Genomic DNA, 144,179 nt, shown 5'->3' with positions numbered 1-144,179 from the left:
TCACCATTATAAAAGGGGCAGCACTGTTAGCTCAGGTGGTCTGTCGAGTCCTTATGTTTTATGTAATTTCTCTTAAGATTGAAACTTTGATCATCGAGTCTCGTTGAGAGCTGATCTACTGTAATTCCGTCTTATGCATTAATATAAACTCGGTTGCTATTTCATCTCTGAGTCTGGAATAACTTCAAGCGGTGTACCCCTAGAGGCTAAGGGCCTGGCCCTGGAGGACACTTTCTCCTATACTATTACGTTTGGTTTATGCGTGGTTTGCTTATCATCGTTATTTGGTAATATGATATGTTTTGTTAGTTTACATCACATGGTCTGTTATGTTTGATTTTTTAAAGTTTCTGAAGACAAAACCATTGTATTAACTTTGCAACGTATTACTGTTCTTTTAAGCACTAATATAGTATCGTCGGTCTTTACAGAATATTGTTGTTGTTCAATTACAGAGCCTCTGTGTTGTGCACTTATTCATTGATATTACGGAATTCATCTTAGCGATTATGTTCTTTGCGATTGTTGGATCTATAGACATTGCTGTTCCATTCTGAAACACAGTCGTAATCTTTTATAACTGAGATTGATAACTAGTTTACCAAGATCAGGTTACTATTAAGGTGTGCCGTGTGCATATATGGTTTTCAAGCGTTGTTCTATAATTCATCATTAATCAGTGCTGTTCCATTTTGGTGTGTTGTTCAATTCATCCTTAAGAGTGAAGGATTGCCATTTGATTCCTGTAGGTCACGATTAGTGCATTTGATCTTGTAGATTAAGGTGTTCCTGCTTGTTAGACTTAATTGCTGTTACAATTTCCTGTTTGCTGTTCCATTTCAGGTTTGCTGTTCTATTCCTTATTTGCTGTCCCATTTCTTATCTGTCGTTCCATTTCCTGTCATTTGTTATTTTGGTGTGAAGAACGATCCAAGGCTATAGTGAGCACTGAAATTTACTGTCTGGCTAACAGATCCATGATCTGTTCTCTGATTTACTTTAGTTCCATTAGTTTACAAAGGGATGAGTTACTGCTACTGAACCCTTGACTGATAAATTGCTTAGTTTTCTGAATGTGTGGTTTAATCTTTTGAAGTAGTTTGCTGTAAACAAGCATCCGTTTACTCTTGTATTTTTGAGCACTGTACTACTAGCATTACTCTGGAAAATGATAGCCTCAGACTGAGACACTCTTTGAAATAAAAAAACGTTCCTGGATTGACAAACTAATGTGAGGTAGTTAGAGGTGAAAGAGACCCTTTTTATAGCTCGACATTTTGGTGCCGTTGTCGGGGAAAGAGTGTAGCCATCTATTTCTTTCCAGAGTAGTGTAAGAACCTGTTAGGGAAGAATTGGGTTTTAAAAATGGAAGGTAAGGACCTACGTGTGGAGCATGTAATAGCCCTGCTCCCCTGCCCGCTTTCCTACAGATTTGTTGTTGTTTTGTTTGGGTAGAATCTAGCAGTTGATTTGTGTGCATGACTAAGCAGAAAAAGTCAGAAAAGAATTCCAAACCTCTACCCAAGCTAGAAAAAGCTAAGGGGCTGGTGACCCTTGGCCGATCAACCTTCATAGAAGAAATCTTCAGAAAGCAGAATCTCAGCCTTCAGTAGGACCCAGAAAAGTTATTTCTAGACAACTTACTAGTTCCCTTCAGGCCATGGGATCACCATCTGTAGCCTTTGTTGAGGTTCATAGTCAAACTGAAGAGCAGGACTTTCAAGAAATTAAAAATTCTACTCCAGAACTATTGCAAGAAGGGAATTTCAGCAATCTTTTTGAAGGAGGAGGAGAGACAGGGGAAATTGAGGAATCAAGGTCTCCTCTTGGGACAACTCAGCCATTGAACAACCCAGACAAGGGAAGTGCTGCGAAAATCATTGTTGAAGAAACTCAATCTCCTTAGACATTAGGCACTCTCATTATATCCCTACATTCCACAGTCTTACATCATAAGATCCAGATGCATTTCTATTTGAGTTCGATGTACTGTGTAGGGGATATGATTACAACACCGACCCCCAGAAACTAAAATTATTTCCCTCTACATTAAAAGGGGCTGCCTTAAGATGGTTTATGGGATTAGGTGGCGGGGTTATAAATAACTGGGATCAAATGAAAGAATCTTTTCTAAAAAAATACCAGGACTATTGCAGGTCTAGAGAACTGAAGGACAAAATATTCTAGATGGTAGCTAGACCAAATGAAACATTAGAGGAGTATGTGGAACATTTCCAGTATAATCTTCATAGATCTCCTTATGCATCACTACCTTTACATGATAATGTGTTAAAAATGACATTAATTAGGGGCATGAAGGAACAATGGATTGAAACATTAAACATTATGGGAAAAGGAGATATTTATCAGAAAAATTTTGCTGACATTATTGACTTATGTACTAGGAGCTCGAGAGGCAGCACAAGATTAAAACCGGCAGAACATGATCGGTTTGTAAGAGATAATAAAATTTTGACAGAATGAGTGACGCGTGCAGAAATTGGAAATTTATTGGAAAATTTTAAAACTGATATACTAGGGACGCTAACTACACAACTTGATATGCAGGCCAAACATAAGCAAATGGAGGCAGAGCAGAATTTGGCAATCTTCTGTCCCCGATGCAGGAAGAAACATAGCCATAAGGAGTGTCCACTAGATGCAGTCCGAAAATGCGCCATATGCACAAAAGATCACCTTACGGAAAGCTATCCCTCACTTCCCAGATTAAAAGCTGTATATAAGGAAGCAGAAGAAGAGCCAGAATCGGTGTATCTGCTCAACCAGCACCGTCAGTGGTAGCCGCGACAGTCTGGTATGTTTTCGGACCCAACCTCTTCTTTTCAGTCTCCACAGTATAATGCTCAACAATATAATATGTGGCAAAATCAACCCCCATTTCCAAATTGGTCACCACAGTCGTTTCCTTCATCAACCCTGTGGCCGAATCAGGCAAGCCAATCTAGTTGGCCGAATTTTCCCTATGCCCCACCATATTGGCAAAATAACCCATACCCAGCACAATGGACTCCCCCTACTTCACAAAGTTCAGCCTGGCAGACAAACTGGCAAAGACCGATGCATCAAACAATAGGAAACATGCCGCTCCCTCAACCTACACTACCAGCCTTACAACAAAATCCCCAATCTAATCTGAGACCGCAACTCCTAGCCCAACCCAATCCCAATCCAAATAATAGACCGGTCCAATCTGTCCAAATAGTAGAAACATCAGAAATAGGAGTTGATCTGAGGGAGTGTAATGATCTTCAGCTAATATCTGGGCATATTATTGAAACTGAGGGAGATAAGACAACCCATGCTGAAAATCAGTTACCCAGAGAACACCTGGCACAAGTGTTATCACTCAGGTTGTCCTTAAGCTCCAGAAAGGATACGGCCGAGGTAACCACAAACCAACTTTGGACTGCAGGTTCTAGCCCACCTGCAATCAGAGAGGGCTCTCTCTTTCAGATTTAGCTTTGTTTAAAATGATTTTAGGCTAGTTATTGAGTTCAGGGGTTTTGTTTTGTTTTTGGTGGGAAGGATGATGTTTTCAGGTAGAGAGGCAAAACATAGTCTGGTAAGTTTCAAACCATTGGGCGTGGAGTCAAGGAGTCGGACTGCTGGTGCATTTTCTTGGTCACAAGAGAAATAAGGAGCAAGGTAGCTGCTCATGAAACAACACTTAAGCTTAAAAGGATGGAATGAGGGATAAGGAATGAGAGGCAACAAAGAATCTCTCACTCAGCTTAAAAGGGGGAAGGTGAATGAGCTTTGTCTAGGAGCAATTAAGAATTCCTAGACAACTATCAAAGATGAATGGATTAGGGGAAATATGAGCCAGAGGGAATTCATATTTATGAATGATCCAGAGGAAAACATAAAGAAACAACAGAAAATGAGCATAGGGGGCAGTTAAACCAATTCTAGACTTTCTTTCTTTCTGCTATTTTAGATGGTATATCAATGAAAAAAAAACAGAGGTAGGAAAACTTATTGAGTCATGTTGCAGCACAAGAATTCCAAATTCACTTCTTCAAACCTTTAGACACAGAGCAGACAATCTTTTCTCCAAGCCTTTCAGCAGTCTTTGATTACAGAAAACATATCAGGTATACAGTGCGAGTCTCAACTGAAGACTATCAACCAACTGACCCTTTAAACAATACAGAGGGTGGTATATATAGGGAAGATTTATCCAAAATATATCTATTACAGCTGACCTAACAGGTCTGACAGAAAAATGATTATTTTTAACCTAATCTTATCCAGAAATAAATGCCAGAAAATATCTTTGAGCTATGCTAGGGGTAGCTGTATCAAAATGAGTTAATGTCTGTCCTGGTGGCTCTGTGCTGTTCATCTCTTATAATTGTGCATTGGTCTTTGCACCCTTGCTGTTCGGCGGCATTGAATGCTTCTGACTGTGATTTGAGAGCTAGGACGGGCTTACTCTTCTTGATTTGACTTTCTGGGGGGCTCATCAATGTTCAGGTGCTTTGAGCCCCTAAAAAATCTTGACTGATACTCCTTGGCTCTTCTTTTTCCTCTGATACTCTTTGGCAATAAGTAGATGTTGTTCTGATGTGCTGTGGGTCTAAATCATCATTTAATGGCCGCTGTTCGGCCTCTGTTTCCTTCAAAACTGTTTTCTGCTCCTTCCGGCAAGCTTCGCGAAGAAAAATGGGTCATTCGGCGCCTTTCGGGCTTGCTGGGGGCCGCAGAATGAAAAGATTCCCTGAAGATTCCCCATTCAGGCCCAAAAAATCTAGCGATGAGGCGCAAATCGCTCATCAAAAACTGCCTCAGAAACTGATTCCGGGGCCCCGAAGTGCGATTTTTGCCTCTGCGCCAAAAAACTGATGATGACGTCAGCATGACGTGACGTTGTACGGCGGGTGATGTCAGTGATGATGTCAGCATGATGACGTGGCAGGATGACGTCAGCATGATGATGTCATCCCGTACTGATGGTGACGTGGCATGTACGATGGTAGGGACACAGTGGCAGGACACGTGGCAGATGACTCATTGGTACAATGGCGGGGCAAGGGGGTTGACGCGGTGGATGACGTGGGGCTTACGTCACAGGGGAGAGGGCAGTAAGTGGTTTCAGGGTGCACCGCCTTTGGGCACGAGCGGTTTTGTCAGGGGGGCCTCCGCCACAGCCTAGAAGGTGACACGTGGTGGGAGGTACGGCGATAATACCGCCCGTCTCCCGGACGCTAACCTTCGGGCAGGTCGGGATGGGGCAGCCCGCCCACCGTTGATTTGCGGGGCGGGCAATCCAACGGTTGGCGGCAGACGCGAGGTGGTGGGTAGATAGGGCGGGGAATATTCAGTTTTTAATGTATGCGCGGGTGGGTTTAGACTGTGGGAATGGCGGAGTTTGAGAGTTAAACGGGTTTAATGAGCGCGGGTTAGTGTTTTAGACTTAGGAAATGGGGCTTTATGGGTTTTTAAATGAGCGGGATTAATATTTTATGCACAAAACTTTGGTTTGGGGGTGAATTAGGGGGTTTTTGAGGGTTTTAGGGCTAGGGGAGAGGTTATTAGTCTGACCAGGTGTCAGATTAATCCCTGTTACGACTCGGATGGGCTAAAAACAGCCCCAGATGGACCATTTTTTCCCCAGACTTAGAAAAATATGGCTATATTGCTAGGGAGGGAATATTTACATAGGGGAGTTTCATATACATATTTTAATAGGGGGATGGGAAAACTGATAGGGAGTTATATAATACTGTTAATAGTTAATATGAAGGTGACCAGCAAGCGCTTAGGTCAGGGACCTTAGGCTAAATTTGGGAAGAATAACTTGAAAGGAACTGAGATCCCTGAGTGAAGGAGATCTTCACCAAGGTGACTGATATGGATGATGATGAAACTAAGAGGCTCAAGCAGATTTTGACCTCTTTGGGAGTTAGTAAGTGACTTGGGGAATTAGAAGAAGGGGAAGTTAGTGATGTCCACCTTTGAGCCCTTTTGCATGAAAACTTCCTGCACTGTGATCTGAAAAGATAAAACACTTTGTACCACAAAATTGATCACAAATTATCATTCTGCAACCACACAGCTACCTACCCAGCCTACTTTCCTAACATTTTTTCTTCTTTTCTGATTAGGGTGCACTTAGACTTGCAGACCCAGAATTACAATTTTTCTTTTGAATGTTTCCTATCTAAATCTGCACTTATTTCTACCAGGGCCTAGATTAAACAGCTGGGTCCCTTTGATACTCTACCTATCTACAAAATCTGCCAAGATTAAATTGTTTGGATAGATACATTCTCTACATTCTAAAACAGGAAATTGAAATCTAGGGAGGCCAAGAGTAAGCTGTTTGGCCTTTCCTTTAAAAAAGAACTCATAAAAAATGGAATACAGCAGTGGCCTTTGAACTAGCACACTTCATGGCATTGTTTTTTGGTCTCTTATGGAAATATGGAACACTGCAGCTTGCAAAGTATGACATATTTGGCATGTAAAAATGTCAATCATGAAAGATGAATACCTGCTGTGGCAGGAGGCTAACAACAACAAGAGGATGTGAACAAACAACAAACTTATAACCAAGCAACCACATCCTCTCCCCCGTTCCCAGAACGATTAATCATACCTCGACCTACACAATATCTTGATTTTGACATTATGGGAGAATTACAAAATTTGTACATAAAAATTCCATTCCTCCAAGCCATTCAAGACATCCTGATATATGCAAAGACTATCAAAGAATTGTGTGTAAAGAAACCAAGGAGGAATGCAGCAAATAATCCAAGAGTCCAAGTAGTTGGCACTCTATCTGACTTATTATCAGGAAAAGAAACACCCATTAAATATGAAGACCCAGGAAATCCAATAGTCACCATACAAATTTATGGTCAAATCTCCCCTAATGCCTTAGTTTATCTAGGAGCTGCAATCAACATCTTAACAACTACTACTTGCCAAAAGCTAGGCATTACATCTATAGAACCCACCTCTACCTTGCTAGAGCTGGTTGACTGATCTGTGGTTAGGCCAAAGGGCACACTACATGATGTCATGATATTTTTTGACTCTTGGGAATATCCGACCGATTTTCTAATAGTAAATCCCAAAAGCCGACTTGATGGACACCCATTGATTTTAGGTAGACCTTGGCTTGCAACTGCCGATGCCTATATTGGCTGTCGACAAGACAATATGACCATAACGAGGGGAGCGAATATCAAGAACTTAGCCTTATATCCTCCAGCATATCCAAGTGTCACAATGATCAAAACTAATACGCACCCTGTATCATACCTTACTGACAACATTAGATCTCCATTAACTATACAAGAGGCACTTGATTTTAAAGACCAGACAGAGGACGATGCCATTAATAAATTTATTAGTCAAACTGAATTCAGATCCCGCACACAGTGTCACATGATAGAGGCAGCATTCGATAACGAATTAGAAGAAGATCCTCTTAAATATCCACATGATCAAACAATACCTGTTACCTCTGTTGCAAATAGTAAAATTGTGGAAATCGAACCGGGAAAAACCTTAAACATTAATGCCAACCTCACCTCCGAACAAGAAACAAAGCTCATCCATTTGCTGAGGAAATATAAAGAAGAATTTGCATGGGACTACCCTGATATGAAAGGAATTGACCCCCAATTATGTACCCACCACATTTACATAGAAAAAGATGTGAGACCTGTTCGCCAGCCTCAGAGGAGACTTAATCCTCATCTAAAAGATGTGGTAAAAGCTGAACTTCAAAAACTTTTAGATGTCAATTTCATCTATCCTATCTTCGATAGTAAATGGGTCTCTCCGCTTGTGGTGGTACCAAAAAAGAATGGGAAATGGAGAATTTGTGTGGACTACAGAGAACTAAATAAAGCAACACAAAAAGACCACTTCCCTCTCCCATTCATCGACCAAGTATTAGACACTTTGGCAGGAAAGAAATTCTTTTCTTTCCTGGATGGCTTCAGTGGATACAATCAGATTCAGATTGCCCCTGAAGACCAAGACAAAACCACTTTTACTTGTCCTTGGGGAACATTTGCCTACAGAGTTCTACCTTTTGGCTTATGCAATGCTCCTGCCACATTCCAAAGGGCTATCCTCAACATTTTTGCAGACTTAATAAATGAAGGACTTGAAGTATACATGGATGACTTTACATCGTATGGAGACAATTTTGATCCAGCATTGGATACACTGGAAAAAGTCCTACAATGCTACATTGCTACCAGGCTTTGTTTATGCCATGAAAAATGCTATATGATGATGACTGAAGGACTTATTCTAGGACACTATATTTCAACAGCTGGCATTCAGGTAGACCCAACCAAAATCCAAATAATTTTTCTTATTCCCATTCCTACCACTCAAACGAAGGTATGCAGCTTCCTTGGATTTTCTGGTTATTATAGGAGGTTTATAGAACATTTTTCGCATATTGCTGCACCTCTGTATGCACTAATTGGTAACGTTGATTTTCTTTGGACAGAAAAATGTGAACATGCTTTCCAGGATCTGAAGAAGCTTGTGTCCACAGCCCCAGTCCTTCAAGGACCAAATTGGGATTTTCCATTTCAGATATCATCTAATGCCTCAGATACAGCCATTGGAGCAGTCCTTGGGCAGGAAGAGGATAAAAAACCATATGCAATTTATTATATTAGAAAAAATTTATCCCCTGCTGAATTAAATTACACTGTTACTGAGAAAGAATTTCTAGCTGTAATACATGCTGTCAATAAGTTTAGACATTACATTACTGGATATCCTGTTATCTTGTATACAGATCATTCTACCATCAAATATTTAGCAAACAAGCCTATCACAAATGACAGAATAACTAGATGGTTGATTTTATTGCAGGAATTTGATATTACAATCAAGGATCGACCTAGAAAAGAAAATCATGTAGCCGATTTTCTCTCAAGAATGCCAAAGCCAATCGATGCAGCAGCAGTTGAAGATCAATTTCCGGACGAGCATCTATTTGTTGTGGCTGTTCAAACACCCTGGTATGCTGATGTTGCCAATTACCTAGCAGTAGGTAAACTACCGAAACATCTAACCCCTAATGAGCGGAAACAGATTGTTCAAAGGAGTGCTCGATTCTCGTGGGTTGGAGGCTACCTGTTCCACACAGGGGCAGATATGCATATCAGAAGATGCATTCGAGAGGATGAAATCTTTGACATTTTAAAAGCCTGCCATGACGGACCATGTGGCGGACATTTCGCCGATTGCAGAACTGGACATAAGGTGCTGCAAACAGGGTATTATTGGCCTACAATTTTCAAAGATGCAAAGAAATTCATCCAAGCTTGTGACAATTGCCAGAGAGCAGGACGCCCTCGTTAGTCCGATGAGATGCCCTTGAACCCACAGTTAGTCATTGAACCATTCAAATGATGGGCCCTTGATTTTGTCAGACCAATTAACCCACCCTCAAACCAGAAAACATATATTCTGGTGGCAACAGAATATGTCACCAAATGGGTTGAAGCAGAGGCGTTGCTGAGAGCTACAGAATATTCTTTCATACAGTTCTTGTTCCATATATTTGTGCGTTATGGCCTTCCAAGAGATATAGCTACAGACGGTGGACCACAGTTTGCTGGGAACAAAATAGCTGCAACACTCAAAAACTATCATGTCCAGCATAAAATCACTACTCCATACCACCCATAGGCAAATGGTCAGGTAGAAAGTAGCAATAAAATAATAGAAGCAATCGTAACAAAAACAATTGCGTCACATAGACGTGATTGGGCTGCCAGACTACCAGGAGTACTATGGGTTTACAGAACAACATGGAGAAGTACCACTGGTTACTCACCTTATCAATTAGTGTTTGGAAAGCAACCCATTTTTCCCATAGAATTTGAAATCCAAACATTGCGAACAACACAAGAAGTTGGCTTAGATCTAACTGAGGCACAGATTAATCAATTACAACAGATCAATGAGCTCGATGAAATCGGGCTCTCTGCACTCCAAAACACTGCACTTATCCAATAGCATTGAGCTAAATGGCATTATGCTCTCATTAAAAATAAAGTCTTCCACGAAGGACACTGGGCACTTTTGTACGATTCCAGGTTTCAAGACTTTCCCGGGAAACTTCAGACTCGTTGGTTGGGACCATACGAAATCCAGAAGGTACATGACAATGGTACTCTTACTCAATCACTAATGATGGTTCTGGATATGCCTTCAAGGCAAATGGCCACCGAGTTTGTCTTTATCGCAAACCACTCACTTGGGAGTCCTTCTGCCAGTAGCTACGCCAAAACTCTGATATGGAAATTTTGGGGGAGGGAGAGAAGTCTTCCTCACCTGTGATTCATTAATTAATTTATCTCTTTTCACATTTTGTACATAATTTCTTTTGTTTTGTTTTTGTACATATTTTTGAATCAAATGCTTTGCCGTCACTTTTCGAAGCAGTAGCAATGTTATTATTTTTGTTGTTCCTTTTCTCAAAGGGAAAACATTTTCGTTCTGCTGTTCCTTTTTCAAAAGAAGAACACCTTTTGGATCAGCTGTCACTTTGCTTTAATTTTGTTTTTTTCTTTATTTTTTCTTTCTGCTGTTCCTTTTCCAAAGGAATAACACTTTTGCTTTTTTCTATTCCTTTTCCAAAGGAACAACGTTTTCGATTTTTGCTGTTCCTTTTCCAAAGGAATGACATTTGTGTGTTTTGCTGTTCCTTTTCCAAAGGAACAACGTTTTCAATTTTTGCTGTTCCTTTTCCCAAGGAACGACATTTGTGTGTTTTTCTGTTCTTTTTCCATAGGAACAACATTTTCGATTTTTGCTATTCCTTTTCCAAAGGAATGGCATTTGTGTGTTTTGTTGTTCCTTTTCCAAAGGAACAATGTTTTCTATTTTTGCTGTTCCTTTTCCAAAGGAACGACATTTGTGTGTTTTGTTGTTCCTTTTCCAAAGGAACAACGTTTTCGATTTTTGCTGTTCCTTTCCAAAGGAATGAATTTGTGTGTTTTGTTGTTCCTTTTCCAAAGGAACAACATTTTCTATTTTTGTTGTTCCTTTTCCAAAGGAACAACGTTTCCGATTTTTTCTGTTCCTTTTCCAAAGGAACAATGTTTCTGATTTTTGCTGTTCCTTTTCCAAACGAATGACATTTGTATTTTCTGTTGTTCCTCCTATTCCTTTTACTTATGCTTGCTCCCCTTGCTATTTTAAATTAAGGATGCTTACTGTTCCTGTTCTTTCAAGTCCTTTGGAATACAACTATGCACTTACGCAATGGATACAAAATCACAACATACTGAAATCTGGTGAATTATAAAATCGTTATTTTTATAAGAAATTGCTCTGAATTGGTAAAAGGACAGAGGGAAGGACACACTTACCCATTATCTTTTGCTGTCATTATTTCACTAACTCTACTTTGATTGGTTGTCTTTATCATGTTGGTTCCTTTTAAATCCTCTTTGATTATTATTTAGGAGTAGGAGCAAAGGGTTTATATCTTCCTATTGATATGTTAAGACTTCTTCCACCATTCCTACTCTTAAGGAGTGTTGAACCACCCTTTGTGTATAAATGGGAAAGTACTTTATGAAAAAGAAAGAAAAAAGAGCAAACTGACTTGTTTATATAAAGATGTCAAATGCAGGATAGGGGGTCTTATCAAGAGCCAGCCTACCATGATCATGAGGAAGAAAGTGAAGTGGCATTCCCACTATGGCCACCACACTAGGGATATGGTCCAAAAGGTATATCAAATAAAGAACCCTTGGAATAGGAGGTCTCATCACGAGCCGGCCTGCCCACCTTTCGCTCCTTCCTCGTGAATGGCATTATGGCTAACTGTTTACCAAGCCAGCATAATGGCCTACATTTTGACATCATACAACACTTCCTAAGCATACACAAAGGATCATGGTTCCGTGGGGGAACTAAACAACTCTGCCAAGGTTATGGACACCTGTCGGCAGCAGAGCACTGTTAATGGTATTGAAGTCACATTATTTACACCAATAGGAAGTTATCAGCACCCTTCTGTTTCTTATACCTTATTAATCAATCGCATAAGATGGATGTATATTATTTTCCAAACCATACAATGCATGTAAATCTATTATTACCAATCATAACAAAACAATTGACAATGACCGCATGAGACTCGGTATGTATGGTAGATGTCCTATCCTCCCAGCTTCGCATCATATCACAGTAGTCTCTAACATCTAACGTATTAAGAGATCCAACTTGACACCTCGATTTCGGTAACCTGCCACCTTTGTAAACATGACATATTGCCATACGTTGTTCCTTTATGACTCTGCTTCAGAACAGAACGACACACAGCTCCTTTATTTGACGGTCGAGACGACCTTTCACATTGCGGGGGGGGGGGGGGAGGAGTTAACCTCATCATTCCTTGGATGACGTGTCATACCGCTATTCGAGAAACTGCGTACTAGGGAATAGCACGGCTCAACGGTATACTATTTTTTATTTTTTGCATGGATTGCTATTCTTAAGCCATCTCCATAGTATGCTCCGCGGCATTAGTAAAAACCTTTAGATTTTGAGCAAGTCTTGCATCTATCAGCCTCTTTGTGTTTTAACAGCGTGAACAGCTACCGTTCCATTGTTAAAATTCTGAGATTTTATAGCAAAACCATAAACATGGGAGGAATATCGATTCGGAGAGAGCCACAGGTGCTGACAGTCTCTGATGCTGCACGGGAAATCCTAGCAAGATCTAGATGGCTAACTTATCTCAATCGCTTACAGGAATCCAACGAGACTTAGCAAATGAATTCTTGAATAACTTGCAAGAGGATCACTCCACAGTGAGGGGGAGACACATAGCAGTCACCGATGATATAATCGCAAAAGTCTCAGGACTGCCAGCCACTGGACCTGTATGGACGTTAAAGAAGGAGAGATTGCAGAAGATCATGGAAACCTTCCAGGAGGAAGGCCAAAACCTGACAATTAGAGGAAAGGGGGTTTTGCCAGCAGCATTAGGAGAGCTGTGGGCAGAATTGGCAAAGACCATTCAAAGCTACATCACCTATGAAGGCAGAAAAGACGTGGTAAGACCACGACACCTGAAACTATTAGCTGTATTAAAGAAAAAATGCTCTGTAAATTTACATGCATTTTTGAATTCATTAATTCATGACGTTGCACGGAGCATAAAAAAGGCACAACATGTAGAATTAGTTGTTAGTAATCATGGGTTGATACGGTTAATAGTAAGCCATAGCCTTACCCAGCAGCAGAGCAGCTGGGAAGAGCTAATTACCATGATAGATGGAGGAGTGACCACACCATCCCCAAAACGTAAACATGCCACCAGTACACCTGAGCATCTAGAGAAACGAAGGAAATTGGTCCGACTAACACGGCTACGAGGGAGGCTGGAGAGTCCCCAAGGAAATACCAGCCAACCGGTAGAGATAGAAGATACAGGGGACGAGAAACCCCCACGATTAGAAGGAGAAGACAATGAGAAAGTAATGCAGGAAAATGAGGAAGGAGAAATGGAGGAAGAAACCAAGAAACTTGAGCAGGAGGAGGAAATAGAACAGCAGGAAGGCATCCCATTGCAGGATCCATTGAGAGAAGATGAATTGGCCAAAGTTTTGACCAATATGGGTGAATATGGCCAATCTTGCAGCCCATCAGACCTCCATGCTGAAGAAGAACTAAAAGAACACTCTGCTTAGGAGGGAAATGCACCTGAAGAATCACATGCAGAGGAAGTAGAAGAGGAGAGTCAACCTGTTCATGATGAAAACATGACAGGAGATGTAGAACAGGAATAATCCATTCCTAGCCAGACGACACCAGAAGAAACTCCGGAAGAAGGGGGGCAGAAAAGGAAGTCGCCCAAGAAATAACAGAACCAGCTAGGGTTCTTGACCCGGAGCAACCAGAGCAAAGCAACAAAGATGCACCCCAGAGAGAAAATAAGGAAATTAATCCAGGTCATAGTCCAAGCCGCAATGAACAGTCTATTGTTCCTTCTAAGGAAATTGAGGAAATTAAGAAATTACAGAAAGAACAACAAAGACTATTGAATGTAATAGTTCAGCTTCGACAGCAGATCAGGATTTTGAAAGCAAGGAAAAGGGTAAAAAGGACTTCGGGAAGGAAACATGCAACCACTCCAGCAAAACCCCTCAAGACAAAGGATCGGAGGACCAGAGTCCACCCTGCTGTTCAAAACCCTGTCGAAAAGCGGGCTGCTATTCCAAATGTTATTGAGGAGCAGACTGCTGTTCAAATTCAAAAGGAACAACATTTGACTGTTACCCATGTTGAAATACAAACGGATGATATATTGACCTGCGATAAAGAAATTCAGACAGAGGCACCACCCTCGGGAGTGATACGGGCCATGAATGCAAGACAACACAATAGGAAAATTCAGGTAAAACTCTCGGTCTCCACCACCACATGGGAAAGAGATCCGAGAATAGTAACCCTATGAGAGGGTTTGACGCAAGCTCAGCAAGTAGTAGAAAAGCTCATAGAGCAAATGGTCCCTCGAGAAAGGTATGAAGAGCTACAACAACATCTTAGGAATGCCAATCTATCTGAAAGCCAGGCCTTTGAAGGGTGGCGAAGGGAAGAAGAAAAAAGTCGTGAAGGTAACTCGTAGGTTAGATATAGTTATCAAGCAGATGGATACCTTATGTTCTTTGTAGAATGACGTCCTAGCAAGTAGAGCCCCTGCTAAGAATTATGCCTTGTTTTTAATGGAACGATATCTGCAATTGAAAATAAAGGCCGTTAAAGTAGGTGCTCCCATACAAATTAATACCATCGATGACTTTATAAACTGCTATAAGCACTACAGGGTAAAAGTTCAAAGACTATTATGTGAGTTTTATTTACATAACCTTGTATTAGACCAGGAGACCGAGCTGAACCCTGGCCCTTTTGTTGGGGATATCCAATTACAGGCATTTATTTCATTTGGGGTTAATCAAATTAAATGGCTTAAAGCCTATAATGCTTTCCAAAGGCAATAAAATAGATTAGATTTGTGGGTAAGAGCTGAGCCTAGGGATACAATACAGTTGTGGAGAGAACATAGGAACCTCATGAAGACTCCAGGTGTAATTGAAGCATTAGGACCCATTCACAGAGTAATCAATCAACAGGGAATATAATACTTTTTCACTATTAAAGACCTTGCCATTGATGCGGCTAAATTTCAGCATCAGATCTCTAATCCAAATATCCAACTCAAGGAACCATTTAAGTCTGAAAATTTTAAATTAGCCGCCAACCGCTTGCACCTCTATGGCAAAGTCATTTTGAGGGCAGGGCCATCCTGGTTAGGATATAGGTTCCGGAGTCCAATTATTTGGCACCCTGCACTTGGATACCAAGCCCTGTATGAGATGCCTGAGTGTCAGACAGGCCATTTATTTGAACACCTAGTTATGCATCATGGTTGTAGACCTCCACATGAGATTCCATCTCTAGCCTACTCTCTCACTGCCTTACATGTCAACTACAATGTTTTCATGAGGGCATGAAAAAGGGTAAGCAGGGGGGTGTGTGGAGTACTAAAGAAGGTATGTTTTTGGTAATTATTTCAGCATCTTCTCATTAGAACTTACAAACCTTTTGCATCATGAACTAGGAAAATGATAAGGAATTATAATAAAACTCGCGAGATTAATGTGCAAAACAAAAACACTGAAAATTGTCATTTTCGTATGCAAGAAGAAGGAAAAACAAAAAACTGTCGTTCCAAAGGAAAGGACAAGGATGGGTTAACCGCTGACCCTTTGATGGGGAACCGTATGCAAATAAGGAAAAACAAATCAAAGTGAATCAGCCCTGGAAAGGAAGTGGAGATATTGGCTCGACGCAAGAAAGAAAAGAGATAGCTGAGAACTAACGGTCCGGCGAATCCCTCAGGATCCTTTGATATTGAGGGATCGCTGCTTTAACTATTTTTTCACCTAGAGACCTCCGCCTTTGCCATTATAAAAGGGGCAACATTGTTAGCTCGGGGGGTCTGTCGAGTCCTTATGTTTTATGTAATTTCTCTTAAGATTGAAACTTTGATCATCGAGTCTTGTTGAGAGCTAATCTACTGTAATTCCGTCTTATGAATTAATAAAAAATCGGTTGCTATTTCATCTCTGAGTTTGGAATAACTTCAAGCGGTGTACCCCTAGAGGCTAAGGGCATGACCCTGGAGGACACTTGCTCCTGTACTATTACGTTTGGTTTATGCGTGGTTTGCTTATCAGCGTTCTTTGGTAATCTGATATGTTTTGTTAGTTTACATCACATGCTCTGTTATGTTTGATTTGTTAAAGTTTCTGAAGACAGAACCATTGTATTAAATTTGCAATGTATTACTGTTCTTTTAAGCACTAATGTAGTATCGTCGGTCTTTACAGAATATTGTTGCTGTTCAATTACAGAGCCTTTGTGCTGTGCACTTATTCATTGATATTAGGGAATTCATCTTAGTGATTATGTTCTTTGCGATTGTTGGATCTATAGACATTGTTATTCCATTCTGAAACACAGTCGTAATCTTTTATAACTGAGATTGATAACTAGTTTACCAAGATTAGGTTACTATTAAGGTGTGTTGTGTGCATATATGGTTTTCAAGCGTTGTTCTATAATTCATCATTAATCAGTGCTGTTCCATTTTGGTGTGTTGTTAAATTCGTCCTTAAGAGTGAAGGATTTCCATTTGATTCCTGTAGGTCACAATTAGTGCATTTGATCTTGTAGATTAAGGTGTTCCTGCTTGTTAGACTTAATTGTTGTTACAGTTTCCTATTTGTTGTTCCATTTTAGGTTTGTTGTTCTATTCCTTATTTGCTGTCCCATTTCTTATATGTCGTTCCATTTCCTGTCATTTGTTATTTTGGTGTGAAGAACGATCCAAGGCTGTAGTGAGCATTGACATTTCTTGTTCAGCTCCCAGATCCATGATGTGTTCTTTGATTTGCTTTAGTTCCATCAGTTTACAAAGGGATGAGTTACTGCTACTGAACCCTTGACTGATAAATTGCTTAGTTTTCTGAATGCGTGGTTTAATCTTTTGAAGTAGTTTGCTGTAAACAAGCATCCGTTTGCTATTGTATTTTTGAGCACTGTACTACTAGCATTACTCTGGAAAATGATAGCCTCAGACTGAGACACTCTTTGAAATAACAAAACGTTCCTGGATCGAAAAACTAATGTGAGGTAATTAGAGGTGAGAGAGACCCTTTTTATAGCTCGACAACCCACAAGTTTGAGGATTCATGATCTAGATTGGATCATTGTATTTTTTTTCATCCATCCTGATGCTTTCAAAGTGGAAAAAGTGGTGGAATTAACTGACATGACCATTTTTACTAGCAGGACCTAATTTGGAAAAGGGGATTTGAAACCTTCTAGGAGCATTTTGATGCATCAAATGATTTTTTTTGGGGATAAAAATTTGTTGCTTTAGCATGGACCCTTTCTTCCTATTATATGCATAGAGACCTTTCGAACGGTACATGAATCACAGTAATGAGAGTCCATTTGCAAACATTGTGCCACTTAGAAGTTGACCTTATTGTTTCACTACCATAATTCAAGAGGATGCCATGTCAGCCCCCATAGTTCATGGACAATGAGATAGCCACATGATTATGATGAAGAAGATTCTATAGGAGTTTATATTGAATCTTTGGTTTAGAGTTGAGTTAGTCAAACCTAACCACTAGTAGACTATCTGAATATTTAAAATTGGACCACTAGGTGGAAAAGGGGTTCCATTCATTCGAGTGCATATGTTCCATAGCTGAGAAAAAGTAGCCATGAGGGATAGGAGATAGAGTACATCGAGAGGATTTGTGCACTGTGTTATAAATAAACATATATATAAAATAATACAAATAAAGTAAAACAATAATAATAATAAATAATGATTAATTAGTAATCAGTTAATGAAAATGTATGTCCCTAAGAACATAACCATTAATGAAGAGGTATCTGCCTATGTATCCAACATGAGGCACAAACTCGCAACATTGTGCTTCACCAACCCAAACACGGTCCAATCATCAAAATATACTTCCAGAAACTTATGAATAAATTCCTTGAACGCTGCAATCACTACCTAGGAAAAGATTGCAGGCGCTTTCTTCAATCCAAATGGGATAATTGTATATTGGAAGCAACCCCCCTCCATCGTGAAGGTTGTTTTGCTTCGATCCTTCGACATGATATTTATTTGATGATAACCTGAAAATCCATGAGTTAATGAATACACTTCCTGTCTGCCAACATTCTCTAATACTTCATAAGTAAATGATGTTGGAAACGTGCATCCATACATGCATCATTCAACTTCCGTAGATCTATGCATATGTGGATTTTTCCCTTCTGTTTCTTTTCTTGGACCACCATTGGGCTTACCCAATCAAATTCTTCTAAAGGCTCAATAATTCCAGCTTCCAACATCTTATCTAGTTCTAGGCGCACATTTTCCTTATACTTTGGATTCAATAGATAAGGTCATTGCTTAATAGGCTTCACATCCAGTTTCAATGTAATCTTCATAATGCCTAAATCTTCGAAAATCCCTTTCAAATCTAAAAACTTTGTGGGAAATAAGTCATGGTACTCACACAGCAGCTTGAATACCTTATCAACCATATCTTCGTCCCAATAATCTCCTATCTTCACGAACTTAGGTTATTCTTCAGATCCGATGTTTACCTGTCAAGTTTTCAAAGGTTCAAATATATCTGGGTTTGCCACCTTTGGTCCTTCGAATTTGCACTGTCCTTCCATTTTAGGAATGGTAATATTCCATGGATCATCCTCTTCTTTAGAAGTCACATTATAACATTCCAGTGTGTGGTGCAGCTGTGTACTCCAATCTGGATGAGTCCATTCGACCAGTTCCTTCAACATTCTAAATATAGATGCTTTAATTTCTTGTAGCGCTTCATCAATGCTCTAAAACCCATCCTTGAAGCTGAACGTTAATAGAAAACTCTCCCTTAAAATGTCCCATTCATTCGTTCCATGGTGAAGCTCTGACACTAGATACCAGTTCATTGGGATTGTATCTAACGTATGATAGAATATATGCACCCACTCTGGTTGTGGCTTTGTTCCCTAGGCCTTAGTCCATCATGCTAAATGATCGCGTGGATCATCCTTCCCACTGTATTTTTCTGTCATCCTGGTATTAGCATACCCAAATCTTAACTTCATCATCGTTCGATATTCTTTCCATCGAGCAAAGCTGTCCTTGTGCGTACCCCACCAACGGGAAGGTGTAGTGCCAATTCCAGTGCTTGGAATCAATGTTCTTCTGGTGCTTCCTTTTCAAATTCATCCAGAAATAGTTCCACGTCTGTCAAACCATCATACTGCAGAAGATTCCTTACCTTAGCAAAGACACACCTCACCAACTTGGTCACCATGTTGCAGCGGAGCGTAGATACTTCATGTAGCATATTTTGCCAATTCTCCAGCTCTTGATTGGAAGCTGAGGTGCGGGAGCTATCCCTGTCCCATGCAATCTGTCCATCATCTATAGGATTGATCCAGTCCTCATATCGTGCAATTATCTTGTATATCTCATCTAGGTCATCATCAGTTTCTACATGGTTGCGGACAAGTTTAGTATACCGTGCTCCCTCTGTAGGGTCTAGTGGCACTATAACCCTTAACGACTTCCTTTCAAAGGAAATCGTCCACTTCTTTAAGTTGATTACCCCATTCATATTAATAGCCTAGCCAATCCATAACAACACAGGGTAGGGATTACTGTCATCCATTATTTCGATGACCTCGAAGTTAGCCAATGCTCGCTCCCTCAATGCCCACCATTGCACCATATAAGCATCCCATCGAAATAATTTTCTATTGGTTTTTCATACGTAATTGAATAGGAGACCACTGCAGCACAGGTCGCCCCATCCTTTCCCATGTCTATTTGGGCAAGACATTCTCATCCTATCCTAGATCCAAGATTACCTAATCCATCTCATATTCACCTATCTGCACGGTTAGCCTCATCTCACGCCCCATTCGTGCTTTATTCTTAGCAATCTTTCTAACTGTGCGTTGTTCAAGCATAAGACTTTTCTTTATGTGCAGACTTGTTGATTAAATCTTGCAACCCTTCTACTTCTTTCTGATCACGTAATAGCTTCATGTAAGTCTCCATAAACATAGCTAGCACTAAAGGATCTACTTCTTTCATTGCGCTAGTCTTGGGTTCTTTTTCCTGACTACCTTGAGGTAGATGCGTCAGTGAAGTTCTTCTTAGCCTCCATGAAGGTCTCCTTAGCTCGATTGAGATCAAAAGATGTCTCATTCTCAACAGCCTTGCACACCCATCCATCTTCCTCAGGCTGCTTTCCTTTATCCTCACCAGTCGTTATGCCACTTCTCAACACGATATTCACGTTCTGATCCTCTTCGCGGGGTTCATCCCTCATCATCTGAATGTTTTTCTTATTCTACTATGGCTACGCCTTCTTCTCTTGCATTTTTACCAAAAGGACCAGACACTCCTCTATGACATGGTCTAACTATCGACAATACTGACATGAGGGATGTGTGGGATTTGGATAATCGCGGGTGAAGTGCCTTGATTCACCACAGCCATAGAAAATTACCTGCCCATGCCCTCATCCTCGTCCATCGCCTCTTCCTCATCCTCGGCCTTGGAATCCTCTGCTTGCTGCTCCTATGCCTTGATCTGGAGGTCGGGTTTCTTCCTGCATCCTATAGTTAGGGGTACTATCCATCATTAGCTCATAACTTCTACAATGGTGTTCATCGTGCCCTACTGACTTACAAAAATTGCAAAATAACTACTCAGGGCTCTGTACAAACTTTTGCAATAAATGGCAGTTATCAGTTGCATGTTGTCCTATAACTTGACAGATAGGGCACTGCAACACAGCTCCTGCGCTCGTCCCAATATTAGTCTCTGGTTTCATGGGTACAGGCCCTCCCCCTATAATATAATTCTTAAAGACCAGTTAATGATCCTTATCATGTCCATGGATTTTACATTTTAGACACCAAATCTCAGTGCGCACCTTCGACTTCCCTTCCCTTCCCTTTTTCAAGTTCTACAACTCCAAGTTCAGGCTTTCCAGTAGCGAATGAATTTATTGCACCCCAAGGTTCGTATCCTGAATAGGTGATGCGTGCAACCTTGTCGTGATCTCCAAGGCTTCCAATTGTGTTGTTATATTCTATTGTGATAGAGGTATTCTTAAATGTGGAAATATCGATGCAATAAACGAGTCGTGATGCTGGGTATCTAAGATTTTCATATTGACCTACCTGATCTAGCACTTCAAACTCTGATCAAAGTCCTAAGGAGTCTCATTGAATTTCATTCGGATCTCCTTAAATTCAATTACTCACTCTACCTATGACTTAGGCCTATTGAACTCCTTGTTCAAAGCTAGCTGGGTATCTGCCAACGAAATGTTGGGGTTATCAGTGCAATACTTGATATCCCATGTCAATGCGCAGTCCTATAAGGTCATAACTAACTACGCTTTCTTAATATTATCATTTGTGATCTGCTGCATAGTCCAAACAACATCTGCGACAAACCAAAACTGTTTTGGATCTTCAGTCCCCGTTCCTTTAAAAATCGGCATCTTCATCTTGTTCACCATATTGAATGGTGGAGGTGGAGGTGTAGGTGAAGGTGTATGAGGTGGAGGTGGAGGTGGAGGTTGAGTGGATGGATGAGGGATCCTCACAATACCCTGCGTTATGAACTGAATTGCACTCTGTGGCGTAGTCAACACTGCCCCTTTGTCATCGCTTGAAGGGTGTTTAATGAGCATACTATATTATGGGCTAGATCCTCTGTTGCTTCTAAATAACCTCCCACTTCGCGTAGCCCCAAACATCAAGGTAACTGCATAACCATGTTTTCACATAACAACATCTTAATCTAAGTCTTTAGTGAGTTCAAATACTTACCTCGCAGTCCTTTAAATATTCTTTGTTTGGCTTTGCTATAGCTGATGTTCTTGTCATTCGGGAAATAAGTCACAAAGCTTCCCAATGTGCAATCAATCCAGTGATGCACAACCTATGCGATATTACTACCTGATGCCTTCAGACATCACACCAATTTAGGAGTCCACACTATAATACCTTCGAGTCTCCACGTCCCTTGACTTTCAGCTAATTTAGACAACCATTGATGTAGTTCTTCAAGGAAGAAACAAAATAACGCGTCAGTCTCATCTGAATGCAAAAACCTTTGCAACGACTACTCCTTAGACAATTTAGGGCTCCTGTTCTCCTGAGCTACGAATGCATGCGATTTTCGATCAATCCACTTGTTAAGTTATTTCTTCGTTAGAAACCATTTACCACACATCTCTTAGACAAAGCCTGATCCTGACAACGAAACCATTTGTTGGCTTAAGGGGGACTTACCTAAGTTCAGAGTTATTTGCGCCAACCAAAAAAACCCTCAATTGTTGGCCCTTTCGGCAACAACCTATGTAGCACAAGTTGCAGTCTCACTTGAAGCCATATTGGGGGATGCTAGAACCAAGTTTTTGCATCCAGGGATATGAGATAAGCAGTTTCTAAGTCTGCACAACTTCAGATCTACCTTTGTGCAGATCGATATCTTCCTAGGTCCTGTCACTGTAACTAGGGAAAGATGGCTTCTAGAGCTTCGCGAAGGTCTATGATCAGTCTTTGCAGACCTTAAACAAACAAATTATCTACTTACGCACATCAATAATCAACCCTAGATCTAAGTTTGCATAGATATATCAATTCATCAGAAAACATAACAAAAATAGCTTTTAACTTTGTGAAAGTAGATAACTACTCATATCATGCATCATTAAGATAGGTTCAGTGATTTCGCCAACATTCATTCCTTATTTCATAAAACTCTATCATTAAGCGACATAATATAAGATAACAAATTCCAATAAATGCACAATAATTCTTCAAAATCAGTCTTTATTAATCTTCCATGTTCAGATTATAGACTCTTTTACCCTGCGCACTCAGCTTTAGGGGTCCGCACACTCAGCTGTGAAATATACCTAGGCCTCCTCCGCACTCAACTACAGGAGACTTCCCTTCTTCACCTAAGTATAGGAGGCAGAGCCTTCCTGCCTTCGCACTTGCCTAAGATAACAAAAACCATTCAGCGTACCCAATTCTTTATCAAAAGTTATCTCTAAGACTCAACTATTTATAGCTTTCCTTCGTACAATACCATGGTCTGTGGACGATAGGAGAATCTTAAAACCGACCCAAACAAGGATCTGAAACCCTTTTGAGTCCTATCTATCTACGCACTCCGCATCCACGTTTTGTGGAATCTTTACATATTGTACTAAAACGTTTACAAAATTGGGTTAAATTAACCCCAAAACTAACCCTAGGGATGCTAACCCAAAATTGATGCAGGGTCTTCAATGATCTTCAGTCTTGGAAGGTGGTTGCAAAATTGTGTCCCTTTGCTTGCTCTTGATAGGTCCACCCATACATTCAACTACAAGTTTGTCTTTAGGGATGATTCCCTCCTTCTACTCCTTCTTTATCATCTCACCATGACATGACAGTGTACCTATTCCTGCAATTCACACATGATGGGACGAAATTAATCCGAAAAATCCGTAGTCTAAGATGGTGCATTATTATCCATGAAATTAGCCTAGGACAAGTGACAGACTGGGAGAAAGGGCTCAATGAGTGCGCATTGCACAGTTTTAGGTGCCAGAGAGATAACTTGATCATAGAGATTGCACATAGCACAACTCAGGCTTGGCTGAGGAACTTTTTTGCACAGTCCTCACTGAGGAGAAAAATTGCGTAGTGCCCACTGAGGGACAAAATTGCATAGTTCAAGCAAGGATTGGTTTCTAAGGGATTAGGCCCTGAGAGGACTGTGGAGTTTCAAGAGGTGAGGGGGACTAAACAACAGAGAGGCTTAAAGGGAAAATATACGCAGTGTCTGAAGGTTATGAGCTTCGGTTGGGGGAAGGGCACTGGAGGAAGCATATGCATAGTTTTGGAGGCCAAGGGAGGTTGGTCTATTTGCTCATTGCATAGTTCCAACAAAAAAGGGAAAATATTGAGGGTTAAAGGTGTGAAGTGCACAGTTTAAGGCAGACCAAGAGTCACAACTGCGCAATTTTGGAGGTCAATGGAGGTTGTTGGGCTCTGGAATTGCGTAGAACATCAGTCCTGGAGGTCAGTGACTACACACTCCGTAGTTCCAAGAAACAAGGTCACATCCATGACGACTGAGACTGTGTACTGCACAGATCAGTTAGGGCTTGGTGAAGCCAAGTTGTTCGGTCAGGAAGGTTTCCCGAAAATGGCTAAGTGTGGGAAGGGAACTAGACTCGTGATGAACTTGACTTGTGCTCACACAGTTATCATAATTTTACAGCATGAAAACATAGATCATTGAAACAAATAAACAAATAATTCCCCTTTGTGTGACTGCCTGGTGACAAGATGCGATAAGTGCAACACTTAAGATAGACCTTGGGACGACCATGAGGACACTTGTGCGACAACATTATAGATCTTGTGTATGAATGCGATGGATGTTTACATGGTTAGGAAAAATCATATACACAAAGACTGACTTTCGAAACCACTATAAAAGGCTTGTAAACATTACATAATAGTCAAACATTCCAAAAGACGACAGCAAATCCAACAATTAAAACAGTCCAAAGAACTTCAAGAAAGCTCATGGAATGAGCTTGATTGTTTGCAACAATCAAGGAAAATACCAAGGAAGGCTCTGAAATTCAAGTGCAAACCAAAATTTTGGACGGTGTTGCAGCCACTACAACCCGAGGATAATTACAACAATATTAATTTGGCAAATCAACTATTAGTTCTAGAGCTAAATAGAAGTGAACAAAAAGGTCTTTTTGGAAAAGAAGAATATGAAATTAATGATTTACAAGTGACAATTGATCATTATGAATAAATATCTTTATACTGTGTCGTAACCATGCTTGACAAAGAGGCTGACATAATTTTCAGTCGACCTTGGTTCAAGGAATTAGGTACGTTCATTTTAAACACATAGAAAAAATTCATAATGTTCCCTTACAAAAAGAAGATAGTCATGTTCCAAGACATGACAAAAGAATTCAGAATTGATAATGCCTTCATGAAAATATCTTAAGGATATTTCAAAACTAATGTCTCAATAGAATCCAAAAACAGTATCAAAGAAACAAAAAGAACTTGAAGAAGTCATATCCAAAAAAAACAAGGAAAATTCATGTTTGAAGGAGCATAATCAGAAACTACTTACACAAGTGAGAAAATATAAATCCAAGAAACACGAGTTAGAATGATAAAAGAAAATTTCTGAAAAGAAACTCAATGAAAGTCTATCAGGAAAAGAAGAGGAAAGTTTATGCTTAAAGAACCTTAACCAAAGGTTATTAGAACAGATCAACTGTTTAAAATATGAGAAGATTGAATACCAAAATAAAGTTGACTCAGAAAATGAGGAACTTTTACGTGTGAGACACCATAATCAAAGTATACTCACTCAAATTAAGAAACTTAAGGATGATAAGAAATCATCAAAAAATATATTAGAAGAACTTATAACGAAAGAAGTGCCGAAGTCTTTAGTCCAAGTTGAAGAAAGAGGAACAAATACCGATCCAATCAATATCACAACTTAAGAAGATGAGAAACCAATAGAAATTAAAACATATTCAAATGTTGCAGTTTAAACAATGGAAATTCCAAGTGATGATTCCATATCCAACTCAACAAAAACAATATTTGAAGTAAAACAAGAATCTGCCACAAACATGATAAGGGAAAGTCCAACGAGAAGAACTTCTTATCGAAATATGAATCATAAGAGAAGACAACTAAGTCAATCTACATATTTGAACCATTCACAATGGAAACAACAGATTTATGTTCCAAGGAATGCTGAAGTTACAGAATCCAATCCTATGATAACCATTCATTACAAATTTCCAGTAATCAGAAGATTCCATAAAAGATTAATCTAGGATTTTGATGCAGGGCTATGCCTGCAATACCCAGGATCTTCCAGCTGCATATAAAGAATGCATCTCAACTATTTTCCAAATAAACTCAATCTAGCAATCTCAATCCGCAAAGAATCCAAACTCACACATTCGTGGTTAAGATGGAGTGCGCCTGACCTTGTAATCTCTGTAATTCAACCAGAACTTTATAATTCTTCTGCTACATCCGCTTTAAGCACTTTCATCTCCTCTAGATCGATTTTCATCAGTTCTGTTCTTTGTCAAACACGTATTACAGCTCCAGATAGCATTTCAGCAAACTGATGTCCCTTAACATTTCTTCATCGAACTTCATTAATGATTATTGAAACAACATGTTCAATGTTCAGCTCGACATTTGCATGATTGGGTTTATAAAAAACAACCTACAAGAAATCTTACCATAAATTTGCGTTGATAACAATGTAATTCAAAACCAGTAAAACTTCACTTACCCAGAAATTCTTTTATGCATTCAATCACTGATCAACATATCTCCAGAACCATTCATGTGGTTTATTAATCTCCCAGATGGATTGCTTGAATCGATTTCAATTCATCGAAACATTTATTTAAGCCAAAGCATGTCCTCCTAGATCCCAAATTTTATTTTGTAATCTTTCCTTGCTTGTCAATTGCTTTATTGCTATTGTTATCTGTTGTTGTCCTCCAGGTTTCCATATTTTGTGCTGCAATACTCCACTTGCTGTGCTCTCCAAGTCTACTACAGTCTTTCTTTTGTTGCTTCTCTTTTGTCTTGCTAATGCTGGTCTCTTCCGTGATTCTTTCGTCACCAGTCTTCTGATACTTTCAATCTCTTGGTCTAATAAATCTCCGGCTGTTGATTTCTTGCTGCCTGCTGAGCTAAGTCGGCTTGCTTAGTTTTTACTTTCTCTATTTATACTGTCACTTGCTGACTTCTTTCTTCTTTTCTTGTTTCTGTTCTGACTGCCACCTGATCATCCATGCCCTCTTGTCTTCTAGAACAGAAAACTTCTTCTTCCTTCATTTGACTGCTCAACTGAGTCAAATGTTCTGCAACAATACCTCCATTCACAAAAAATGGTTAGAATACAAATTAGAAGGCATCAGTGCCTTGTCCTCCTTTGCCAGCACTTCAGTATGATGTTCTGAATTCTCCTCCACTATCAGCACATGAGTATGGTGATTCTCTTTGCCCAAAGAATGCTCTGAAGAATTCTCAAGACTATCAACCAGTCTTTCTCTTACATCATCCGCTTCCATGATATATTTCTGCACTCGTTCACTGTACTGAACTCTTTCTTCTGCCATCTCCCTGTCATACTCCGATTTTTTCAACAAATATTCTAGCAATGCAATTTCTCTATGACATTGTTGAAGCATAACATCACCATCACTTACAGTCCCTTCATTCATACACAACTTGTCAGTTTGAAAACTTCAAGTCTCAACAACTTTAATCGTCGGTTCATATACCAGCTCTTCCAGTTGATCATCTTCTTCATTCACATGAACTTCCTCTTGTACTGTAACAGCAAAAGCATCACTGCTTTCTTCTTTAAAGTACTTATCTCCCGAGAGATTCTTTTCCATGCTTATGACAGTTTCACAAGATTGCGCATCCTCTTCAACAAAACCTGTAATCACATCACAATTGTCAGCTATAAAAACACAAGAGTTCACATTATCCAGCTGATCTGGATCTGCCCAGTAATTCAAGAAATCATCAATGATCTCCTCCTCTATTTGATCAATGGAAACCTCCTCTTCCAACTCAGCTGCTCTGAGCTGCGTACACTTCAGCTTTACATCCATCATCTGCTCGAGCTTCTTCAGCTCTTCCATTAACTGCATGTTTATCTGTCGATCTCTTTTCTGTTGTAGCTTCTACCACTTCACTTTCTTTCCCTTCAGTGGAAAGATCCATCCTCTATTCTGGTTTTCCTGCTCTTGCAGCCATTCTTCTAGTATCTGCAATTGTACCTTTATTACTGCAATCTCTCTTTCTACAGTCATCTCATCTCTGTGGCATTCCTCTGAACCTCTTCTCTGATCCTCCATGATCATCTTCTCCATGAGTTTCTCACTGACCATGAGTTGTACTAGCCTTTACGACAGCAATCTCTTCTGCTGTCACTTACCTCACCAAGCTCTCCTCACTCAGTATTTTGGTAAGTACTTGGTTCACTGCCTCTGGAACCTTTTGAGCACTTTCCTCTGCTCTCTCTCTGGGCTATCTCTTCAACTCACCTTCTTCTTTAGGACACTGCAATTGTCCTCTTTATCCAGCCTTTATATGAATGCCAGGTTCACTACCATCATCTTCTCTGCAACTATAAACTCTCATCAGAAATTTCAAATCAGAAAAATCATCTCACCTCTTAAGATCTTGCATGATCTTTTCCTCCCTGCAATCTTGTTCACTTGTGTAGTTTGCATATCAAATTTAAAACTCTGATCTTCCTTTCATCATTCATCATATAGTCAAAAATACATTTAAGTTCTCATTCAAAAAATAAACATTTTTCAATTCAACAGAGCCAGGCTTTGATACCAAAATGATGTAGTGGTATGCCTGCAATACTCAGGATCTTCAAGCTGCATATAAAGAATGCATCTCAACTACTTTCCCAATAAACTCAATCTGGCAACCTCAATCCCCAAAGAATCCAAACTCACACATTCCTGGTTAAGATGGAGTGCGCCTGATCTTGTAATCTCTGTAATTCAACCAGAACTTCATAATTCTTCTGCTACATCCGCTTTAAGCACTTTCATCTCCTCTAGATCGATTTTCATCAGTTCTGTTCTCTTTCAAACACGTATTACAAATCCAGATAACATTTCAGAAAATCGATGTCCCTTAACATTTCTTCATTGAACTTCATTAATGAGTATTGAAACAGCATGTTCAACGTTCAACTCGACATTTTCATGATTGGGTTTATAAAAAACAACCTACAACAAATCTTGCCATAAATTTGCGTTGATAGCAATGTAATTCAAAACCAGTAAAACTTCACTTACCCAGAAATTCTTTTATGCATTCAATCACTGATCAACATATCTCCAGAACCATTCATGTGGTTTATTAATCTCCCAGATCAATTGCTTGAATCGATTTGAATTCATCAAAACATTTATTTAAGCCAAAGCATGTCCTCCAGAACCCTTCGCTCAGACATTAATTCCTCCACATCTTGCTATAACCAAAATCGACTTCTGAGATTAGTGTTTCATTAACTCAGAATAGACACAGTCTAAAATTTCTTCAGCGCTAATCGATCTCTCCACAATTCAACTCGATTCCCATCGATTCTTCAGATGCTTCTACGTTCTAATTTGAACGCTTTCCCTTCAACATTTTACCGATCAGTCTCCTACTGATGTTCTTTCGCTGTAAACTCTGGTTTCACTGCAAACACTGCCACTGTTTCATTTCGAACCACACATTCTGATCTCATTTAAGACATTTCTCATTCCATTATTAAATCGACTCACCATTCCAGTTTTAATTCTGGTTCCTCGCCTCTACAGTTCGATCTTGATATTGCGCTATGGTACTTATGCCATCGATTTCCCAATGCGCAATCTGCTATGGTGTTAACACGCTCCACTGCAACATACAAGCCACTCCATTTTGCAATTAAGTTATGTTTTATTTCAAATTAAAATAACCAGCATTTCATTAACGCTCCATGCGTTCATTTCAAAATTGTGAAGAGCATTCCTTTCAATGACAGCGTACTGCATTTTCAGAGACGGTAAAACAAAAACATTCCAGACAGAACTTTTGACAATAGCACCCTCTTTCAAACAGTGACTGACAATTTACTCATACAGAATTCTTCAGCTTGAAATCGATCCATTGTAATCGATTTGTTAACTCCATGATTTCAATTAAGGCGCAGTTTCACATAATAAATCGATAATACTAATGGACCTCTGCAGAAATTTAATTCCTTTCATAAGGACTACACACCATTTCTTTGCACATAATAACCCAGAATTCAAAGAGGAACGAATTTCCTTACACAAACTCAATCTTACGCAAGCTTAATAATTGACATTCAGTCAAAAAAATCAATTTCTGTATTAACACACAAACCTCTTACAATACGATTTCCTTCCTTGGCCTGTTTTTCCTGTCAATTGGCCCTTTATAATTGCCTGAAGGCTTATAGCCTTAGCTCACTCTCTCCAACTATTTCAATGTCTTTTTCTCTCAAAAACCCCTTCTATTTATACAATATTAAAAATAATCTAATTTAATGCTCAATCCCCTTAATATCTCAATACCACTAAAATATCTCAACAAATCCTATCATCTAGAATCTTATCCCTTTATATCCTTAACTACCCAAATTCTCTCATATCCTTTTATTAATTAAAAGGATATTTACAAAATCCTCATTTTCCCCTATTTTATTTAAAATAACAAATTAATTAAATAAAATATTAAAATCGTGACACCCCCTTTTCTAACATATTTACAAGTTAAAAAATGTCCTTGATGCTCCTGCATCAGACTCCCCATGTAAGAAAATTCATGACCACCTGGTCATAAGTCTGGATAATTATTTCCTCCTGGATCCCAAATTTTATTTTGTAATATTTCCTTGCTTGTCAATTGCTTTACTGCTATTGTTATCTGTTGTTGTCCTCCAGGTTTCCATATTTTGTGCTGCAATACTCCACTTGCTGTGCTCTCCAAGTCTGCTACAGTCTTTCTTTTGTTGCTTCTCTTTTGTCTTGCTACTGCTGGTCTCTTCCGGGATTCTTTCGTCATCAGTCTTCTGATACTTTCAATCTCTTGGTCTAATAAATCTCCCGACTGTTGATTTCTTGCTGCCTGCTGAGCTAAGATGGCTTGCTTAGTTTTTACTTTCTCTATTTGTACTGTCACTTGCTGACTTCTTGCTTCTTTGCTTGTTTCTATTCTGACTGCCACCCGATCATCCATGCCCTCTTGTCTTCTGGAACAGAAGACTTCCTCTTCCTTCATTTGACTGCTCAACTGAGTCAAATGTTCTGCAACAATACCTGCATTCACAAAACACTTGCTAGAATGAAAATCAGAAGGCATCAGTGCCTTGTCCTCCTTTGCCAACACTTCAGTATGATGTTCTGAATTCTCCTCCACTATCAACACATCAGTATGCTGATTCTCTTTGCCCAAAGAATCCTCTGAACAATTCTCAAGACTGTCAACCAGTCTTTCTCTTACATCATCTGCTTCCATGATATCTTTCTGCACTAGTTCACTGTACTGAACTCTTGCTTCTGCCATCTCCCTGTCATACTCTGAATTTTTCAACAAATATTCTAGCAATGCAATTTCTCTATGACATTGTTGAAGCATAACCATAACTTACAGTCCCTGCATTCATACACAACTTGTCAGTTTGAAAACTACAAGTCTCAACAACTTTAATCGTTGGTTCATATACCATCTCTTCCAGCTGATCATCTTCTTCATTCACATGAACTTCCTCTTGTACTGTAACAGCAAAAGCATCACTACTTTCTTCTTTAAAGTACTTATCTCCTGAGAGATTATTTTCCATGCTTATGACAGTTTCACAAGATTGCGCATCCTCTTCAACAAAACATGTAATCACATCACAACTGTCAGCCATAAAAACACAAGAGTTCACATTATCCAGCTAATCTGGATCTGCCCAGTAATTCAAGAAATCATCAATGATCTCCTCCTTTATTTGATCAATGGAAACCTCCTCTTCCAACTCAGCTGCTCTGAGTTGCGTACACTTCAGCTGTACATCCATCATCTGCTCGATCTTCTTCAGCTCTTCCATTAACTGCATGTTTATCTGTCGATCTCTTTTCTGTTGTAGCTTCTGCCACTTCACTTTCTTTCCCTTCAGTGGAAAGATCCATCCTCTATTCTGGTTTTCCTGCTCTTACAACCATTCTTCTAGTATCTGCAATTGTACCTTTATTACTGCAATCTCTCTTTCTGCAGTCATCTCATCTCTGTGGCATTCCTCTGAACCTCTTCTTTGATCCTCCATGATCATCTTCTCCATGAGTTTCTCACTCACCATGAGTTGTACTAGCCTTTACGACAACAATCTCTTCTGCTGTCACTTACCTCACCAAGCTCTCCTCACTCAGTCTTTTGGTAAGTACTTGGTTCACTGCCTCTGGAACCTTTTGAGCACTTTCCTCTACTCTCTCTCTGGGTTATCTCTTCAACTCACCTTCTTCTTCAGGACACTGTAATTGTCCTCTTTATCCAGCCTTTGGCCAAATGCCAGGTTCACTGCCATCATCTTCTCTGCAACTATAAACTCTCATAAGAAATTTCAAATCAGAAAAATCATCTCACCTCTTAAGATCTTGCATGATCTTTTCCTCCCTGCAATCATGTTCACTTGTGTAGTTTTCATATCAAATTTAAAACTCTGATCTTCCTTTCATCATTCATCATACAGTCAAAAATACATTTCAGTTCTCATTTAGTTTGCATACCTAGGATCTTCCAGCTGCATATAAAGAATGCATCTCAACTATTTTCCCAATAAACTCACTCTGGCAATCTCAATCCCCAAAGAATCCAAACTCACACATTCGTGGTTAAGATGGAGTGCGACTGATCTTGTAATCTTTGTAATTCAACTAGAACTTTATAATTCTTCTGCTACATCCGCTTTAAGCACTTTCATCTCCTCTAGATCGATTTTCATCAGTTCTCTTCTCTGTCAAACACGTATTAGAGCTCCAGATAGCATTTCAGCAAATCGATGTCCCTTAACATTTCTTCATTGAACTTCATTAATGTGTATTTAAACAACATGTTCAACGTTCAGCTCGACATTTGCATGATTGGGTTTATAAAAAACAACCTACAACAAGTCTTACCATAAATTTGCGTTGATAGCAATGTAATTCAAAACCAGTAAAACTTCAATTACCCAAAAATTCTTTTATGCATTCAATCATTGATCAACATATCTCCAGAACCTTCATGTGGTTTATTAATCTCCCAGATCGATTGCTTGAATCGATTTCAATTCATTGAAACATTTATTTAAGACAAACCGTGTCCTCCAGAACCCTTCGCTCAGACATTAATTCCTCCACGTCTTGCTATAACAAAAATCGATTTCTGAGATTATTGTTTCTTTAACTCAGAATAGACATAGTCTAAAATTTCTTCAACGCTAATCGATCTCTCCACAGTTCAACTCGATTCCCATCGATTCTTCAGTTGTTTCTACGTTCTAATTTGAACGCTTTCGCTTCAACATTTTACCGATCAGCCTCCTACTGATGTTCTTTCATTGTAAACTCTGGTTTCACTGCAAACACTACCACTATTTCATTTCGAACCACACGTTCTGATCTCATTTAAGACATTTCTCATTCCATTATTAAATCGACTCACCATTCCAGTTTTTAATCCTGGTTCGTCGCCTCTACAGTTCGATCTTGATATTGCGCTATGGTACTTATGCCATCGATTTCCCAATGCGCAATGTGCTATGGTGTTAACACGCTCCACTGCAACATACAAGCCACTCCATTTTGCAATTAAGTTATGTTTTATTTTAAATTAAAATAAGAATCATTTCATTAACGCTCCATGCGTTCATTTCAAAATTGTGAAGAGCATTCCTTTCAATGGCAACGTACTGCATTTTCAGAGACGATAAAACAAAAACATTCCAGACAGAACTTTTGACAATAACACCCTCTTTCAAACAGTGACTGACAATTTACTCATACAGAATTATTCAGCTTGAAATCGATCCATTGTAATCAATTTGTTAACTCCATGATCTCAATTAAGGCGCAATCTAATTTTCTAACTCCACGATTTCAATTAAGGCGCAGTTTCACATAATAAATCGATAATACTAATGGACCTCTGCAAAAATTTAATTCCTTTCATAAGGACTACACACCATTTCTTTGCACATAATAACCCAAAATTCAAAGAGACACGAATTTCCTTACACAAACTCAATCTTACGCAAGCTTATTAATTGACATTCTGTCAAAAAAATCAATTTCTGTATTAACACACAAACCTCTTACAATACGATTTCCTTCGTTGGCCTGTTTTTCCTGTCAATTGGCCCTTTATAATTGCCTGAAGGCTTATAGCCTTGGCTCACTCTCTCCAACTATCCCAATGTCTTTTTCTCTCAAAAACCCCTTCGATTTATACAATATTAAAAATAATCTAATTTAATGCTCAATCCCCTTAATATCTCAATACCACTAAAATATCTCAACAAATCCTATCATCTAGAATCTTATCCCTTTATATCCTTAACTACCCAAATTCTCTCATATCCTTTTATTAATTAAAAGGATATTTACAAAATCCTCATTTTCTCCTATTTTATTTAAAATAACAAATTAATTAAATAAAATATTAAAATTGTCACACCCCCTTTCCTAACATATTTACAAGTTAAAAAATGTCCTTGATTCTCTTGCATCAGACTCCCCATGTAAGAAAATTCATGAGCACCTGGTCATAATTCTGGATAATTATTTCCTCCTGGATCCCAAATTTTATTTTGTAATCTTTCCTTGCTTGTCAATTGCTTTATTGCTATTGTTATCTGTTGTTGTCCTCTAGGTTTCCATATTTTGTGCTGCAATACTCCACTTGCTGTGCTATCCAAGTCTGCTACAATATTTCTTTTGTTGCTTCTCTTTTGGTCTAATAAATCTCCCGGCTGTTGATTTCTTGCTGCCTGCTGAGCTAAGATGGCTTGCTTAGTTTTTACTTTCTCTATTTATACTGTCACTTGCTGACTTCTTGCTTCTTTGCTTGTTTCTGTTCTGACTGCCACCCGATCATCCATGCCCTCTTGTCTTCTGTAACAAAAAACTTCTTCTTCCTTCATTTGACTGCTCAATTGAGTCAAATGTTCTGCAACAATACCTGCATTCACAAAACACTTGTTAGAATAAAAATCAGAAGGCATCAGTGCCTTGTCCTCCTTTTCCATCACTTCAGAATGCTGTTCTGAATTCTCCTCCACTATCAGCACATCAGTATGTTGATTCTCTTTGCCCAAAGAATCCTCTGAAGAATTCTCAAGACTGTCAACCAGTCTTTCTCTTACATCATCTGCTTCCATGATATCTTTCTGCACTCTTTCACTGTACTGAGCTCTTTCTTCTGCCATCTCCCTGTCATAGTCCGATTTTTTCAACAAATATTCTAGCAATGTAATTTCTCTATGACATTGCTGAAGCATAACATCACCATCACTTACAGTCCCTGCATTCATACACACTTGTCAGTTTGAAAACTACAAGTCTCAACAACTTTAATCGTCTGTTCATATACCAGCTCTTCCAGCTGATCATCTTCTTCATTCACATGAACTTCCTCTTGTACTGTAACAGCAAAAGCATCACTGCTTTCTTCTTTAAAGTACTTATCTCCCGAGAGATTCTTTTCCATGCTTAAGACAGTTTCACAAGATTGCGCATCCTCTTCAACAAAACATGTAATCACATCACAATTGTCAGCTATAAAAACACAAGAGTTCACATTATCCAGTTGATCTAGATCTGCCCAGTAATTCAAGAAATCATCAATGATCTCCTCGTCTATTTGATCAATGGAAACCTCCACTTCCAACTCAGCTACTCTGAGTTGCGTACACTTCAGCTTTACATCCATCATCTGCTCGAGCTTCTTCAGCTCTTCCATTAACTGCATGTTTATCTGTCGATCTCTTTTCTGTTGTAGCTTCTGCCACTTCACTTTCTTTCCCTTCAGTGGAAAGATCCATCCTCTATTCTGGTTTTCCTGCTCTTGCAGCCATTCTTCTAGTATCTGCAATTGTACCTTTATTACTGCAATCTCTCTTTCTACAGTCATCTCATCTCTGTGGCATTCCTCTGAACCTCTTCTCTGATCCTCCATGATCATCTTCTCCATGAGTTTCTCACTCACCATGAGTTGTACTAGCCTTTACGACAACAATCTCTTCTGCTGTCACTTACCTCACCAAGATCTCCTCACTCAGTCTTTTGGTAAGTACTTGGTTCACTGCCTCTGGAACCTTTTGAGCACTTTCCTCTGCTCTCTCTCTGGGCTATCTCTTAAACTCACCTTCTTCTTCAGGACACTGCAATTGTCCTCTTTATCTAGCCTTTAACCGAATGCCAGGTTCACTGCCATCATCTTCTCTGCAACTATAAACTCTCATCAGAAATTTCAAATCGGAAAAATCATCTCACCTCTTAAGATCTTGCATGATCTTTTCCTCCCTGCAATCCTGTTCACTTGTGTAGTTTGCATATCAAATTTAAAACTCTGATCTTCCTTTCATCATTCATCATACAGTCAAAAACACATTTCAGCTCTCATTCAGAAAATAAACATTTTTCAATTCAACAGAGCCAGGCTCTGATACCAAAATGATGCAGGGCTATGCCTGCAATACCCAGGATCTTCCAGCCATGCATATAAAGAATGCATCTCAACTATTTTCCCAATAAACTCAATCTGGCAATCTCAATCCCCAAAGAATCCAAACTCACACATTCGTGGTTAAGATGGAGTGCGCCTGATCTTGTAATCTCTGTAATTCAACCAGAACTTCATAATTCTTCTGCTACATCCGCTTTAAGCACTTTCATCTCCTCTAGATCTATTTTCATCAGTTCTGTTCTCTGTCAAACACGTATTAGAGCTCCAGATAGCATTTCAGAAAATCGGTGTCCCTTAACATTTCTTCATCGAACTTCATTAATGAGTATTGAAACAGCATGTTCAACGTTCAGCTCGACATTTGCATGATTGGGTTTATAAAAAACAACCTACAACAAATCTTATCATAAATTTGCGTTGATATTAATGTAATTCAAAACCAGTAAAACTTCACTTACCCAGAAATTCTTTTATGCATTCAATCACTGATCAACATATATCCAGAACCATTCATGTGGTTTATTAATCTCCCAGATCGATTGCTTGAATTGATTTGAATTCATCGAAACATTTATTTAAGCCAAAGCATGTCCTCCAGAACCCTTCGCTCAGACATTAATTCCTCCATGTCTTGCTATAACAAAAATCGACTTCTGAGATTACTGTTTCATTAACTCATAATAGACACAGTCTAAAATTTCTTGAGCGCTAATTGATCTCTCCACAATTCAACTCGATTCCCATCAATTCTTCAGATGCTTCTACGTTCTAATTTGAACGCTTTCCCTTCAACATTTTACCGATCAGTCTCCTTCTGATGTTCTTTCGCTGTAAACTCTGGTTTCACTGCAAACACTGCAACTGTTTCATTTCGAACCACACATTCTGATCTCATTTAAGCCATTTCTCATTCCATTATTAAATTGACTCATCATTCCAGTTTTAATTCTTGTTCCTTGCCTCTACAGTTTGATCTTGATATTGCGCTATGGTACTTATGCCATCGATTTCCCAATGTGCAATCTGCTATGGTGTTAACACGCTCCACTGCAACATACAAGCCACTCCATTTTGCAATTAAGTTATGTTTTATTTCAAATTAAAATAACCAGCATTTCATTAATGCTCCATGCGTTCATTTCAAAATTGTGAAGAGCATTCCTTTCAATGACAGCGTACTGCATTTTCAGAGACGGTAAAACAAAAACATTCCAGACAGAACTTTTGACAATAGCACCCTCTTTCAAACAGTGACTGACAATTTACTCATACAGAATTCTTCAGCTTGAAATCGATCCATTGTAATCGATTTGTTAACTCCATGATTTCAATTAAGGCGCAGTCTAATTTGCTAACTCCACGATTTCAATTAAGGCGCAGTTTCACATAATAAATCGATAATACTAATGGACCTCTGCAGAAATTTAATTCCTTTCATAAGGACTACACACCATTTCTTTGCACATAATAACCCAGAATTCAAAGAGGAACGAATTTCCTTACACAAACTCAATCTTACGCAAGCTTAATAATTGACATTCAGTCAAAAAAATCAATTTCTGTATTAACACACAAACCTCTTACAATACGATTTCCTTCCTTGGCCTGTTTTTCCTGTCAATTGGCCCTTTATAATTGCCTGAAGGCTTATAGCCTTGGCTCACTCTCTCCAACTATCCCAATGTGTTTTTCTCTCAAAAACCCCTTCTATTTATACAATATTAAAAATAATCTAATTTAATGCTCAATCCCCTTAATATCTCAATACCACTAAAATATCTCAACAAATCCTATCATCTAGAATCTTATCCCTTTATATCCTTAACTACCCAAATTCTCTCATATCCTTTTATTAATTAAAAGGATATTTACAAAATCCTCATTTTCTCCTATTTTATTTAAAATAACAAATTAATTAAATAAAATATTAAAATTGTCACACCCCCTTTTCTAACATATTTACAAGTTAAAAAATGTCCTTGATGCTCCTGCATCAGACTCCCCATGTAAGAAAATTCATGACCACCTGGTCATAAGTCTGGATAATTATTTCCTCCTGGATCCCAAATTTTATTTTGTAATCTTTATTTGCTTGTCAATTGCTTTACTGCTATTGTTATCTGTTGTTGTCCTCCAGGAGTCCATATTTTGTACTGCAATACTCCACTTGCTGTTCTCTCCAAGTCTGCTACAGTCTTTCTTTTGTTGCTTCTCTTTGTTCTTGCTACTGCTAGTCTCTTCCGGGATTCTTTGATCATCAGTCTTCTGATACTTTCAATCTCTTGGTCTAATAAATCTCCCGGTTGTTGATTTCTTTCTGCGTTCTGAGCTAAGACGGCTTGCTAAGTTTTTACTTTCTCTTTTTGTAATGTCACTTGCTGATTTCCCTCTTCTTTGCTTGTTTTTGTTCTGACTACCACCCGATCATCCATGCCCTCTTGTCTTCTGGAACAGAAAACTTCTTCTTCCTTCATTTGACTGCTCAACTGAGTCAAATGTTCTGCAACAATACCTGCATTCACAAAACACTTGTTAGAATAAAAATCAGAAGGCATCAGTGCCTTGTCCTCCTTTGCCAGCACTTCAGTATGCTGTTCTGAATTCTCCTCCACTATCAGCACATCAGTATGCTGATTCTCTTTGCCCAAAGAATCCTCTGAAGAATTCTCAAGACTGTCAACCAGTCTTTCTCTTACATCATCTTCTTCCATGATATCTTTCTGCACTCGTTCACTGTACTGAACTCTTTCTTCTGCCATCTCCCTGTCATACTCTGAATTTTTCAACAAATATTCTAGCAATGCAATTTCTATGTACGTTGCTGAAGCATAACATCACCATCACTTACAGTCCCTGCGTTCATGCACAACTTGTTAGTTTGAAAACTACAAGTCTCAACAACTTTAATCGTCGGTTCATATACCATCTCTTCCAGCTAATCATCTTCTTCATTCACATGAACTTCCTCTTGTACTGTAATAGCAAAAGCATCACTGCTTTCTTCTTTAAAGTACTTATCTCCCGAGAGATTCTTTTCCATGCTTATGACAGTTTCACAAGATTGCACATCCTCTTCAACAAAACATGTAATCACATCACAATTGTCAGCCATAAAAACACAAGAGTTCACATTATCCAGCTGATCTGGATCTGCCCAGTAATTCAAGAAATCATCAATGATCTCCTCCTCTATTTGATCAATGGAAACCTCCTCTTCCAACTTAGCTGCTCTGAGTTGCGTACACTTCAGTTGTACATCCATCATCTGCTCGAGCTTCTTCAGCTCTTCCATTAACTGCATGTTTATCTGTCGATCTCTTTTCTATTGTAGCTTATGCCACTTCACTTTCTTTCCCTTCAGTGGAAAGATCCATCCTCTATTCTGGTTTTCCTGCTCTTGCAGCCATTCTTCTAGTATCTGCAATTTTACCTTTATTACTCCATTCTCTCTTTCTGCAGTCATCTCATCTCTGTGGCATTCCTCTGAACCTCTTCTCTGATCCTCCATGATCATCTTCTCCATGAGTTTCTCACTCACCATGAGTTGTACTAGCCTTTACGACAACAATCTCTTCTGCTGTCACTTACCTCACCAAGCTCTCCTCACTCAGTCTTTTGGTAAGTACTTGGTTCACTGCCTCTGGAACCTTTTGAGCACTTTCCTCTGCTCTCTCTCTGGGCTATCTCTTCAACTCACCTTCTTCTTCAGGACACTGCAATTGTCCTCTTTATCCAGCCTTTAGCTGAATGCCAGGTTCACTGCCATCATCTTCTCTGCAACTATAAACTCTCATCACAAATTTCAAATCAGAAAAATCATCTCACCTCTTAAGATCTTGCATGATCTTTTCCTCCCTGCAATCCTGTTCACTTGTGTAGTTTGCATATCAAATTTAAAACTCTGATCTTCCTTTCATCATTCATCATACAGTCAAAAATACATTTCAGTTCTCATTTAGTTTGCATACCCAGGATCTTCCAGCTGCATATAAAGAATGCATCTCAACTATTTTCCCAATAAACTCACTCTGGCAATCTCAATCCCCAAAGAATCCAAACTCACACATTCGTGGTTAAGATGGAGTGCGCCTGATCTTGTAATCTTTGTAATTCAACCAGAACTTTATAATTCTTCTGCTACATCCGCTTTAAGCACTTTCATCTCCTCTAGATCGATTTTCATCAGTTCTGTTCTCTGTCAAACACGTATTACAGCTCCAGATAGCATTTCAGCAAATCGATGTCCCTTAACATTTCTTCATCGAACTTCATTAATGAGTATTGAAACAACATGTTCAACGTTCAGCTCGACATTTTCATGATTGGGTTTATAAAAAACAACCTACAACAAATCTTGCCATAAATTTGCGTTGATAGCAATGTAATTCAAAACCAGTAAAACTTCACTTACCCAGAAATTCTTTTATGCATTCAATCACTGATCAACATATCTCCAGAACCATTCATGTGGTTTATTAATCTCCCAGATCGATTGCTTGAATCGATTTCAATTCATCGAAACATTTAATTTAAGCCAAAGCGTGTCCTCCAGAACCCTTCGCTCAGACATTAATTCCTCCACGTCTTGCTATAACAAAAATCGACTTCTGAGATTACTGTTTCATTAACTCAGAATAGACACAGTCTAAAATTTCTTCAGCGCTAATCGATCTCTCCACAATTCAACTCGATTCCCATCGATTCTTCAGATGCTTCTACGTTCTAATTTGAACGCTTTCCCTTCAACATTTTACCGATCAGTCTCCTACTGATGTTCTTTCGCTGTAAACTCTGGTTTCACTGCAAACACTGCCACTGTTTCATTTCGAACCACACGTTCTGATCTCATTTAAGACATTTCTCATTCCATTATTAAATCGACTCACCATTCCAGTTTTAATTCTGGTTCCTCACCTCTACAGTTCGATCTTGATATTGCGCTATGGTACTTATGCCATCGATTTCCCAATGCGCAATCTGCTATGGTGTTAACACGCTCCACTGCAACATACAAGCCACTCCATTTTGCAATTAAGTTATGTTTTATTTTAAATTAAAATAAGCAGCATTTCATTAACGCTCCATGCGTTCATTTCAAAATTGTGAAGAGCATTCCTTTCAATGACAGCATACTGCATTTTCAGAGACGGTAAAACAAGAACATTCCAGACAAAACTTTTGACAATAACACCCTCTTTCAAACAATGACTGACAATTTACTCATATAGAATTATTCAGCATGAAATCAATCCATTGTAATCGATTTGTTAACTCCATGATTTCAACTAAGGCAGTCTAATTTGCTAACTCCACGATTTCAATTAAGGCGCAGTTTCACATAATAAATCGATAATACTAATGGACCTCTGCAGAAATTTAATTCCTTTCATAAGGACTACACACCATTTCTTTGCACATAATAACCCAGAATTCAAAGAGGAACGAATTTCTTTACACAAACTCAATCTTACGCAAGCTTAATAATTGACATTCAGTCAAAAAAATCAATTTCTATATTAACACACAAACCTCTTACAATACGATTTCCTTCCTTGGCCTGTTTTTCCTATCAATTGGCCCTTTATAATTGCCTGAAGGCTTATAGCCTTGGCTCACTCTCTCCAACTATCCCAATGTGTTTTTCTCTCAAAAACCCCTTCTATTTATACAATATTAAAAATAATCTAATTTAATGCTCAATCCCCTTAATATCTCAATACCACTAAAATATCTCAACAAATCCTATCATCTAGAATCTTATCCCTTTATATCCTTAACTACCCAAATTCTCTCATATCCTTTTATTAATTAAAAGGATATTTACAAAATCCTCATTTTCTCCTATTTTATTTAAAATAACAAATTAATTAAATAAAATATTAAAATTGTCACACCCCCTTTTCTAACATATTTACAAGTTAAAAAATGTCCTTGATGCTCCTGCATCAGATTTTCACATCCATTCTCAGTCCGACAATTTTGTCTATCACTCAAAGCATCGTATCATCTAGTATCAACGGAGATGAAAGTTCAGAGGCGAGAAGATACTCAAAACGAGAAAAGAGATCAAACCCTTTCGTTAGTAAGCTTTTAGGAAAAATCGTTTTGAAGAGGAAGTCAATATTATGAATAATTATATATAACAAATAATGCAAATAATTTTAAAACAATAATAATAATAAATGATGATTAATTAGTAACTAGTTAATGAAAAAGTAAGCCCCTAAGGACATACCCATTAGTGAATAGGTACCTTCCTAGGGTATATAAACATGCCCTCACCCTTAATGTAATCATTCTCATTCATACATTTTAATAGATATTCTTGTATCCTCAAGTGATCTCAACATATTCCAAGTCTTTTGGAGTGTTTAACCCTCTATGTAACCATTAGTGAAAAGGTACCTGCCTAGGGTATATAAGCATACCCTTGTCCTCATTGTAATCATTCTCATTCATACATTTTAATATATATTCTTGTATCCTCAATGGAAATCTACATATTCCAAGTCTTTTGGAGTGTTTAACCCACTATGACAAACATTGTTTGTTACACACTGTAGTTTACACAGGCACACTTTGTACTTCTTTGTACTTGTAGTCATATTTACCATTCAAAGAAAGAGAGCAAAGAAACCTCACCTTGCAACTGTGTTTTTCTCCTAAAAGGGTTTCAGAGGTCATATCGCGTGTCAAACGCGTGTGTGAGATTTTATATCATTGTTTTCTATTTTCTAAATAATTTTTATTTGCACGCACACACTATTAACAATAATCTTAAGGTATATAAACCTAAATAGATATAAAATTGTAATAGTGTAGATTTTAGATTTTTAGGCATAGTTTTATCAGATTTGTTATGATGAACTATCCAATGGAATATCCACAACAATTTACAAATCAATTCAACACATTTTTTTTTTGTCATTAAAAAGCTAAAGTATTAAATCCATTCTCATCGGTTCTCATCTCTTCTTTGATACAATATACGTTTTTCACAACAATACACTCATCATCACATTGGTCATGCCATCATAATCCTTAAACCATATTGACATATCCACCATTTTAAGTATTAATGAAATCTTCTTGGAGAATCTTGGAAACCTTGTATTCTTGAATCACCATTTGAATCCATGTGTTATGAGCGATTTTGATCCTTGACATCACATTCATCATTCATATTTAGTTTGTTAAGATCTCACCCTTGCCATAAATCATTAGATTGCTCATCATTATCTCTACTTTTGTGATTTCAAAACACCAAAACAACTAGTGTTGAGTTATGAATGTAAATTGTAATGGCATTGGAAATTCATTAGTGATATTGATTGTTCATATGTGGTTCAATACTAATTTTTAAATGTAAGAGTAGACATATAGAGAACCCAAGGAAATTAGATCATCTCTCTTTTTCATGTGCATATATTCCATCTTTCTAAAGACCTCTAACATGTTAGTTCATAGTATACCTCTAACATTTTAGTTCATAGTATATTTGTTGTATTGGAAACATGTATGTTTGTTATTGGTCATGACATGGTTATAGTGATGGTATCTAATATTTAGCTACTATTTGAGCCATGGAAAATTTTAGGGGCTAATATTAGCCCAATGGGCTAATTTTCCATAATTTTTCCACAAAAAAGATTCACCAATTTTCAATTTTTATAAAAGACGAGTCGCCCAAATTTTAGAATATAAAATTATTTTACCTTAAAAATCTCCAACATTATATAGAGACTATACATAAAATCATTATAAATTTGAATAATTTTACAAATATATCAATAAACATTTTATAGTTTGCATATTAGGGATTAGTGAAATTCCCCAATGTTTTTAAACTTCAAGAAAAATTTCCATCCTTAAAATTTTCCTTGATTTGCGCTAATCCTACATTGGCCTATTAACCATGTAGTTTGTAATTCATGACATCTCTATTGTTGTAATAGATATTTGATATTAAAAAAAATATTACTTAAAATTACAATCCATGAATTTTTTACATGTTTGGTCAAACTTGGTGTAAAATAATGAGTACATTTAACATAAAACATTTTTTTGTAAATCAATGAAATTTTCTAACTTGCATATTCGTGATCAATATTAAATAATAAACTTTGTTAGTCTAAAAAAACTTAAATTAACATTACAATATTGAGAAATGTGATTCTATTCATTTAAAAATTTATGGATCATTAACCCTAATTTCTTTGTTCATTTCACTTTTTTCATCACTCCTTTAATTTCTTTTTCTTGTTTCTAATAGCATTGATATCCCTAAAGTAATACATCATATGCCCAATATTTTTAGAATACCACTTATCTCTCTCTCCTATTTCCTCCGTATGAGATATATCATTTGCAAAATTAATGGTTGCAGCAACATTCATTGATCCTTGGTTGGGGTTCTTAAGCAAGTGTGCAGAATGTAACATAATTGTTGTTATCATATAATATATAAGAACAATTGTGTTACATTCTCTATGACTTGCATAAGAATCCCTTGCCGGACTGCAAATTCTTGTAATAAGCGTTATCGAATTGACGAGGAGTTGTGGGATCCATGTTGATGGCAATGGTAGGATCCACGTTCCAAAAGCACATCTGTTGGAGTTGGGTCCGAGGCTCTACGAGGACTGAAATTATAGATTCTGTTTGCAAATTGGTTGCCGTGGGAAAATCCCAAGGTGCGGGCTCCTCGAAAAACAAAAGAATTGCATGTTACTAATATTATTTTATCACTAACTTGTCTAGCTTAATTGGAGATCGCATTAATTTAATGTAAACTGTAAATTCCCATGTTCAAATCGCTCGATTAACCTATGCATGCGGGAGGAAAAAAGAAATAGTAATTTAGCATTACTATCCGTAAGTCATGAAGACAATATTTTTGTTTATCTTTCTTATAAAACGTTAAAACTAGCATACATCTATGTTGATTTGGGTTTTACCCAGCATGGGCCAAGACATATCGTACAAGTAATGAGTTCTTTGAGACCCATGTTGAAATTCAAGTTGTAAATCTCAATGTGCACTTTTTTTCACGAAAAAAAATCTCAATGTGCACTCTATCCTTAACAGATCCAAAGATCCAGATTATGTACAACAACGATCCAGATTATGTACAACAATGTAATGACGATAATGTTAAACACATAAGCATTCAAGAACTGTCAAAAATCTCCACTTAGGCTCCACCTCTTGCAGATTAACTGCCATTTACTGTACACTACTAATTTTCATTATGTTCAGAATTGTCAAAGTGGTTGTCGAGTTTAAAACTAGGCCTTTCAAAAAGATTGCAGATTTTGAAATAAATGTACTCTTTTAATGAGGGAAACCATTTTCAACTTGGAACCTATAGCAAAAGAACAACTAGAAATAGACACAAGGAATGCATTTTGTCTCGAATTCAATCCCTCTCTGTATAGAGAGCAACACAAAAAAAAAAACATAACATATCTATATGTAAATTAGTAACCGTAATTTAATTATTCATATTTATTATGTAGATAAAAGGGATTTGTTTTCTATGGAATATTTTAGAATATTTTTAATAATTTTTACAAATTAAAAGTTAAGATTTATTTTAAAATAGTTATGCAATTAAATAAAGAAAATGTTTCAATTAAAACTACGCTGAATAGAATTGTTGAACAAGTAGCACAATATCTTGAAAAACACGAGCCTGTGTTGCAATCTGTGCTAGGGTTTGAGTTAGGGCTTGGCGCTGGTAACCATGGCGGGTCGTGGAGGAGGGAGTTCTGCTCACTCCTATAGTCAAATAACCGCGAATAGAAACAAGGAAATTGATCTGCATCGTTTCAAGAAACCAACAGAGGTGATAACTGAGGATACTAACACAGGAAATACCGAACCTCACGAACAGAGAGCGAATCATGAGGAAGATAGCATGGAGAAGAGAAAAGAGGGCAACAGTCAAAAAGCTGCACCTCTGAGGGTGACAGGCGTCTATAATCCCAAGTCGACCCTCACTCCTTGGGTCGTTTTAAGTGACCCAACACTATAGGTGCATAGAGATCACATGACTGAACATGCGATCATATGCATATTTATGGGGATTTGGCCAATAGAGAAGGCCTTACATGCATGGATAAAGAACCACTGGAAACCTAAAGGGGAAATAAACCTTCACCTCGGATTCAAGAGTTTCTTTACAATGGTGTTCACAAGCTTAGAAGATAAAGACAGAGTGTTTGAGGGAGGACCCTATTTCTACGTTGTTGCAGGCCTTTACATGCGACCATGGGTGATGAACTTTATCCCAGAACGAGAAACGTTCACCTCAGTATCGGTATGGATACGAATTTACTCCCTTCCTTTAGATTATTGGTTGCCAGAGTCTTTAAAGGCTATCGGCAATAAACTAGGGCATTTTATAAAGATATCAGATGTGACATTAAGAGGCAAATACACTTCCTTCGCCCGGATCTGTGTGGAAATGGACCTATCTGGGGCACTCCCAAACGAGATCATTTTTGAAGTCTATGATGAAGAATGGGTGCAGGCAGTGGATTATGAGCATGTCCCATTTAAATGCCGTAAGTGCCATGAAAACGGGCACCTTTACAGAGATTGCACATTCAATAAACTGGAAGGCAACAAAAAAACCATCACAAGTAAAGATATTGAGGGTTTCACTAAGGTGGGGGGTAAGGGGAAAGGAGGAAATCAGAACCTAAAGAAAATCAACTAGGATGGACAATTGAGCCACAATAGTTTCAAAATCTTAGAAGAAGATATAGGAAACAACGGGGAAAACCAGAAATCAGAAACTAAAACCAATGAGAAGGATAGGGATACTAGCATGGAGGACATACTAGAGAACAACCAACAACAGGATGATCCACCGAGCATTGTGGAGCTCAGCAGGGACCATGAGATGACCCCAAGTGAGGCAGGAATGGAGGATTATGAACTACATGAGATTCTTGAGAAGGAAAACTTGGATCTGGAAAAGTTTCTGAAGCAGGGTATTACCAAAGGAGTTGACTCCCTGCCAAAAGAGGAGTTTGACAGGGTTCAATAGCTCTTCCTATGGCGATCACAGTCGAAGAGTTCTGGAGTCAAAAGAAACCATGACAGCCAGGAAAATAGAGGGATGAAGACAATGGAGGAAACACAGGGGCACTCTTCCAAGAACCCGGGTAGGAAAAGAGGAAGGAAAAGACAAAATGAGCTGCTGACAGAATGTGGAAAACTCATGATCAACTCAGGTAAGATGAAAGATCTCACCAGTTACTCTTTTACAAACCTATCTTAATGAAGTTTATAACATGGAATATTAGGGGCCCAGGAAGTAGAAGGAAATAAAGAAATCTCAGTAGTAGAATAAAAGAAGAAAAACCAGACATAATTTTCATTCAGGAAACAAAGTGCTCAATGGATAAAATTAGAGAAATCCACAGCAAATGGTTAAGCAAGTATGAGTATCTAGAGGTTAAGGCAGAAAACTCAGTAGGAGGGATTCTGATGCTTTGGGATCCCCAAAAACTTGGAATATTGGATGCAGAAGTGTCTAGGAACTATCTTTCACTGGTAATACAACCCGTGGGTGATAAGGAATTTTACATGATCACAAATGTCTATGGACCTCAAAAACTAGAAGACAAACTCAAGCTTCTCACTTCCCTTGAGGAGCTAAGAGAGAGACATACTGATATACCCTGGATTCTGGTAGGATATTTCAATATGACCAAATCTCTTACAGAGGAAAAGGGTGCCACCAAAACACTAGGTAGAGATTCCACTTCCTTCTAGAACTTTATAAATAAAATGAGATTAGTGGATGCTAAAACATTAAATGGCACTTTCACTTGGAACAGTAAGAGAGGAGGGGCTTCTCAAGTTGCCTCTAAACTGGATAGATTCTATTCTAAATAACTTTTTTTTTCTTTTTTTTTTGTAAATATTATGTTAAAAATAATATCTATTTGGAAAATAAAAATAAAACACCTGAATATAATAATAAACCAAAAATTAATATAAAATCATTTTAATACATAATCTTTTAAACCATGGAAATATTTGATATTCAATTCTTTTAATTCCTCTTAATGTTTGATAAATCGAACAAAAGCAATGAATAAAAAAAACAAAAAATAGTGAATTAATGATAGGAATAGATGACGAGTCTAATAAGAAATTGGGAATGTATGATCCATAATTAATTACAAGAGAGATCTATCATATTTCCTTGATGCAAGCCCTTCTTAGAAACTAGAGGAGTAAGTTAATGGGTCGATGAAACACCCTTCGGGTTTCGCGCCCCCTCACCGCTGGTGAGGTCGTTCCAGCAAATTGGTCCCATCCCTAGCCAACATTGACAACAAGTAGGTCCTTCCCAAATGTTAACATTAACATCTTTGTTTCCTTGCTTGTCATTTGGATACTCTATTTGTAGAGCTCCCATTTGCAGGTGTCTCATTGGACAACACGATGGGTAACCTAACTCACGCAGCTACACACCTTGAACTCACACCTTCATCTGTCTAAATTCCTTTCGATCTGAGATCATTTTGAAATCCCCTGCATGCTCAGATAGTGAAAATTGAAACCTGCTTGCAAATATCGGTCCAATGTTCAATGCGAGTAGCAATAAGAAATGTCATGAGTTGCAGATTCTAGGTTTGGTTAATAAGCATGCACCCTCAAATGGATAAAATTTAAACTACCTGTGTTGATCAGATTGCAAATATCGTTCCAATGTTCAACATGAATGGAGCTTAAATTCCGTAAATAACATGAAAACAACATGATAGACATTTATACCTGGACGTCGCTCATATTGTAAATTCAAAATAGGAAATGTGAAAGCCCATGTAGATTCCAAGTCTGGTTAATAAGCATAATGTTTGTTTTTCTATTGTTTTTGATGGTGCTAGTCAAAACCCAATTACTAAAACCCAATTTGTAAAACCTGGAATCCTCCACATTACTAAAACCCAATTTATTAATACTATTATATAAAGTAAATGTTGCTTTGGGTTGCACACAACTGGTTGTTGCTTGTCCGTCAAGGTTAGGAGAGCACCAAAGTTTATTCAGATTGTGATATAAAGGAAATGTTGTTCAGGGTTGCACACAATTGTTTTTGACCCAAAATTTCTTGTTCAAATGTTGTGGAAACTCATTGGTCAACCATTACGACAACTTGCTTGTTAACGTTAGTTAACCATTGTAGCAACTCACTGGTTAACTTTTGTGGAAACTCGTTGTTTCATCGTTACGACAACTCACTGGTTGATCATTGAGGTAGATCGTTGGTTTACCACCGTGGAAAAATGCTAGTTTATAGTTGGGAGTCCTTACCATTGTGGAAACTCGGTGGGTCACCATCGTGGCAACTCACTGGGTCACTATTGCAACACATTCTGGGTTACAGTTCCAACAACTCATTGAGTTAGAAAATGGTAAAGAAAGTCAAATGGGAAACAAAATCAATATTTTAATAACCAAACTTTATAACCATAACCCTCCTAGTGCAAGACCCTAAATAAAATATTATCCTTTTTAGAATGGATTTAGATTGGTTTGAAATACATGGAAAACACATGGAGATTGATCAGATTGCAAAAATCCCTTCAACTATAATTGGAGACTTTATTAGAGGAAAGGAAATGAACCTAGATGCTCCATTTTCTTTCACCTAGGTATAAAATAAATGCCTAGGCTCAAGGCCTATTGGTTCCTTACTATATCAAGTGTAAGTTTTTTAGAGATGTATTGTTTAAATGTTGGTATTAATAGTGCTCGATCATTTTTCATGGATTCATATTACTTTTCAACTTTTTTAGGTAGCTATGTGTAGGAGCAAACAATCTCACAGCATAAACTAAATCAACATACACAGAACAAACCAACATAAAAAACACAAATATTTTAACGTGGTTCACCCAACCAATCTGGGCTACATCCACAAAACAGAGGCATCAGCAATCTTATTATTCAACAGGAGATTACAACAACATAATTCCTCACACCCTCTCAGCTCCAATATCCTCTACGGGCTTACATTTTATAGCTGGGAGTAGAAAACTGAATCATAAATTCTCTCACAACAAATATAGGATGCAATAACTCCTCCTCAGGAATAACTGGAGCTAACTTAGCAACAAATCCTATTGTTGTCACATTCATGAGATTTTTTCCAAAATTAATTAACAGAAAATCTCAACAATCTCCACCTTGACAACAATTAGCCTGATACCCTATTCCTTTATTATTTTATCTTTTCTGCAAGCCAAGAGAAGCCAAACACCAACGTAACTTCTCTAACAAAACTGATTTCGTGAACATGTCTGCACAGTTTTCCTTTGTATGCACTTTTTCAAGAGAGACTCCCCTTTCAGTGATAACTTGTTTTACAAAATGGTACTTGATAGGTATATGCTTTGATTTACTATGATAGGCCGGAATCTTAGCCAAATGAATTGCACTTTGACTATCACAAAATAACTTGATGTTGTCCTGTAACCTACCAAACTCCAAACAAACCTTTCAACCAAATCGCTTATTTGCAAGCATGTGAAGCAGCTATGTATTCTGCTTCAGTAGTGGATAAAGCAACAATGTTCTGTAGCTTTGACATCCAGCTAATAGCTCCACCTGCAAGAGTAAATACATACCCTAATGTTGACCTTCTCTTATCCAAATCACCTGCAAAATCGGAATGAACATATCCACAAACAAATTCACTACTCCTGTTATAAGTGATACAATAATCACTTGTGCCTCTCAAATACCGAAGCACCCATTTCACTGTTGACCATTGTTCTTTTCCTGGATTTGCCATATACCTGCTGACAACCCCAACTGCATGTGAAATATCCGTTTGAGTACAAACCATCGCATACATCAAACAACCTACTACATTGGCATATGGAATTCAAGACATATTCTTTTTCTTCATTTGTATTAGGACATAAACTAGAAGAAAGCTTAAAATGGGAAGCTAAAGGGACTGACACAGGCTTCACATTGTTCATACCAAACCTCAAGAGTATTTTCTCAATATACTTCTATTGTGATAGCCACAGCTTACCATTGCTCCTGTCTCTGAAAATCTCCATGCCCAAAATCTGTCTTGCTACTCCTAGATCTTTCATATCAAATGTCCTAGCCATCTGAGCCTTTAACCTGTTGATCTCTATTATGCTTTTTCTTGCTAAAAGCATATCGTCAACATACAACACTAAGATAATGAACATGCCATTACTTAATTTCTTAAAGTAAACACAATGATCATATTCACTTCTTATATAATTTTGACTCATCATGAAAGAAATAAATTTCTTGTACCATTATCGAGGCGACTGCTTCAGACCATACAATGATTTCTTGAGCCTGCAGACAAATTTCTTGTTGCGATTTTGAACAAACCCTTCCGGTTGTTCCATGTAAATTTCCTCATCTAAATCTCCATGTAAAAATGCAGTTTTAACATCTAGTTGCTGTAATTCTAAATCAAGTAAAGCAACTAATGCTAATACAATTTGAATTGAAACAATTTTTACAACTGGTGAAAATATCTCATGAAAATCAATGCCTGCTTTCTAAGAAAAACCCTTTGCAACCAACCTTGCTTTGTACCTATCCTCTGTATCATCAACACCCCTTTTCAATTTGTAAACCCATTTACATCCCACAGTTTTTCTGCCTTTAGGAAGTTCTACCAGATCCCATGTGCCATTCTTGACTAATGCCATCATCTCGTCCTTCATAGCTTCTTTCCACTTTTCACTTTTAGAACCTTCTATAGCTTCTTGATAGCATAAAGGTTCATCATGATTAGCGGTTAAAGAAATTGAAGTAACATAATCATCATACCTTTTAGGAGGACGTTTGATTCTTGTGGACCTCCTTAAAGATGTTTCTGGTACTTCCACAATTTGCTGATTATTATCTGTTGGAACTGCTTCATGATCTGCATCTGAAACATGTTCATGATCTGCATCTGAAACTTGTTCATGATCTTCATCTGAAACTTGTTCATCTTGACTATCATCAGTATTTGAACTGGTTTCAAACTGAATGTGTTGAAGCTTAGATACATTATCCTGTTTCAATTTATCATCTACATCTGGATTTTCAAGTGAAGATTCATTAAATTTAACATCTCTGTTAATGATGATCTTGTGAGTAGTAGGATCCCACAACCTGTATCCCTTAGTCCCATCACCATATCCAACAAAGATATATCTTTTTGATTTAGGATCTAATTTAGAATGCTGATGTTTCAGAACTAGAGCATATGCATCACAACCAAAAACTTTAAGTTTAGAATAATCACAAGGATGACCTTTCCATACCTCTTGAGGAATTTTTCATCCTATTGTAGTTGATGGTGATCAATTTATCAAATAGCAAGCTGTAGAAACTGCTTCTGTCCACAATTCCTTCTGCAAATTGGCGTTACTAAGCATACTTCTTGCTCTCTCTAAAAGAGTCTTGTTCATGTGTTTAGCAACTCCATTTTGCTGAGGAGTATATACAGTGGTTTTATGTCTTTCGATCCTAGCATCCTTACAATAATTATCAAATTCTTTTGAAGTAAACTCACCACTATTGTCAGTTCTTAAACATTTAATGGTTTTCCCAGTGATGTTTTCAACTAATGCTTTAAATTGTTTGAAAACTGTGAATACATCAGACTTCTTCTTTAACATGTATACCCACACTTTTCTAGAGAAATCATCAATAAAAGATACAAAATATGACGATCCTCCATATGAGGTTGTAGGAGATGGACCCCAAACATCAAAATGGATATAATCAAGGATTCCCTTACTAGTATGTTTTCCAGTTTTAAACTTGCTTTGTTTCCCAAATAGACAATGTTTGCAGAAATCTAACTTAACGGACTTTAAATTAGGAAGTAACTTACGAAGATAAAATATTTAAACCTCTTTCGCTCATATGGCCCAACCTTTGATGCCATAAATGAATAGAATTACTGTCGTTTTCAGATACTGTAGAAACATGATCTGACTCTGTTCTTCCTTCTAACTGAAAAAAGATTTCCAACCTTCTTTGCTTTCATTACTAGTAAAATTCCTTTATAAACTTTCATTACTCCACCTTGAATAAAAGTTTTATATCCATTAGTGTCTAGTACTCCTAGTGAAATGAGGTTTTTTCTTAGTTCAGGTACATGTCTTACATCAGTTAGAATTTTATTTGTCCCATCAAACATTTTAAGCTGGATGCTTCCAATTCCCATAATGTTACATGTGACATCATTTCCCATGTAAACTACTCCATCATTGATTGTTTTATAACTTTTAAACCATTCTCTATGAATGCACATGTGATTTGATGCACCAGAATCTAACAGCCAATGTTGATCATGATTAGAAAAATTAACTGATAACACTTCATCACTCATACCTGAAATGGATGTTGAACCTGTATCTGTCGTGTTTGCTTCTTTCTTCTCTGTCGAAGAGTCTTCTTTGGATGTTTGCTGTCTCTTCCAATAGTCCTTCTTCAAATGTCCCGATTTGCCACAAAACCAGCACTTTACTTTACTCTTCTTCCCTTTCGATTTTGACCGCGATTTGTCGTGCTTACTGAAGCATCTTTCTTTAGAATGTCCTCTGACCATCATTGCTTCTGATGTAGAGGTTTCTGAATTTGACCTCTTCCTTGTTTCTTCGGACAACAAAGCTCCAACAACATCATCAAATTCAAGGGTTTCTGATGAACTAAGACTTATAGAAGTAACAAAATGATCCCATGACTCGGGCAATGAGCATAATAAAGTTATAGCTTTATCTTCTGATTCAAATTTTACTTCTATACTTTCTAACTGCACCAGGAGAGTATTAAAGGTATTCAAATGATCAGTAATAGATGTACCTTCCTTCATGCGCAAACTGTACAACTGTCGCTTCAGAAGAATCCTATTGGTTAAGGATTTCGTCATGTACAAATTTTCAAGCTTTTTCCACAAACCAGCAGCAGTTTTCTCTGACACGATGTTAAACAAAACATCATCCGCCAAACACAATCAAATGCCGCTCAGTGCTCTTTCATCCAAGTCACTCCATTCATTATCTGTCATGGTGTAAGGTTGTTTAGCTTTTCCCAACAAGGCCTTCGCCACGCCTTGTTGCACGAGTAGATCATACATCTTCACTTTCCAGATCTCGAAGTTGTTTTTGCCATTGAACTTCTCGATCTCAAATCGAGCACTTTGAGTTTTTGCCATGTTGTGTCACACAAAATCTCCAATTGAAACTTTTAATAAATGAAGTTTTTATTTAAAAAAAACTGCCCTTCATCAATAAAATGCCTTTGCCTTATAATGTCATGGCATATTACCATTTAAAAAACAAAATCTGATATAGATATAATATCATATCTAATACAAAACCTTTGTTTTTGTTTAAAAAAAATAATCATGATAGCTTTATAACAACCTTCAAATCGACTTGTTGTTTTAATGTACAGAGGCGACCCATTACAAAACGTTTTTGTCCTGAAATATTGCAATTGTGAATAACTCAACCACAAGGAATGCAAAACCACTTTACCCTGCCATGCCACTTTATCACAAGGAATGCAAAACTTATCAAGCCTACGACAATCTGCTCGGATAGTTGTAATTTAAGCAATATTGATTCCTTTCAAACGATAACTGTGGGATTTTTGTGAAGAAACGTGGCATCACAAACTAAAACAACAACATTTAAAATGAAACGTTCCAAAACATTTCAGCATTTTAATACTTGGTGTCAACAGAACGACATTTAATCGATTTTTTTGTTTCAACAGTTCAAACCTCCAGCAGTTGACGTGCCACGCAGTTCCAACCTCCAGTCCACTGCTCTGAGCGCAGTTCCAACCTCCAGTCCACCGCACTGATCAATGCTCAGTTCAACGCACTGATCAACGCTCAGTTCAACGCACTGGTCCAACGCACTGGTATTTGCGCAGCAGACTTGGCCTCTCAGCCTCTCGGGCACAGGCAACAGATGCCACGGTACTGTGTATATGCGCAACAGACTTGGCCTCTCAGGCTCTGATACCAATTGTAGGAGCAAACAATCTCACAGCAGAAACTAAATCAACATACACAGCACAAACCAACATAAAAAACACAAAGATTTTAACGTGGTTCACCCAACCAATCTGGGCTACATCCACCAAACAGAGGCATCAACAATCTTATTATTCAACAGGAGATTACAACAACATAATTCCTCACACCCTCTCAGCTCCAATATCCTCTACGGGCTTACATTTTATAGCTGGGAGTAGAAAACTGAATCATAAATTCTCTCACAACAAATATAGGATGCAATAACTCCTCCTCAGGAATAACTGGAGCTAACTTAGCAACAAATCCTATTGTTGTCACATTCATGAGATTTTTTCCAAAATTAATTAACAGAAAATCTCAACACTATGCTTGTTCATATGGCCTCAAGGACATAATAGGACAAGATGAAATGAAGTGAAGATACTCATTTGTGAAAAAGAGGGGTTGCCAATGCCATTTCATTGTAAAAATTATGGTTCAAATCCCTGAGATAAAGATAAAAGCATATAACATGTATGAGAATTTAGATAGCCAAGGATGGCCTTGTCATTGTCAACATGACACTTCGGGTCATGCTAGGTCACTGCATCAAGAAACATTATCAAGGGACATGGTTTCCTATGTAGAGAGGTGTTTCTTCATGAGAATGCCAGTTGACTCAGTTTGCAAAATTCATGTCAAAAAATATGTTGACATGGATGTTGGAACTCAAGATAGGGATTTCATTTTTGTGTAGGAAAGATTTTGCTAACATCTCTAATCGTCTAATGAAAGGAAATATCAATTGCATAAGAAGGATGAAATGAGTGTGAACCTTTGGCATAGAAAAAACCCAGATGGTTTTTTCTTTTATCAAAAACCCAATGGTGGAGAGTTCCCTTTTATAGTTGGAATTTAGACAAAGTGGATGTTGGAGACCATGGTGAAGCTATCGATTAATAGCCCAATAACCATAGTTTCAACATTTAGCATGAATAAATATGGGGTGAGTGTATTAAGAATGATTAATCTAATAAAATAATTTGATTAGTAATGATTGATAATGATTAATGAGTTGAAGTTGACTTGAAATGTTTTTTGAATGTGTTAGTATCAGTTGTACACACACATGGTGTTTGATGAGCAAAACAGTGGGGTGCCAGTTGCATGCGTGGTGGCATCATGTGATACATCACGAGACATTTCACTATGGTTGGAGCACCTCATGCACAGGTGTCACCAAGTTGATCATAGTTGGAAATTTATTGCCTTCATGGTTGATGATCCATTGGTTGAAAGTAGTGCTTTAAGGTAGCATCAATCTTCTTATTTTATAGTACAACTTGTATTTGTTACAAAAATAACATGCTTGAAATTAATTGAATGCGGCAGGAGAATCACAAGGTGCAATGTTATCTTATGTGTTTGGCATATACGTCAAGCATGGTTAAAAAATGTGAATCGATTGGCCAATAGTCTATAAATAGTAAAATAGATGTTTAGTGATTCAGGTTTAATTATGAATTATTTTTCTAGTGTTGAAGTGAGCAATGAAATTAATTTTTTCTTCAACAAATTTTCTAATGAGGAGAAGTTCCTAGACTATTTCCACAAGAATTGGGTTGTTGTTGACAAGATTTGTAAGTTGAAAAAATCTTTCTTACATTTCTCTTTTTGGTTTTCATACAAATGAAATAGCTTCGTTAATCAAACTCTTATGTAATTAGGGATATGGGTAAAATGTTGTCAGGATTTTCCCCATGCAAATCAGGAGACAAACAATGTTGTGGAGTCATATCACTGTTAGCTAAAGACAAACTATCTATATGATAGAAGAAAGAAATGTTCTCATAGGATGGATTGGTTGATATATGTTATTCTAACAAGTGTTGAACCTTGTTATATATTTAAGGAAATTCTAAAAGAGGAAGGATTCTTGAATAATTATAGGAAAGAGAAACAATTTGAATCATCAATGGAAAAATAAAAAACAATTCAAGATAGTGATTGAAGCCCTCATGAGCAAATGTATCATGATTTCTAGGTGAGGAGTCAATGTAAACCTAATAAGGAATATCTTGTCACTTGTCATCACACAAATTTATTAACTTGTGATTTCCCATGGTCTATTAGGTGGCAATATTTTCAAGCATGCCATAAAGGTGGGTTGGTTGTCTTGCCATTCAATGGCTTCAAACCAATTACTAAATCATCAAAGAACAATTGATTCATACAATGACCCTCTTGAGATAAATATAGAGTCAATATCAGATCTTGGTGAAGATGCAAACACATTTTCCATGGAGTGTCACAATGTTTATGTAAATGTTGAAGGACTTGAGTTGGCCAAAGAGGAGTTATTTGGCTACATAGACCTAATTTGAAAAAGTCTTCCTACTACTTTGACCAAGATTGAACAGCTGATTTCTTTGTTTAAAAAAACATTGGATGGTGCTAACAATCTTCATATTATGGATTATGAATTCACGTATGGGTTGGGTGCTTTTGAGTCATATTTAAAGAGGAAGAAGAGTTTCCTAAGCCCCAAAAGGAGAATAAAAACAGGCAAACAAATTGCAAGAATGGAAAATGACTTGAATATCACAATGGGTTAAGATGGACCATTTGATTTTGAAAAACTCAACAAGCGAGGTCACCCTCGCTCCAACAATGCATGGCTTTCCAAGTTTGTTGTGATGCATTTGTTTTCAATTTGATTTTAATATTTATTAGTATATTACATGTATTTTATGTATTATTGTTTTGTTGAATGTGTTCATGTATATTTGATAGGTGGTCACGATATGTTTTCTGATTTGCCTAATTTGTCTGAATTGTCATTTAAGTCCAGTACATAACTCCATTCGTTTACACTTATTCTTTCAATACATCGATTATTGTGTATGTTATGGAAGATAAATTTCATGAGGTTTTCCATACTTGCATTATGCTTGCATACATTGGTATCTAAACATGAATCTAATATATAGTTTGGAATGAAAACAATGGAAATTTAACAAAAATTGTAGAGGAAATGTAATAAAACTGTAACTAAACATGCAAAACACAATTTTATGAGTTTTTTTATAAGTTCTCAATGCTAATGGTGATATATTATTGGATAATAATATATATTACAACATCAAAGATTATATATATTACAACATCAACAACAATGGGGGAGTAGATATTAGCAAGAACATAGGGGTTAATCTGAATCCGAGAATAAAGGGGCGTTTTCATGAATATTGTTGATACAATAATCATTGTGTCTATCTTCACCAAGATGAAGATACCCTCTTGTTTCCATAATTTCATTCCAACTTTATTTATTTATTTAATTATTTAATTTATTTTATATTTAGCTTTTATTTATTTTTTAATTTAATTTAATTTATTTATTTCAGGGTATATAACTTTTTATATATCCTTGTTAGCAGTCAGATCATTGGATAATGAAATCTAAGACCAATCTAGTTATTCCCACACTATTCCATGGAAATAATATAATGAGCAACCATTGTTAAGACTATCTTGAAGTTTGGGTACTTAAATGGGTCTTTATTTTAGGTTTGTTTTCCCAAGGCATCCCAAATTGATTTATATCCTTCTTGTGTGGAAGTCTCCAATATTTGAATCTAGGTTGCATAATATGCAATGGTCTACTGCCTATTTCCGGCGATATACTCTACTACCTCTGACAAATGGGCCAAATCTTGTTATTTTATCACCTCTACTCCTATTTGATATTCTCCTCTAACCCATAAAATGATCTCACAATTACGTATAAAAGTTTTAATAGCTTCCACCCAACTGGCTTGATTTCTCAAATAAAATATAAAGGCTCTCAATTGGACATCCCCTAAATTAGGGTTTGGATTCCATTTTTTGTTAAGTGATACCAAAAAATTATGTTGGTACAGTTCACAAAGCAAGTCTCTTTCTAGATTCGTGTAGGACCTATAAAATTTTATGAAACCATGTTTGTATTCAACATGGAAAGAATTATTGTTGATGATAGCATTCTTTTTAAACATCAAAATATTTCTGTCAAGTACACGTTGTAATTGGTTGAAGGAGCCCTGGAACTAAGAACACTGCCCATTATCTGTCTAAGTTGTTTCTTATCACTCTCCATGATGGGGCCAACCCACGTGGTCCCGCCTTATCTCAGCTTACGTGGACCTACGCTATTAAACTGGCTCGGATATATGCTAATTGCAAATTGATTTTGGTTTAATTAACAATCAACTCACTGTACCTGGTGTTGATCCTCCGTTGGACACCTGCCCTCCTCGAATTTGGAAAACCCTACCTCACTTTTTGTTGCCCGGTTCGCGCCTTTACCATCATTCTTACCTTCGTCGCTTGGTCTCTGCGGTCTCTGTATGGTTTTGGCTCCGCCTCTAGGTTGTTCCTGTCTGTGGTGAAACCCTGTTGGATTTCCGCCGGTTCTGTGGTGAAATAATGTTGCTCAGCTATGTCTGGTCATTACTATGTGAGTCTGTCTATTCGGCTCCTGGTTTTGTGTTGGTAAGTTGCTATGACTCCACCGTGCGTTCAGTTCGTTTTCATGACTGTAAGAACATTTCTTGGTTTGCTTTTGTGGATACTGTCGGGTCGGGCCTTCTTAGCAAAACTGTGGTGAATGACTGTGGTGTATAATGTCTGGCCCGCTCAGTTGACAGATGCACAGGTCGATGGACTTTCAGTTTGGTTCTTCTCCGGCGCTCGGCTCTGTGGACAAGGTATGTCACCGGTTCATGCTATCATTACTTTTCCTCTGTTTGCGCTGGAACTAACGTTCCGCAGCCCCTCTGTGGACAAGGTCTCTGTTTCGGGTTCTGTTGGCCTTCTGCTCCGGCACACTGTCAGGTATGGTTATTCCACCTTCTCCATACTCAGGGTTTTGTATTTACAGCGTTATAGTTTCAATTTCTTGTGCAAGGGTTTTTTTGCTAGGAAGAAACCCTGACCCTCCACCTTCTGTTTCCTTTGCAGGTGTGGCCGTCTCCCGTATCTTCGCAAGGGCTTCTGTCGATTTCTCCCGGGTAGTTCTGTTCTCGTTTTACTTTCTTGAAATGGTTCTTGGTCTTGGTCACGTTTGCAGTCGCTTGTTATGTGAACTGTTGGTTTATCTGTTGAGTCTGGACTTTCTGGGTTTACCAAACCCTTAGCCGTAACGTAGGAGGGTTTTGTGGGTCGTTTGCAACTCTGTTCGGTGAACTCTCGATGCACAGTCTATGTAATTTTTATGTAGAAAATACAATGTAATATAAAGTGATATATCAACTCGTTGACAGATAGTTCTGGTGGCTTACCCAGTTGCTGTGGTGGTCTAGTTTGTCCCTCTGTGGGTGCTGGTTCTTTCCGCCTTGTGTTCACTTTGGTCGCGGCCAGTTAGTAGATTCTTGGATACTGTAAAACACTGTTGTTATATTTAAATGAAATGGAATGATTATATAGCACTGTACATGTAGATTTTTGTTACTGAGGACATATATATTTGAATAGTTTATTTGCTTGTGCACTGAACAAGATGAAGGAAAAAAAATGTATATTTATTATTCTCATGCAAATGCTCTGCTGCTCCCCCTTTCTGGGTTATCTTGCTTGTCTTTTTATACAAAGTTTCCAGGCAGTTTGATAACTGCTGGTAGTTATTCAATTACAGTTTATTTTGCAGTTACTATAGGCATGATTTTCTTGACTATCAATTAGTTTACTTTGTCTGCCTTTCTACCATAGGGGTTCGTTGTTTTAATCACCTATCGACACTAATCTACTCTTAACGTGTCTAACTAGGACCTATTACAACATTTTAAATATAATGAACAGAAATTTAAAATAACAGAAGTTAATACTGTAGTTGACCATGAAAGAAATAAAACAAAAAAAACATAGGAACTTGACAGACTTGCTGTCCGTTCAGTGAACTGTTTTTCATTCCCAATCTTCTTCAGAAACTGTGTTCTCCCTCTCTCGGTCTTCACCCTGTTGGCCAGATTCTCCTGCATCAGGCTGCCGGGGTAAAAAAAATAACTCATGGCTCCGTTCCATGAGCTCCTCCACCGAGTAGCCAGCCTTCCGAATCTGTGCCTCGTCGAGCCAGGAGCTGTCCTCCATTGGACAGTCCTTCCACTTGATGAGGTAACGCAGATACTCCTTCCTGCGCGTCTTCTTGGCTACCTGTGTGCTGAGGATTCCTTCGATTTCATGGGTCCTGACCGAAGGCAACTGTTTCTTCCAAAGACTGCTCTCGAACTGGGTGTCCCGTTGTGGCTGTACCATTCTATCATCTTCCGCCTGGGCATGATATGGGAACAGGTCTGCCACGTTGAATATAGGTGATATACCTATATCAGGTGGCAACTGAATTTCATACGCGTTCGCTGAAAATTTCCGCAGAATTTTGCATGGACCGATTTTTTTGAATTTCAGCTTGCTATACGTACCCTTAGGAAACCGTTCCCGGCGCAGATGCGCAAGGACTTCGTCTCCAATCTCAAAATGTACCTCTCGCCGCTTTATGTCTGCATGCTGTTTGTATTTCTGCGTGCTGTCCTGTAATCTCAATTTGACCTTTTCATGCAGTTCGTTCATTGCTTCGGCAAAATCTTCTCCGTCTGCACTTCTCCTTTCTAGCTGTCCCAAATCTCGTAGTTCATGTACCCCTCGCGGATGCATACCATACAAGATCTGAAATGGGCTAAATCCGGTGCTCCGATTGGGCGAATCGTTATAAGCGAATTCTGCCTGGGCAAGAGCTCCATCCCATAATCGCGAGTTTTCTCCTGTCAAACTTCGTAACAAGTTGCCGAAACTCATGTTCACCACCTCTGTCTGTCCATCAGTCTGGGGGTGATACGTAGAACTGAAATTTAACTGTGTGCCCAACTTTTTCCACAGGGTGTGCCAAAAATGTCCTGTGAACTTCACATCCCTGTCTGAAACTATAGTTCTAGGTAAGCCATGTAATCGAACTACTTCTGTAAAGAAGAAGTGTGCCACGTTTGTGGCGTCGCTAGTCTTCCGGCAAGGAATGAAATGAGCCATTTTCGAGAACCTATCCACCACCACCATCACTGAATCATATCCCCGCTGCGTTCTAGGCAATCCTAGGACAAAGTCAATGCTGACCGAATCCCACGGCCTGCTCGGAACAGGTAGGGGTGTGTACAGCCCAGTGTTCTGTCTGTGTCCTTTTGCCAGTTGGCAGATTTTACACCTGGTTACATATCTCTGTACGTCCCGGCTCATTTTTGGCCAATAATAAAAATGCCCGAGCTGCTCCAATGTTTTATCGATGCCAAAATGTCCCACTAGTCCACCACTGTGTTTCTCTCTTACTAAGTTTTCCCTCATCGAACAGTCCGGAACACATAGCTGTCCTCCTCGAAACAATAATCCTTCCTGTAAATTGAAATCTAGACATGGGCTTGTATTCCTCAATACGGGATTTTGGCATGCTTCAAAAGCTTCTTTGAAATCCGCATCCATCTGGTACAAATCCTTCAAGTACTCAAATCCCATCACCTGTATGCCACTTTCTTGTAAGAGCAAGGCTCTTCTGCTTAAAGCATCTGTCACTTTGTTGGCTTGCCCACTTATGTGCTTCAACACAAATGTAAAACTCTGCAAGTATTCCACCCACTTGGCATGTTTATGGTTCAGTTTGTGCTGCTGTGTTATATATTGTAATGCTGAATTATCAGAGAACAAGACGAACTCATTGCCTAGTAAGTAGTGCCTCCAATGCTTCAAAGCTTGAACCACTGCATAGAACTCCTTGTCATATGACGAATACTTCTGCCGACTCTCATTTAGTTTTTCACTAAAAAACGCCACTGGTCTGTGCTCTTGACTGAGCACAGCGCCAATAGCTGTCCCGCTTATATCACAACGAACCTGAAAAGGTTTGCTAAAATCGGGCAGTCTCAAGATTGGCCTCTCCATTATTTTCCGCTTCAGAAGTTGGAAACTGTTTTCTGCCGCCTTGGTCCAACAAAAAGGTTGGTTGGCCTTTTTGATGGTCTCTAGCATTGGTGCGCAGATTTCACTAAAATTCTTAATGAACTTTCGATAAAAACTTGCTAAACCGTGAAAGCTACGTACCTCAAATAAATTCTTAGGTGACGACCAACTTATGATCGCTGCAATCTTTTCTGGGTCCATCTTTAACTCGTTCTCTGCAACTACAAATCCCAGATATATTAACTCCTTCTGCAAGAAAGTGCATTTCTTCAAATTTATCAGCAGTTTGTTCTGCTGCAGCTTCTCGAATACCCTTCGAATATGCTGAAGGTGCTCTCTTTTCGTCCTGCTGAAAATTAAAATATTGTCCAGATAGACTATCACGAATTTTCAAATAAATTACTTTAACATTTCGTTCATTAGTCTCATAAAAGTACTCGGAGCGTTACTCAACCCAAATGGCATGACCAGCCATTCGTACAGTCCTTCGTTGGTCTTGAAGGCTGTCTTCCATTCATCTCCCTCTCTAATTCTGATCTGATGGTACCCACTCTTCAGATCTATTTTTGTAAAATAAGCTGCCCCACTAAGACAGTCCATCATGTCATCCATTCTAGGCAAGGGAAACCTGTATCGAATCGTAATTTTGTTTATAGCTCGCGAATCTGTGCACATTCGCCATTCTCCACCTTTCTTGGGTGCAAGAACTGTAGGTACTGCACAGGGGCTCAGAATTTCTCTGATCAGTCCCTTATCCAACAACTCCTGCACTTGTTTGCGTACTTCTTCATTGTCCTTTGGACTCATCTTGTATGCTGCCTTGTTCGGCAAGCTTGCTCCTGGTATAAAATCAATGTGATGGCTGATGCTCCTTTTGGGAGGCAATTTATCAGGTAGCTCATCAGCCGCAATGTCTTGAAATTCTTCTAACAGCTCTTGTACTTCCTTGGGCAACTCTGATTTTTCTAAGTTCAGCAATACTGGCTTCATCCTCCTCACAACTGCAAAATTAACTTCATTTTCCTCAACCTGTTTTATAAACTGTTTTCCTCCAATTAATAGCGCCTTTGTTCCGCTTGATTCTGCTGAATCTTCCTCTTTGATGGGTACAAGTGTGTGTTTTACCCCATCCTTCGTAAATTTATAACAATTAGTCTTTCCATCGTGTGTCACCTTCCTATCATACTGCCATGGTCTTCCGAGCAGTATATGGCACACGTCCATTGGCATAATATCGCAGACCACTGTATCGTGGTACTTGCCAATGTGAAACTCTACCTTGCATTGTTCATCAACCAACAGCTGGTGGCCTTTCTGTAGCCATGACACCTTGTAAGGTGTGGGGTGCTTCAGCCGCTTCAACCCCAGTTTTTCCACCATCTCAGTGGCAACCAGGTTATTCGTACTCCCGCTGTCTATTATCACTTTGCAGCACTTTCCATGCGATTTACAGACTGTCCAGAACAGTGCTTTCCGCTGCGTTGGTTCAGCCACCTCCTTGGTTGGCTTTAACAGCACTTTATTCAAAATCAAAGCTTCTCCTGTTTCCGCCATGTCTTCCACCTCCCGGGGTTGTGCTTCAGCTTCTTCAGGCTGTGCCATAAGCGTTCCCCTCTGACCGACCTGTTCAACTTCTGGACACTCAAAGGATCTGTGCCCCCATTTATGGCACCTGTAGCACTGGACACCAGTCCCTCTTCCGCGGCCATTCCCTCGTCCTCTCTGATATGACCGACCTCCTCTGGTGCTATCTCCTTTTTCTGCTGCCCCTGAAATTTTTGAACTGCTGCCTTCTTCACTGTTCGCAACATTCCTTCCTCTGCCATAGGACTGTCCCCATCCTCTGCCATTTCCTCTCCCTCTCCTGTTGTTCTGTTTTCTGTTAATTTTTTCCTCAGCCTTTACAGCGCTCTGAAAGGCTTCTTCCGTACTGATTTCATCTAATATCTCCATCCTCAATCCATTTACGTACCTTGCTGTTTTTTCTGGGTTATCATCAGTATAACCAGCACGTAAATTCACTTGGTAAAACTCTTCCGTGCACTCTTTGACAGTCATTCCCTTCTGCCCTAAATTTTGTACCCGCCGATATAATTCCACCTGGTAATCTTTTGGCAGAAATCTGCCCTTCAATTTTTCTACCATCCTTGACCACTGTCGTATCGGGGACTTATTCATTCGTTTTCTGTCCGCTTGGACACTATCCCACCACAAGAGTGCGTGTCCCTTTAACTTAGTGGCAGCGAACCTAACTCTTTTATCCTCACTGACTTCTTCATTCTCAAAATATTTATCTAGTTCGCTTATCCAGTCCAATAGGACATCTGCGGACAGACTGCCATCGTAATTAGAAATTTTTGTTTTGGGTTTGTTGCTGGCCAATAAAACTGAACGCAGCAGTCTCAATTCCGGAGCTTCTTCATCAGACCCGTCTGTAGTAGTTACCACTTCCTCCTCACTGGTATCTCCAAGTTCCAGGTCTCTTCGTCTACCCGCCTCCACTGCTTCCAAATGAGCTGTAAGAACTCTGATCTGTTCCCTCAATCCTTCATCTGCTCCCCTACGTGCACCTCTTCCACGTCCTCGTCTTGGTGCTTCCATCCTCTTCTATTTCAAAAAACCTGGCTCTGATACCACTTAATGGGGCCAGCCCATGTGGTCCCGCCTTATCTCAGCTTACGTGGACCTACACTATTAAACTGGCTCAGATATATGCTAATTGCAAATTGATTTTGGTTTAATTAACAATCAACTCATTGTACCTGGTGTTGATCCTCCGTTGGACACCTGCCCTCCTCGAATTTGGCAAACCCTACCTCACTTTTTGTTTCCCGGTTCGCGCCTTTACCATCATTATTACCTTCGTCGCTTGGTCTCTGCGGTCTCTGTATGGTTTTGGCTCCGCCTCTGGGTTGTTTCTGTCTGTGGTGAAACCCTGTTGGATTTCCGCCGGTTCTGTGGTGAAATAATGTTGCTCAGCTATGTCTGGTCATTACTATGTGAGTCTGTCTATTCGACTCCTAGTTTTGTGTTGGTAAGTTGCTATGACTCCACCGTGCGTTCAATTCGTTTTCTTGACTATCAATTAGTTTACTTTGTCTGCCTTTCTACCATAGGGGTTCGTTGTTTTAATCACCTATCGACACTAATCTACTCTTAACGTGTCTAACTAGGACCTATTACAACATTTTAAATATAATGAACAGAAATTTAAAATAACAGAACTTAATACTGTAGTTGACCATGAAAGAAATAAAACAAAAAAAACATAGGAACTTGACAGACTTGCTGTCCGTTCAGTGAACTATTTTTCATTCCCAATCTTCTTCAGAAACTGTGTTCTCCCTCTCTCGGTCTTCACCCTGTTGGCCAGATGCTCCTGCATCAGGCTGCCGGGGTAAAAAAAAGAACTCATGGCTCCGTTCCATGAGCTCCTCCACCGAGTAGCCAGCCTTCCGAATCTGTGCCTCATCGAGCCAGGAGCTGTCCTCCATTGGACGGTCCTTCCACTTGAAGAGGTAACGCAGATACTCCTTCCTGCGCGTCTTCTTGGCTACCTGTGTGCTGAGGATTCCTTCGATTTCATGGGTCCTGACCGAAGGCAACTGTTTCTTCCAAAGACTGCTCTCGAACTGGGTGTCCCGTTGTGGCTGTACCATTCTATCATCTTCCGCCTGGGTATGATATGGGAACAGGTCTGCCACGTTGAATATAGGTGATATACCTATATCAGGTGGCAACTGAATTTCATACGCGTTCGCTGAAAATTTCAGCAGAATTTTGCATGGACCGATTTTTTTGAATTTCAGCTTGTTATACGTACCCTTAGGAAACCGTTCCCGGCGTAGATGCGCAAGGACTTCGTCTCCAATCTCAAAATGTACCTCTCGCCGCTTTATGTCTGCATGCTGTTTGTATTTCTACGTGCTGTCCTGTAATCTCAATTTGACCTTTTCATGCAGTTCGCTCATTGCTTCGGCAAAATCTTCTCCGTCTGCACTTCTCCTTTCTAGCTGTCCCAAATCTCGTAGTTGATGTACCCCTCGCGGATATATACCATACAAGATCTGAAATGGGCTAAATCCGGTGCTCCGATTGGGCGAATCGTTATAAGCGAATTCTGCCTGGGCAAGAGCTCCATCCCATAATCGCGAGTTTTCTCCTGTCAAACTTCGTAACAAGTTGCCCAAACTCATGTTCACCACCTCTGTCTGTCCATCAGTCTGGGGGTGATACGCAGAACTGAAATTTAACTGTGTGCCCAAATTTTTCCACAGGGTGTGCCAAAAATGTCCTGTGAACTTCACATCCCTGTCTGAAACTATAGTTCTAGGTAAGCCATGTAATCGAACTACTTCTGTAAAGAAGAAGTGTGCCACGTTTGTGGCGTCGCTAGTCTTCCGGCAAGGAATGAAATGAGCCATTTTCGAGAACCTATCCACCACCACCATCATTGAATCATATCCCCGCTGCGTTCTAGGCAATCCTAGGACAAAGTCAATGCTGACCGAATCCCATGGCCTGCTCGGAACAGGTAGGGGTGTGTACAGCCCAGTGTTCTGGCTGTGTCCTTTCGCCAGTTGGCAGATTTTACACCTGGTTACATATCTCTGTACGTCCCAGCTCATTTTTGGCCAATAATAAAAATGCCCGAGCTGCTCCAATGCTTTATCGATGCCAAAATGTCCCGCTAGTCTGCCACTGTGTTTCTCTCTTACTAAGTTTTCCCTCATCGAACAGTCTGGAACACATAGCTGTCCTGCTCGAAACAATAATCCTTCCTGTAAATTGAAATCTAGCCATGGGCTTGTATTCCTCAATACGGGATTTTGGCATGCTTCAAAAGCTTCTTTGAAATCCGCGTCCATCTGGTACAAATCCTTCAAGTACTCAAATCCCATCACCTGTATGCCACTTTCTTGTAAGAGCAAGGCTCTTCTGCTTAAAGCATCTGCCACTTTGTTGGCTTGCCCACTTATGTGCTTCAACACAAATGTAAAACTCTGCAAGTATTCCACCCACTTGGCATGTTTATGGTTCAGTTTGTGCTGCTGTGTTATATATTGTAATGCTGAATTATCAGAGAACAAGACGAACTCATTGCCTAGTAAGTAGTGCCTCCAATGCTTCAAAGCTTGAACCACTGCATAGAACTCTTTGTCATATGACGAATACTTCTACCGACTCTCATTTAGTTTTTCACTAAAAAACGCCACTGGTCTGTCCTCTTGACTGAGCACAACGCCAATAGCTGTCCCGCTTGCATCACAGCGAACCTGAAAAGGTTTGCTAAAATCGGGCAGTCTCAAGATTGGCCTCTCCGTTATTTTCCGCTTCAGAAGTTGGAAACTGTTTTCTGCCGCCTTGGTCCAACAAAAAGGTTGGTTGGCTTTTTTGATGGTCTCTAGCATTGGTGCGCAGATTTCACTAAAATTCTTAATGAACTTTCGATAAAAACTTGCTAAACCGTGAAAGCTATGTACCTCAAATAAATTCTTAGGTGACGACCAACTTATGATCGCTGCAATCTTTTCTGGGTCCATCTTTAACTCGTTCTCTGCAACTACAAATCCCAGATAGATTAACTCCTTCTGCAAGAAAGTGCATTTCTTCAAATTTATCAGCAGTTTGTTCTGCTGCAGCTTCTCGAATACCCTTTGAATATGCTGAAGGTGCTCTCTTTTCGTCCTGCTGAAAATTAAAATATCGTCCAGATAGACTATCACGAATTTTCCAATAAATTCCTTTAACATTTCGTTCATTAGTCTCATAAAAGTACTCGGAGCATTACTCAACCCAAATGGCATGACCATCCATTCGTACAGTCCTTCGTTGGTCTTGAAGGCTGTCTTCCATTCGTCTCCCTCTCTAATTCTGATCTGATGGTACCCACTCTTCAGATCTATTTTTGTAAAATAAGCTGCCCCACTAAGACAGTCCATCATGTCATCCATTCTAGGCAAGGGAAACCTGTATCGAATCATAATTTTGTTTATAGCCCGCGAATCTGTGCACATTCGCCATTCTCCACCTTTCTTGGGTGCAAGAACTGTAGGTACTGCACAGGGGCTCAGACTTTCTCTGATCAGTCCCTTATCCAACAACTCCTGCACTTGTTTGCGTACTTCTTCATTGTCCTTTGGACTCATCCTGTATGCTGCCTTGTTCGGCAAGCTTGCTCCTGGTATAAAATCAATGTGATGGCTGATGCTCCTTTTGGGAGGCAATTTATCAGGTAGCTCATCAGCCGCAATGTCTTGAAATTCTTCTAACAGCTCTTGTACTTCCTTGGGCAACTCTGATTTTTCTAAGTTCAGCAATACTGGCTTCATCCTCCTCAGAACTGCAAAATTAACTTCATTTTCCTCAACCTGTTTTATAAACTGTTTTCCTCCAATTAATAGCGCCTTTGTTCCGCTTGATTCTGCTGAATCTTCCTCTTTGATGGGTACAAGTGTGTGTTTGACCCCATCCTTCGTAAATTTATAACAATTAGTCTTTCCATCGCGAGTCACCTTCCTATCATACTGCCATGGTCTTCCGAGCAGTATATGGCACACGTCCATTGGCATAATATCGCAGACCACTGTATCATGGTACTTGCCAATGTGAAACTCTACCTTGCATTGTTCATCAACCAACAGTTGGTGGCCTTTCTGTAGCCATGACACCTTGTAAGGTGTGGGGTGCTTCAGCCGCTTCAACCCCAGTTTTTCCACCATCTCAGTGGCAACCAGGTTATCCGTACTCCCGCTGTCTATTATCACTTTGCAGCACTTTCCATGCGATTTACAGACTGTCCAGAACAGTGCTTTCCGCTGCGTTGGTTCAGCCACCTCCTTGGTTGGCTTTAACAGCACTTTATTCAAAATCAAAGCTTCTCCTGTTTCCGCCATGTCTTCCACCTCCCGGGGTTGTGCTTCAGCTTCTTCAGGCTGTGCCATAAGCGTTCCCCTCTGACCGGCCTGTTCAACTTCTGGACACTCAAAGGATCTGTGCCCCCATTTATGGCACCTGTAGCACTGGACACCAGTCCCTCTTCCGCGGCCATTCCCTCGTCCTCTCTGATATGACCGACCTCCTCTGGTGCTATCTCCTTTTTCTGCTGCCCCTGAAATTTTTGAACTGCTGCCTTCTTCGCTGTTCGCAGCATTCCTTCCTCTGCCATAGGACTGTCCCCGTCCTCTGCCATTTCCTCTCCCTCTCCTGCTGTTCTGTTTTCTGTTAATTTTTTCCTCAGCCTTTACAGCGCTCTGAAAGGCTTCTTCCCTACTGATTTCATCTAATATCTCCATCCTCAATCCATTTACGTACCTTGCTGTTTTTTCTGGGTTATCATCAGTATAACCAGCACGTAAATTCACTCGGTAAAACTCTTCCGTGCACTCTTTGACAGTCATTCCCTTCTGCCTTAAATTCTGTACCCGCCGATATAATTCCACCTGGTAATATTTTGGCAGAAATCTGCCCTTCAATTTCGCTACCATCCTTGACCACTGTCGTATCGGGGACTTATTCATTCGTTTTCTGTCCGCTTGGACACTATCCCACCACAAGAGTGCGTGTCCCTTTAACTTAGTGGTAGCGAACCTAACTCTTTTATCCTCACTGACTTCTTCATTCTCAAAATATTTATCTAGTTCGCTTATCCAGTCCAATAGGACATCTGCGGACAGACTGCCATCGTAATTAGAAATTTCTGTTTTGGGTTTGTTGCTGGCCAATAAAACTGAACGCAGCAGTCTCAATTCCAGAGCTTCTTCATCAGACCCGTCTGTAGTAGTTACCACTTCCTCCTCACTGGTATCTCCAAGTTCCGGGTCTCTTCGTCTACCCGCCTCCACTGCTTCCAAACAAGCTGTAAGAACTCGGATCTGTTCCCTCAATCCTTCATCTGCTCCCCTACGTGCACCTCTTCCACGTCCTCGTCTTGGTGCTTCCATCCTCTTCTATTTCAAAAAACCTGGCTCTGATACCACTTGATGGGGCCAGCCCACGTGGTCCCACCTTATCTCAGCTTACGTGGACCTACACTATTAAACTGGCACGGATATATGCTAATTGCAAATTGATTTTGGTTTAATTAACAATCAACTCATTGTACCTGGTGTTGATCCTCCGTTGGACACCTGCCCTCCTCGAATTTGGCAAACCCTACCTCACTTTTTGTTTCTCGGTTCGCGCCTTTACCATCATTCTTACCTTCGTCGCTTGGTCTCTGCGGTCTTTGTATGGTTTTGGCTCCGCCTCTGGGTTGTTTCTGTCTGTGGTGAAACCCTGTTGGATTTCCGCCGGTTCTGTGGTGAAATAATGTTGCTAAGCTATGTCTGGTCATTACTATGTGAGTCTGTCTATTCGGCTCCTGGTTTTGTGTTGGTAAGTTGCTATGACGCCACCGTGCGTTCAGTTCGTTTTCATGACTATAAGAACATTTCTTGGTTTGCTTTTGTGGATACTGTTGGGTCGGGCCTTCTTAGCAAAACTGTGGTGAATGACTGTGGTGTATAATGTCTGGCCCGCTCAATTGACAGATGCACAGGTCGATGGACTTTCAGTTTGGTTCTTCTCCGGCGCTCGGCTCTGTGGACAAGGTATGTCACCGGTTCATGCTATCATTCCTTTTCCTCTGTTTGCGCTGGAACTAACGTTCCACAGCCCCTCTGTGGACAGGGTCTCTGTTTCGGGTTCTGTTGGCCTTCTGTTCCGGCACACTGTCAGGTATGGTTATTCCACCTTCTCCATACTCATGGTTTTGTATTTACAGCATTATAGTTTCAATTTCTTGTGCAAGGGTTTTTTTTCTGGGAAGAAACCCTGACCCTCCACCTTCTGTTTCGTTTGCAGGTGTGGCCGGCTCCCGTATCTTCGCAAGGGCTTCTGTCGATTCCTCCTGGGTAGTTCTGTTCTCGTTTTACTTTCTTGAAATGGTTCTTGGTCTTGGTCACGTTTGCAGTCGCTTGTTATGTGAACTGTTGGTTTATCTGTTGAGTCTGGACTTTCTGGGTTTACCAAACCCTTAGCCGTAACGTAGGAGGGTTTTGTGGGTCGTTTGCAACTCTGTTCGGTGAACTCTCGATGCACAGTCTATGTAATTTTTATGTAGAAAATACAATGTAATATAAAGTGATATATCAACTCGTTGACAGATAGTTCTGGTGGCTTACCCGGTTGCTGTGGTGGTCTAGTTTGTCCCTCTGTGGGTGCTGGTTCTTTCCGCCTTGTGTTCACTTTTGTCTCGGCCAGTTAGTAGATTCTTGGATACTGTAAAACACTGTTGTTATATTTAAATGAAATGGAATGATTATACAGCACTGTACATGTAGATTTTTGTTACTGAGGACATATATATTTGAACAGTTTATTTGCTTGTGCACTGAACAAGATGAAGGAAAAAAAATGTATATTTATTATTCTCATGCAAATGCTCCGCTGCTCCCCCTTTCTGGGTTATCTTGCTTGTCTTTTTATACAATGTTTCCAGGCAGTTTGATAACTGCTGGTAGTTATTCAATTACAGTTTATTTTGCAGTTACTATAGGCATGATTTTCTTGACTATCAATTAGTTTACTTTGTCTGCCTTTCTACCATAGGGGTTCATCGTTTTAATCACCTATCGACACTAATCTACTCTTAACGTGTCTAACTAGGACCTATTACAACATTTTAAATATAATGAACATAAATTTAAAATAACAGAAGTTAATACTGTAGTTGACCATGAAAGAAATAAAACAAAAAAAAACATAGGAACTTGACAGACTTGCTGTCCGTTCAGTGAACTGTTTTTCATTCCCAATCTTCTTCAGAAACTGTGTTCTCCCTCTCTCGGTCTTCACCCTGTTGGCCAGATGCTCCTGCATCACTCCATCTTGTTCACCTTCTTTTGCAAATCAATCACTTTGTTTTAATTTTCTCCTTGAACTTTGTTTATATATTCTTCCCATGTCTTGCAAAGGTCACGAGTTAATTTTTCATGCAAATGGAAGTGTATTAGTTTTCCCTTATAGGAGGGTATACACAAGACTAAACTATCCTTTGCTTACGCATCCTCTATTTGCACAACAACTTGTTTGGTCATTTTGATCTATGTTTCCTGATCCTCTATTAGTTTCATCCCTAGTTCATGTTCCTCTTTTTGTACAACCATTTCTTTTGTTATTTTCATCTGTGATTCATGTTCCTCTATTTTCATAGTTGTGATTTTGGTCAATTTCATCTCTGGCTTCTGATCCTCTATTTAAACATCAATGCCAACAATTTTATTTTTTCCAAGGGGTATATTTTCTTGGATCCATGGAGAAGGTATATATATGACACCAATGGGTAGGTCATCTGCAACTTTGGCCAAGAAATTTAATCTATCAAAAGTTTCTTTTTGTCTCAGCTCATCTGGTAGGGTTTTAACTTTGATTTTTAGTTGTCTTTTTTTCATCTAGAAAATCCTATTCTTCTTTAACAATGAAATATACAAAGGAAGATTTGTAGGGGTACTTACTTTGCCAACGTGCTTCTTTGTCAATTCTGGGGGTCTAGTTGGTTGGTCCTCCTCATCATCCCCATATAATTCTTGTGGTGTAGTTGTTTAGTCCTCCTCATGATCCCCATACAATTCTTGTTGTACAGTTGGTTGGTCCTCCTCATTTTCCCCATACAATTTGACGTAGGAGGCTAATGAAATCAAGGTGGTAGTCTTAAAAATAGACTATTGGTTACATTATAACCAATCAGATGCGTTATAGCAGATTCTGTATGTGGATTACCTTACACTGAGGGTCCCACGTTGACTTTTCCTTTGTAAATAGGCGCTTCACTCTACGCCATTGATCTCCTCTCTCCAGATCTAACAATCATCACTCACCTCGATCAAAAAAAAAAATCCGTTGATCCTCCATTGTTGATCAAAGTGCACCAGATCCAATGGTTCACAATGATATTGGCTGGGGAACTTGCGTGATGCTTACCCGCCCTTACGGAGCCGAAAAGGATTATAAATCCTTGATCTATAAAAGTTCGGGTCCGTCTTTGGAATTAAAATCCGAACACTTGGTGACCTGATATCCATTGGATAACAGAGGCCATCAAATCCTATGGTTGGCGGGTCTTCAACTAGCACATGGGTTAACAATAGGCCTAACCCCCGCCATTGATTGTGACCTAAAAGCTTGAAATTGAGATCAACGACCAAGAATGAGTGCGGGTCTCCAAACACGATCCAGGATTTCCGCGCTCTCCTACCCTGCAGTTAATACTAAATGACCACAATTAACACATAAACACTGAGATTTACAATTAAAATGGGAAAATAGAGAAATACCTGATTAAGTTTCAGAACACAGATTCATAGAGGTAAACAAGAGTCTTCACCAGAATTAACACACATTCGCACATTGAATCAATTTCTTCAATATAATAATAGTTACAGAGTCTTGGCCCTCTCGGCTCAATTACAATAATTTATCAGACCTCTGTCTCAATCTCCAAATTCTATCTATCACTCAACTCTTGCCTCTCACTCAATTCTCAATCATCTCAGCTAATCCCTTTCCATTACAATTTCTTCTCTTTTATGAGTCAAATCCTATTCTCAATGTACTAACAACTCGATCTCTATTTTAATCAATTTAACAATCAAATCTCTATTTTTAAGCTCTATTACACACCTATTATAACAACTTATTTCTTAGCCTAAAATAAGATAATTTCCTAACTATTACAATAACGAAGTACAGGTCATTTTCGAGAGATCCAACCCTCTCTACCAATCTGACTTTTGACCACTCAAGTCAGTGAAATTCAACTCATTTAGCCACAACATGTGAACAAACCATCACATTGCTGGCTAAGTCCATATGCTCCTGCATCAGACTCCTCGGGAAGAAATGAATCATCCCTCAGACTTTCAGGGTTTACTCCATACTTCTGCAACTCTGCTGTCGTCAGCCAACTAGCATCCTCCACTGGATGTCCTTTCCATTTGACTAGATATTGAAAATAAACCTATCATCTAGTTCTTTTGGATACTCTTTTCTCCAATACAGCTTCCACCTCTTTCTTAATTTTCTTTGGCATTTGTTCTTCCCAATTCAAAGTTTGAACTTCATATTATGTAGTTTCCTCCTGTAGCTCTGTCTTTGTCTCTTTGTATGGATACAAATCTGCAACATTAAAGATAGGTGATATTGCAATCCCTTCTGGTAATTCAATTTCATAAGCATTAGTTGAAAACTTCCTTACAATTCTACATGGTCCTATATTTTTCATTTTTAGTTTATTGTAAGTCTTAGCAGGAAATATTTATTTTCTAAAATACACCATCACTAAATCTCCCACTTGGAATTCTTGCTCTCCTTTTTTCATATCTACTCTCTGTTTGTATTTTCCACTGCTTTCCTGCAATCTACCTTTGACATCTTCTTGTAGTCTCTGCATCTGCTCTGCAAACTCTTTAGCTTTTGCACTTCTTGTCTCCTGTTTACCCAAATTTCAGAGTTCATACACACCCCTTGGATTCATCCCAAAAACAATCTGAAATGGACTCATTCCAGTACTTCATTTTGGAGTGTTATTATAAGCAAACTCATCCTGAGCTAGTGCTAAATCCCACTGCTTAGGATCTTAATACACTAAACTTCTCAATATGTTCCCCAAGATTCTGTTTACCACTTCGGTTTGTCCATATATTTGAGGATCATATGCTGAACTGACACTAAGGTTAGCACCTAGTTTCTTCCAAAGAGTTCTCCAGAAATTCCCTAAAAACTTTGTATCTCTATCATACACAATACTTACAGGCAATCCACATAATCTTACAATTTCTGAAAAAATAGATTAGCAATATTTGTTGCATCACTAGTCTTCTTACATGTAATGAAATGTGCCATTTTGGAAAATATATCTACCACAACATAAATCGAATTATTCCCCCTTTGAGTTTTAGGTAACCCCAAAACAAAATCCATGCTAACTGCATCCCATGATTAGTATGGTATTGGCAACGGCTAGTACAATCCTATATTCTGGCTTCTTCCTTTAGCATGCTAACATATCCTGCACTTCTCAACAAATATCTTAACATCAGTCTGCATCTTTGGCCAATAGTAAAAAGTATTTACCTGAGCAAAGGTTTTGTCTTGTCCAAAGTGACCAGATAATCCTCCACTATGTTTCTCCTTTCTTATGTTCTCCCTCATAGAACATTTGGGAATGCACAACTTGTTTCCTTTAAACAATAAACCTCCTTGGATAAGATAACCTAACCACTAATTTCTGTTATGAACAATTGGATTTTGTACTGTTGTATAAATATCTTTGAAATATGCATCATCTTTATACATTTCAACCATTTCCTCAAATCCTACAACACCAAATTTTAATTCTTGCACATTGAAATTTACCCTGCTTAAAGCATAAGAAATATTTTTCAACTTACCACTAGTGTGTTTTATCACAAAAGTAAATCTCTGTAAAAACTATACCCACTTGACATGTTTATGGTTCAATTTTGGTTGATTTCTTATGAATTGTAATGCACGATTGTCAGAATAAAATATAAACTCTTTTGGTAGCAAATAATGTCTCCATTTTTTAAGGCTTGTACAATGGCATAAAATTATTTATCATAAGAAGAATATTTCTTCTTAGCTTCATTTAGTTTCTCACTGAAGTATGCTATTAGTCTCTGTTCCTTACTCAAAAATGCTCCAATTGCAACTCCACTAGCATTTCTTTCAACTTGAACTACTTTTTAAAATCAGGTAAAGCTAAAACTGGTTTCTCTGTGATTTTCCTCTTTAGCAACTTAAAATTCTTGTCTTCTGTTTCTGTCAACTTGAATGGTTGATTAGTCTCCTTGATTGTTTCAAGAATTGGTGCACAAATCTGACTAAAACCTCAGATAAATTTCCTATAAAAACTTGCAAGACCATGAAAACTTCTTACCTCAAATATATTTCTTCGAATAGGCCAGTTCCAAATTGCTTGGACTTTCTCTGGATCCATTTTCAACCTTTATTTAGAAACTACAAATCCCAAGTAAAGTAATTCTTCTTTCATGAAACTACATTTCTTCAGATTTATCAGTAGTTTCTTTTTCTGCAGAGTTCTTAAAACCAATTTAATATGCTCTAGATGTTCTTCTTTACTTCTACTAAAAACTAGAATATCATCAAGATAAACAATAACAAACTTGCCTGCATATTCCTCAAAACTTCATTCATCAATCTCATAAACGTGCTAGGTGCATTAGTGAGTCCAAAAGGCATCACTAACCACTCATACAACCCACTGTTTGTTTTAAATGTAGTCTTCAATTCATCTCCTTCTCTAATTATTATTTGATGATATCCACTCTTCAGATCTATTTTAGTAAAATACTTTGAGCCACTCAAAAAATCTATCAAATCATCCATGCATGGTAAAGGAAATCTATACCTGATAATGATCTTGTTTACGGCTCTAGAATCTGTACACATACGTCATTCACCTCCTTTCTTTGGACTGAGTATTATTGGTAAAGCACATGGTCTAAGACTCTCTCTGATTAGTCCCTTATCCATTAGTTCTTGCACTTGTTTTCCAACTTCTGCATTCCCTTAAGGAGTTAATTAGTATGCTGCTTTGTTTGGAAAACTTGCTCCTGGTATTAGATCAATTTGATGACTAATACTCCTGATTGGTGGAAATGCATTTGGCAACTCATCCACAATAATATCAGCAAAATAATTCAACAGAGTTTTGATTTCTTCAGGTAAATCATCTAAGTTTGTGGAAGTCAAAATTACCTTAGATCTCCCTATGACAGCAAAATGCATTTCTTCACCTTTTCCAACCTCTTGCAACAGCTGCTTTCCTCTCATCAACATAAAATTGTTTCCAATTGCTCCTTTGTCAGCTTCAGCCTTCAATGGCAACAATGTATGTTTATTTCCATCCTTCTCCAAAGTATAAGTATTTTTCCTCCCATCATAAATAGATTTCCAATCAAACTTCCAAGGTCTTCCTAGCAATCCATGGCATACATCCATTGGCATTACATCACACAATATCACATCTTTATAAGTACCAATCTATATCTCTACCTTATATTATTTTGTCATAGTTATTAGATGTCCTTTCTGCAACCATGACACTTTGTAAGGAGTAGGGTGTATTGTTTTCACTAATCCTAGCTTGTCCACCTTCTCTATAGAAACAAGGTTATTATTGCTTCCACTATCAATTATCACTTTACGACATTTACCTTTGGATTTGCATGTAGTTTTGAATAAACTCTTCCTCTGAGCTGGTTCTTTAGTCTCTTTCTCTGCCTTAAGCAATGCCCTTTTCAACAACAGGGATTCTCCTACTTCAGGGGATTCTTCCTTGTCTATAATTTGAGGTTTTTCTTCCTTTGCCTCAGCCACATTCACATTCCTCTGACTTGTTGTTTTATTATGAGGACAGTCCCATGATTCATGTCCCTATTCTCCACATGTGTAACACCGAATATATCTTCCTCGATCTCTTCCTCTGGGTGAAAATCTTCCTCTATTAAAATCTCCCCTCTATGGTGGTCTACTACTTGAACTTCCTGCTTCATTCTGATGTTGCTGAAACCTTAGTCTGGTAGTTCCTCTAACTCTTACTGAACTTTTCGCTCTATTCCTCTGATTTTGTTTTCTCAGCATCTTCTCTTCTTCCTTCAAACCTGCTTGATAGGAATCTTCAATGGTCTTCAGACTCAGCAAGTTGATCTCATCCTGTATGTCATATCTTAAGCCATTGATATATCTAGCTACCTTCTCCATGTCATTCTCTACATGTCCTTCTCTAATACTCAATTTATAAAACTCTTCTGTATATTCTTTAACAAACATTTCTTTTTGCCTTCAATTATATAACTATTTGAAAAGATTTAATTGATAATCTTTTGGCATAAATTTAGCTTTCATTTTAATCACAATTTTGTCCCATTTCTTGATCTTGGACTTTCCTTTTCTTGTTCTGGATGTTTGTAGTTCATCCCTCCAAATAGCTGCATGACCTTTCAATTTGGTAACTGCAAATTTCACATTCTTTTTGTCATCAACCTCTTCATAGTCAAAATAATTGTCCAGTGAACTGATCCAATCCATTAGCTCTTCCGCATTGAGACTCCCTTCATACGCAGGAATTTCCACCTTTGGTTTTCCACCTATTTTAGCCAACATCTTGATAACTTTGGTAGTTTCGTTTTCCTCCTTTTCTTCTTCCTCAAAAAAATCTTCTGCAACACTGGCAACTCCTACATCAGGTGTTCTCCTTTGAGCAATCTCCATTGTGTCCATCCTTGTACATAGACTCTAGATCTCCTCCAGCAGAACTACATTTGCTTCAGGTCTTCCTCAACCTATGCCAGCTCCTCTCCTTGGCGACATGTTTACTGCAACCAACTCAATGTCTATGCTCTGATACCAAAAATGATGCAAGAGGCTGATGAAATCAAGGTGGTAGTCCTAAAAATAGGCTATTGGTTACATTATAACCAATCAGATGCATTATATTGGATTTTGTACGTGGATTACCTTACACTGAGGGTCCCACGTTGACTTTTCCTTTGCAAACAGGCGCTTCACTCTACGCCATTGATCACCTCTCTCTAGATCTAACGGTCATCACTTACCTCGATCAAAAAATCAATCCATTGATCTTCCATAGTTGATCAAAGCGTGCTGGATCCAATGGTTCACAACGATATCAGGCGGGAAACTTGCGCGACGCTTACCCGCCCTTACAAAGCTGATAAGGGTTATAGATTCTTGATCTATAAAAATTTGGGTCCGTCTTTGGAATTAAAATCCAAACACTTGGTGACCCAATATCTGTTGGATAACATAGGCCATCAAATCCTACAGCTGGCGTGTCTTCAACTAGCACACGGGTTAACAACAGGCCTAACCCTTGCCATTGATTGTGACCTAAAAGTTTGAAGTTGATATCAACGACCAGGAATGAATGCAGGTCTCCAACCATGATCAAGAATTTTTGCGCTCTCCTACCCTGCAGTTGATACTAAATGACCACAATTAACACATAGACACTGAGATTTACAATTAAAATGGGAAAATAGAGAAATACCTAATTAAGTTTCAGAACGCAGATTCACAGAGGTAAACGAGAGTCTTTACCATAATTAAAACACATTCGCACACTAAATCAATTTCTTCAATATAGTAATAGTTACATAGACTTGGCCCTCTCGGCTTAATTATAGTAATTTATCAAACCTCTATCTCAATCTCCAAATCCTATCTATCACTCAACTCTCGCCTCTCACTCAATTCTTAATCATCTCAGTGAATCCCTTACCATTACAATTTCTTCTCTTTTATGAGTCAAATCCTAATCTCACTGTACTAACAACTTGATCTCTATTTTAATCAATCTAATAATTAAATATCTATTTTTAATCTCTATTACACATCTATTGTAACAACTTATCCCTTAGTCTAAAATAAGACAATTTCCTAACTATTACAATAATGAAGTACAAATCATTTTCGAGAGATCCAACCCTCTCTACCAAAACTAACTTTTGACCACTCAGGTCAGTGAAATTCAACTCATTTTGCCATAACATGTGAAAAAACCATCACATTGCTGGCTAAGTCCAGATGCTCCTACATCACAATTATGGAGGTGTAGTTGGTTGGTCCTCCTCATCATTCCCATGCAATTTTGGTGGTGCAGTTGGTTGGTCCTCCTCATTTTTGGAGGACAATTCTGGTGATGTATTTGGTTTGTCCTCCATATCATCCCTGTAAAAAATTGAAATTGAGGCAAGGCCCTCTATTCCGTACTATTCCACTACTCCTCATATGTACTCATAGTCAGAATCAGGAGAGGGAACCATATCAACTTGTTCTTTTGTGTTAGCAAGGTGGCCTAATCCTTGTTCCATGAATCCTTTCTGCATGCATCTTTGCTCCATGACTGCTTCTTCCATCAATACATCCTATGGATGTTCTTGCTCTTTCTCTTCTATTCTTTTTTCTGTAATAACGGGGAGGGTTTTAGGAACTAGGGCAAAACAACCTCACTTTCACCTATTTTGCTTGTTGGCACTACTGCGGGGCATTTTTTGTATCCTCTTAATATTATAGTGGCAGGTTTACAACCCAATATTTCTATTTCATCATCATCATGTTGTTCATCTCCTTTCTGTGGGATTGGGTAGAAAAATCCTTAGAAACCCTAGTTTAAACATTGGGCGGCTCGGTTTCTATATGGAAAGGCTCTATGGAAATTTCTGTAGCTTGGCAACGATGGGAAAAGTTGCAGATGGCGGGTCATGGGGTAGAGTTACAACTCCCAAGGAATCCTCTAGAGGGGTAGCAACTTCAACATGCAATGGCCTTCCAACTAGTTCATCCCAAGTTATCCCTTCTCTTTGCAGCTCAACATCCACCAAAAGTTTAATGAGGAAATGGTGGGACAACATTTCAAATGGCCACTTTGATTTCTGCATAGATCGGCCCATACTTTCTAGGTTTTTTGTAAGAAAGAAAGGCATGTTATCAAACCTGCTATGAAGCAAGTAGTCTAACAACCAGATGTGTTGGTAATAAACAACAACATACCTTCCTTCACATGTGAAAAATCTCTAGACAAGGAATGTAGGATCTTTCCAGGTTTTTGGTAACACCCTCTTGTCAAATCTTGTTCTTGTCTTTTGCAGTTGTTCACTTGCCTCAAGGAATTTCCCGACACATAATATTGGGGTTTTCACGGTGAAAACCATTTTTATCCCATCTGGGGTAAACCTATCACTTCCGTAATTGCTTCTTCTATCACATGCAACACTATCCCTACAACCCTAGATCTACCCTCCCTGTAATCCACTGAACATTCTAGAGCTATGCCATCATCATACCCCTAAAACCTGTGAATATACTCTATTGGGGTGGTCTGTTAAAAAAATGCTTTAACACATGGAAATTCATCTAGTAATTATTCACTAACTTCTCTGTTGGAAATACTGAGAGGGGACGGAGAATCAGTATTTTCTTTCAATTTTTATTATTACTAGTTTAATTCTTCACAATTTAAATAGAGAAATGTACAAGTATAATTATATTGAGTAAAATAATAAATACAATATAAATGTGTTCCAAGCTCCAACTTGGTTTTGACGAGGCTCCTACCTCTAGGGCTTCGACCCTATCTTGTCAAGGCACCAACCTTGGATTTAGGAGCACCAACTCCAAGGACACCAATCCTTCCGATTTTGAGGCACCAAACCCAAGGGCTCCGACCCTATCTTTCAAGATGAATCAGGTCAAAATATTGTCCTCATGCTTTGTCTTCAGCTTCCTTCTTCACTTGGCCTTCGACTTCTACTGCACCTTCTACGTCTACCAGACCTTTGGCTTCTACTGCACCTTTTGCATCTGCCAGACCTTCGGCTTCCTCCGTTTCTTCCATTTCACGAGTTGTGAACTTTCCTTGTTCTCTGTGATAGATGCCTGATATGCCTCACAGAAGTGAAGCATTTCAACTTATACACACACACACACACACACACACATATATGTGTGTGTGTGTGTGTATATATATATATATATATATATATATATATATATATATATATATATGTATGTATGTATGAGTTTCTTCAATGAATCCATATATATATATATATATATATCTATATATATATATATATATATATATATATATATATATATATATATATATATATATATGAGTTTTTCCAATGAATCCAAACAAATTGTTCAAAGGTGAAGGGGCCAACCACGTCATCACCTTACCCCCACAATCACTACCTTCATGAAAATTGGAGTTATTCCTTTAATCCCACAATCGCAACTTTCGGAGGTTTGCACATAACTTAGCCGATTCCCCTACTGTCGATGGAGTGGATGCGATATGATATGAAATAGTTGTTAATAAATCCATCGTGTCCACAGCCTTATCACAATTGACAGTTTGACATCCCTTAGAAACAAGGAAAATTTTAAGGATGGAAAATTTTCTTGAAGTTTCAAACATTGGCGAATCTCACTAATCCCTAATATGCAAATTATAAATGTTTATTGATATATTTGTAAAATTAATCAAATTTATAATTATTTTATATATAGTCTCTCTATAATGTTGGCGATTTTTAAGGTAAAATAATTTTATATTCTATAATTTGGGCGAATCGTCTTTTATAAAATTGGAAATTGGCGAATCTTTTTTTTGGAAAAATCATGGAAAATTAGCCCACTGGGCGAACATTAGCCCCTAAAATTTTCCATGCTTAGAAATTAGCGATACTGTGGATGCGATATTGTATAGAGTCATGTTATAATGGTGCAACGGGTCCACAATATTATATCACAATTGGAGGTTTTACCGTGACAACCCTATAAGACTTGCGATATGGCGGATGTGATGTTATATTAGGGATGTTACTATAACCTGTTCGGGTTCACATGTATTATCACAATCACAATTTTTGTGTGACATTGACTTTTGACGAGGCGGACACGATATTACATTAGGGCATGTTCTATTGGAGCATTGGGTCTGCGTATTATATCACAATCTATGGTTTGTGGGACTTCGACTGGCACACGGATTAACATGGCCTTAACCCCCACAGTTAACTATGATCTAAGAGTTGAATACGAGATCGATGGCTAGGATTGAGTGCGAGACTTCAACCACGATCGAGGAAATCCATACTTTCCTACCACCGCAGTTGCTAATCACCATCGATCTGATGATCCAAATTTATTCCTCCGCCATTATTTTTCCGCAAGCACTTGGGTTTGATCTCCTGTGACTTCTTTTCACTCTTCTGCTCTTCTGATAGTTGTTGCTCCGGTGGTTTATCTTCCTGTGACTTCCGCTAACTCTCTTTATGCTCCTCCACTATTTTCTTCCTATCAGTTCATCTTGGGCATATATTACATGTGATACTTCCAATATGGCTCCTCCGATGTTTTCTTCTTTACTCCTCCGATATTGCTATTAATTCCTCTGTTACATTAGCTCCTCCGATATTTCATTGGATGTCTCTAATATGGCTCTTACTCTTGACTTGGCTTTCCTATGGCTTCTTTGTGATTTCCAATGGCTACTCTATGATGGCTCTTGTTCTTGTCTTACAATGGCTTCCCTGATGGCTTTCCTCCTTGGGTCTATTGCTTCTATTATGTCTATATATATATATATATATATATATATATATATATATATTCATTCCATATGTTATATTCAGTCCTTGGGTCCTTCATGGGAAACATTATCAACACAAGAATTTCCCATCATTGACAAACTTGATTAACAATCTCCTCCTTTGTCATTGATGGAAATATTCTTCTTCTCTCCCCCTTTGAAATCAATGGAAAAAAGGTGCACAAGAACTCCCCCTGTCGAACTGCTCCCCCTGTCATGCAACATCTTTATGAATCAACTTAATGTGATGCTAGAGAAATAACCCCCATATTTTGGCGAAGATGTTCAAATGCTTCTCGAGGAAGAGGCTTCATGAAAATATCAGCTATCTTCTCCTTAGTATTGATATATTCCAAGTTGATGTTTTGTTCAGCTACTTGTTCACGAAGGAAATGATACTTGATTGGTATATGTTTGGTCTTTGAGTACATCACTGGATTTTTGCTGAGACTAATAACACTTGTGTTATCACAATAGATGGTGATTAGTTGATTGGTACCTATTTTGACATCTTTCAGAGCTTCCTTCATCCATACTATTTGAGTACAACAATCTACAACAACTATATACTCGGCTTCAGCTGTAGATAGTGATATAGATGTTTGTTTTTTTCAGAGCCAAGATACTAGACAATCTCCCAGGAAGAATGCATTTCCGCTAGTAATTTTTTTATCATCAACACTTCTGGCCTAATCAGCATTGGTGTATGTAGTCACAGTAAGAGTTGAGCTCTTAGGGTACCAAAGACCAAAATTAGGAGTTCCTTTTAAGCATCTAAGAATTCCTTTTACAACCAACAAATGGGATTGTTTAGGAGCTGAGTGAAATCTTCCCACCATTCCTACTGCTTGCATAATGTCAGGTCTCGTAGCAGTTAAGTATAGGAGGGCTTCAATTATTGACCTGTAATGAGTTTCATCTATCGGAGGAGAGTCATCATCTTTGCTTCATTTCCAATCTGTGGTCATAGGTGTGCTCATGGGTGCACAATCTTCCATTCCATATCTTTTAAGCATGTCTTTAAGATATTTTTCTTGAGATATGAACATGCCTGTCGTGGTTTGAGATACTTGTAGTCCAAGGAAGTAATATAACTCTCCTATCATTGAAATTTCAAACTCTTTTGACATATGTTGAGCAAACTCATGGCTCATCTCATCATTATTACTAGCAAAAATTAGATCATCAACATAGACAAGAGTGACTAGTAACTTATCCTCATCCATCTTTATGTAGAGATTACTTCCTGCCACCCCCTTCAAGAAGCCTTGTTGTTGTAGATAGTGATCCAATCTTGCATACCAAGCTCTAAGAGATTATTTCAACCCATATAATTCCTTTTTCATCTTACAAACAAAGTCTTTTCCTTCTGTTAGATTAAACCATTTTGGTTGCTCCATGTAGACTTCTTCCTTGAGTTCCCCATTCAGAAATGCTAATTTTATGTCCATTTGATAGATTTTGAATCCTTTTGACCAAGAAAATGCTAAGAACATTCTTATAGCTTCCACATGAGCTACTGGTGCAAAGGTTTTTTCAAAGTTGATTCCTTGAATTTGTGAATAACCTTTACAAAAAGGCCTTGCCTTATTTCTGATGATTTGTCCATCTTCATTCATTTTGTTTTTGAACACCCACTTGGTTTCAATTATATTTTTACCCTTTAGACAAGGTACCAGCTCCCATGTCTCAATCTTCTCGATTTGAGACATTTCTTCTTCCATGGCTTTTACCCAATGAGGATCCTTACTTGCTTGAGTAAATGTTTCTGGTTCTATTATAGATAGGAGAGCAACATCTTTTTTATTTGGTGTACTTGTCATCCTTCTTCGGGTTTTCATCCCTTCATATTTATTGCCAATAATCTGCTCTTATGGGTGATGTTTTTGGAGAAACTTCACCTTTGAAGGGGTTTGAGATGGTTCTTTTTCCTTGTGTTTTTCTTGACCTTTTCCCTCTTTTTCAGGTTCTTCTTTGTTTTCTTCAATGAGAGAGTCAACTTCATGATCTTTAATTTCTTTTTCTGGAAGGTCTTCATCAATCTTCACAGCAATGCTTTCCACTATTTTCTGTAGTCAATTATTGTAGCACTTGTAGGCTTTTCTCCTTGCAGAATACCCAAGGAATATTCCTTTGTCAACCTGAGAATCAAATTTTCCTGGTGAGTCATCATTGATTTTTATGAAGCACTTGTTGCCAAAAATATTGAAGTATTTTATTGAAGCAGTTCATCCTTTCCATAATTCATAAGGAGTCTTCTCATTATTTGGTCTTAGTTGAGTTTGATTCAAGGTATAAACAACTATCCCGACTGCCTCTCTCCAGAATTTTGGCTGCAGGTCAGCTGCTATTAACATTGTTCTTTCCATTTCTTGAATTGTTCGGTTTCTTCTTTCAACTACCCCATTTTTCTTGGGTGTTCTGGTAGCAGAGAGTTCTCTTTTGATTCCATGTACTTTACAGAATTCATCAAATTCTTTTGATGTGAATTCTCCCCCTCTATCCATTCTAAGACTTTTAATCTTAGAATCCTTTTCATTTTCTACAAGAGCGTTAAGATTCTTAAAACACTCAAATGCTTTCGATTTATATTTTATGAAATATACCCACATCATTCTAGTATAGTCATCAACAAATAAAGCAAAGCAACTTTCTCCTTGGAGTTCCAGAGCTCTAGTTGGTCCACATAAATCAGTATGGATGATCTCCAAAGGTTTTGACGTAGAAAACTCCTCGGTCTTGTGGTTGGTTCTAGTTTTCTTTCCATGTTGACATGGACCACATACTCCTTGATTTGGCTTGAATAACTTTGGGATGTCTCGTACTGCATTAATTTTTCTAATATTGATCAAGTTATCGAAACTTGTATTTCCAAGTCACTTGTGACACAACCAACTTTCATCTGTTTGACTTAAGTAACATTTATCTTCTTGAATTTTGTTCAGAATGTAGATGTTATCTGATATTCTAACTCGTTTTTCCACGTGTTCCCCTGAGGAAGAGTTCCTTATTTCACAATCTTTAGTGCTAAAGACAACATTATGTCCTTGATTACAGATTTGGCTAGCACTCAAGAGGTTGTGTTTGAGCCCGTCTACTAGCAAAGCATTTTGAGCCTTTCCTTTTCCATTAATAAGGGTAACAGTTCCTTTTCCAGTAATTTTGGCAGATCCACTTCCAAAGGATACATTTCCTTCCTTTTTGTTTCCTCCTTTTCTACGCTGAGAGAAATGATTTTATTCATAATTTCTCATTTTCTTCAATGGCACTCATTATCAATTCATCTACATTTCCTTCTAGACCTGAATCATCATCATTTTTTAATGCCATGAATAATACTTCTTGGCTTCCATCATAGTCATTTTCTTCATCTGATTCATCATTACCTCCTTTTCGATGAGGGAAATGATTAGTTGATTTCTTTTTGATGAGTAGAAATTCATCTTCATCAGACTCATCTTGCTTAGAGAATAAATTCTTCTTATTGAACCCTTTTTTGTATACCATCCTTTTAGAATTTTCCTCACCATCACTATCATGGTTAAGAGGACATTTTGCAGCATAATGACTTATTATTCCACATTTGAAACAAATAAGATGGTACTTATCTTTTAACTTAGATCCTTTCTTTAGTCTTCATACAAATTGTGCCAATTTGGATTCATCATCGGAGTCATCACTACTGGTATCCCATTCTTTCCCCTTTTTTGATTTTGAGGCCTTGAATGTTGCATCTTTGGAACTTGGGCTTCCTTTTATCATCTCATAGGAAATGAGGATTCCATGAAGTTCATCCATATTGAGAGTATCTAGGTCCTTCATTTATTCTATAGCACTTACTTTGGAGTCAAATCTGTCTCGGAGAGATCTTAAGACCTTTTGAACAATAGTGATTTCTTCAAAGTTTTCTCCCAATCCTTTAAGAGAGTTGACCACTTCAGCTACTCGAAGAAAGTATGATGCAATATCTTCTTCATCATCCATTTTAAGACTTTTAAATTGTCTTCTATAAGTTTTAAGCTTTGCCTTCTTAACTTTGGAGTCCCCATCGTATAAGCTAACTAGCTTATCCCATGCTTCTTTGGCTGAGTCACAATTCATGACTTTTGTAAATTCAGAATTAGTGATTCCACTAGTGATGGAATTTAAGGCTTTTGCATTTGCAATGTAAGATTTCCTTTCATCTTGATCTATTGGAAGAGTGGAAGGAGTTTTTTACCCATTTAAAACCGAATACTGAACTTCAGGTCGAAAGGACATTAAGTAGTAGGACATTCTTTTTTTTCAAAAACCAAAATTTGTGCCATCGAACAGAGGATGTCTTCATGGCACTTCTTGATTTGTCATTGTGACTAAGAATCCTTCTTCTGGCTGTTATGCTGATATGAAGAAGCTGGCTCTCATACCAATTTTTGGAAATACTGAGGGGGGTGAATCAGTATTTTCTTTCAATTTTTATTATTACCAGGTTAATTGTTCACAATTTAAATAGAGAAATGTATAAGTATACTTTTATTGAGTAAAATAATAAATACAATATAAATGTGTTCCAAGCTCCAACTTGGTCTTGATGAGGCTCCAACCTCTAGGGCTTCGACCCTATCTTGTCAAGGCACCAACCTTGGATTTATGAGCACCAACTCCAAGGACACCAATCCTTCCAATTCTGAGGCACCGACCCCAAGTGCTCTAACCATATCTTTCAAGATGAATTGGGTCAAAAGATTTTCCGCCCACTCTGTCTTCAGCTTCCTTCTTTGCTCGACCTTCGGCTTCTACTGCACCTTCTGCGTCTGCCAGACCTTCGGCTTCCTCTGTTTCTTCCAGTTTACGAGTTGTGAACTTTCCTTGTTCTGTGTGATAGATGCTTGATATGCCTCGCAGAAGTGAAGTGTTTCAACTTATATATATATATATATATATATATATATATATATATATATATATATATATATATATATATATATATATATATATGTATGTATGAGTTTTTCCAATGAATCGAAATGAATCATTCAAAGGTGAAGGGGCCAACCATGACATCACCTTACCCCAGCAATCGCTAGCTTCATGAAAATCAGACTTATTCCTTTAATCCCGCAATAACAACTGTCGGAGGTTTGCACATAACATAGCCAATTCCCCTACTGCCGATGGAGTGGATGCAATATGATATTAAATAATTGTTAATAAATCTGTCAGGTCCACAACCTTATCGCAATCGATAGTTTGACATCCCTTAGAAACTAGTGATACTATGGATGTGATATTGTATAAAGTCATGTTATAATGGTGCAGTGGGTCTGCAATATTATATCGCAATCGCAAGTTTTACAGTGACAACCCTATAAGACTTGCGATATGGTGGATGCGATGTTATATTAGGGTTGTTACTATAACCTGTTCGGGTGCGCATGTATTATCAAAATCACAGTTTTAGTGTGACATTGACTTTGGACGAGGCAGACACAATATTACATTAGGGCATGTTCTATTGGAGCATCAAGTCCATGAATTATATCGCAATCTATGGTTTATGGGACTTCGACTGGCACATGGATTAAAATGGCCTTAACCCCCGTAATTGAATATGATATAAGAGTTGAGTATGAGATCAATGGCTAGGATTGAGTGTGGGACTTCAACCACGATCAAGGAAACCCATACTTTCCTACCCCCGCAGTTGGTAATCACCATCGATCTAACGGATTTTTCGATTTGATGATCCAGATCTATTCCTCCGTTATTCTTCTTCTGCAAGCACTTGGGTCTGATCTCCTGTGACTTCTCTTCACTCTTCTGTTCTTCCGATAGCCGTTTCTCTCGTGGCTTATCTTATTGTGACCTCTGATAACTCTGTTTATGCTCCTCTGTTGTTTTCTTCCTTTCTGTTCTTCTTGGGAATATATTACATGCGATACTTCTGATATGGCTCGTCCAATGTTTTCTTCTTTACTCCTCTGATATCACTGTTAACTGCTCTATTATGTTAGCTCCTCCAATATTTCATGTGATATCTCTGATATGGCTCTTACTCTTGACTTGGCTTTCTTGTGGCTTCTCTATGATTTCCGATGGCTACTCTTTGATGGCTCTTGTTCTTGTCTTCCAATGGCTTCCCTGATGGCTTTCCTCCTTGGGTCTATTGCTTCTATTATGTCTATATATATATATATATATATATATATATATATATATATCCTTGGGTCCTTCATGGGCAACATTATGATCACAAGAATTTTCCATCACAAACACTACCATATTGACATTAATGACAACCTTGATTAACATTCTCTATGAAATCTTGAGCCGCCCATCTTTATTCATAGTTTATAGTGGTTATGGTTATGTTTGTTCTCTGCAACAGTTTGAATGTGGGAGAACAATGCAATGGAAGAGTTGAGGTAATGAGTCTAGTAAGGAGAAAATGTGGCATCGTCTATTGCAGTGGCAGTACTTAGTCAAGTGCTTCCACAATAATTGCAACCCATTTTCCAATGACCATTCATTGTTGTCATTGTCAGGGGCTCTATTTCCATTGTACACAGTTAGGTGTTGCTGCAATGGTTGCCTGCCATTTGACAACAACCATTTGTTACTGCCGTGGTCAAGGGATATTTTCCATCATAATAATATAAAGTATGATTACATGCAACTTTGTTGTCCGTGCAACATTACACTCCTTAAATTACTTGTCTTAAAAAGTATTGGTTACAATTTATTATTTATCCTTGAATGCATATTATAATTTTTGCATGATTATCAAATTAGCTTCATTGATTTGCAAGTTGTTCATATTATTTTCACTCTTTGCAGGCTTATCTGTTGTTGTTGTGATGTATGTCAAAACATGCTTCAACTGAAATCACTTGATCTTGTGAAAGTAGATGTTGATAGTGGAGAAAATAAAAACATTTGAATTTTTTGTTTGGATATTTATACAATTCCATCTCTTGAGTTTGGATCTATGGATTGGAAAAATGCAAGTTATCACAATTGCATTTTGCATTTAACCATGTATAAAGGAAAAATCATGATTGATATATAAGCTATCTTGATTGGCTTGTAACAAAGGGTATCTCACGTAATTTGTTATTGAAGAGACTTCTTTGATAATTTGATCTCATTAGACTTTTATTAGAGACTTTTATAAATATTGCATGTGCTACTCATGGATAATGAATGAATGAATGTTACTAGAAGTTGGAAATGTGAAGAGGTAATGAAGGCATTCTAAGGTCTCGTTTTGTAACATCTTTTGGATTCCTCTATTTGATAATAAAAATATTTATTTTGTTGTCCATTTTTGGGTTCTGTTTAAAGTGTTCTCAACTGATAATAAAAATAACATTTGTGAAAGGAAATAATGATTCTCCCCCTAGCCTTCTCATTATTTCCAACAGATAGATAAAATTGAACTTTAATGAAAATGACACAATTGAACTAAAACGAATTGTTAGACACAACTAAACTGTAATGAAAATGAGACATCTGAATTTTAATCACAATGTAGTTCCATTAATAGCATTGTCTGAAAAATACATTTTTTACATACACGTGTTGAGATATAAAAAACATACCAAAAAATAAAGTGAGCCCACCTATAAAAAATAGAGCTCATATAAATACATAAAAAATGATGGACATAATGATTGTTTATGATGCTACAATCTATCACAAGAAAGAAGAACACCATAATAGGACTCCCACCATAATAACCCCAATAGAAATAACAAGAACAATCCATTCATTAACAGGCCACGTATATCGATGCCTATCAATGAAAATTGGTGGAGCACATGCTGGCTCCTCCACATATCTTGCACATCCATGTCCATGGGATGTTTCTTCACTGAGTATACCATCAAAAACCCTTTGGACATTTGATTGGTAAGTTATGTTAAAACTTTGAAATTGTGCAACAATGCTTTTGGCTTGTTTGTGTAGGGATTTCAAATTTTGTTTTATGACTTGGAAAATTCAAATCAAATTTTGTTTTATGACTTGGAAAATTCAAATCAAATTTTGTTTTATGACTTGGAAAATTCAAATCATTTGATTGGTTATCAACTCTGAATTGGTGTAAGTGACAATGTTACTAGCATGATAATTCCTTGTTGCTCTTACACCATAATTCCTTGCTGCTCTTAGCCCATCAACAAGGGCAATATAATAGGCTTCATTTTTTGTGGTTGTCCGAGGAATTTCTCCACTATTTTGATAGACTTGGCTTAGTGCTTCATTATGAAGCACAAATCTAGTTTGTGCTTGGGTTGGGTTTGGATGGTACCAAACCTAGATGATCAATGTCCACCTTTCTACCATCTATAAAAGAAGAAAACAATTAAATGATTTTTTTTTTAATGAAATATTGCTAGATTGTTAAAACAAGGCTGCAGTAACTCATTGTTGCAGTTGCAATAACTCACTATTAAAGTGGCAGAAAATCACTATTACAATGGATGCAACTAGTTATTATAGTGGATGAAAGTCACTGTTACAGTGGTGACAACTCACTGTTATAGTGGTGACAACCCCATCTTACAGTCGTGGAAACTCACTGTTACAGTGGCGGAAACTCTATTACAGGGGCGACAACTCAATCTAACAATGAGTTGTCACCACTCTAACAATGAGTTGTCGCCACTATAACAATGAGTTGTCACCACTATAAGAGTGAGTTTCTTCCACTGTAACAGTGAGTTTCCACTAATAGGATAATAGCCAATGTAACAGTGAGTAATAGAACAACACCACTATCACTTTATCAATCAACCAGGTTAATCTAATAGTTTATCTTAACATGATAGGTCCTCTTGCACTAGGTTAACATGATAACTCATATTTGTAGCTCATGCTGCCTCTTTTATTCTATAAAGATGATGAATTTTCCAGTGCATGCATAATGTAAATATGAATCAATAAAAGTCTTCATGATCTTAGCAATAAGAAATATGAGAATTGTCGGATGATGGAGACGTCTCAACAATTTTTCAATTATAAGTTATAAAAAGCTAAGAATTTTCTCATTTGTTTCTATGGCACACTAATTCCATGCCCATTTACACGATTTTATTAGTCTTCTCTATATTTCTTTTCTAGAATGTTCAAACTATTATGAATTTCCTTCAATAATACAACATTCAATATGTAAATGAAACATTGTCCTTATGGCAAAGGAATACTCCTATAGAAGTACCTAGATGTGAAATGCATATACTTGAATGGAGGATAAAAAGAATATTCAATATGAAAATGAAATAATGTATTTATGGCAAAGGAAGACTCCTATGGAAGTACCTATACCTGAATGGAGGATAAAAACACATGTAACAGAGGAATAACCAAATCACAATGGAATTTATATAGGAGTAGGTATCAGTGTAATTAGCCTACTAATGATTTTATATTAAAAACAATTTTCTTAGTAAGATACTTTTATTTTTATTTGAATTCAAATTACTATATATAAATATACTAACCTAATTTTACAACCAATATTATATATACAGTTATGAGGATTTGTTCAATTGGTTCAATTGGATCATTTTTAATTTTTTATATTCTTTGATGTATATTGGTTCAAAGAATACCCAAGTTTGATGTTGAGCCAAACTAGATGACAAGACAATGAAAATGAATAAACTGAGAAAAAAGTTAAAGTAAACTAGATGAAACAAACTTGGAAGAAATACCAAAGAACTCATGAAGTCCACCAATAAATTACAAACAATTGTGATATACGAGTTTCCGCAACGATGACTAGTGAGTTGTCGCAATGATGACCCAGATATGTGCCGTAACAGAAACTCACTGGTCACTGTTGTGGCAACTCACTTGTCATCGTTGTGAAAAAATCCTGAAACAAAATCCCAGAGAAAAAATAATGTAGATAATTTGTAGAAAATGAATATAATTTGTAAAAAAAATACTAAAAAAATACATTTGCAAATGGTAACCCTATCTTTCTTGGCAGAAGATAAATGCACTCAAAAAATTTCTGAAAACAGTAGGCAACTCTCCCCTATTTCCTCGCCCAACGGAATGAAATTGAAATATGAGGAGATGGAGCTTCTGGCGAAAAAAGATCAAACATGAATCGAGCATTGTCTGACCTGCCATGCATGGAGATTTGAGGATAATTTCTTGACAAATTTCTGAAAACTGCCTGCAACTCTCCCTTATTTTTCTCACTTGATGGAATGGTTGCACTCTCCCCTATTTCCTCACTCGATGAAACTCTCCCCTGTTTTCTTGCTTGACGGAATGGTTGCACTCTCCCCTATTTCCTCACTCAATGGAATGAGATCCCCTCTCCCTCTCCCCAGTTTTCTCACTTGATGTAATGAAGCCCCTCCCCCCTCTCCCCAGTTTTCTCGCTTGATGGAACGAAAACCCCTCTCCCTCTCCCCAGTTTTCTCACTTGATGGAATTAAAGACCCTCTTTGATGCAAGAGCATGTGACTTAGAGGGAAAAATCTTCAAACATATTCCAAAAATATAAAAAAAAATCTACAGGAAAGGGAGTGGGGTCCTTTAGCCAGCAAGTTTTCATGCTTTTCTAGGTTAGGATAATGATAAAATTAAGAATAAAGATTAAGTTGTAATAAATTTCTTTATGATAAGTTGTAGTAGCTTTATTGATTTAAATCACCTATGTAAAATCCATGCTTTTGTAAAGGATAAGGGTCAAGAAGGTTTTATCTATTATTTATAAATAAGAAACAATGGGACTCTCAAAAGGAGGTCGAGCCCAGAAGCATTATCATTTTGCAAAGCCTCTCTTTGTTCACCTAAATTATTGACTCTCTGTTAATTGGTATTTTATAGACATATCAGTCCTAGTTCTGTGTGGTTCCGCATGTATTAATAGAGATTCAAATGTTTTTTTTCTATTAACTCTTAATATTAGACCTGTTGGGGAGTTTTCCCTTCATATCAGTGAGCGCAGGATTCTTAAAAGAATTGTTAAGTCCCGTAGACAAAACTCAGTTTTACACAAAGAAATCGTGATATTTCCTTGGGCAGAACATAGATTCGGACCTGAAACATTATTAGATTTGGTTTGTACCCATATCGGGTCCTAACCAATATCACATCGCAAGATATTAAGTGGAGCGGAATACCATTGAAAGTGCCGAACTCCGATAGCGTGACACTACCAGAGCCGAAATGATATAGGGATACTTTAATAAATTATCAGGTTCGTGATTGTTATCACATCGCAAGTGGAGCATGGAAGAGACCTTTGGAACTGCCAAAGTCCAAAATCCTGATAAGTTCGGACCCAAAACATTATAGAGAAGAGCAGAAAAGGTTGTCAGGTCCACAAGGATGATCACATCGCAAACCCGGAGCGGAAGGAACTAAGTATAGGTACATTGGAGGTTGCGATAATGATTTCCGAGAGCACGTGTTATCGCATCGGAGGAAGGAGTCTCTGAAAGCCCGATTATAAACCATCGATAGTGTTATTTTCGGTTAATGCAAAGCCTTTGGAAAAGAGCATGATAGTGTAATTCCTTTGGAAATTACACTAAGACTATTTGAGAGCTGCGACAGTGTTAAAGGGCTGACAGTGTTTTTGGGTAATTCCTTTGAAATTACTGTTCCAATAGGAACAAAGGCTCTATTTATCAATTAAAAAGGGTTGGGGTGATTGGAAAAAACACACGAGGTTGTCAATTTAACGTTAGATGACTGATACGCCATATGAAGGAGAAAGAGAAATTTGGCCTGATATTGAAGAAATTTCGGACAAATTTACGAGGCTATCTATATCACCTACACCCAAGCCACCATTAGTGGTATTAGAGCAGCCATCTGACATTGGATTGAATCTCAAAAGTAGGAGAATAAAAGTTACTATGGCTTTCAAATTTGGAAGTGGATGAGGACGTGGTGGAAGAGGATGGCCTATTACAAACGCTGAAGTAATGGAAGCTGTGCAACAGATGCAAGCTAGATTGGATGCATTAACAATAGGTAGAAACATAGATGATGGAGATGTTAGTGAACCTGATATTGAAGTTGCAGTGGAGGAAGCTGTGGCAGTTACTCTTGAGATGAGGTTCTTTCAGTCAGCGTTGAGATACACAGCTAGGCCAAAGACAGAGGTAACAATATATGAAGGAGGAATGAATCCAAAAGAATTGATAGACTGGATTAATGGCATGGAGAAATTCTTCGATTATGAATAAACAAAAGATGAGAAGAAAGTAAAGTTTGTTTTCACCAAGCTAAAATGCCATGTAGCGCTTTGGTGGGATGGTGTACTGGCAGAAAGGAAGAGACTTGGCAAGCAACCAATCAAGAATTGTAGTAGGATGGTAGCAAAGCTAAGAGGTAAGGTTTTGCCAAGTAATTATTAGCAAACCTTGTTTAGACAAATGAAAAATCTTAGACATAGGTCTTTGATAGTGAAAGAATACATAGAGGAGTTCTACAAGGTAAGCATAAGAGTTGGAGAAGCCCAAGATACAGATGAGAAGGTGGCTAGATATATGAATAGTCTTAGGATGGAAATTCAAGAATAGATAAGTCTACTGTCTCCTAAAATAGTAGAGGAAGCTTATCAGATAGCACTAAGAGCTGAAGAAAAACTCATAAGGAAGCAGTCTGCTAGAGGGAGAGGTACTTTCCGAGGAAGGGGAAGTCAAGGTGGTAGAGGAAGATCTACAACACCTAAAGATGGAGCTAGCAACAACTCAACCCAACATGCACCCACAGGAGGTGATGCAAGAGGCAGAGGGAGTTTTCCTAGAGGAAGAGGAGGTAGAGGAAGAGGCAGAGAAATAAGATGTTATAGATGTAACAAGCTGGGACATAGAGCTTTTGAGTGACCAGAGAATGCAGAAAAAAATCTGAGGAATGCATTTGTCACTCCAGTTGAGGGAGAATCGCCAGCAGCAATAGTGACAGAAGAAGAAAATATACCAGAGAGAGGAGAATCTTTGGTAATTAATAAAGTTTTTCTCAAGCCAGCAAAGGAGGTGGTTGAACCATCACAAAGAAAAATCCTATTCAGGACAATGTGTAAAGTCCAAGGGAAATGTTACCAGATGATTATTGATAGTGGAAACACTGATAATTTGGTCTCTATAGAAGTGGTGGAGAAATTGAAGCTGAAAACAATGAAACATCCAACACCTTACAAAGTGTCATGGTTGCAAAATGGACATCAATTGTTGGTGAATGAACAATGTGAAGTGGAATTTCAAGTGGCCAAGTATAAAGATAAAATTGTATGTGATGTGATGCCAATGTATGTGTGTCACATATTGCTTGGAAGACCTTGGCAATATGACAGAGGAGCCATACATGATGGAAAAATAAACACCTACAAGTTTGGAAAGGATGGTGTCAATCATACGTTGTTTCCTCTGCAAGAAGAAGATATACTAGGAAAGAAGACTAATCTAAAAACTCTGTTACTTGGAGGAAAATAATACTTGAAGTAGATTGAATAAAATGAGGTAAATTTTGTTGTAATTTGCAAGCCTAAGGTGAAAATGACTTCTACTGAAGTTTCTGATTTACCCATTGAAATTCAAGAAATGTTGGAGAAATATCGTGATATTATTGTTGACGATTTTCCTAATGAATTACCACCCATTAGAAGAATCAACCATCTTATAGATTTGATTCCTGGAGCATGTCTACCTAACAAATTAGATTACAGAATGACTCCTATAGAAAATGAAGAGGTTAGGAAGCAGGTGTAAGAGTTGCTTGACAAAGGGCTGATCAGAGAAAGCTTGAGTCCTTGTGTAGTGCCAACAGTGCTAAGCCAAAAGAAAGATGGAGGCTGGAGAATGTGTACAGATTCAAGAGCCATCAATAAAATCACAATCAGGTACAGATTTCCATTGCCTAGAATTGAAGATTTAATGGATTTCTTTAGTGGAGCAAAGTATTTTTCAAAAATAGATCTTAAAAGTGGGTATCATCAGGTAAGAATAAGAGAAGGGGATTAGTGGAAAACCACTTTTAAGACAAATGAGGGACTATATGAGTGGGAGTAATGTCTTTTGGGTTGTCAAATGCACAACGTACATTTATGAGAGTAATGAATGAAGTTCTTAAAGAGTTCATTGGTAAGTTTGTAATAGTATATCTAGACGATATATTAGTCTACAACAGGTCTAAGGAGGAGCACATGAGGCATTTAAATTATGTCTTACAAACACTGCAGCAAGAGAAATTATTGCTGAATTTGAAGAAGTGTTCATTCATGAAAGAAGAGCTAGTGTACTTGGGTTTTTTTATTTCCGCTGAAGGGTTGAAGATGGATCTAGAAAAGATCAAGGCAATTATGGAGTGGCCTTCACCCAAGAGTGTTTTTGAGGTAAGGAGTTTTCATGGTCTTGGTAACTTTTATAGAAAATTTATCAAGAATTTTAGTAAGACAAATGCACCTATTATTGAGACCATAAAGAAGGACAAACAACCATTTAAATGGACTGCTAAAGCAGAGAAGAATTTTCAGCTGTTAAAGAAAAAAATCACTGAAAAGCCTATTTTGGTTTTGCCTGATTTTAATAAACCTTTTCAAGTGAAATGTGATGCCAGCAGAGAAGAAATTGGAGGTGTTTTAAGCCAAGAAGATAGACCAATAGATTATTATAGTGAAAATATAAATGATTCCAAAAAGAAGTATTCTTCTTATGATAAGGAGTTCTACGCAGTTGTGCAATCATTGAAGAAATGGAGGCATTATTTAATGTCAAATGAATTCATCCTTTACTCAGATAACCATGCATTACAGTTTATAATGCACTAGCCAAAGCTTAGGCAGAAACATGCCAAATGGGTAGAGTATCTTCAAGGTTTCCATTTTGTTTTGAATCATATAAATGGTCAATCAAATAAGGTTGCAGATGCCTTAAGTAGGAGAAATGTATTGCTTCAAGAGAGTCAAATCCAAGTGTTGGGTTTTGATTTTCTTAAGGAATTATATGAGGCTAATTCAGATTTTAAAGAGGCATTTGAGGCTAGTAAAAATAATGTTTTGGTGGATAGACGTAAATGGTTGGATTACTTCATACAAGATGGACTGTTATTTAAGAAAAATCTGTTGTGCATACCAAACTATTCAATGAGGGAGAATTTAATCATACAAAAACATAGTGGAGGATTTGTAGGACATTTTGGCATAGAGAAGACTTTTGAACAACTAAACAGATTTTATTTCTGGCTGAAAATGAAATCTGAAGTGGAGAAGTATGTGAGAACTTGCAAAGTCTGTCAATATGCAAAGGGAAGGAGCCAAAACATAGGTTTGTATAACCCATTACCAATTCCAGATAGGCCTTTGGATATGGTAAGTATGGATTTTGTGTTGGGCTTACCAAAGACTCAAAAAGGTAATGATTCAATTTTTGTTGTAGTGGACAGATTTTTAAAAATGGCACACTTTATTCCATGTTATAAAACTAGTGATGCTTCTCACATTGTTAATTTGTTTTTTTAGGAGATTGTAATATTGCATGGGTTTCCCAAAAGTATTATCTCAGATAGGGATTCCAAATTTGTTGGAAATTTCTAGAGGACACTATGGAAGAAGCTGAGAACTAAATTAAGTTTTAGTTCTACCTATCATGCAAAAACTGATGGATAGACTGAAGTGGTGAATAAGAGTTTAGGCAATATTTTAAGGAGCCTTACTGCAGAACATCCAAAGCAATGGGATAAAGTATTGGCATAAGCTGAATATGCATATAACACTCACCTAATAGAAGTACAGGACAAATTCCATTCCATATTGTTTATGGAATGCATCCAAGAGGAATATCTGAATTAAGAAATTTGGGAAAAGAAGAGATGAGAAGTGCAGAGGGTGAAAATTTTTCTTCAGAAATGCAAGCAATACATGAACAAGTGAAGCAGCAGCTGCAGGATAGCAACATCAAATATAAAACTAGAGCAGATATGAGGAGAAGAGAGGTGAAATTTGAAGTTGGAGATTGGTTTTAGCACACCTCAGAAAGGAGAGGTTTCCAAAGAGGGAGTATAATAAATTGAAGTTCAAAAAAATTGGACCATGTAGAGTGTTAAGAAAGTTCTCTGCAAATGCCTATGAGATTGAGTTATCCCCTGATGTTGGGATATCACCAATTTTTAATGTTGCAGACCTGTACAAGTATGAAAGTGGAACTACAGATGATACAACACAAGATCAAGAGATCCAAGAGATTGATTGGGTAAAATAGTTACCCACAGCAAAGGAGTTGCAACCAAAAGGAATTCTGGACAAGAATGTGTTTAAGAAGACAAGGGGATGGAGTAATTCCAATATCTGGTAAAATGGAAGGGATAGCCAACCGCTGAAGCTACTTGGGTTACAGAAGACATGCTACGAAAACTGGGAAGTTCTATAGATGAATTCATGGACAGGATCCCATGACGAATTTTGTCATCAGGAGTCTGATGCAGGAGCATGTGACTTAGGGGAAAAAAATCTTCAAATATATTCCAAAAATACAAAAAAAATCTACAGGGAAGGGAGTGGGGTCCTTTAGCCAACAAATTTTCATGCTTTTTTAGCTTAGGATAATGATAAAGTTAAGAATAAATATCAAATTGTAATAACTCGCTTTATGATAAGCTGTAGTAGCTTCATTGCTTTAAATTACTTATGTAAACGCCATGCTTTTGTAAAGGATAGGGGCTGAGAAGGATTTATCTATTATTTATAAATAAGAAACAAAGAGACTCTCAAAAGGAGGTCAAGCCCATAAGCATTATAATTTTTCAAAGCCTCTCTCTGTTCACCTGAATTATTGACTCTCTGTTAGTTGGTATTTTATAGACGTATCAGTCCTGGTTCTATGTGGTTTCAAGTGTATTAATAGAGATTCAATTGTTTTTTTCGATTAACTCTTAATATTAGACCTATTGGGGAGTTTTCCCTTCGTATCGACAAGCGTAGGCTTCTTAAAAGCATTGTTAAGTCCCGCAGACAAAACTCTATTTTACACAGAGAAATCGTGAAATTTCCTTGGGTGGAACATAGTTCCGGACCTGACACATTATTAGATTTGGTTCATACCCATATCGGGTCTGAACCAATATCGCATCGCAGGAACTTAAGTGGAGTGGAAGACCATTGAAAGTGCCAAACTCCAATATCGTGACACTACTGGAGCCGATACGCTATAGAGAGACTTTAATAAATTATTGGGTCTATGATTGTTATCGCATCGCAAGTGGAGCGTGGAAGAGACCTTTGGAATTGCTGAAGTCTGAAAACTCGATAAGCTTGGACCTGAAACATTATAGAGAAGAGTGGAAAAGGTTATTGGGTCCACAAGGATGATTGCATCGCAAACCCGGAGCATAAGGAACTAAGTATAGGTACATTGGAGGCTGCAATAGCGATTTCAGAGAGACGTGTTATTGCATCAGAAGAAGGAGTGTTTGAAAGCCCGATTATAAACCGTTGTTATTTGCGGTTAATGCAAAGCCTTTGGAAAAGAACGCGATAGTGTAATTCCTTTGGAAATTACACTAAGACTATTTGAGAGCCGCGACAGTGTTAAAGCACCGACAATGTTTTTGGGTAATTCCTTTGAAATTACAATTTCAATAGGGACAAAGGCTCTATTTATCAATTAAAAAGGGTTGGGGTGATTGGAAAAAAACCCATGAGGCTCTTAGTTTAACATTAGATGACTGATATGCCATATGAAGGAGAAAGAGAAATTTGGCCTGATATTGAAGAAATTTCGAATAGATTTGTGAGGCTATCTATATCGCTTGCACCTAGGTCACCACTCTCTCTCTCCCCTATTTCATCACTCGATAGAATGAAATTGAAATGAAATGAGATGGAGCTTCCGGTGGAAAAATCTCAAACACAAAATTTGACTGTACATGGCCTTGTATGACTTGCCACATGTGGTAGATTTGAGGAATTCGACTGTATGCAACATTTATGGATAACATTTACTCCCCACCCTCCTCTGGTTAATTGCTAATGGATTTGGGTGGATTTTATAATTCAAATTCTAAATTGGATGCCTCACTCTATGTACAACTCGCAAGTGGCCATTGGTGAAGGAGGGCAACCTGTCACTTTGGCGAGTGTGTGGCTGCATGAGTTTGGTGAGCCATTGTGTCATAACTAGCGAATTGGCTTGCAAATGGGTGTTTTATGATGAACCGTGAAATAGTCGTTAACTGCAAATGGGAGTTATACACTGATTCATGAAACTCATGTTAACCTTGCATAGCTCCATTTTATTAATATTGGGGAGAGAGGGGACCTGGTCCCTAGAAGGGCCTCGCTAGCGGCGTGGGGGCGCGAAACCTGAAGGATGTTTTGTCGACCCATTAGCCCACTCTGAAACTAGATAGTTTATTTGGTTGAGAGTGTGTGAAGGATTTTTTAGATTTCTATCAACTTTGAACGCTTGGGATATCAACCCATCTCATCGACCAAGATCTACCTTGAACTAGGGTCCTCCAGCTTGTAAAATATAGACAAACGTAGAAAAATGCAATAGGATTACAAGTCTTAAAATTACTAATCATAGAAAAAACACTACATGACGTAAAATCCTTATGGAAACTAATGATTTATGGAAGGTTGATAGGTACTACTTTCTAGCTATCTAGCCTAAAATACTATTAATTCCTTTCTATTAATTCCTCTATAATTTATATGGTGAAAAGAAGGGAATTTGGATGATATTCAGGATCTCTTATAAAGGCTACAACATGTCTACTAGCCATGGCTAGGATATCAGCGCAAGAGATAGTGTCCGGCACACATTTTCTACATCTTGCTTGGCCTTTATTATAGTATCAAATCCATCACCAGCTAGTGACAAGTTGTCAGAAAAATATTTCTCAGTTGTGTTATTTGGAGCAGACTAAATAATCACAGAAGCATCATATCCCTGTTGAGACCCAAATTAAGCATCAAACAATTTCACTTCAATAATTTTGTAAATCATATTGTTCAAACACTATATTGTTCAGTATATTACTGATAATATTAGTCTTTACATAGATTCTAGATTTTGTGCATCCAACCACATGGAGCAAAGTCAACTATTCATACTTTTCTTCATGCTAGTTAGGTGGTGGAATACATGATCAACATAAATAGATTCAATGCATATAAATGGCATGGAGCAAAACTTGTTCCATAAAAATTATATGGAAAAATCTGCAATCAACATAAGCTCAAGCATCTCAACAACAAAAACTAGACCCAAAAGAACAAAGAATTCCAATTTCTATTTTTAAAGAAAAACACAAATTTCCTACTTTTAATGTATAATCCTCCAAGCTATATATATCCCTTACCTCAACAAAGTAGTCATGGAAGAAGAGCCTCAATGTGGTAGGAACTGTGATCATCTTCACAAACTTATGAGAAACAACATTCTTTACAATGGATTCCACAATGGGACTAGTTACAACATAAAAAAATTTATGAAGCTTAGTTATATTGGAGATAACATACACTTATGCACTTAATTGTACTTCAATTATACTAGTGAGTGGAGTCATGCAGGGAAACCTTATTATTATCACCAAGAGGTAACTCCACAAGTGCATGCATGAGTTTTAGTAATCTCCACTTACATGAGATAGTTAACTGATAACTCCATGGCTAGTTAACTAAGACTAGATGTCCATTTTATTCATTGCATGCTCACATATATGTAGATTTAGAACTCGACTTACTACTATATTAATTCAACCATGTAGAATATATTGCATTGAATAGTATTCCCTCCTTGACTTACTACATATTAGTTCAACCATGTAGAATATAGTCATTGAATTGTATTCCCTCCTTGACTTACTACTATATTAATTAAAACATGTAGAGTATATTCATTGAATTGTATCCCCTCGTAATTTTCTTTTCCATGAATGAATAAAATTCATTTTCGTTTCTTTATCATTTTTCTTTCATCTTTCCTTGCATTTATTTTTCATTGTTTTTCTAACTAGATCCAGCATGTGTAGGTTCAGCTACAATTTCACATGATATTAGAGCTCACGGGAGCTAGGAAGAAGGAGCACAAACAATATATTTGTAGGTATTGAAGATTGGAGCTATAAAAATGAATGGAGCTTCCAACTTCAACAATTATCATGCCATATAACTATTTTCAATGAAAGCCAAAGATTCAACTTCAACTCAGAAGTAAAGGTTTATATCAAATAGCCATGACAACAGAGATTGAACAAGATTCCATAATTGAAAAATCCAAATATTTCAACTGCATGGAAGAGGCCTTTGGTCTTCTATTCTTATAAATTTCTCCAAGTCAAGATTGGACCACTTTGGAGACACTCTTTGGGAAGCAAGAATGGGGTTGCTAAGAGGAACAACAAGTCTTTGGAAGAGATGGTTAGTTGCATGTTTCATGCAAGGTCCTTTCCTTCAAAATTATGGGCTTAAGCAATAAATTGTACTTCATACATACAAAAACATATATTCTCACTAATTTATTATAGGGAAAACATTTTTTGAAGCACGAAGTGGCATGCAACCATAACTTACACATTTCTACATTTTTAGATCTTCTGAATGGGTCCACATTCCTCTAGAAAAGAGGAAGGATTTGGAGCCTCAAAGAAAAGAGTGCATATTTCTTGGATATCCAAATGGTCTAAATGGATATAAACTTCTATATCTTTCAATATAAAATCTCTTAAACGCGAGGAGTGTCTACTTTGATGAAAGTCCCTTATGTGCATCTAAGGAACAACATGCAACAACCTTTGTGCTTCCTCTTATAGCAAATATAAGAGATGATGCATCTTGTCATTCATATCATATTTTAGATTTGAGTTTTGAAGTTGAATCATAAAATCATGGGAATGCATGTGAACATCTAGATTCTCAACCTCTTTCGACACAAAATTGGCGCCTCATGAGTGATCCCATTGATGATCTTACCACGGGATCTCAATTTGAAGAAGCACTTCATGTACTCACTACTACAAATCAATTATTCCCATGCATTTCTACATGGTTCTAGCATCCAACCATCAAATATTAAGAAGATGTTGGGGATCCTTTGTGGGAAGTAGCTATGGATGAGGATCACAACTCCCTCATTAAGAACCAAACTTGGGACTTGGTTCCACTTTTTGTAGATCATAATTTTGTTAAATGCAAGTGGGCCTACAAGATAAAGAAAACAATGAAATGAATTATAAGAAGATACAAAGCACCATTGGAGGCCAAAGGCTTTCAACATTTTCATGGTATCTATTATGATGAAATATTTTCTCCAATGGACAAAATGGAATCTTTTCGATTAACTCTTTCCATTGCAATAAGAAAAAGGTGGGAGGCCCTTCACCATATGAATGTGAAGAAAACATTTCTTCATGGTGATCTCAAAGATGATATTTACACAGAGAAACCAATATTATTAGTGATTAATATTATTATTAAACATTATTTTTTAATCTAACAAAATTAAAATCAATCATTTTGAAAGACAAATCTATTCTAAATTTTTAAAAAATGTATTCTAAATTAAAAATAACATTAATTAACTAAATTAAAATAATTAGTTAAAATAATCTCAATCAAAATTACATTAATATTAATATTAACTTTACCATTAATTGTTAAGAAATTTTTCTAAATTAAAATTCAACATAAATTATATGATTATGAATATTAGCATTATTAATAATTTTAAAATTTTAAAAAGACAAATTTATTCTTAAAATTTATTCCAAAATAAAAATTTATTCTTAATCTAACAAAATTAAAAATCAATTGTTTGGAAAGACAAATCTATTCTAAAAATTTTTAAAATTTATTCTAAAATAAAAATTAACATTAACTAACTAAATTAAAATTAGTTAAAACAATCTCAATCAAAATTATATTAAAATCAATATCAACTTTACCATTAATTTTTAAGGAATTTTTCAAAATTAAAATTCAACATAAATTATATGATTATGAATATTAACATTATTAATAATTTTAAAATCTTAAAAAGAAATTTAAACATCCTTATTAAAATTCTAAAATAAAATTAAAATTAATTAGAATTAATTGAAATTCTAAAATAAAATTAATTAAAAACAAAACTAATAAATGGAAAAAGAAAAATTAATTAAAATTATTAAAATTATCATTAATTATCATTAATTAAAATTATTTAAATTTATTGAAAAAATTAATTAAAATTATCATTAATTAAAAAAATAAATTAAATTAAAATAAAAATGAAAATTAATAAATTTTTTTAAAATTATCATTAAAAAAAATGGTATGGTCCCCTAATAACATTCTCTCTCCACATAGCTCACTCTTCTATTTATAGATCTATCTTGGTGATGAGCGAGGGTGGATGGCTTGAAACGTCGATTCTAACAACAATGGATGTGATAATTTTTGAAGAAAATTATATACTATTTACTTCACCTTAAAAATAAAAATATAATAAATAATAAAAAAAAATGTGTAGAAATTCACATGAAAGTAATAATATAGATATTAAAGGAATAATATAGATATTAAATGAATAAAAAGCAATTAACCAGAAATATTGAAAAATACCACACTTTAAAATACATTCATTTTAGTAGTTAGCAATTCAAGGTTATAATGTAATATTTTTGTGTCTTTTCTAAATATATTCAATATTAGTTTATTTACCTCTTATTTTCCTTTATTTCAACACTTAATTTATAATAAATTCATAACTCGTTTATGATTTTCTATCTTGTATAAAACAAAACCATCAACATATTATTAAAATAACTTTCTACATATTTACTAAAATAATTCACTAAACAATTGTGACATTATTCTATACAATATTATTAAAATATTCTTTCTATAATCATTAAAAAATTTATATACACATTAATCCACTTCTATTATTAGGGAGACTCTCAAATCCTCATCCAGGTGGTCTCGAGAATTCTACAGGGATCCCCCTCCTCCAAGATCAGTAACAGTTGGAGAATGGCTCAACAACTACTGCATATTGAGCGCTGGTTTTCCTCCCACAGAGCGATCTCATTGAAACACATACGGAGGGACGGGAACAAAGTTGCAGACCTCTTGGCTAATATGGGAGTTGATTGTGGGCGGCCTCTACATGTTGGATCACCCGCAAATTTAATCTCTGAATCTCAGCTCCTCGACTTCAATAATCTTGTGCAGAAGGAAATGCCTGAGATCGAAGAAATTCTCCCGGATCCGGGTGGCATCACCGACCTCACTGTTCTCCATGCAAGGAGTTAATGCCCAGTACTGCCAGCTGCAGAGCAGCGTGGCCTCCCGGGACGTAAACTCATGCGAGCAGGGAAAGGGTATTAATGTTGGATCGGTTGGCGGATTCACATTTATGTTCTGCGTTGATCGACGCAACATTCCTTCTGTTATAATCATGCTGCTCCATCGTTCTTTCACCATGCCTTGTGCTCAGTCGCGTGGTAACGGAACCTGGTTTGCGGAGGCTGTTGGTGATGGTTTAATTCTGGTTCACTGCCGCGAGCTCCAAGCCAACTCTATCAAGGGTAATTTCTCCCCTGTTCTGGATTCATGCATTGTGTTGTTGTCTGCAAGTTTTGTGGTCGTCTGTAAGTTCTGTTATATTGCATTGTCGGTTGCAAGCTCTGTTGGGCATCCCTCTTGCCTCAATCGACTCCGTCCTGTTGGTTATCCCATCCATAATCCATTTGCGCCCTACCTCCTGTTTGTCATCATGGTTTGCTCGGGCAAGAGGCAACGTTCAGGGGGGTGTCGTGATAGTCTTTTGCATCCTCCAATCAGTCATGCCATGGAAACTGCGCCGAAACCCTTCAATCCCTCCCCCGTCCATGAAGTTGGGCCTTTTGTAAGTTCTAGTCGTAAGCCTATCCCGAACAGTGCTTTCCAAACCAAGTACTTTAAATTTCAAAGTAATTTGCATAGGCCCCTGGTCACTGTTCACATCACCATTATTCTCTCGGAAGAGGAAGACCTTGTCTCCCCTTTGGCCTGCATCACCCCTGATCCTTCTCCAAGCAGTGAGCATTCCTCGGACAAAGACAACATGGAGAATTGGAAAAATGAGAAGGCTGAACAGGAGGATTTTCTCAAAAATCTTCCTCCCCTTGAAGATACAGGACCTGCAGCTGAGGACGGGACTCATGGCGAGGCAGACCATGCCATGGCAATCCCTGGCAGCGATTTGAGTGGCAATGAAGGTCTGAAGACTGGTGATATAGGTCTGGCTGAGAAGAAGAACCATGGCCCGACAAAGGAGAAGTAGCGCCACTTGGGACTGTCTCTTTTTGTTTCGGCTTCTGTTTCAGGCTCGTGGTCAAGTTTCAATGCAATTGTCCTACTGTTTTTTGGCTCCCAGATGGGAATTTGGTGACTCTTTATATGCTGGGTTGCAATGTTTTTGTGTTTCTGTGCTGGCTCAGTTCTCCTTCTCGGCAACACATGTCTCTCTTTATGTCTGTTATCTGGTTTCTTGCTCTTTGTAACTAGTTTCCCCAGCTTATGTCTGTAAAGGGGCAGTTATGTTCTGTCGAGTGCTTCCAAGCCTCGATACTATGTAAAAATATTTTGCCTTACAGTTAATAGAAGTTAGTATTTGCAGAGAAAAAAAAAAATCCACTTCTATTATTACATATTATTAGAATAAGTTTCTACATATTTACTAAAATAACTAGTAGTTGTTACATTATTCTATACAACATTACTAAAATATTCTTTATATAATTATTAAATTTTTTATATGATGATGATGATGATGGTTAACTTCCACTGAGAGCAAACATTGGTCTATTGGACCTACAGAAACAAATTATTTATTTTGATTTAAGATTGTATTCATATGCTCAAAAAGCTTGGAGAGAAGCCTCTCGAGCTCACTATAATTTTGACATTGTAAAAGGCTAGGAAGGTCATTATTGTAACAAAGATTATGAAAATAAGATCTAATGTGGTTGTATGTGAGGCACTCTAAGAGGAAGTGGTTTTCATCCTCAATGTTCCTATTCTCACATATATGGTAGATCCTTTCCATCCATGGTGTTTTAGAAATTGCCCAACGACCTGTTTCACTATGGAGCTCATGAGAATTCGTTCTAATCTTTGCTATATTAATTTTCTTCTTTGATCTAGTTAAAATAGAGAGATACTTTTGATATTCTAGGGTGGGGTTGATGACCTTCTTATAATAACTTAATTTTCTTTTAGCTGCCAAATATTTCTCACACCATATTTTTTCTTTGAACTTAGAAGGAACAATATCTTTAATTTCGACTTAGTTACTGGAGAATCCACAGTAAGAACCATTTTCTGCCAACGTTTCAAATCCCAACCGGGATCCATCATCAGGACAACTTGAATGCTTGATAGAAGAAGAGCTTATTTGAGGGATTAAATAGTAATGAGGAGAGAAAAAAGAGAGATGAATGTCGGCTATCAATTTTTGAAAAATAATTTTTGATGAGATGTCGGCTTTCTCTGATTAATTTAATTATATATTTTTATTTTTAATTTATTTATTTATTACTTTTTTTTTTCATAATTTTTTTTTATTAATATTAATTGGTTACTTTTAATTAAAAATTATAGTTATTAATAATATTAATTCTTATATTAATTATTATTAATATATTAATTAATAAAAATAATTAGTATTATAATAATTAGTAAGAATTAGTATTAATGATATTATATTGATCATAGTTAATGTTAAAAAGTATTAATCATAGAAAATTGAATTATTATTTAATATTTGTAATAAATGATTGATCATTAATATTTATTATTAATATTAATTGTAATTATTATTATTATTATTATCATTAATTATTATTACTAATATAATAATTAGTAATAATAATTGGAATGATAATAATTAATAATAATAATTAGTATTAATGATATTATATTGATCAAAATTAATGTTAAAAATATTAATTTTAGAATATTGAATTAATATTTAATATTTATTATAATATATGTTGGTACAATTTTTATTAATAAATTTTTAAGAATAGGTTATTATTTAGCTAAGTAAAGAAATTATTGTTAATATAAATATTATTGTTATTAGAAATTATTATTTATTAATATAATAATTAATAATAATAATTAGTATTAATAATATTAATAATTATCATAATTAGAATTGATCAAATTAATCCTAGAATATTGAATATAATATTTATTATTTATTATTTAATAATAATTATATATAACACATGAGTTAGTACAATATTATTTTATTTTTATATTTTTATTTTTAAAATAGAATTATTATCAATATAATTTTTAAAAAAAATTTGGAAGAAGAATAATTAGAGAAATGGGATAATATTAAAATTAAAATTACATAAGTGTATAATTTTTTTAATAATTATTATTATATTAAAATAGATATTTTAATATTAAGAATCAAAGTAATTAATATGGGTAATTAATAAATTAATTAATGATAAAGGTTTTTATCAAAATTAATAATGTAAATGATTAATTGTGTATTAATTATTATTATTATTATACTATTATTAATAAAGCGAGTTAATTTCTCTGATCAGGGGAAGTCAGCTTCCACTAATCTCCATACCATTGTCTCTGTTGAGATTATGCGGGTGTTTGATAATTTCAAGAGCTTCTCTGATCTTTCGCCTATAGTGTTGCTCTTCCCTAGCGATAATGGAGGCGCTTTCCAAGCAGACATGGTGCTTAGTTTTTGAGGAGTGTTCTGCCAGGGCGGAAGTACGAGACCTTTCATTCCTAATATCAGCTCCATGTTCCTTGAGTCTGGTCTGTAGGGAACGACCTGTTTCTTTAATGTTATTAATGTTTCGCAATGCATCATTCTCGTTGATCTCCCAATAGTTTAACCAGGCCCTTGTGTCTTTATGCCACCCCCGATTGAGCCTCAGGTGGTTTTGGTTGGAATTTAAAGCTAGCTTAGGAAGTCTATGATGGTCTATGTTATTGAGCTTGTGCTTGTACAACAGAAACCTAATCATAGCTAGGCTCTCAATAGGGGAAAGACCTGCTTCTATAAGGAGAATAGGATAGGGTGTATTACTTTTAATTTTCATGTTATAAGTTATAAAATGCTTCTGGATTTGCTCAATCTTTCTCCATGATTCTCTAGAGATGCTGCAACCCCAAACCTCACAACCATATAAGATAACAGGAGTGACTAAAGTTTCAAAGAGGAACTTCTTTTTATCCCACATTAGGAGGTTTGTTGTTTTACAATTATTTTCAAGACCAGAATAAGCTTTCCATCCCCCATTATACACATTATTAGTCTACTTCTATTATTACATATTATTAAAATAAGTTTGTACATATTTATTAAAATAACTCGTAATTGTTACATTATTCTATACAACATTACTAAAATATTCTTTATATAATTATTAAAAATTTTATATACACATTATTAAAATATATCATGCACAATTCTTGAAATTATTCTATACATATTGCTAAAATATTTCATACAAAATTACTATAATATTTATTACAGGACATATTGTTAAAATATTTATGAAACTATCTGAAATATTTCCTTACAAAAATATTCTCATAAATATTTTATTCACAATTATTAAAATATATTATTTTTATAACAAGGTATTTTTTAAGGATTTAAATATTTTCATATATATAGTATTGTAGGTAATTATTCTGGTTTGGAAATTCATACATATAAAATGTAGGTAAATATTCAATAAAACAAACTTGTAATTTACAATTAAAATTGGTAAATTTTAGGGAAATATCATTAATTTAATCTCCCTCTCTCACACACATTTTTTTTTAAAGGTGGAAAAACCTATCAAACTCAGTTGTCAAACCAATAGTGAGGACAGCCATCTCTGGCTGCTATCCGCGAATGTCGGTTGACGCATCACTGTTATCAAGGAAAACCACGCCACCTGGAATAACCCGCTGGTGGTCCGTAAGGGAGCAAGCTTTCACTCCTACCAGATGCCTCTGGGTCTTGGGCCGTTAACCTATTTCCTTACGTCCGAAGAAGACGAGCTCTTAGCCAAGCAGAAGCAGTTTTAGGGCATACTCCAGGCCCAACTCTCTCACACACATATATAATAATAAGTGAATTTTTATCTTAATAATTTTTGTTTTCTTAAAAAAAAATTCTTAAAAAATAGCTCATTAAATTTTTTGTTCACAACTAAAATATATTCTAATAATATAAAAAAATTATGTAATACCATAAAATTATCCAATATCAATGTAATGTTTTGAATAAAATTATTAAAATCCTCCACACTACCATAACGACATAAATTGTCTTCCAAATTTTCTCCACAACATTATTTTATTTTTAATAAGATTACAAAATTATCCAACGACACTTCAAAATATATGCACATTTTATAAGCCATATAAATAAAAATTAATTAATTAATTATATATATATATATATATATATATATATATATATATAATTATTATTTTTAAAATAATTTTTAATAATTAGTAGATAATTTATAATATTAAAAAGGATTTTGAATATTAATTTTATTTTTCTCATACAAAATGAACATTAAACACGCGTACTATTATATATAAATATCATATTAAAAAGTATTATTAACTTTATAGACAATGAGCATTACATAACACCCGAATGAAATCCAAGTGGTACGCAAGAGCGAAAGTTGACAATCGGTTACTTCGCAATTGTATTGGATGGATGTGAAATCACTTACTTCGCAATAGCATTTAATGGATGTGAAAGCACTTTAGTATTGTAATTAGAGGTTATTTGATTAGTTATTATTATTGATATCTTATAAGTTAACAATTTGAGGAGGACAGAGATTTTTAATATTGGTAAGAATATGTTGTTGGGTTAGAGTGTTAATATGTTAATTTATGGGATTTGAATTTAGATGGAAGGATGACAAATATTTTTCTCAGCAATCTAAATTAAAATCAAACAATAAAAAAATTACTTAAATTTATATGGATTATAATTCAATTTTATTATATATAAAAAATTAATTAAATAACATTTAATTAATTGACCTATCATATAAATAGTATAAATCAATTATATATAATTGGAGAAACTTGGCATAATAACAAATTGCTATTTTTCTATTAATACTTAAATTAAGCTCTACTTCCCAGGGTGGGTTCTACTCCCTATCTACAAGTTGTTTTCCACTCACTATAATATGTGTTTCTACTAAATATAAACCCAATGTGTATTTGCGATGAGTATATTCTTATATTTGGTTGATGTGTATTTATGTGATGAGTACGTTCTTATATTGGGTTGATTTGTGTTTATGTGATGAGTATGTTTATGGGTGTATGCGATTTTTTATTAACTGTAAATAGTTGTTTTTGTTTTTGTTTTTTGTTTTAATAGTGTAATTAAATGTTGTTTATTATATTTATTAAGATTTAATATTGAAGGTTTTTTTTCAATCTAAAAATAGATTGTAGTGTAAGAGTATATGTTTAGTGATTCAATATTGTTGTAGGGGTAAGTTTATCTTGAGAGATTAAGATGTTTCAAGGGAATTAAATAAGAAAAGTGGAAAGTTTATTTGTATAATGATAAGAGTAGAAATTAAATTGGAGATTTTATGATAAATTGAGAAAAGATCACAACTCAAATAATTAGGAAACTAAGGAAAATACTATGGGTTATCAAAGTAATCGTGAGGATGAACATGACTTTTCGATTGATTTGATGGAAAAATAAAATTAAACTTCAAGATAACTAAATGAAGTGAAGAGTCCCTTTGTTCATAACTAATTTCAAGATTTGATACAAAATTTGGCTATACTAAGTTGAGAAGAGAGAATGCCATGAAAAAGACACATCAACATAATATGTCAAAGTTACTAAATTTTGATGGCTCAAGACGTGTGGTTGATCCCTTATTCATGCTTAGCACATGGTGAGAATAATAGAAAGGAACCAGTATGCCCATTTAGTGGATCATGTTAAAATGTAACGTGTTGGGTACCGCACTCAAGTGGTATGGAAAAATTGATAAGCCATAATATTTTTGAAGCTAGAATGATGTCATATTTTAGTTCAAGGATGGGTAAGGATACGTAGATACCAAAACAATGACATTGAACAATATAAGAGAAACCTAATAGATGTAGGATTAGAAGGTTGAACCGTGAAGAATGACAATCAAAGGAGTTCTTTATGAAGTTGAATTGTATTACTCATGGCCTAATATTTGATCACAAGTGTAGAGAAAATCACCAATCACATTAAGTGGGTGTTAATATCATATTGACATGGAAGATGACACAGTGTTGACCTTACAAGGCAAGAATCACTTAATGGAAGAATTGGTTCTATCATACCTCATATTGATAAGGTTCCACATTATGGTTTCCATCACATTGATGAATTTTTTCATTTTTACCTTTGGAAATTTGGGATGGATGCTAGGGCATGCACCTTCATGAATCACCTTCTCTTCTTGGTGGTGGTTTACTTTATTTAGATATTTAATAAGGGAGATTCACTTCTCTATTGTGAATGGTCATGGTAGAGGCTCATCCAGTGGTTTCATGCTACTTTCATACCTTTATTTGATAGATCACGCTTTTGACATAGGGGTACTTCCTACTACATTTTATATTCTTTTCAAAATATCTGAGAGATTATACATCACTAAGGCTTTTCCTTGTTGACCAATATCTTATCATTTTTCCTTCTTAAAGTGGGGTTTTAAATTGTGAAAAATAAAGTAAATATATTGTACTTTTTAAGTTGAAGTGTAAAGTACCATGGGTTTTATAGGCGTGAAGTGCTCTTAAAAAAGTGTAACTAGTAAGAATATTTTTTTTAACTAAAAATATGTAGTGGGAAGGGGGCTCAATGAGAGGATTTGGAAGGTATTTATCAATCTATAATGAAATTAGGGGTGATCTTTAAAATTCCATGAACACAAATGCTATGTAATAATTTCACCAAGTGAAGAGCCCATGTCGTAGATCATGTTGTTAATGGTTTATTACCAGCAGGGGGTGTTTTACATGATCCCTTTGTTGAAGTGTGTGGTGAGGACCTAAGTCCTGGTGTTTGATAGAGTTACCACTTTTCTCATGTGTCCTTCTCCTATGGTGTTGATGTAGTGCAGTCATACATTTTTACTTTGTGAGATTTTCCTAGGTGTATAACCTTGCAGTATTATAAAACACCTTGGGAGGAGGAATATGATGTTAATACCATTGCTAATTTATTATTTCCCAAGTTTGAGTTAGAAGAGTCAAGGGTGTGTGTTGGGATATTATACATATATTCTATCAATTTTGGTCCTAATGATGGACCCCCTTTGGGGTTCGAAACGTCGACAGAATGAACATACTATTGTGGATAATCCAGATCATGCTACTCTGAAAAACTAGCATAGAAGCTTAAAGTCTAATATATATATATATATATATATATATATATATATATATATATATTATAGTGACATAACCTTTACAAGGCTCAATCATATATTATTGATGTATTTATCCCTTGGTGGTAGTGAAACTTAGTTTCAAGCATATGCATGTATTAATGTTTGTTATTACCTTCATATCATGTTGGATTTTTCTAGCAAGAGGATATTTATGTTGCATGGAACAACACCTTGATGGAGGGTACCCCTTCATTGGTACACATGTTGAGGAAAATCACATTAGTTTAGTATTATTTTCTTAAGTGGAGAGGCCATCCCACTTGGTAGGAGGTAGTTATGAGGGCACCCTTTCCCTAGTGGTTATGTTTGACACATGGTCAACATTGTTTTTGTCCTTAGAGTGCCATATTCTTGTTCACATGTAAGGTGGTTGGCACATGTATAAGACACATCCATGTGGATTTAGTTGATCATTGATTACTTTATTATGATTTCCTATCACAAGTTTTGAGGATTTATAACCACCTTGGATCGTATTTTTCCTTATCTAGGAGATGATTGCACAATGGAGAAAAATCCCTTGAAGGAAACTACCATTTTGGAAGTTTGGCCAAGTATTGCATGTTGAGTAATTGTTAGGTCCCTATACTACTAGTGTAACCCCTTATTGTTATTAGTACAACCCCCTTATTATATTTTTGTGCCCTTGTAGTCCCCATATTGTTATTATTGTGCACCATAGAAGCCCACTATTGTTATTATTGTGCCCTTACATTATTATTGTTATGTCGGCTATGATATATTATGACCCCTTAGACTCCTATATATAGAAAGGAGGTCTTGTTATTTGTATCATCCAAGAATTGTTCATTTGTGTAATGTAAAGGAGGTTGCCCCCTCAAAGAGACTTATTTATAAGGCATTGATCTATCTGTTCTATCTCTTTGTGAGATGGTTTCATAACATTTGGTACCAGAGCTTTGGATTCTAGTGTTTTGCTGCTCCAAACAGGTCATCGTGACATTTTCACTATAACATTTTTCTGCAATGTTTTAGAAGCTAAACAAAAAACCATTTGAGAAGACATCTCTTTGAACCTTGGGTTCAAAATTCAGAGCTTGTATCACTATATTTTTGGATATATTATCTCATGAATTTAGGGTTGTACAAGCTCCAAAATTCCATCTCAAACAGGTCATCGTCGAAGTTTTGCTATAATTATTTTTATACAAAGTTTCAAACTCTAAAATTAAAACTCATTTGTGGCAAACACTTGGTGAATCTGGGTTCCGAATTTCAGATCTTGTTTTGTTATATTTTCAGAGATACAGTCCAAGGCATTTAGGGTTTCTGTAGGCTTCGAAATTACATCCCAAATAGGTGACCTTGGGAAAATCGTCATAAATTTACCTTTGAGCGTCACATTGAAATTTAGTAAGAAGTTTTAGAAAGAGGACATACTTTAGTTTTCTTTGTATCGGTTTCAGGTCCCAAGGTTGAAACACTGACACGTGGCACTTCCTACAAGTTCGTTCTACTTAACCAATCTATAATTGGGTCATCATGGGAGATTTGAAATAACTATTCCTTGTATAATCCAATCTTGATCAGACTTGTGAGGGTAGAAAGAGGACTCGAAGGGCTATTATAGGATGCAATCTTAGAACTTGGATATCTAACAGTACAAAGATACAGTCATTTGAAGACCGATTTGCTAAAATCAAGAAAAGGCGATATGAGGAAGTTTGATGGGAAGGATCCGGTAAATTGGATACTACAAATGGAGTAATATTTTGATCTACATGAAGTGCAACTATTAAGATAGGTATGTATTGCATCTTCATATTTAGAACCAAATCAATTTTTATGGTATAAAGGGCTTTGTTCTCATAAACCACTTGTTACGTGGTCAATTTTCACGGAGGAAATGATAGCACATTATGAGGATACAAAGAGAAACACCTTCTTTATCCAATTGATAAATCTCAAACAAAAGTGTTCAATGGCAGAGCACATTGAGGACTTTCAAAAATTGAATATAAGGGAAAATGATATTCCAAATAAGCAGAGGATTGATGTCTCCATAGAAAATTTAAAGGATAACATTCAACATGAGGTTCGTCTTTGAGAACTTGATTCATTGGAGAATGAATTTGGGTTGGAAAGAGAAGTGGAAAGAAAAATTATGGCAACAAGGAATTCTACACCTCACAACTATAAATATGGAAGCGTTGTTTCTCCCAGACTTCCAGAACCTACAAGGTTGACACCATAACAATTAGAAGAAAGAAGAGCAAAGGGGCTTTGTTACAATTGTGATGACAAATACATTAAAGGTCATAAGTGTGTTGAGAAGAAATTATTTTACATTGATTGTGAAGAGCAGGAAGAAAAGGATCAAGAAATGTCAAACGAAGAGGATATACACCAGGAACCAACCCCAGACAAAGAAGAAATGAATCTGACCATATCCTGTAAAGCATTGGCAAGAATTACCACTCCTCAAACTCTCAATATAGAAGGACATATCAAGAAGAAAAAGGTTCAATAAGTGAAATATCAGATTGAGAAAGAAGAAATGAATTCAACCATATCTTGTAATGCATTGGCCGGAATTAGCACTCCTCAAACTATCAAGATAGAAGGACATATCAAGAAGAAAAATGTTAAAGAAGTGAAAGATTGCATCGATCATCAAGAAATGAATCCGACCATATCTTGTAATGCATTGGAAGAAATTACCACTCCTGAAGCTCTCAAGATAGAAGGATATATCAAGAAGGAAAAGATTCAAGCAGTGAAAGATCACATCGAGCATCAACAATAAGTTCTCCAACTTTTAAAGGATAACACCACTTTGGTGCAGAATCAAATGAAACAACACGCAAATCAACATCACAGTGAAAGAAGTTTTGATGTAGGCAATTGGATATTTTTATGGCTACATGTCAAGCAAGCTATTTATGAGAAGGAAATATTGGAAATACTACATGCACTTAAGAAATGGCGACCTTACCTAATGGGAAGAAACTTCAAGGTAAAAATGGATCATGATATTCTGAAATACATTTTAGAACAAAGATTATCTTTAGAAAAACATAAAAAATGGGTTACAAATATGTTGGGTTATGAAATTCAAATCATCTACAAAAAAGGGAAGCAAAATTTTGTTTCATATGCACTTCAAGAAAGGATGGGGATGTGGAAGCATTGTTTTGTGCTATTTCTATTATCCACCTAGATTGGATAAATGAAGCAAGGGATGAATGGAAGAAGGACAAAGAAGTGTGGCCACTCATTCAAAATTTGTAGAATATTCCAATTCAAACAATATTGCCAGAACTTGAAGAGGAACGAAAAATCATATTGGAACTTGGAGCAGTCACAGAAACAAGAAAACGACAGCTATGAAATCAATCAATTTCAAAGTATCTCATCAAATGGAGGAACTTACTCATTGAGTATTGCACAAGGGAGGACAATAATTTTATACAAAAGCATCAAGAACTACTCAGGCGTTGAGGACAACACTTTTTGAAGGAGAGGGGCATGCTAAGTCCCTATACTACTAGTGTAACCCCTTATTGTTATTAGTGCAACCCCCTTATTATATTGTTGTGCCCATGTAGTCCCAATATTGTTATTATTGTGCCCTATAGAAGGCCACTATTGTTATTATTGTGCCCTTACATTATTATTGTTATGTCGGCTTTGATTATATTATGACCCCTTAGACTCCTATATATAGAAAGGAGGTCTTGTCTTTTGTATCATCCAAGAATTTTTCATTTGTGTAATGCAAAGGAGGTTTCCCTCTCAAAGAGGCTTATTTCTAAGGCGTTAATCTATCCGTTCTATCTCTTTGTGAGCTGGTTTCATAACAGTAATCCACCTAGTTGGTGATGGGCCTTTGTATTATCCTTTATTTAATAGATCTTATTGTTGAGAAAGTATAAAATCTCCATACCGTTTTTGTTTTGGTCATCCGATGAAGGTAAAAATGGAGTAGGGCCCTTCCTTTCCTTTTTGAATTTTTGAGCCATTAACTTTGCTTGATCATTGAAAAATATTTCCATGAAGTTGAATTTATTCATTCTTCACATACCTCACTAAGCTTTGAAGGATTTATTTGTTCCCTTTCCTTATCATTTCAATTTATCTTTTCTCTTTTTCTAATATCCAAGGTTTGTGACCATTTCCTATATTACATTTTAAAAAAACTACCTTCCATCATATTATATCACATGGGTGTTGGTTTTGGACATGATACACAACATTACACCAAAATTTTCCTTCATCATGACAAAATGAAACTTTGATAATTTTTACTCTTTCTTTATCACACCGTTCAAACTTTTCTTTTCTCATGACATAACACAATAGAAACTTCTTTTTCCTGTGATACATTATGATGCTTAGAAACTTCCAAGGACATGATATGTTACACATAAAAATTATTTCTTTGTTGTTATAGGCCATTTTGTCACATCTAGTCAATAGGACTTCAACTAGATCAATCAAGATACTTTGACCTCCTTTTCATCATCCTTGTATAGAGCCCTAAGCATGACTCATTCTAGTCCACGAGTTTCTTCGTGAAAACACCTTGTTTCAATCATTTCAAGGATCAACGCACTCTGGCCTCCTAGCGAACAACATTGACTACTAGGTTTCTCTAGGGTGGCCCGTGTTGATCACCTACAATTTTCTCCACTATGAATCTGCGTTGGTTCTAGAAATTTGGGAAAAAGAGAGAGAATCCTAAAGCCCCTTATTCAAGAAGCTTCTAAAATCTGTTGTAACCATTTATATCTGATAAAAGTCTCGAATCATATCCTATCCTACCTTGGAGTTTCATCCATTATTGCTTGAGCTCATCCTCCCATCAGTAGTGGATCTCAAGCCCTAATTAGTAAAAGGATAAGAATCCATGAACTACCTCCTTGACCTATATATTTACTGCCAACCATAGGCAAGGGGTTGGATTTTGGAGAGTGATTCTATCCTTATACTGCTGATGTGAGAGATATCTTTTCATGCATTATAGTGATTAGAGGTGCAATTTGTGACAAGGAAAGGACAAGTCAACTTGGAGGATCTCTTTTACAAGATCAACACCTATTTTTTGTTGTAACTCACTCAATTTCTATTAATGCAAATAGTTCTTTGTTTTCCTATATATGATGTTATGGTTTCATATATTTCAATACCATGTTGATATATTAAATATGGTGATTAGATGGTGCTACACAGATTCTGTGAATCGTTGGCTTGTGTTATTTTACTGTGCAGGTTCTAATAATAATGATCAGGGCTAGGATTGGAGAATTCAAGCCAAGGAAGGAGTGAAGCATATGATAGATTCTAGGTAGGATTGATCCCATTATCTATTTAATTTAAGGAAAATATTAGTGCGTTTGTCTTTCTGTTGTTCTAGGTCAGTCCAAGAGGCCTAGGGAAAATAGTTCTATCTACAGCTGTAGATTTAACATAACAAATTAGCGACCATACTGGGGAGTGGTGTATTCCATTAGTGGTTTATTTATGCATTCCGTTTGCCTTACCACTTTTTCGTACCTTTACTATCTTATCTAGTCAAGAACAGACCTAGGAAGATATTTCATTGAGTCTCAATTGCAATCCTTGTGCCAGAACTTTGCATCCCTCGACCAACGCACCCTTTGGTCTTCTTACAAAGTGTTGCACCTCAGTTGAGCCTTCTTTGTGCCTGCGTTTCATAGCACTGGTGACTTGTTTGTACCTACGTTGACCCTTATTCATGCACAAGTTTGTATTTTCCTTGATTTTCTCTCTAATCCAACCTTGATTCCAACTGCTCTTCCTTGAGTCTTTGAGTGTCTTATGGTCCTTTGAAGCCTCCATTTGGCTTGCTTTTGTTTTGATACCTTTGGTAAGTATTTGTTTGAATTTTTTACTTTGTCCTTATCATTAGGTTGTTTGCAAACTAATTTTATTTGATCATTGAGTTCTTGGATGAATTTGTGTTCCAGTCATCATTCTGAAAATCTTGTCTGAATCAGTGATTAGACTTTTCATCTTACTTTACTTCATTTTTGAAAATTAAGTGACTTGAAAAGAAAAATCTTTGCATTGGAATTTATGGTTTTGTGTGTGCATTTAAATTGGAACAATTGCATTTTTCATATTGTTTGTTGCATACTCTTTGTCTCTTCCCTTCCTTAGATATATTTTCATTGAATGAGAAAGATTCCATTTCCTCATGCTAGTTTTCATTTTAGGATAGTTAGGTAACATTCACGGTGAGCCCCAAAACTGAAACTTAATTGAAGATAAACATTAAAATTTGTTGAATCAACCTAGGGATAATTTGTAACATTAACACAAACATTTACAAGTCTAGGCTAGAGATGTGTTCTAGCGTTGTTAAACATAGGAGTTGTTGTTGTTTTCTAGCGTTGTATCCTAGGCGTGAAATCCCATTCCATGTATATGAGTGTATAGGATTGTTCTCCACATACCTTTGGGTATATTCAACAATGCTCCATGCACGTAAAGTATATGGGAACAATCTCATTGAACGGTTATGCATTTGACAACACTACTACGGACTACAGTTCCACGTACCATCGAGTATATTTTGGAAGTCCCCTATAGGTTGTTATCCTTGCCATTGGTAACTGAGTCGACTGCAGTGTATACCGTGATACATGGAACACAATGTTCAGGGGGATTTCTTGCATGTACATTAATTCCTTGGTTCGCCAAGGTGTATATTGCAGTTCATGGTTACTTGGTAATCCTTTATGCCTAGATGACACTCTTATTTATTTATTTTTTTTGTGTTAATTTCTAAAAGTTATTATTAAATGTGGAAGAACAAAATATCACCCTTCGTCGTTCACGTAGAATAAAAAATAGGCCTCCACTTCGACTACAGGTTACTCTTGGCCGTCATTAGAAGCATAATAAGACACAAACTACCAAATTGAGAAATTCAGGAACTACTTCTGGTCCTCTTCCTAAATCTAATCAACCAGAATCATCTTTCCCTTTGATTATTGAGCCCGAGAGAACCTGTACTCTTGTTGGTGAATCTGACATAATCAAAAGAGAAGCTCCTGAAACCTTATTACCTAAGATCGTTAAACATGACTTTCTTGAGTCACATACTTTACTTATTGAGGTTGTTGAACCTAAGGAACCTCAACCATCTTCACCTGTCACTTTAGATCCTTCCCCTTCTCTTCCTTTGTCTCAGACATAACCTCCAACTATATATCTTGGACCCAATGGTGAGCCTATTCCATACAAACTTGTGCTTATTGAAGTGATCCCACAAGAAGGGCCTCGTTCATCTACTCCTGTTCATTGGAGTGGACTCCATTTTTATCAGATTGATCCTATTCCTCCTCTTCAAACTCCGACACAAACTCCTTTACCTGATTCTTTGGACATACCCTCAGATTTCGTGTTGCATCTTCATTAGGATTATTAACCATGACTGGATTTGATTTTATCTCCCAACTTGTTTCCACCACTATGGTTGAGACATCAAATGTTGCTTCCTCATCCATGTTTGTGACATCACCAGAGGCACATCTGTATAGTGGTACATCTTTCCCACCTAGTTATTAGTATTTAACTAGTACCTTCTCTAGTGCAGCTTCCATTCCTTGGACCTCTCCCATGTCATCCATTTCAGGAATTCCATCTAGTACTTCTCTTATGAATTCTACATAGCCTACACATTCTCCTTTGCCTACACCTATCATTGAACAACAGTCTAGCCCTTATGTTAGTGGGAAAGGTTATCTTCAATAGCCTAACTCTCATTATGTTGGGTGTCCTCAATCTGGATTAGAGTTGCCTCCATCATCCCCTACTCCCATGGCAGGGGAAACTTGTTGTTGTTATACCTTAAGTTGGTAGTGATCCTTATTATAATCCTCCTTATCCTAGGATGGATTAAAGTGTTTGGAAACCTACTTTTCTCGTACAACCTAGTTCACCTTGAGACCGGTTTTTGAATCCTGAACCTGCGTCGGCTTCATCTCAATTTCTTACCCATCCATCTGTACCTCAAAAATTTCAAATACATGTGAGTCAACCTTCATAGGTTATCATTGCATCTCAACCTATTCCATTGGTATGTGGTACCTCTTAGGTTCCACTTACCCAACATTTACTAGGTACCTTGCAGTCTCAACCACTTGGGAAAGGTACTCCTCAAATTATCATAGGACAGAATGTGTATAGCATGGCACAACCCCAATTGAACCCACCTTCTGTCGTGATGACACAAAATCTCGTAGGGAAACATTATATACCTTATCAGTGTGTTCCTCAAGTGCCTTTTCAAGGCCAACATATCCAAACCCAACCATTCTAGTCTTTGTAGGGTTATCCTGGAGTTGATCAACAAGGTTATGCGTAAGCTAGTTACTAGAATCCTCATTATTCTAGTGCCCAGGTTCCTCTCTATTAGAAGCCTCCTTATCTTGGAATGCAAGTACTTGTTTCTCACACTATCCCTTCTTATCTGGGCTATCCTCCACTAGATTTTAATTGACAGTTACCCTTTGTCTTGACTCTTGAATTTCCATATTTGACTTGTCTTACCGATGATCCCATCACTCATTCACATTCGTGGCCAATAATTCCCACAAAATTTCCATCTGATATCCAAAAATTTAATGGGAATCCTGGATAATACCTGTCAATCCATGTCATGATGTATCATATGTGGTGTTCTTCAAACTCCCTTAATGATGATTCCATATGATTACATATTTTCCAACATAGTCTTACAGGTATGCAACTAAATGGTACATTGAGTTACCTAGAGATTTGTTTCATGATTTCAATTCCTTGGCTACCACCTTCCTTATGCATTTCTAGTTACCCATCTAGTATGAAACTGGAATGAAATTTCTAACCAAATTCAAAAAAACTAAGGCCACTCACATTTCAAGTCATATTCATGAGTGGTGGTGTCGTTGACGGTTGGTTAAGACCTATGTTCCAGATCAATTGCTAGTGGAATGGTTTATTAAATCCTTGTTTCCATCTATCACAGAGGATTTAGCTAGAGGAAGAGTCGTGACTGAAGAGTAAGTAATTTCTCGTGCTCAATATTTTGAGCTCTTCTATACCCAATTTGGCATGCTCTATGAAAAGATACTAGATTCTATAAGACCTTCAAACATTGTTCCTCCCGCTCCTGGTAAAGAATCACATGTTGTTGATGGCATCATTGGTTCTTCCAGTTCACAGACAATGAGAAAACCATCTGGTGCTACTCTCACTACTTCTTCCCAAAACTCTTCATCCAATCCTCCTCCGACTTCTTCTTCTGATATAAATGTCATTTCATTTGATAAAGAAAAATCTAAACAATAACTTGGAGGAAAGAAGAATGGAAAAGGTAAAAAGAATAAATATTCTTCACCACAGAACAAACAAACAAATCTGTCCTCTGATGAGAAACGAAAGCCTCACTACCCATGTCTGATTTGAAATGAGGAGTACATTACTCGTGACTATCCTCACCGCACAAAAGTGAATTAGTTTATGAAATATCCCACTTATCTCACTATGATAACCAACCTGTTTCCCAATCATAAGACCCATATGGTTGCTCAGGACCCATATTCCTATGACATGGTTTTAATTCTCTCCTCAACGAAGCATAAATATGATGTTATTGTGGCTACTCCGAACAAGGACTATGGTGATGTGAATCCTCTGAATGGTCAGGCTACAGATCAACCTACAAGTATGTCATCACCTCCATCTATCCTCCTCCACCCACGATCCCTACGGAGTTAACTATTAAGTCTTTGAAGGACATTATTCATGAGTCTTCTTTCAACCCTCGTGCTAGAACTGCCGAAAATTATAATGTAGTTCAGGAATTGGCTCAGTCTCCATCAGCTAAGTTGAACCTTCAGGTGTTGTGAAACTGCCCTGTCTAGAAAAAGTCTTTGCTTCCAAATATTGGATGTGTGGATCCTTCGGATTCCAACCTAGTTGTTTTCGGTCATGAAAACTATACCCCTTGCCTTTCAGCTCAATTGGCCTTTATCATTCAGGTCATCATCTGTGGTAAGAACATCCGCCCTTCTATTGTAAATGAGGGAGCCTCAATGTACATTATATCTATGTCTTGATCAAAGTGATTGGTTCACCTCAACTGAGTTAGTGACCTACCACATTGAAAGATTTTGACAGGAGAACATATAAGCCTTGTGTGATCCAAATTGGATCCATAAAAATTCTCAAAGTGCTATGACTGTATCAAGATCATAACAGACGTCAAAACTTGTGAACAAAGAGATATCAGGAAGGACCTCTGGACAGTGGTAGTTTGCAGCCAGCAAGGAAAAATGAGGACCTTGGTCAAAGCACACTGACTAAGGCCCATGGAGACCGTGTAGACGCAAATTGACGGTTAGGAAGTCTAGATCAGAAAACAGAGACCGTTTCTGAAGCGCGATTAGTGTTTAGTGTTAATCGAGCATCGCTGGGAAAAACCACTCAAGAAGGAAAATCCTTGAAGTGCTCGGTCAGATGGGAAGCTAGGAAATTGTAGGGAAAGCGCTAAAGCAAAAGGCGGGCGCTGCGCTCCAAAACCGGCGAAATATCGGAGGCATCCTGGGCGGTAAGCAGATTTGGCAGGAGAACGAGTGATTCCATACATTGCACGCCACGTGTCCAGTGGATGAGAGAGAAAACCGCCTCTCATCATGGGCTAATAGTCGAGCAAGTCAACCGCATAATAAGAGTGAACACTGTAGGATCTGGGGGCTCTAGATCTGACGGCGGAGATTGCACCCGATGAGAAACCAAATATGAAGGGAAAATAAGCTATAGCACATAAAGTTTGAAGTCCGATTTGACCATTGAGTTGGCGGATGAATCATTACACAGTGTAACTAAAATATTGAACCGTTTGAGGAAGAGTTGACGCAGTTCATAAGAGGACAAGTGGCCACTTCCCTATGAGACGTTGGTGATGACGCAGAGGAAGGGAAATCCAAGAAAACAACAACATGCGATCCGAAGGGGCGAAAGAGGAAGCGAAAAATCATGAGAAAAGTTGGCTTTAAGCCATGAACAGACAAAGAACAGAATGAAGGAGGAGAACAGAGACAAGTGAGAAAGAGGCAGTGAAGCAAGAAGTAGAAAACAGAGAGCCGAGCTGACCTGTAGAGTTAAGGCAACATCGAGCAGACAGAACTAGGCTTGAGAGGTTCAAGCAATCCCTGTGAGGATATCTGTTGGGAATTGAGCTCCATATTGGACTCATCCCATTAAATACCAGAGAGGTTGAGACTTGGTAAGGAAAGAGTCTGTGTACTCTAGTGGCTTGGGGAATTCGAGGACCACCCTACTAAGCATCATCTATTTCAGGAGACTCAAATTGAGCTCCTCATTGTAAAAACTTTGCTTTCAAGACACAACAAGAAAAGGTCACCACTGAAAGCTGGACCGGAGATGTAGCCTAGGAGGATTGGGTGAAATCCTTGTTAACTTGTTGTGTTCTTGTATTTGCTTACCGTGTTTCCCTTACTGTTTTCCATTTACCAGTGTCTGTGTATTTTGCAATTTGATCGATCCATTGCCTAAGATAACATAGACACACACCAACACACGAGTCTGTAATACCTTCATTCATTAATTAATTAACTGAGATCACTCAAGAGTGATTTTTAGATCAAGTGGTATCAGAGCTCAAGGCTGTTAAGGTTAGACAAGCTTGTGTTGGATTTAGCTGTTGAATGCTAACTAGATCAAAGCTTAAATTAGGAGAAGGAGAGTTGATCGAAACTAATCCTAAAATTGGGAGAGTCTATCCTCGGAAGACAATGTCAGAGGAAGGTTCTATGGGGCCAGACCCTCAATTCATAGATACCTTCCTAGCCATAAAGTCCATGGTAGAGGAAATGTATAGGGACTTTAGAAAACACAAGGATGAAGATTCATTAGGCTCCAAACAAGATAAAGGAGAAGATGAGTCTCACTTCCATGACCACTCAAAAGGCAAAGGGAAAGAAGAAAGCTTTCTCACCTCCTAATAGTCCTAAACATAAAAAGAAGGCATATTTGATTAAACTAGATGTCAAATTTGATTTACCTATATATGATGGAGAGTTGAATGTAGAAAAGCTGGACAATTGGATTAGACAAATTGATGTTTATTGCAAAGTGCAGAATATTGATTTAGACAAGAGAAAGATTCAGCTAGCAAGCCTACTCCTTGGAGGCACTGCCTTGGTTTGGTGGGAAGGTAGGACCCAAGATGACCTGAAAAGACATGGTAAGACTATCTTTGTCTGGAGTGAATTTGTTTCTGCAATCAAAAAGCAGTTCTATCCATTGGCCTACATGCAGCAAGCCATGATGAGATGGAAAACTCTTCAACAGTTGAAAGGGAAAAGTGTACATGGATACACTCAAGAATTTAGAAAGAGAGCATTGATTCTAGGAATCTCATTAGACTCACTCGAGACTCTGTTGAAGTACATTGGTGGTCTACACAGCTACATGAGGCACACTATCCTCATGTTTAATCCCACTAGTATAGATGAGGTATCTGTACAAGCTACTCATCTAGAAGCTAGAGGAAAGAATGGAAGTCCAGAAGTTGGGGGATCATCCCAACCCACTGCAAGCAAGAATAAGGAGAAAAGAAAGAAGAAATGGAAAGCAAGGAAGGCTAACACTGCACAGAAAAGCAAGGCTTCATGCACTCACTGTAAAAAGGATGGGCATGATGATGAGCACTATTGGATTCTACATCCAGAGCTGAGACCTAAGAAGTTCGAGGGCAAGAAGAAGAAGATTGTTGCAGCTATTCAGAAAGATTTGGGGTCAGACTCGGGAGATGAAACAACTATTGTAGCCACAGGCATAAGAGGTAAGAATTCTGAAGCATCTACTAGTAATTCTGCATAATCTACTATTGATGAAGAAAATGAGAGAAAAAGACATGAGCTTTTCCATATTCAAGTTATTTCCAAACATCAAAAGATTGATACTTTGTTTGATAGTGGCTCACAAGTAAATTTAATTTCTGAAGCAATTGTAAAGAAGTTGGGATTAGTGGCCACACCTCACAAGAAACCATACCCATTAGGATGGTTAAATGATAAATCACAACTACAAGTGATTAGACAATGCAAACCCAAGTTTTCTTTTGGGTCAACATTTGTAGATGAGGTTGAGTTAGACATAATTTTTTTGGATATATGTGGAATTGTTTTAGGAATTCCTTACTTGTATGACAGAAAAGCTACTTTCTATAGAGCTGAGAAAAAGTATCTACTTGTTAAAGACGAAATCGAATACTTTGTAAGAGATCATAAGCTCAAGAATAATTATACTCTCATAAACTCAGGGTAGATGAAAAGAATGATAAATTCATGCAAACAATTCTTACTGATGGTTGTAAAGGAAAAGAAACCTGATAAAACCAATGTATTTGAGGGCTGTAATGTTAAACAACAAGCTGATTTAGAAAAGGTTGTTTCAGAGTATGATATCTTGTTTCAAGAACCTAAAGGTCTGCTACCCAAAAACGAAATAGTGAATGATATTATTTTTAGCAAGATGCTCCATTGCCTAACATTGGAATGTATAGGTTGTCCACTTTAGATAACACAAAAATCAAAAAGCAGTTGTAGGAGTTGCTCGGGAAAGAGTTCATCAGACCTAGCACATCACCATGTGGGTCACCAATCATTTTGGTGAGAAAGAAATATGGCTCGTGGAGAATGTGCATTGATTACGAAGCACTGAATAAGGTAACAATAAAAAATTGTTATCCCCTTCCTCGCATCGATTATCTCTTAGATCAATTGAAAGAAGATGTTTATTTTTCCAAGCTAGACTTGCATAGTGGATACCATCAAGTCAGAGTTGCAAAACAAGATGGATGGAAGACTGCTTTCAAAACAAAGCAGGGATTGTATGAGTGGCTGGTTATGCCTTTTGGCTTAACTAATGCTCCTGCTACTTTCTTGAGATTAATGAATGATGTACTCAGACCTTTTCTTGATGATTTTGTTATTGTGTATCTGGGTGACATTCTAATATTTAGCAAAATGTGGGAAGAACACTTAAAGCATGTTAAGAAGACACTAGATGTTTTGAAAAGAGAAAAAATGTATGTTAAACTCTCAAAATGTGAATTTGGGAAAACATCTTTGAATTATTTGGGACATATAGTAGGGGGTGGTGAATTGAAGATAGATCCCTCTAAGGTGGCAGTGATTTTGAACTGGCCTAAACCCAAATCTGCTACAGAAGTTAGAAGATTCTTAGGAGCAGCAAAATATTGGAGAAAGTTTATTTCTAACTTTTCCTCAATTGCAGCTCCCTTACATGCTTTAACAGGATTGAACAAGGTGTTTCAGTGGGGAGGCAAATAGAAGAAAACCTTCGGCACCTTGAAAGAAAAGATTAGTACAACACCTGTACTAGCACTGCCTGATCTTCAAAGACCATTTGAGATATAAACGGATGCCGGTGACTATGCCATGGGAGCAGTGTTAACATAACATGGTAAACCAATATGTAATCATTCTGAGACATTTAATTCTGCAGTAGTTAACTATCCTACATATGATAAAGAATTGTATGCATTAGTACAGAGTGTGAAAAGTGGAAACATTACTTAATGGGCAAAGAGATATTAATACATACTTATCATCAACCACTTCAATATCTACACCCCCAAACTAAGTTGCAGCAATCAAGACACTATAGATGGATGAGTTTTCTACAACAGTTTCATTTAGTCATTAGATATAAAAAGGCATACACAATAAAGTTGCATATATGTTATCTAGATCCATTATAAATTCATCTACTATACTTAAGCATAATTCTGTGTTACATGAGAGTTACATTGAACAATATGCTCAAGATATAGACTTTAAAGATGTATATGCAACTTTAAGTCAAGGCAAACGAGTAGAAGAATTGGATTATCATGTAAAGGACTGACTCTTATACCGTTGTGGGAAGTTATGCATTCCACAAACTGAAAGAGTAAAGATAATTCGAGAAGCACACACTTCTCTAATATCGGGTCACTTTGGGGTAAGTAAAACAGTTGCACAACTGCAAAGATTTTGTTATTGGCCAAAAATGAATGAGACAGTTTCTAGATATGTAAGAGGGTGTACTATGTGTGCAAAGAGCAAGCCTAGTAATAGAAAACTAGGCTTGTACATTCCATTACCAGTTCCTTCTCATCCTTGGGAAAGTGTTTCCATGGATTTTGTTGGAGGGATACCTAAATCTAGGAAAGGTCATGATTATCTGTATGCTGTTGTGGATAGGTTCAACAAAATGTATATTTTGATACCTTGTAATAAACAGATTACAGCTGAACAAACTACAAAACTGTTCTTTCAACATGTATGGGTTCATTTTGGATTACCAGCTTCCATTGTATCTGATCGAGACACCTGATTTGTGGGGAAGTTTTGGTCAAGTCTATGGGAACTTATGGACACCAAACTGAAGAAAAGCACAGCTTTCCATCCATAAATTGATGGCCGGATAGAAGTAGTTAATAGGACAATGATCTAGTTACTCAGGGGATATTACAGCAAGCATCTTAAGCTTTGGGATGAACATTTATGTTATGTGCAGCATGCTTACAACAGATCAAAACATTCTTCTACACAGAGATCTCCTTTTGAGACCTGTTTTGGTTTCACACTAAGGTCTCCTTTGGATTTTGTCTTTGGTAAAGATACCACAGTTGAGGAACACAGTGATGTGGACAGGGCAACTAGGTTTATTGAACAGATCCAAGAGATCCACCAGGCAGTACATGAATAGCTGGAAAAGCTCCAAGCCAAATACAAGGCAAGGCATGACAAGCACTGGATGGAGCATAGTTTCCAAGTTGGTGACCAAGTCTGGTTTTATATCATCAAGGACAAGATGCTAGGTGAAGGTAAAAAGTTAAAGCTTATCAGGTATGGACCCTTCAAGATACTTGAGAAGATTGGTGAGAATGCTTTTCGCCTTGATCTACCAGCTTACATGCACATCTACTCAGTCGTAAATGCATATTGCTTGAGATTGTTTGAACCTTCACTAATTGAAGATCCTGAAGAGTAGAGTCAATTGCCTTCTATTGATGATCTGTTACTTGAATATCTTAATGAATTGCAGGAAGACACAATTCTGGATAGGAAGGTGAGGACGACACATAGGGGAGATGTTGAGTACCTCAGAGTTGGGCTCAAGGGTTCAAAGTCGAGCAGTGCAAAGTGGATAGAGATTGGACAAGTGAGACAATTGTACCCTCACTTATTCGATGCTTGAAAACCAACTCTTGGTGGTCCAAAAGCTTTTTTAGTGGGAAGGCCATGATCTGAATTGGATCCATAAAAACTCTCAAAGTGCTATGATTGTATCAAAATCATAACAGACTTCAAAACTTGTGAACAAAGAGCTATCAGGAAGGACCTCTGGATAGTGGCAGTTTGTAGCCAGAAAGGAACGATGAGGACCTCGGTTAAAGCACGCTGACCGAGGCCCATGGAGACAGCGCAGGATGCAAACTGGCAGTTAGGAAGTCTGGATCGGAAAATGGAGGCCATTTCTGATGTGCAATTAGTGCATCACTAGGCAAAACCCCTCGAGAAGGAAAAGCACCGAAGTGCTCGGTCACATGGGAAGCCGAGAAATCGTAGGGAAAGCGCTAAAGCAAAAGGTGGGCCATGCGCTCCAAAACTGGTGGAATATCAGAGGCATGTTGGGCAGTAAGCGGATTTGGCAGGAGAACGAGCGATTCCATACATTGCATGATGCATGTCCAGCGGATGAGAGAGAAAACCACCTCTCATTGTGGGCTAATGGTTGAGCAAGTCAACCGTGCGATAAGAGCGAACACCGTAGGATCTGGGGGCTCCAGATTTGACGGCGGAGATTGCACCCGATGAGAAACTAGATCTGAAGGGAAAATAAGCTACAACACATAAAGTTTGAAGTCTGATTTGACCGCTGAGTTGGCAGATGAATCATTACATAGCGTAACTGAAATACCAAACCGTTTGAGGAAGAGCTGGCGCAGTTCATGAGAGGACAAGTGGCCACTTCCCTGTGAGACATTGGTGATGACGCAGAGGCAGGGAACTCCAAGTGAACAGTAGTAGGTGATTTGAAGGGGTGGAAGAGGAAGTGAACAGTCATGAGACAAGTTGGCTTTAAGCCATGAACAAATAGAGAACAGAACAAAGGAGGAGAATAGAGACAAGCGAGAAAGAGGCAGTGAAGCAAGAAGTAGAAAACAGAGAGCCGAGCTGACCTGCAGAGTTAAGGTAGCATCGAGCAGACAGAACCAGGCTTGAGAGGTTCAAGCAATCCCTGTGAGGATATCTGTCGGGAATTGAGCTCCACATTGGACTCATCCCATTAAAGACCAGAGAGGTCGAGACTTGGTAAGGAAAGAGTCTGTGCACTCTAGTGGCTTGGGGAATCCAAGAACCACCCTACTAAGCATCATTTGTTTCAGGAGACTCAAATTGAGCTCCTCATTGTAAAAACTCTGCTTTAAAGACATAATAAGAAAAGACCACCACTGAAAGCTAAACCGAAGACGTAGCCCAAGAGGATTGGGTGAACTCCTTGTTAACTTGTTGTGTTCTTGTATTTGTTTACTGTGTTTCCCTTATTGTTTTCCATTTTCGAGTGTCTATGTATTTCTCAATCTGATCGATCTGTTGCCTAAGATAACATAGACACACACCAACACATGAGTTTGTAATACCTTCATTCATTAATTAATTAACTGAGATCACTCAAGAGTGATTTTCAGATCATTGTGTAATTCTGAATTCCTTAGAAGTAGAAGTAGGGGGAAAAAATGTATCCATAGAAGTGGAATTTATTAATGAACCTCTTGATTATAATCTTCTATTAGGTCATACGTAGGTTTATGCCATGGACACAGTCGTTTCAACTTATTTCCGTAGGATCTCCTTTCCTCTTAAGGGCGGGATTATGGCTATCGACCAACTCACCTTTTTCGCTTCTGATTCTCATGTTACTGAAAGTGTCCTGCTTGTAGGGGAAACTCTACATTCTTATGAACATGTTGGGGTTTGATTGTTGAAGGATTCTTTACTCATGAGAAATTTTTTGCTTCCTCCTCCTCCTCTCCCAAAAAACTCATCTTCCGTTGCTTATATCAATATGATATCATCTTCTACTTTCCAGGCCATCCATGGATTGTACCAAATGAAACTAGCATCTATAGTTTTGGTGACGAAATGTTGCTTATCCCTATTGGACTAGATTTTAAATCTATCTAAGAGGTGCCTCATGAGTGATATTGTTTATGAACTTTCCACAAGATCTCAATTTGAAGAAGTGCCTCATCCACTCACTATTACAAATTAGTTATTCCCATGCATTTCTACATGGTTCTAGCATCTGACCTTCAAACTTATGAAGAAGATGTAAATGATCCTTTCTGGGAAGTAGCTATGGATGAGGAATACAACTCCATCATTAAGAACCAAACTTGGGACTTGGTTCCACTTTCTTTAGATCATAAGGTTTTCAAATGCAAGTGGCTCTACAAAACAAAGAAAACAATAAATGGACTTATAGGTAGATACAAAGCACCGTTCTAGGTGAAAGGCTCTCAACAGGTTCATGGTATTGATTATGTTGAAACCTTTTCTCCAATGGCCAAAATGGACTCTTTTCAATTAACTCTTGCCACTGAAACAACAAGAAGGTGGGAGGTTCACCGCATGGATGTGAAGAAAGAATTTCTTCATGGTGATCTCAAAGAGGATATTTACACAAAGAAACCACAAGGGTATTTAAAAAAATCATCTTTTGTTTTCCAACTGAAGACATATCTCTACGGCCTAAAGTAGGCACCTAGTGCATAATATGCTAAAATGGATTCCTATTTACTCTCTCAACATTTCATTCAATGTAAATTTGATCCAAATTTTTATATACTAAGAACATATGACTCTTTGTTGTTCATAATCCTATATGTAGATGATATACTAATCACAAGCAATTCAACCTCAACCATTGCAACAATCAAAACTACTTTGCATGGCCAGTTTTCCATGATAGATAAAGGTTTGTTACATTTCTTCCTTGGACTAGAAATCAACTAGAATGATTAAGGGATCAAAATTTCTCACACTAAATATGTAGAGATCTATTAGTTTGCTTTCACATGATCAACTGCAAGCCAATAGTTACACCTTTTTTATTGGGGGTACATCATGATTATGGAAAGGATACATCATTGGTTTATTGCACCATGTATAAACAATTTGTGGGAAGTCTCTTCTATCTCATTCACTCTTATCTCATATGTAGTAGCCGTAGTTTCCAGATGCATGAAAAAGTCACATGAGTTGCATTGGAAAGTTGTCAATCACATACTCGAATATGTTTAGAGAACCATCAACTATGGTATTCATTATGTAGTAGGATGTACTTTGGATCTCATTGGGCTAGCAATAACATTGATTGCAAATCCACTTTAGGATATGTTCTCAATTTGGGTTCTAGTCTTGTTTATTGGTTTAGCATAAAAAATCTGTGATTTCTTTATCATTGGCAGAGGCAGGCTACAAAGTTGCAGTCAACATTCACATTCAAGAAATTTAGTTGTAGAACTTCCTCACAGAGTTTGGTATCATATTTGATCATCCGATTGTCAGTTTGTATGACAATCAAAGCACACTAAATTAATGCAACATTCTAGTGTAGCAACAACGAACAAAACACATCAAGATATACATGCACTACATCTAAGTATTGGTACATGATGGGGTGGTCAACTTGTAGTACTGTCCCACTTATGATGGGGTCATTTGCTTGCATTATTTATCCACTTCAGAAGAGATTGAGACTGTGATGCAGGAGCATTCACCCAAGAGAAAATCATTGTAATTAAGTAGACATAGGGAGGTCATGTATTTTAGGAGGTTGGATTCCTCAGTGATAAATTGATGTAATGTAGGCTTTTAAGTGCATAGAATAAGAATAAATCGGATAGTGTGAGATATCTTGTAAATGCTCTCGAATAAGGAGGACATGAGTGGGAGTAATGACAAAAGAGTTCAAAATAAAATATAACTCTTAAACAGTTCCATGATTTGAGGAACTAAGGAGAGCTTTTGGGAATTAATTAAAACTAGAAATGGACATAGTGGACAAAGAATTTAGGAGTCGGTTCAGTAGATATAGGAGTCGAACCAGGATCAGTTCAATAGAACTGTTTGGTATATATGTAAGCCTATGAGCAGAGTGAAAAGGAGAGGCCACTGATAGCAGAAGATCAGGCCTGTGCGAGACAGAGAAGTCTCGAATGTAATCTTTGTTTTTGCATATATATATATATATATATATATATAGAGAGAGAGAGAGAGAGAGAGAGAGAGAGAGAGAGAGAGAGTTTGTTCCTGACTATGTCAGTGTTTGAAGAGTATTTTCATGAATGAATTACTTGAATTCGTAGGCTCTGCAACAGGTTGCAGGCAGAATTCTGAAGGATGTAGAGGAATGAAGTGATTTAGAAGAGTCGTAAAAGGATCTTAGAATCTAATTGAAGAAGTAGAGTGAAGCTCTGGAGATAAGTGTGAAGTGAGATTCGCAGAAGAGTAGAGCCCAGGAGGAACTGCGCAGTAAACCAACAAGAAGGCCAAAACCTTTAAAGGAGGGAAAATCCACAGAAGAATTGAAGAAAATGCGTAAAAACCAAGTAAGAAGGAGGAGCGAAGGAGTGAAGCATCTGTGCTCAACAACCATTGGATCTAGAAGATCAACGACCCAGATGATTTCACTAAGGAGCAAGGTGAAATATCGCATCGACAAAGTTTAATTCATAGTCTAAGTCCCGCAAGCCTAAAACCAATTTACATTGGAAATCGACGCAAAACATAGTTTGAGTCTGGAAACCGGACTTGAAATATTATGAAGGTTGGCCTAAACCCTTATCGGGTCTGGAAGCTTGGTTGGATTGACGATTTGTAGTAGAAGGGGTCCAACTATAGAGAGAGCGATTGCGATACTGCAATAGATCCTGGACCGTCGGATCAAGAGTCCAGATCGACGACCCAGATCTAATCGCTAATTGCATATCGGCACTTTGAAGAAGTCAAGGGGCAGTGCAATGGAATGCCGATACGCCGATAGCGATAAATCAACGATCAGAGGTCGGGGTGATCGGTGCGCAGCGATAAGGGTTTCAAAGGAGAGCCAGACCCGACGATATTTATAGTCGCGAGTATATTAGATTTGAGTTCTGACTAATGCATTCCAGCAGGGATTTTCCTTGTAAATCCCTTTTTTCCTATGTAATTCCAATATATATGTTGGTCAAGTTTTTAAGGTGAAAGAGCTGATATATGCGTTTCGATAGTCACATATTAGAAGAAAAGGGGTGATGAGGCATATATGACCCATGAAGAACCCGATTGCGATTGTGATAAAGGCAATCCTCGGGATCTGTGCAGAAGTCATACGAAAGGCAGAAAGGTAAGGTTTTATGCGTATTTTCCTTTCTAAATGGTTTATAAGGGAAATAACGCTAAAGATAAATGGTTTTTATGTGTTAAATATATATTAACTAAAGGTTAAGAGGGTGGTTATATATATATATATATATATATATATATGCGGCTTAAGGGGTTATATAAAGGTTTTGAAGGGTTTTTAGAGTCCCGATAAGAAAGATTTGAGAAAGGCTTTAACAAAAGGGATAATGAATGTTATAAGGAGGTGAATAGTCCCGATAGGAGGTTTAGGCGGGGTGATTGGTTCCGATACAAAGGAACTGATGATAAGAGGGCCTTAACCATTGATATTATGAAGATTTGACTCCTTTGAGAGTCAATTACCTGGGACAGAGGTATTTATGCATATTTATGCATACTGTGGGTGCAAGTGGGGGTAACCCTACATCAAACTGCGAGCATCTTCACAAAGACTTTCACTAAGCATAGGTTTCACGTTTCATGAAACTATCTTGGTGTGAAGGACATAACTGCCTAGTAGTTGTATTTCTTTTTCAATATTGTATTTTCAATTGTGTTTTTTTCCATGTGGTTTTCCCTTTTTCTGCTTCTTACAGTTTTTTTATGTTATGTAGATGCATTGTAAAATGGATAGCTTACATGGATTTTTGCCATGACCCATTCATTTTGTTCTCTCTAGTATTGCTTTAGTGGGCTATTGGAGATAACATATGTATACACTTAATTGTACTCTAATTAGACTAGTGAATGGAGTCATGCATGACAACCTCATTATTATCACCAAGAGGGAACTCCACAAGTGCGCGCATGAGATTTAGTAATCTCCACTTGCATGAGATGATTAAATGAGAAGGACATGCTCACTTAACTAAGACTAATGTCAATTTTCTTTAATGCATGTACACATCTCTATAGTTTCATTTGTAAACTCACTATTATATTAATTCAACCATGTAGAATATATTGCATTGAATTATATTCTCTTATATTTTTCTTTTATGTGGTTAAATATAATTCATTAATTATTTTCTTTATTATTTTTCTTTCTTCTCTTCTTGTAAATTTGGGTCATTATTTTCCATCTATATCCAACTAGTAAGAATTCAACTACAATTTTACAAACCAATCATTCGTTTATACATATTTCCAACATTACCGAAATGATTATCCCAACGAACTCCATTGTCTTCAAAGAAGATCTTTTTAAATCCATAATTGATCCAATATCTAATAAAAGAATGGATGATCTTTCATAATTCAAAGATCATGCAACATGCACGTCTCTATATGTATAAAATAATGAATGATTTGGATTAGGGTCACGAATCTGACTCAATCTAACAAACAAGTCCAAACGAATTAAACAGGAATGAGGCCATAAGAATTTGTGTCTGCACGTCAGCTAAGATGAATTCGTTAGCGAATCCAAAAAGAGACCGGCGTGCATAACATTACTTTTGTTTGGGGTATTACACTATGTCTTTTGAAATACCCAAAAACCAGCAACTTCAAATAATTCAAAGCATGGAACTGTGAGTGAATATGGATAGGTTCCGATTATTTAACATCACGTGTTCCAATTATGTTTCTTGAAGCCAAACTAGGAATATTCATGGTATCTGTTGGCCGTTGTGAAGTATGGGGATTAGGAAGAATTTGAAAAGCGTTTTCTATTCAATAACCTTAAAATCTCTCATTTGGGTTTTTAGAAAGTCTGCCATGTTTGTGAAGTGTTAAACAATTCTTGTATTATTCTACACATTTTATTTTTCTTTTAAAAACTAAACTATAATATGAAAGATGACGTTTACCCAGATCTAGATCTATACAATTTACTTCACCGTAAAAAATAAAAATGTAATATAAAAATATATTACTTCATAGGATTGCAAGTGTACCCTATTGACAAGCTACCCAGCAGGAATGATGTGAATTTAGTTCAATTTATTTTAAATCTAATGGAATTTATGTGCTTGGTACAAGAAGCACGGAAATGGGTGGTTAAAATTGACTACAAGGATTAGCAGCAACAAAATCAATTGGAAAATTCAACATTATGTTGGTAAAGCACTTCAAGAGCAAGGCCATTGTGGGACACTAGTACCCAATAGTGTCCGTTGATTGCTATGAGCATGCTATGACCGGTATGATGGTTTGAGGGAGGTATATGCCTTGGTTGTTTGAATTTCCGATGCGAGGAAGCCTTGCCAAGGGATGGATCGCCCAGGATAGGGAATGCCTAGGAACTTGTAAGGTGAATGACTGCACAGAAGGGGTGACTAATTTCCCAAGGAACTGTGTAGCAAAGAAGGGGAGGCCAGGGATATATTTGTTTTGGTCATTAGCATTGCCAAATGGAATCAGGTGCACATTGAGAGTGTGCCCTAGAACAATGAGCCAGTAACTGTTCACTGAGAGGACAAGTGGCACAGGATTATAATGTTGGACATTGGATGTAGCTTTGACTATGGCAGTGCATTCTGGACTTCCTAGGAAGGACGTGAATCCCGGTACTACTTTTAAGAGTGGAGGTATGATCCTCTAGATTTCCTTGTTGATTGATACAAGCATTGTATCCTTTTATATGTTGGTTTAGTAAATGTGCATATGTGTATATGTGTGTATTATTGTAAATATTGTATCGAGATGGATTTATAAAGCTCCATAGACAATATGATTATTTGCTAGGTGAAGCAAATGTGTATGTGTGTATATGTGGTTGTTATTGTAAATACCGTAATGAGTTGTGTTATAAAGCTCCAACAAATGGTATGTTTGTCATGTTTTAGCATATGGTCATTGTAAATACTGCAATGAGTTGTGTTATAAAGCTCCATGGGCAATATGTTTTGTTTTCAGAAGTCTTGTTTGTTATAGGTGTCATTGAACACCGAGGACAGTATTCCCCCAAGGGGGAGGGTTCTGTAACAACCCTCGTTAAAAAAATATAAAAATATATAAGACCACGGTTGATAGGACACTTATTCCAAGATGAATGGTGGGCAATAAATCCTAGTGGTTGTTCGTTTCGGTTATTATGGCTAAGAAAATTATCGAAGACAGTGGAAAAGGATTTGGAAAGGCATGAGGCATTAATTAGCATTTTATTTATGAAAATAATGGAAATTAGGAGAAAAGAGATGTGAAAGGTCACAGGTTGCATGTGAGGGGGAAAATGAAAAAAAATAATAGAAAGTGAAGAAAATATAGGCCTCATTGATAAAAATGCTTCTGAGGATTAGTGGGCAAGCTTGGTCACTTCAGTGTTGGATCTCTCTCATTATTCTCTCTCTCTCTCTCGATCTTGGACACTTAGAGTTTGTTGGAGCACTTTGGCATTGGAGCAAGAAAGGAAAAATAAGGAAAGAGGAAACATCAAGCAGGGAAAGACAGGATCAAGCAGCTACAACATGATTTATTGTAGGTGTCGATTTGCATGTGTATTTTCCTTTCTATATGTGGCATCCATGGTGTTGCATGTGGTTGTTTTTTTGTCATGGCATGGGTTTTGTTAGGTGTGAAAGTGCTTTTAGCCTAGCCTTGCCATTTCTGGATAGCCTTGATGAGATGGGTTCTCATACTTCGATTGAGATGGATTGCTGGATGGATTTGAAACTGAGTGGGGTCGATCTCCAAAATGACAAACACATGGCCTAGTGGTCCCTGAACCAGACTATGGACCACGGTAAAGCCACTGCCTAGTAACCCTTGAGCCAAACTGTGGGTTGCTGTAAAACTAGGATTGTGTGCCTCGGTGGGCCTAATAATCATTTCCTGTGAATGATGAGATATATGGTAAATCCAAGAGGTGGATTGCTCTCCGTTAGGCCTAGTAGTCCTAGGATGGGATGTATGATAAAGCCTGGAGAGTGGGTCTCAGTGTAGGGCCTAGTGATCCCGAGAAAAGACTGTGGATTATAGTAAAGCTCGAGAGACTAAGAGGCACTCAAATTCCCCATGGTGTAGGTGGAGAACTCTAGTAGCATCCATGCTTGTTTGGTTCTTTTCGGTTGGTTATGAGTCCCACATTCATGCTTGGAATATGGCACGGGGGTGATTGGCTGAAGAGAGACTTGGCTCAACCAATCTATGGTCGGGTGGAACGTGGTAGTCCTATGTCTGGTTGGTTTTCACATTTATTAATGATAAATTCATTCCCTTGGTTTTCATGTGTAAATGTACTAGTTTATATGTGGATTTTATGGCTGATATATTTATGGTATTTCTATTGTTACTATGTTGGTTATATGTATGTTTTATGACAACAATTATGTATGGCTCTCAGTATGTTTTTACTTGTAAATGAATGGACAATGTATCTATGACCTAATAGATGATAATGCAGCAAAAGACATGAGGGAACAATGGTTCTTAGCGATTCTTAGATAAGTATGAGATCCCTATGCTTAATTCTGTTGTTTACACCTATAGATTACATGTTTGCGATATGTTTGACGAAATGCCTATCATGGCTAGTAGGGGTTTGGTTAAGGGCTTGTTTAACTAATTGCTTCTACTTCATTGTTTCCCTATTATTTTACTTCTCTTAAGATATCATTCCATTATGGGCAGTGACCTAGGCTTTGGGCCAGAAAAAGTGGCTCAAATCTCGGGGATGCTGGCATAGATCTGGACAAATTTTTCCGCAGACACTGACATGCAGGCCTGTGAGAGTGTCCAAAGGTCCCTGGACAATGGCCCCTAGACAGTGGCATGCCCATAACATGAGACCGTTCAGAGGGAAAGTGCTCAGAAGTTTCAATGGGATCTAGGGGCAAGGTGCCTGGAGTGTTGGCATGGTTATCAAGGGTCATGTCGCTGATGTGCAAGGTCTGTTTGTTGTGTTTCGTCAATTCTATTTCCTTAAGGTCACATAGGAGGTTGAATCCAACCATAGTAGCCTCTCATCGCATGTTTACCTCAATTGGCCAGTTACTCGGGTAGATGTGGGAGGAGGGTGTTACATATATGTTCTTAGTTTGGTTTCTAGTCCCATTTTTTGGTTTAACAAAAAACAATCCGTGATTTCTTTATCATTGACAAAGGTAAACTACAAAGGTCCAGTCAACATTCCCATTCAAGACATTTGGTTGCAGAACTTCCTCACTGAGTTTGGTATCATATTTCATCATTCAATTGTCATTTTGTATGACAATCAAAGCACACTAAAGTTTTACAGAGTTCTAGTGTAGCAACGACAAATAAAACACATCAAGATATACATGAACTACATCCGAGAATTGGTACATGATGGGGTGATCAACTTGCAGTACTGTCCCACTTATAATGGGGTCATTGACTTGTAGTACCACCCCACTTCTGAAGAGATTGCCAACATCTTCATGAACACTTTTGTTGACCATAGGTTTCACTTTCCGTGAAACTGTCTTGGTGTGAAGGACATAACTGCCTAGTAGTTGTACTTATTTTTCAGTATTGTATTTTCAGAAGTGTTTTGTTCCATGTGGTTTTCCCTCTTTTCTCTTCTTGCAGTTGTTGTATGTTACTTAGATGCATTGTAAAATGGGTACATTGCAGGGCTTCTTGCGAGGACCCATTCATTTTGTTCCCTCTAGTAGTGCTTTAGTGGGGTATTGAAAATAACATACATGTATACACTTAATTGTACTTTAGTTAGACTAGTGAGTGGAGTCATGCATGACAACCTCATTATTATCACCAAGAGGGAACTCCACAAGTGCATGCATGAGCTTTAGTAATCTCCACTTGCATGTGATAATTAACTAGAAATTCATAGTCACTTAACTAAGAGTAGTGTCAATTTTCTTCAATGCACGTTCACATCTCTATAGTTTCATTAGTAAACTCGCTATTATATTAATCCAACCTTATGAAATAAATTACATTGAATTATATTCTCTATTAATTTTGTTTTATGTAAATAAATATAATTCATTTATTTTCTTTATTATTTTTCCTTTTTCTTTCTTTATAAGTTAGAATCATTATTTTCTAATTATATCCCACTTATGCATATTCAACTGCAATTTACTAGCCAATCCAATCCTTCGTTTACACATATTTCCAACATTACCCACATGGTTATCCCAATTAACTCCAATGTCTCCAAAGCAGATTTCTTTGAACCCATAATTGATACCATATCTAATAAAATAATAGATAATCTCTGGGAATTCAAAGATCATGTAACATTCACATCTCTATATATAAAAAATAATGAATGATTTGGATTAGGGCCACGAAACTGACTCAATCTAACATACAAGTACAAATTAAATAAGCAGGAATGAGGCCATAAGAATCTGTGTCTGCACGTCCGCTAAGACGACTTAGTTAGCAAAGCCAGAAAAGAGACCGACGTGCATAACATTACTTTTGTTTTGAGAAAGTCTCCCATTTCTGTGAAGTATTTTTTTCCAAAGGTGGCAAAACCTATCAAACTCAGGTGTCAAACCAACAGTGAGGACAGCCATCTCTGGCTGCTATCCGCGAATGTCGGTTTGACTCATCACTGTTATCAAGGAAAACCACGCCACCTTTAATAACCCGCTGGTGGTCCGTAAGG

The 144,179-nt window shown here is 37.4% G+C and overlaps 1 pseudogene; it reads right to left on the bottom strand.

Annotated features, from left to right (window-relative positions):
• Positions 1 to 44,973: 44,973 nt before the first annotated feature.
• LOC149244779 (peroxidase 51-like) lies at positions 44,974 to 104,338 on the bottom strand (annotated as a pseudogene).
• Between the last annotated feature and the right edge of the window lie 39,841 nt (positions 104,339 to 144,179).

Source organism: Pinus tabuliformis, chromosome 8 (genome assembly GCF_031772625.1).
Source record: "Pinus tabuliformis cultivar Carrire ecotype Pingquan chromosome 8, CPIR1, whole genome shotgun sequence".
Lineage (NCBI taxonomy): Eukaryota > Viridiplantae > Streptophyta > Pinopsida > Pinales > Pinaceae > Pinus > Pinus tabuliformis.
This window is presented reverse-complemented; position numbering and strand designations above follow the sequence as displayed.